Source organism: Cherax quadricarinatus, chromosome 54 (genome assembly GCF_038502225.1).
Source record: "Cherax quadricarinatus isolate ZL_2023a chromosome 54, ASM3850222v1, whole genome shotgun sequence".
NCBI lineage: Eukaryota > Metazoa > Arthropoda > Malacostraca > Decapoda > Parastacidae > Cherax > Cherax quadricarinatus.
The window spans coordinates 18931505-19075683 of NC_091345.1; the positions used below are offsets into that span (position 1 = coordinate 18931505).

A 144179-nucleotide genomic window follows, 5' to 3' on the forward strand; every position below is an offset into this window, starting at 1 on the left:
AGTCCCCAACACCACGTCAAAGTCCCGAACACCACGTCAAAGTCCCCAACACAACGTCAAAGTCCCCAACACCCCGTCAAAGTCTCCAACACCACGTCAAAGTCCCCAACACCACGTCAAAGTCTCCAACACCACGTCAAAGTCCCCAACACCACGTCAAAGTCTCCAACACCACGTCAAAGTCTCCAACACCACGTCAAAGTCTCCAACACCACGTCAAAGTCTCCAACACCACGTCAAAGTCTCCAACACCACGTCAAAGTCTCCAACACAACGTCAAAGTCTCCAACACCACGTCAAAGTCTCCAACACAACGTCAAAGTCTCCAACAGCACGTCAAAGTCTCCAACACAACGTCAAAGTCTCCAACACAACGTCAAAGTATCCAACACCACGTCATAGTCTCCAACACCACGTCAAAGTCTCCAACACAACGTCAAAGTCTCCAACACAACGTCAAAGTCTCCAGCACAACGTCAAAGTCTCCAACACAACGTCAAAGTCTCCAACACAACGTCAAAGTCTCCAACACAACGTCAAAGTCCCCAACACCACGTCAAAGTCTCCAACACAACGTCAAAGTCTCCCACACAACGTCAAAGTCTCCAACACAACGTCAAAGTCTCCAACACCACGTCAAAGTCTCCAACACCACGTCAAAGTCCCCAACACCACGTTAAAGTCTCCAACACAAGGTCAAAGTCTCCAACACCACGTCAAAGTCTCCAACACAACGTCAAAGTCTCCAACACAACGTCAAAGTCTCCAACACAACGTCAAAGTCTCCAACACCACGTTAAAGTCTCCAACACCACGTCAAAGTCTCCAACACCACATCAGTAACCAGTTAGGGAACTCCCACCTTCATTCTCAACCTTCCCATTAAATTTCCATCGTTCCTCCTTGTGAGTGGAATTCCTCTCTTTCCCTCATAAACCAACATTCTTATTTTCGTCAGTTCTTCCCAAATTTCCAAGAAGTATCCGAGAGAAATGTCGGTCTGTCTCTCTCTCTCATTCTTCCATGTCAATAACTCACTGTTATACGACTCCAGGGAGACTTACGATAGCTAGAGCTTCTTTTCTTTGCTATTCTTAGGTTCGTGTGTCAAACCACGACAGCGAGTCGACAGGGATGAAAAATATAGTTTTGTTGGGGTTAATAATTAAGTGTGTCCATGCATGGGAGTAAATGGGTTACATGGGAGTTCGTGGGAATGCGTGAGAGTACTTTGGAAAGTCACCAGATAACTTTGTAGCTCACAATGAGTCTGTCTGAGGACAAATGTGTGCGTATATATATATATATATATATATATATATATATATATATATATATATATATATATATATATATATATATATATATATATATATATATATATATATATATATATATATATATATATATATATATATATAGGGAGGTACCACCTCTAGAACTGTTATGGGGACCCTCATCCTCAGAGAAAAGAATAAACTTGCTTCAGGGAAAACTCAAGATTCTCCCTGAAGCTGTTTGAGAATTTTCTCCTACCACCCCCTATATTATGTGTATATATTTTATTTAAAGACAAAATACATTGACAAAACATTCACAGAAATATGATACAAAGTAAAACAACATAGGTAACTCAGAGCTACATCTCGAATACTTCGTCCAGCTCCCCTGCGGTGGGCCGCGTGCCCAGAATGCTGCAGGCATTTCCTCTCTGGATCACAACGCTGAGTCTCTGAAAGAGGAAGCTGGTCGCCCTGTGGTTCTTGGTTTCTATGATGAGCTTTTCACCCAGCTCTTTGAGGAACTTTAGAGCACACTTGCCCCATGCTCCAAGGGTCTCCGACCCTATTGGAATGAAGTTATAGCAAGGGGGAAGGTCTTCATATTTTCGGATCTTCTGGGTCTCCCTGTGGCTGGCAGCTCCACCCCCTTCCACTACAGAGTATGGCAAGTAGGTGTCTGCCAATGTGGCAGCACAGGTGTAGTCCCAGGCAATCTGCTTTCCATCCTTCCAGGGTAGCATAGTGGCTCCATCAGGACGCTTTTGACTTCCATCAGACCTCTGTACTTGGGGTTCCCGTTGAGCTGGGCAACGGGCTGTGGCGAGGCTTCTCTTTATTATGTCATTGATCTCCTCATGTCTGGCATACTTCCCTTCTGCTGTGTGGCACACGAGACCATGGAGTCCGAATTGATCAGCTGTCGCCCTGCCGCAAATACACCTATGTTCGGTGAGGATGGGGGCGGCTAGGCGAAGAGCAACACCAATCCGAATGGCCTGTGGGTCGAGACGGGTGCCCAGGGAGGAATTGGAAACAGCTAACAGGAAATCTCCTGAGTGTGGTGCCTTCACTGCCAGGAGACGAGCTTTGTTCTTTCCTGAAGCATTGGAGAGCATTGTGTTGGCGATTTTTTCCATGATCGGTTTGTCCCAGTGGGACTGTTTGTGCTGTTTGGGAGGAGCTGGTCTACTGGAGGAGTCTGTAAGGGTGTCCCACCGAATTGCTGCTTCAGTAAACCTGGGGTCTTGAGCTCCTACCAAGTCTCTCAAGCGTTCGGGCACTATCTTTTTGACTAATGAACTGGAAGCCAAACACGAAGACAGAAAAGCAGGTAAAGCAACATGCGTTGCTTTACGCACCCCTATACCTCCCAGTCGCACTGGGAGGGTTGCCTGATCCCATTGCTCATCCTCTAGTGACAGGTTCAGTGCCTTCTTAAAAGTTGATCTCAGGTGTGCGTCGTATTCATCGAGTGTTGGGTTGTCAAAAGAGGGTGCACACCTCAAGAAGTAAGTGAGTCTTGGCATAGTAAGACACCTTGTGAGGAGATACAGAGCATCATGGGCATCAAGATCGCTTATTCTCTCCTCCATTCTCATAAGGTCATTCAATTTGTCCCTGAGGACAGTATCGATGGCCTGGTGACCCAGCGGTGCCCCCAAGAGGGTACTGTTTGACGGAGTTGTAGTTGAGATTTCCGGGAGGATTCTTCGCACAGCATTGATTATTTCCTGGTTCGCTGTGATGATTTCACACTTAGAGGGATTGAGGATGAGTCCCAAGCCTTCTCCCTGTGTTTTCACCAGTTGTAGGTCCCCCACGAGGGACTCTTCAGTACCTGCCAGAGTGCCGTCATCAAGGTACCAGATATTGAGCTCACTGCGTAGGCTGGAAGTTAGTTCTCTTACTGCCAAGCAGAAGAGAAGTGGAGCAAGTGGGTCACCCTGCTGAACACCCTCTGATGAATTTCATGTTCTCCAAACAAAAGAATTGAGGGTTTGCTGTAGCCGGCTGAAATGAAGGGAAAGAGACTGGGGAACCGAACCCGAACAGCTGGCAAAACAGCATCTCTCCTCACCATATTAAAGGCATTTCTAAAATCAAGTTTGACTATGGCCTTGTCTTCTGGTAGGTCCCTGATGTAGGCCCTTGCCGCATGAGCTGCAGCTTCACTGCCTTGAGAGACCCCAAAGCCCAGTTGGTGTGGCTGGAGTAAAGTGGCAGCTTCTAGGCGAATGTTTCTCACTGCTGCTTTGGCAACGAGACGGCGAAGAGTGTTTTCAACTGCAATGGGTCTGATTCCCCCATCCCTCTTCTTCAAAGCACATAGTTAGGCTCCAAAAAAGAAAGGTTTAATTTCTTCTGGGATTCGCCCAGCCAGGCAATTGTTGACGAAAGTTGTTAACTCGGTGAGAAGAATTGATGCAGATTCACCGAGTACTGGATTTACCATCTCTTTGAGGTGCTGAGGTCGAATTCCAGTGTAACCTCCTGCAGATCCTGCTGGAAATGACACGATCGCCTTATAGACTTCCGATTCTGGCAAAATTAATTGTTCAGTGATAGGGTCTTCCTCAGGGTTGTCGTTGATGGCTGTGGTGTCCCTGGTTGAATGCTTGTCTCATAGTGCTTGGGCCGTGGTCTCATCCTTGGGGGCTACAGTGTCGTCACTTGTAATTATTCTTATTGCTCCCACTGTGTTACCTTCCTCAATTTTTTTTGCTAACCTGTGCGCAAATTTTCTCGTTCTCAGTAGGACTTTTCTTGGGTCTGCCTCTTTGATTCCTGCGATGATGGGGCAGAGGGACACAGTTATCCGTTCTTGGGTAGTTGCGCACTGCCTTGATAACTGACGTGGTTAGCAGTTTGCCTCGTCTTTCAGGAACATTGCCGAACAAGAGAAGGTTGCGCCATGCTTGGATGGTGCCTCGGGCTTCTAAGTTGGTGGAACCTCCATTCACCCGCTTAAGAAGGGCTGTGAATTTCCCTGCTGCATATGGGCGAGCTGCTTTAGGGATGTGGGATAGTGTACTGCTAGCAGTGGATTTGAATGCCAACAGAAGGTTATCGCAAGTGACGAGGTTGCCATTGGAATTGTCATCTGCCTGTGGAGGCTGTGGGCTGCTCTCTGCTGGGGGCATATGTGATCCCGCACACCTATTGTGTGCACGAATACGGCCGTCCCTGTTGCGTGCTCGAAACTCTCCACACACCTGACATGTGCCTCTTCTTTCATTGTTGGGTGCATATTGTTTCCCTGGCTTTGTGGCTGGCTGGCTTCATCGTCTGCCATACCTCAAACTGTGTGATAAGCCAAGCTGAAGGGAAAATGGCGCATGGCACATTCCGCATGTGGTTCATGGTGGTGGTGGGGGGGGGGGGGAGGAGAGGGGTGTCCAGTACTTGTGGTGGGCGGTGGAAGATGTGTGCTGAGGCGGAGTAGGGCACTCACTCCCTCCCAGGACAAGTCACTATACACCACTATGCCTGTGCACTGCCCCCACTATCAACGACACACCGCATACACTTCACATGCTATGCGCATACCATGCACATACTATGCACTGTACACTATAGACTATATACACTATACACACGGTGAACAAACACACCATTGTTGTAACACGAGCACACGGTGACTGCGCGACTGTTTGTGGAAGGTGGGGACAGTTATACCCCTCAACCTCCATATATATACATGTATATAATATATATATATATATATATATATATATATATATATATATATATATATATATATATATATATATATATATATATATATATATATATATATATATATATATATATTCTAGAGAGAGAGAATGACAGACAGAGATCTAAATTAATAGATATCTATACACTATGATAAATAATTTATAGTATAGACATTCATCTCTCTCTCTCTCTCTCTCTCTCTCTCTCTCTCTCTCTCTCTCTCCTAGGCAGGGCATTAATAAAGCAGGTTCCACTAGCACGACACCAGCTGACAACTGTTACATCCTGCTTTTATTGACCACAATTTATTGTGATCCACCTTCGTGTTCTGTCCGATTGGTCGAAACCTTTAGTTTGTTAGCCAGATCTTTATGGGCGTTATTGGTGAGCATGGAGGCCTCAGTTAATGGTAAGGCGGCCTCAGTTAAGTTTACAGTGAAGGCTCAGTTAATGTTTGTTGGCGGCCTCAGTTACGTCCTGCTTAGTTATGTGGTAGGCTGCTCAGTTGAGGCTTCTGGTGTTAGGCTGGCTCAGTTAGGCTCTTCTGTTGTAGGTCCTCAGTTAGGCTTCTCTGTGGAGGCTGCAGTTAGTTAGCTTCTTCTGGTGTTAGCTGGCTCAGCTTCTTAGGCTGTTCTGCTTCTGTGGGCTCCTCAGTTAGCTTCTGGTAGGCCTCAGTTAGGCTTCTGTTGGTAGGCTTCTCAGTTAGGCTCTGCTTGGTAGGCCTCAGTTAGCTTCTGTGGTAGCTTCCTGCAGGTTAGCTTCTCCTGTTAGGCTGGCCTCAGTTAGCTTCTGTTGTAGGCTCTCCCAGGTTAGCTCAGTGGTTCTGGGTGGTAGGCTTCCTTCAGGTTAGCTTCTGTGGTAGGCTGGCTCAGGTTAGGCTGCTTCTTGTTGTAGGCTCCTCAGTTAGCTTCTGTGGTAGGCTCCTCAGTTAGCATCTGTGGTAGGCTGCTCAGTTAGGCTTCTTGTGGTAGGCTCCTCAGGTTAGGCTTCTGTGGTAGGCTTCTCAGTTAGCTTCTGTGGTAGGCTCTCAGTTAGCTTCTGTGGTAGGCTCTAGTTAGGCCTCAGTTAGCTTCTGTGGTCTTTAGGCTGGCCTCATTTAGCCCTTCTTCTCTGGTAGGCTAGGCTCAGTTAGGCTTCTGTGGTAGGCGCCTCAGTTAACTTCTGTGGTAGGCTGCTCAGTTAGCTTCTGTGGTAGGCTCCTCAGTTAGCTTCTGTGGTAGGCTCCTCAGTTAGCTTCTGTGGTAGGCTGCTCAGTTAGCTTCTGTGGTAGGCTGCTCAGTTAGCTTCTGTGGTAGGCTCCTCAGTTAGCTTCTGTGGTAGGCTGCTCAGTTAGCTTCTGTGGTAGGCTCCTCAGTTAGCTTCTGTGGTAGGCTGCTCAGTTAGCTTCTGTGGTAGGCTGCTCAGTTAGCTTCTGTGGTAGGCTCCTCAGTTAGCTTCTGTGGTAGGCTCCTCAGTTAGCTTCTGTGGTAGGCTCCTCAGTTAGCTTCTGTGGTAGGCTCCTCAGTTAGCTTCTGTGGTAGGCTCCTCAGTTAGCTTCTGTGGTAGGCTGCTCAGTTAGCTTCTGTGGTAGGCTGCTCAGTTAGCTTCTGTGGTAATCTCCTCAGTTAGCTTCTGTGGTAGGCTGCTCAGTTAGCTTCTGTGGTAGGCTCCTCAGTTAGCTTCTGTGGTAGGCTGCTCAGTTAGCTTCTGTGGTAGGCTCCTCAGTTAGCTTCTGTGGTAGGCTCCTCAGTTAGCTTCTGTGGTAGGCTGCTCAGTTAGCTTCTGTGGTAGGCTGCTCAGCTTCTGTGGTAGGCAGTTAGTTTCTGTGGTAGGCTCCTAGTTAGCTTCTGTGGTCTGCTCAGTTAGCTTCTGTGGTAGGCTCCTCAGTTAGTTTCTGTGGTAGGCTGCTCAGTTAGCTTCTGTGGTAGGCTTCTCAGTTAGCTTCTGTGGTAGGCTCCTCAGTTTGCTTCTGTGGTAGGCTGCTCAGTTAGCTTCTGTGGTAGGCTGCTCAGTTAGCTTCTGTGGTAGGTTCCTCAGTTAGCTTCTATGGTAGGCTGCTCAGTTAGCTTCTGTGGTAGGCTGCTCAGCTTCTGTGGTAGGCTGGTCAGTTAGCTTCTATGGTAGGCTGGTCAGTTAGCTTCTATGGTAGGCTGCTCAGTTAGTTTCTGTGGTAGGCTCCTCAGCTTCTGTGGTAGGCTGGTCAGTTAGCTTCTGTGGTAGGCTCCTCAGTTAGCTTCTGTGGTAGGCTCCTCAGTTAGCTTCTGTGGTAGGCTGCTCAGTTAGCTTCTGTGGTAGGCTGCTCATTTAGCTTCTGTGGTAGGCTCTTCAGTTAGTTTCTGTGGTAGGCTCCTCAGTTAGCTTCTGTGGTAGGCTGCTCAGTTAGCTTCTGTGGTAGGCTCCTCAGTTAGTTTCTGTGGTAGGCTGCTCAGTTAGCTTCTGTGGTAGGCTGCTCAGTTAGCTTCTGTGGTAGGCTGCTCAGTTAGCTTCTATTGGCTGACATTCTTGCCTTTTACTTCTTCAACGTTCTTGCCTTGACTTGTCAGTAAATTATCGTAAATCTCCTCCGTATTACTGTGGCCAGGTAGCAGTATCGTCAGCGCTGATCGTAGCTACAGTTAGGTAAAGTACATCGTGAATGGCCTTGTTCTCTCGTCTGGTTGTTGAGAAATCGTTGAGTCTCCAGCGCTGATGATCCCAACGCAAGTCTTCGTGGAGTGGAGTGGAGGTCGGAGCTTGTCCGAGCAACGAAGAACGGCTTTTATCATTGACAAGTCGATACAAATGCAGTATTCTGCCCACACAGTGGGATTTATCAATCCACAGATTGATCGTAGTCGGTTAAGGATAGTATTCTGCTTCGTGTCTGTCGACTTTTTTCCTTTTGTTTGTCTTGTGTAATTTACCTCCATCCCCTCCATCATGTTCCAGTGGTACTGGTTCACCACGCTCAGGTCTTCTCCACTGCAGCTCTCCTACCTAGGCTAGGAGCGGTAAATCGACCCCTGCAACTACATACAGGCGTGCACAACCACCTACCAGCCACTGTTACCATGGATATATCTGGGTGGAAATACCTGAACCAGGATGTGGAAGCGAACAAGGCTTCTCTCTCCCCACACCCGTCACCTCTCCTCCCCACACCCGTCACCTCTCCTCCCCACACCCGTCACCTCTCCTCCCCACACCCGTCACCTCTCCTCCCCACACCCGTCACCTCTCCTCCCCACACCCGTCACCTCTCCTCCCCACACCCGTCACCTCTCCTCCCCACACCCGTCACCTCTCCTCCCCACACCCGTCACCTCTCCTCCCCACACCCGTCACCTCTCCTCCCCACTTAACCCAATAACTACCCACTGGGTACATAGCCAGTAGCCTCAGCATTGCCCTGACCATCCTGATCAGGCAACCTGGCGAGGGTATCACCTCGTGGCACGGCATACATGGACATCCAACACTCGGGTAATAAATAGCGAGAGTCGTGGTGTGATCCTTCTTGCAGCAGCTGTAGATGAGTGTCATCATTAACAACTACATCATTAACTAAATTAATGCTTTTAAGTAATCATTTTGCTGATAATAAATGAAGTTCATTTGTACTATTCTGGTATCCTCATTCTCCCTCCTTATTCTTCCTCATCATTCTCCCTCCTTATTCTTCCTCATCATTCTCCCTCCTTATTCTTCCTCATCATTCTCCCTCCTTATTCTTCCTCATCATTCTCCCTCCTTATTCTTCCTCATCATTCTCCCTCCTTATTCTTTCTCATCATTCTCCCTCCTTATTCTTCCTCATCATTCTCCCTCCTTATTCTTCCTCATCATTCTCCCTCCTCATTCTTCCTCATCATTCTGTTCATCACCACAGGGAAATGTATTACTAAATATCTGCAAAACATCATTATTATCATCATTATTATTATCATCATTATTATCATTATTATCATTATTATTATTATTATTATTATAGGGACTGACCCCCTCAATACTACCTTCTCAAGACTGAGGGACTGACCCCCTCAGTACTACCTTCTCAAGACTGAGGGACTGACCCCCCTACCTTCTCAAGACTGAGGGACTCACCCCCTCAATACTACCTTCTCAAGACTGAGGGACTCACCCCCTCAATACTACCTTCTCAAGACTGAGGGACTCACCCCCTCAATACTACCTTCTCAAGACTGAGGGACTGACCCCCTCAATACTACCTTCTCAAGACTGAGGGACTGACCACCTCAATACTACCTTCTCAAGACTGAGGGACTGACCACCTCAATACTACCTTCTCAAGACTGAGGGACTGACCACCTCCTTCTCAAGACTAAGGGACTGACCCCCTCAATACTACCTTCTCAAGACTGAGGGACTGACCCCCTCAATACTACCTTCTCAAGACTGAGGGACTGACCACCTCAATACAACTTTCTCAAGACTGAGGGACCACCTCAATACTACCTTCTCAAGACTGAGGGACTGACCACCTCAATACTACCTTCTCAAGACTGAGGGACTGACCACCTCAATACTACCTTCTCAAGACTGAGGGACTGACCCCCTCAATACTACCTTCTCAAGACTGAGGGACTGACCACCTCAATACTACCTTCTCAAGACTGAGGGACTGACCCCCTCAATACTACCTTCTCAAGACTGAGGGACTGACCACCTCAATACTACCTTCTCAAGACTGAGGGACTGACCACCTCAATACTACCTTCTCAAGACTGAGGGGACTGACACCTCAATACTACCTTCTCAAGACTGAGGGACTGACCACCTCAATACTACCTTCTCAAGACTGAGGGACTGACCCCCTCAATACTACCTTCTCAAGACTGAGGGACTGACCCCCTCAATACTACCTTCTCAAGACTGAGGGACTGACCACCTCAATACTACCTTCTCAAGACTGAGGGACTGACCCCCTCAATACTACCTTCTCAAGACTGAGGGACTGACCCCCTCAATACTACCTTCTCAAGACTGAGGGACTGACCCCCTCAATACTACCTTCTCAAGACTGAGGGACTGACCACCTCAATACTACCTTCTCAAGACTGAGGGACTGACCACCTCAATACTACCTTCTCAAGACTGAGGGACTGACCACCTCAATACTACCTTCTCAAGACTGAGGGACTGACCACCTCAATACTACCTTCTCAAGACTGAGGGACTGACCACCTCAATACTTCCTTCTCAAGACTGAGGGGCTGACCCTTTCAATACTACCTTCTCAAGACTGAGGGACTGACCACCTCAATACTACCTTCTCAAGACTGAGGGACTGACCACCTCAATACTACCTTCTCAAGACTGAGGGAGTGACCACCTCAATACTACCTTCTCAAGACTGAGGGGGACCTGACCTACCTCAGAACTACCTTCTCAAGACTGAGGGACTGACCCCCTCAATACTACCTTCTCAAGACTGAGGGACTGACCCCCTCAATACTACCTTCTCAAGACTGAGGGACTGACCACCTCAATACTACCTTCTCAAGACTGAGGGACTGACCCCCTCAATACTACCTTCTCAAGACTGAGGGACTGACCACCTCAATACTACCTTCTCAAGACTGAGGGACTGACCACCTCAATACTACCTTCTCAAGACTGAGGGACTGACCACCTCAATACTACCTTCTCAAGACTGAGGGACTGACCCACCTCAATACTACCTTCTCAAGACTGAGGGACTGACCACCTCAATACTACCTTCTCAAGACTGAGGGACTGACCACCTCAATACTACCTTCTCAAGACTGAGGGACTGACCCCCTCAATACTACCTTCTCAAGACTGAGGGACTGACCCCCTCAATACTACCTTCTCAAGACTGAGGGACTGGACTGACTGACCCCTCAGAACTACCTTCTCAAGACTGAGGGACTCACCCCCTCAATACTACCTTCTCAAGACTGAGGGACTCACCCCCTCAATACTACCTTTTCAAGACTGAGGGACTGACCACCTCAATACTACCTTCTCAAGACTGAGGGACTGACCACCTCAATACTACCTTCTCAAGACTGAGGGACCACCTCAATACTACCTTCTCAAGACTGAGGGACCACCTCAATACTACTGACCACCCCCTCAATACTACCTTCTCAAGACTGAGGGACTGACCCCCTCAATACTACCTTCTCAAGACTGAGGGGACCCCCTCAATACTACCTTCTCAAGACTGACCACCTCAATACTACCTTCTCAAGACTGAGGGACTGACCACCTCAATACTACCTTCTCAAGACTGAGGGACTGACCACCTCAATACTACCTTCTCAAGACTGAGGGACTGACCCCCTCAATACTACCTTCTCAAGACTGAGGGACTGACCCCCTCAATACTACCTTCTCAAGACTGAGGGACTGACCCCCTCAATACTACCTTCTCAAGACTGAGGGGCTGACCCCCTCAATACTACCTTCTCAAGACTGAGGGACTGACCCCCTCAATACTACCTTCTCAAGACTGAGGGATTCACCCTCTCGATACTACTTTCTCAAGACTGAGGGACTGACCCCCCCAATACTACCTTCTCAAGACTGAGGGACTGACCACCTCAATACTACCTTCTCAAGACTGAGGGACTGACCCCCTCAATACTACCTTCTCAAGACTGAGGGACTGACCCCCTCAATACTACCTTCTCAAGACTGAGGGACTGACCCCCTCAATACTACCTTCTCAAGACTGACTGACCTCCTCAATACTACCTTCTCAAGACTGAGGGACTGACCTCCTCAATACTACCTTCTCAAGACTGAGGGACTGACCACCTCAATACTACCTTCTCAAGACTGAGGGACTGACCCCCTCAATACTACCTTCTCAAGACTGAGGGACTGACCACCTCAATACTACCTTCTCAAGACTGAGGGACTGACCACCTCAATACTACCTTCTCAAGACTGAGGGACTGACCCCCTCAATACTACCTTCTCAAGACTGAGGGACTGACCACCTCAATACTACCTTCTCAAGACTGAGGGACTGACCTCCTCAATACTACCTTCTCAAGACTGAGGGACTGACCACCTCAATACTACCTTCTCAAGACTGAGGGACTGACCTCCTCAATACTACCTTCTCAAGACTGAGGGACTGACCACCTCAATACTACCTTCTCAAGACTGAGGGACTGACCACCTCAATACTACCTTCTCAAGACTGACTGACCACCTCAATACTACCTTCTCAAGACTGAGGGACTGACCACCTCAATACTACCTTCTCAAGACTGAGGGACTGACCACCCTCAATACTACCTTCTCAAGACTGAGGGACTGACCCTCCTCAATACTACCTTCTCAAGACTGAGGGACTGACTGACCTCCTCAATACTACCTTCTCAAGACTGACTGACCCCCTCGGACTGACCACCCCCTCAATACTACCTTCTCAAGACTGAGGACCTCCTCAATACTACCTTCTCAAGACTGACTGACCACCTCAATACTACCTTCTCAAGACTGAGGGACTGACCCCCTCAATACTACCTTCTCAAGACTGAGGGACTGACCTCCTCAATACTACCTTCTCAAGACTGAGGGACTGACCCCCTCTGACCCCCTCGATACTACCTTCTCAAGACTGAGGGACTGACCCCCTCAATACTACCTTCTCAAGACTGAGGGACTGACCACCTCAATACTACCTTCTCAAGACTGAGGGACTGACCCCCTCAATACTACCTTCTCAAGACCTCCTCAATACTACCTTCTCAAAACTGAGGGACTGACCCCCTCAATACTACCTTCTCAAGACTGAGGGACTGACCACCTCAATACTACCTTCTCAAGACTGAGGGACTGACCACCTCAATACTACCTTCTCAAGACTGAGGGACTGACCACCTCAATACTACCTTCTCAAGACTGAGGGACTGACCACCTCAATACTACCTTCTCAAGACTGAGGGACTGACCCCCTCAATACTACCTTCTCAAGACTGAGGGACTGACCACCTCAATACTACCTTCTCAAGACTGAGGGACTGACCACCTCAATACTACCTTCTCAAGACTGAGGGACTGACCACCTCAATACTACCTTCTCAAGACTGAGGGACTGACCACCTCAATACTACCTTCTCAAGACTGAGGGACTGACCACCTCAATACTACCTTCTCAAGACTGAGGGACTGACCTCCTCAATACTACCTTCTCAAGACTGAGGGACTGACCCCCTCAATACTACCTTCTCAAGACTGAGGGACTGACCCCCTCAATACTACCTTCTCAAGACTGAGGGACTGACCCCCTCAATACTACCTTCTCAAGACTGAGGGACTGACCACCTCAATACTACCTTCTCAAGACTGAGGGACTGACCCCCTCAATACTACCTTCTCAAGACTGAGGGACTGACCCCCTCAATACTACCTTCTCAAGACTGAGGGACTGACCCCCTCAATACTACCTTCTCAAGACTGAGGGACTGACCACCTTCAAGACACTGAGACTGACCCTGATGACACTTCTCAAGACTGAGACTGACCACTCAATACTAGTTACCTTCTCAAGACTGAGGACTGACCACCTCAATACCTTCCTCAAGACTGAGGACTGACTTCAATGTTACTCTCTCAAGATCAAAGACTGGACTCAAATACTACCTTCTCAAAGAATTGAGGACTGACCACCTCACGACTAATTTTCTCAAGACTGAGGGACTGAATTGCTCCTAATACCAGATACCTTCTGAATAATTGAGTGACTGACCTCCCAATACCTTCTCGCACGGAGGACTGACCACCTCAATACTACCTTTCCTGCACCATGACCAATCTCCTCTATATTTAATTTTCTCAAGACGAGGAACACCCTCTTACTACTTTCAAGACTGAGGACTGACTCTCTCACATTACCTTCAAGACTGAGGGATCACCAATTTACATATTTTCAAGACTGGAGATCTAATTTCTAATACTTTGCTCTTCTGGGATTGAGGGATCAATTCCTCAATACTTCTTTCAAGACTGAGGGACTGACCACCAATACTACTCTTCTCAAGACTTTTGAGGGACGACTTCAATACTACTTTTCAAGACTATAATCTGACCTCAATACTTTCCTAAGACTGAGAATGACCACTCAATACTACCTTTCTCAAGACTGAGGACTGACCCTCAATACTACCTTCCTCAAGACTGAGGACCACCACCTCACTACTTCCTTCTCAAGACTGGGACTGACCACCTCAATACACTTTTCTCAAGACTGAGGACTGACCCTCAATACTTCCTTCTCAGACTATGGACTGACCCCCCCAATATTACCTTTCCCCAAGACTGGAGGGACTGATCCTCAATACTACCTTTCTCAAGACTGGAGGGACTGACCCTCAATACTATTCTTCAGACTGAGGACTGACCCCATATTTTACAACAGATTATTTATAATTCAGTAAATCATAAATATTTTAGTAAATAACTTATTTATATAATTTCCCTGCCAGAAATTATTTAAATCAAATAAGAACTTAATAAAACACTAGAATAAGAAAACAGAAAAATATAACAAAATAATGCTGAATAAGATATAAAACAACAGTTTCAGTAAGAATGGTACTTAGATACCACTGGGGCCTCTTGTAATACATACATTACTACAAGTACATGCCACATACATGTAATAATAGTATGCTATGTGTACAAGGTATACAAGTACATATTACAGTATACAAGGCATATGTACAGGTATACAAGCAAATATGCATATGTGATATGCAGGCATGTGGTTGTATACATATATGATGAAGGTATAAGATGATGTACATGTGTACAAGGTATATAGATATATACATGTACAAGGTATACAAAGTATGCACAGATGTAAGTACATGTGCTGTATACAAGTACATGTACAAGGTGCTACATGTGCCATGTATAAGGTATTAAGGGAGCAAAGCATGTGGCTACAGTATATGCTATATTAGTATATATACACATGTACAAGGTATACATATGCATAGATATAAGTACATGTGCAGCTGTATATGTAAGCACATGGTATGTGTATATAAGTACATGTACAAGGATATGCATGTATTACATAAGGCATGTACAAGGTACATGTTAATATGTCAAGGTATATACATGTACAAGGTATACAAGCATGCAATAAGGTATACAAGGCATGTACATGATAAGTACATGTACATTATATACATATACACATACATACATGCACAAGGTATGTCATGTACAAAGGTATACACATGGACAGGCATATAAGTACATGTACAAGGTATATGGTACACAGAGCATGGGCACATGCAGTGTATGGGTAATACATAGAGCACAAGACATGTACAGGTATACAAGTAATGTGCAGATAAGCATGCACAAGGTATATAAGAGATGTACATACATGCACATGTGCAAGTATATACTACAAATATGTATACACCAACAAAGAGAAATCATAAGTGCACTGTGTTTGTCCAACAGAAAAACAGATGGGACGTGCAACTATGACCACCCTAGAAAATGCCATGCCCATATGACAACAGGAAAATGCAAACTCCCTTCCTGTAAGCTTTTTCATTCTGAACTGTGTACCTCTTCAGTACAGGAAAGACTGTGCTATAACTTAAATTGCCAGGCATACCATCTAAAGGGGACAAAAAGATACAAAACATCCAGGCCATGGGAAAACCTGGGTAGCCACAGCCACTCAAGAGGGAGAGGTTTTTTTAATGCCAGGAAGGAAAAAAACTGGCAGGAAATGGCAGAAATCGTAAACCAAATCCAGTCATTCCTGGAGTGGAACCACAGTCGATGGCCTCCACTCCAAACCAACAGATACAGATACTAATGCCGGAAAAAAAAATCTCCCCCAGTACCAACAATACCACCAGTCCGATAACATTCTTCTTTGCAAATATACAGGGTCTAAAGCCAGCAACAAACAACAAAATACCTTTCATCCGTGGACTGCTTGCAGAGGCAAAGGCAATGTTCGCGGCTTTCACTGAGACCCACATAAAGGATCACTTGGACAACGAAATATGGATCCCAGGTTACAACCTATACAGATGTGACAGAGTGAACAGGCAAAAGGGGGGGGGGGTTGGCCTGTACATTGCAGAGTCACTTGTTTGCGCAGAACTGCTTAATGCCTCAAATGATGTAGTGGAAGTTTTAGCAGTAAAGGTCGAGAACCAAAACCTAGTCATTGTGGTAGTCTACAAGCCTCCGGATGCAACATCCCAGCAATTCCAGGAACAGCTGTTAAAAATTGACCACTGTCTGGAAAATCTTCCAGCTCCTGCACCCAACATCTTGCTCCTTGGGGATTTCAACTTAAGGCACCTAAAATGGAGGAATATAGCAAATAATATTGTTGCAGTAATAACACCAGGAGGCAGCTCTGATGAAAACTCACACTCACACGAGCTTTTAAATCTCTGCACAAAATTCAATTTAAACCAGCAAATAATAGAGCCTACTAGACTGGAGAATACACTAGACCTCATCTTCACTAACAATGATGATCTGATAAGAAATGTCACCATATCAAAAACAATATACTCAGATCACAACATAATTGAGGTTCAGACATGTATGCGTGGAGCCCCAGACCGACATAATGAGACTAGTCACGAGGGAGCATTCACCAAATTCAACTTTAATAACAAAAACATAAAAGTGGGACCAAGTAAACCAAGTCCTAACCGATATAAGCTGGGAAGATATACTAAGCAACACAGACCCCAACTTATGCCTAGAACAGATTAACTTGGTGGCACTCGATTTATGCACAAGGCTTATTCTTCTAAGAAAAAGGAGGAGTAGATGTAAAATAGAAAGAGACAGGTGCTCCCTTTACAGGCGACGGAAAAGAATAACAGAGAGGCTAAAAGAGGTCAATATATCTGAAATGCGTAGGGAGACACTGGTCAGAGAAATAGCAAGCATCGAACTTAAGCTAAAGGAATCTTATAGGAGTCAGGAATCGCGGGAAGAACTAAAAGCCATAAATGAAATCGAAAGAAACCCAAAGTATTTCTTCTCCTATGCCAAATCAAAGTCGAGAACAACGTCCAGTATTGGGCCCCTACTTAAACAAGATGGGTCCTACACAGATGACAGCATGGAAATGAGTGAGCTACTCAAGTCCCAATATGACTCAGTTTTTAGCAAGCCGCTAACCAGAATGAGAGTCGAAGATCAAAATAAATTTTTTATGAGAGAGCCACAAAATTTGATTAACACAAGCCTATCCGATGTTATCCTGACGCCAAATGACTTCGAACAGGTGATAAATGACATGCCCATGCACTCTGCCCCAGGGCCAGACTCATGGAACTCTGTGTTCATCAAGAACTGCAAGAAGCACCTATCACGAGCCTTTTCCATCCTATGGAGAGGGAGCATGGACACGGGGGTCGTCCCACAGTTACAAAAAACAACAGACATAGCCCCACTCCACATAGGGGGCAGTAAAGCAACAGCAAAGAACTACAGACCAATAGCACTAACATCCCATATCATAAAAATCTTTGAAAGGGTCCTAAGAAGCAAGATCACCACCCATCTAGAAACCCATCAGTTACACAACCCAGGGCAACATGGGTTTAGAACAGGTCGCTCCTGTCTGTCTCAACTATTGGATCACTACGACAAGATCCTAAATGCACTAGAAGACAAAAAGAATGCAGATGTAATATATACAGACTTTGCAAAAGCCTTCGACAAGTGTGACCATGGCGTAATAGCGCACAAAATGCGTGCTAAAGGAATAACAGGAAAACTCGGTCGATGGATCTATAATTTCCTCACTAACAGAACACAGAGAGTAGTCGTCAACAGAGTATAGTCCGAGGCAGCTACGGTGAAAAGCTCTGTTCCACAAGGCACAGTACTCGCTCCCATCTTGTTCCTCATCCTCATATCCGACATAGACAAGGATGTCAGCCACAGCACCGTGTCTTCCTTTGCAGATGACACCCGAATCTGCATGACAGTGTCTTCCATTGCAGACACTGCAAGGCTCCAGGCGGACATCAACCAAATCTTTCAGTGGGCTGCAGAAAACAATATGAAGTTCAACGATGAGAAATTTCAATTACTCAGATATGGTAAACATGAGGAAATTAAATCTTCATCAGAGTACAAAACAAATTCTGGCCACAAAATAGAGCGAAACACCAACGTCAAAGACCTGGGAGTGATCATGTCGGAGGATCTCACCTTCAAGGACCATAACATTGTATCAATCGCATCTGCTAGAAAAATGACAGGATGGATAATGAGAACCTTCGAAACTAGGGAGGCCAAGCCCATGATGACACTCTTCAGGTCACTTGTTCTATCTAGGCTGGAATATTGCTGCACACTAACAGCACCTTTCAAGGCAGGTGAAATTGCCGACCTAGAAAATGTACAGAGAACTTTCACGGCGCGCATAACGGAGATAAAACACCTCAATTACTGGGAGCGCTTGAGGTTCCTAAACCTGTATTCCCTGGAACGCAGGAGGGAGAGATACATGATTATATACACCTGGAAAATCCTAGAGGGACTAGTACCGAACTTGCACACGAAAATCACTCACTACGAAAGCAAAAGACTTGGCAGACGATGCACCATCCCCCCAATGAAAAGCAGGGGTGTCACTAGCACGTTAAGAGACCATACAATAAGTGTCAGGGGCCCGAGACTGTTCAACTGCCTCCCAGCACACATAAGGGGGATTACCAACAGACCCCTGGCAGTCTTCAAGCTGGCACTGGACAAGCACCTAAAGTCAGTTCCTGATCAGCCGGGCTGTGGCTCGTACGTTGGTTTGCGTGCAGCCAGCAGCAACAGCCTGGTTGATCAGGCTCTGATCCACCAGGAGGCCTGGTCACAGACCGGGCCGCGGGGGTGTTGACCCCCGGAACTCTCTCCAGGTAAACTCCAGGTAAACATGTACAAGGTATACAAGTACATGTACAAGGTATACAAGTACATGTACAAGGTATATAAGTACATGTACAAGGTATACAAGCACATGTACAAGGTATACAAGTACATGTACAAGGTATACAATACATAAACAAGGTATACAAGTACATGTACAATATATGCAAGTACATGTACAAGGTATATACGTACATGTACAAGGTATACAAGTACATATACAAGGTATACAAGTACTTGTACAAGGTATACAATTACATGTACAATGTATACAAGTGCATGTACAATGTACACGTACATGTACAAGGTATACAAGTACATGTACAAGGTATACACGTACATGTACAAGGTATACAAGTACATGTACAAGGTATACAAGTACATGTACAAGGTATACAAGTACATGTACAATGTATACAAGTACATGTACAAGGTATACACGTACATGTACAAGGCATACAAGTACATATACAAGGTATACAAGTACTTGTACAAGGTATACAATTACATGTACAATGTATACAAGTACATGTACAAGGTATACACGTACATGTACAAGGTATACAAGTACATATACAAGGTATACAAGTACATGTACAAGGTATACACGTACATGTACAAGGTATACAAGTACATGTACAAGGTATACAAGTACATGTACAAGGTATACAATTACATGTACAATGTATACTAGTACATGTACAAGGTATACACGTACATGTACAAGGTATACAAGTACATATACAAGGTATACAAGTACATGTACAAGGTATACACGTACATGTACAAGGTATACAAGTACATGTACAAGGTATACAAGTACATGTACAAGGTATACAAGTACATGCACAAGGTATATAAGTACATGTACAAGGTATACAAGTACATGTACAAGGTATACAAGCACATGTACAAGGTATACAAGCACATGTACAAGGTATACAAGTACATATACAAGGTATACAAGTACATGTACAAGGTATACAAGTACATGTACAAGGTGTACAAGTACATGTACAAGGTATACAAGTACATGTACAAGGTATACAAGTACATGTACAAGGTATACAAGTACATGTACAAGGTATACAAGTACATGTACAAGGTATACAAGTACATGTACAAGGTATACAAGCACATGTACAAGGTATACAAGTACATGTACAAGGTATACAAGTACATGTACAAGGTATACAAGTATATGTACAAGGTATACAAGTGCATGTACAAGGTATACAAGTACATGTACAAGGTATACAAGTACATGTACAAGGTATACAAGCACATGTTCAAGGTATACAAGTACATGTACAAGGTATACAAGTACATGTACAAGGTATACAAGCACATGTACAAGGTACACAAGTACATGTACAAGGTATACAAGCACATGTACAAGGTATACAAGTACATGTACAAGGTATACAAGTACATGTACAAGGTATACAAGTACATGTACAAGGTATACAAGTACATGTACAAGGTATACAAGTACATATACAAGGTATACAAGTACATGTACAAGGTATACAAGCACATGTACAAGGTATACAAGTACATGTGCAAGGTATACAGACCATAGCTGACAACAGTGACATACTACTATATAGAAAGTCACTTGTTATGCTGAGCATTTCCTGCAAATTAGGTCAGTTTTGTCCCAGGATGCGACCCACACCAGTCCACTAACACCCAGGTACCCATTTTATACTAATGGGTGAAGATTGGATAGCAGATTTCTTACGGAAAGACGTTCTAATGTTTTCCAGCCGTACCGGAGGATCGATCCCCGGACCTCTGTGTGTGAGCTGAGTACGCTAGCGATTGAACTATGTCAGTGTATACATGTTCAGAGATTACCTTAAATCCCTAACTAAGGTATTCAAGTATTCTAAACTGGTGGTGAACAGCTGACATACAACCTTAATGACCCTCATGTAGTCGATAGACTTTAAACTCAGGCCCGTGGCCTGGTAGGCAAAGCTCTCGCTTCACACGCTGAGGGTCCGTGTTTCGATCCCCGGCAAGGGTGGAAACACTGGACGTGTTTCCTTACACCTGTTGTCCCTGTTTACCCATGAATAAAATAGGTACCTGGGTGTTAAAGGACTGGTGTGGGTCGCATCCTGGGACTGTATACCTTGTGCATGTACTTGTAGAAATAAAGATATTATTATTATTATTATTATTATTATTATTATTATTATTATTATTATTATTATTATTATTATTATTATTATTATTATCTTTATTATTATTATTATTATTATTATTATTATTATTATTATTATTATTATTATTATTATTATCTTTATTATTATTATTATTATTATTATTATTATTATTATTATTATTATTATTATTGTTATTATTATCTTTATTATTATTATTATTATTATTATTATTATTAATATTGTTATTATTATTATCTTTATTATTATTATTATTATTATTATTATTATTATTATTATTATTATTATTATTATTATTATCTTTATTATTATTATTATTATTATTATTATTATTATTATTATTATTATTATTATTATTATTATTATTATTATTATTATTATTATTATTGTTATTATTATTATCTTTATTATTATTATTATTATTATTATTATTATTATTATTGTTATTATTATCTTTATTATTATTATTATTATTATTATTATTATTATTATAATTATTATTATTATTATTATTATTATCATCATCATTATTAACCATTTTCATTAATCAGAGGAAATTTAACAAATCGTCTCAACCTCACAAAAAAAACTGAAAAGAATCATTGTCAGGTAATTTGTTTGTTGATATAAATGTTTCCTGCCCGAACAATACATAAAATTTACTCTCGGTCTGAATAACAATATTTATTAATTACATTTAATATAGTAAGAATTGCGAGAATGAACCGTAATAGTCGTGGTAATTGTGTGTGTGTGTGTGTGTCCAAGGAGGTGGTGTATACCGCCAGTCTGGCGCTAGGCTGGTGCAAGGCTTGGTCATGGTGAAGCAGCCTGTTAGTGCTCTCTCTCACTATTAAGGATAAGTGAGGGTAGACAACCTTCATGCAGACACACCTTCACAACAACAACAAAGGTGACGACCAACCTCTGACGCTCCAGATTTCTGCCTGGGTATTATATGAGAGTACTTATGTACCAAGAACGTGACCACATACTTAAAAGAGTCATCATTATCATCATAATCTTGCTTTCTCTTCATCCTCCTCATCCTCTTCTTCCTCTTCCTCATCTTGGTCTTCATCTTCTTGGTCTTCCTCTCATACCCAGATGTTGCAGCGGCTGTTCAATACATTTATTTCCTTTGGATTTCCTGAGAGATAACTTGAGAAAGCCTATTCTGTTCACCTTCAAAAAATTTTTAACATTTATGTAGCCGACACAAAGGAAGGTTCAGATGCTTATTGGACTGTGTAGATGGCGATCCGCTAATATCAGTTTAAAATTGAAATTATATTTCTCTGTGAGATCTGACAACGACTTTCTGAACGGTGAACGTTCCTTATTTTGTTGAACAAATTGAGATATTAATTTCTGTGTGATCAAGGTCCATGATGTACTAGTACATCATGGTGATCAAGGTCCATGATGAACTAGTTCATTATGGTGATCAAGGTCCATGATGTACTAGTACATCATGGTGATCAAGGTCCATGATGAACTAGTTCATTATGGTGACCAAGGTCCATGATGTACTAGTATATCATGGTGATCAAGGTCCATGATGTATTAGTTCATTATGGTGATCAAGGTCCATGATGTACTAGTACATCATGGTGATCAAGGTCCAGGATGTACTAGTATATCATGGTGATCAAGGTCCATGATGAACTAGTTCATTATGGTGATCAAGGTCCATGATGTACTAGTTCATTATGGTGATCAAGGTCCATGATGTACTAGTACATCATGGTGATCAAGGTCCATGATGTACTAGTTCATTATGGTGATCAAGGTCCATGATGTACTAGTTCATTATGGTGATCAAGGTCCATGATGTACTAGTACATCATGGTGATCAAGGTCCATGATGTACTAGTTCATTATGGTGATCAAGGTCCATGATGTACTAGTTCATTATGGTGATCAAGGTCCATGATGTACTAGTACATCATGGTGATCAAGGTCCATGATGTACTAGTTCATTATGGTGATCAAGGTCCATGATGTACTAGTTCATTATGGTGACCAAGGTCCATGATGTACTAGTACATCATGGTGATCAAGGTCCATGATGTACTAGTTCATTATGGTGATCAAGGTCCATGATGTACTAGTACATCATGGTGATCAAGGTCCATGATGTACTAGTTCATTATGGTGATCAAGGTCCATGATGTACTAGTTCATTATGGTGACCAAGGTCCATGATGTACTAGTACATCATGGTGATCAAGGTCCATGATGTACTAGTTCATTATGGTGATCAAGGTCCATGATGTACTAGTACATCATGGTGATCAAGGTCCAGGATGTACTAGTATATCATGGTGATCAAGGTCCATGATGTACTAGTACATCATGGTGATCAAGGTCCATGATGTATTAGTTCATTATGGTGATCAAGGTCCATGATGTACTAGTACATCATGGTGATCAAGGTCCATGATGAACTAGTTCATTATGGTGATCAAGGTCCATGATGTACTAGTTCATTATGGTGACCAAGGTCCATGATGTACTAGTACATCATGGTGATCAATGTCCATGATGTACTAGTTCATTATGGTGATCAAGGTCCATGATGTACTAGTACATCATGGTGATCAAGGTCCATGATGTACTAGTTCATTATGGTGATCAAGGTCCATGATGTACTAGTACATCATGGTGATCAAGGTCCAGGATGTACTAGTATATCATGGTGATCAAGGTCCATGATGTACTAGTACATCATGGTGATCAAGGTCCATGATGAACTAGTTCATTATGGTGATCAAGGTCCATGATGTACTAGTTCATTATGGTGATCAAGGTCCATGATGTACTAGTACATCATGGTGATCAAGGTCCATGATGTATTAGTTCATTATGGTGATCAAGGTCCATGATGTACTAGTACATCATGGTGATCAAGGTCCAGGATGTACTAGTATATCATGGTGATCAAGTCCATGATGTACTAGTTCATTATGGTGATCAAGGTCCATGATGTACTAGTACATCATGGTGATCAAGGTCCATGATGTACTAGTTCATTATGGTGATCAAGGTCCATGATGTACTAGTACATCATGGTGATCAAGGTCCATGATCAGTGGTCAGTCGTCACGTGAGGTCACAGACCCTGAGCTGCTTTGGGGATTAGCGTGGACGGTTACAAAGCATGGCTTGCTTCTGCAGTGTTTTAAAAATTGAGGTTGGAGAGTTGAAGGAGGAGGTCTTGCTTCTCCAGGAGGAGATTAGGAGGCTGAAGGTCCACCTCAATGGGTCTGGGAGAGAGTGTGAGGTGGCTGGAGTTGTGGGAAATGAGGCTTCTAGCAGTGAGGTGCAGTCTGTCTCTCGCTGTGAGGAGGCTGTAGTTGGGGAGGTAGCAACGGCTACAAGCAGTGAGGTGCAGCCCAGCACCTGCTACAAGTGGCGAGTGGTTCACAGTAATGGGAGGCGCATCAGAGTAAGGAAAGTTAAGAGTGAAGATCTGAAGGTAGGAAATCACTTCTCTGTTCTTCAGGATGAATGTACTTCAGTGGCCAGTGAAGGTAAGGGTACTACTGCCCCTGCTAATGGAGGTAAGCACATTCTTGTGGTTGGTGACTCTCAGGAAAGATATATTGACCGTGCTTTTTCTAATAGGAATAAGAAGATGAGAGATAGAGTGTGCTTCCCTGGAGCTGGTGTTGGGGACATAGTCAACAGGCTGGATAATATCATGTCAGGTAATTGGAACAAGCCCATTATCTGTCTCAGTGCTGGTGGAAATGATATTGGGAAGGGTAGGAGAGAAGAGCTGCTAGATAAGTACAGGTCAGCTATAGATTTCATTAAGTCTAAGGGAGGGATCCCAATCATATGTAGCATCTTGCCTAGAAGGGGAGTAGGAAATGAATGGTTGTCTAGGGCAATTGGTGTAAATTGCTGGCTAGACACATACTGCAAGGAACTTGCAATCCCATTCATTGACAACTGGAACAACTTTTATGGCAAACATGATATGTATGCAAGGGATGGGGTACATCTCTCTGGGGCTGGGGTGGTAGCACTTGCAGACTCGATTGAGAAGGCCATTGGTGAAATGCCTATGATTTTAAACTGATAGAAGATAGAGGTATGGGTGTGTGTGGGAAACAAGCAGGTTGCAACACTAGGGTTCGAAACAGTAAATGTATAAAAGGCATTCAGCATGAAGTTATAAATAAAAACAATAGATCAGGTCAGCAAACAAAAGGGGACAGCAGAGGGCAGCAAGGGACTAGCTCCCTTAAGGTTTACTATACTAATAGCAGGAGTGTAAGAAATAAGATAGATGAGCTAAGATTAATTGCAAGTGCAGGAAACATGGATATTATTGCTATAACAGAGACCTGGCTCAATCTGAAAGATAGAGAGATGCCCTCTGAATGTCACATACAAGGCTATAAATTATTCCACACTGACAGGGTCAACAGGAAAGGTGGTGGAGTAGCGATGTACGTCAGAGACAATTTAAATTGTTGTGTTAGACAAGATATAAAATTAGAAGCGTCAGCCACTGAATCTGTTTGGTTACAGCTTCTCGAGGGCCGAGAAAAACTAATTTTGGGTGTGATTTACAGGGCCCCAAATCTTGATAGGGAGTGCAGTAAACTTCTATGGGAAGAAATTCGTAAGGCATCTACAAACGAAAATGGTGATCAAGGTCCAGGATGTACTAGTTCATCATGGTGATGAAGGTCCATGATGTACTAGTTCATCATGGTGATCAAGGTCTATGATGTACTAGTTCATTATGGTGATCAAGGTCCATGATGTACTAGTATATCATGGTGATCAAGGTCCATGATGTACTAGTTCATTATTGTGATCAAGGTCCATGATGTACTAGTTCGTCATGGTGATCAAGGTCCATGATGTACTAGTTCATTATGGTGATCAAGGTCCATGGTGTATTAGTACATCATAGTAATCAAGGTCCATGATGTACTAGTACATCATAATAATCAAGGTCCATGATGTACTAGTACATCATGGTGATCAAGGTCCATGATGTGCTAGTATATCATAATAATCAAGGTCCATGATGTACTAGTACATCATAGTAATCAAGGTCCATGATGTACTAGTACATCATAATAATCAAGGTCCGTGATGTACTAGTACATCATAATAATCAAGGTCCATGATGTACTTGTACATCATGGTGATCAAGGTCCATAATGTACTAGTACATCATGGTGATAAAGGTCCATGATGTACTAGTACATCATAATAATCAAGGTCCATGATGTACTAGTACATCATAATAAAGGTCCATGATTTACTATTACATCATAGTAGTCAAGGTCCATGATGTACTAGTACATCATAATAATCAAGGTCTATGATGTACTAGTACATCATAGTAATCAAGGTCCATGATGTATTAGTACATCATAGTAATCAAGATCCATAATGTACTAGTACATCATAGTAATCAAGGTCCATGATGTACTAGTATTGTCATGTAGGGGGGTAATGATTGAATAGGATATAAGTGGGGAATATGGGGGTAATGGTTAGGGGAATATGGGGGTAAGAGGAGGGAGTTAGTAGGCAGGGAACAGGCAGGTGAAGTGGTAGGAGAGATGATTAGCGGAGGTAGGTAGGTAATGACAGGTCAGTGGTGACCACCACGACACTCTCATTAACTCTACACTACTCACTAACATATGCCTCGCCCATTCTTCACTCATATAAACAAAATAAAATATAAGAAAAAAGAATAAATAACGGGGACAGTGAATATTACTATTCTACTCAAACACAGTTTATTATTAAGTCCTTGTACAATAATATATTTGGGAACAGGAGTACATCATTGGGGTTCAGATAAATGGGGTGGTACACATAAGCAGTGAGACAGGGAAATACAATCAATTTGACCAAAATTAATGTAATTTACAATATAGTTCAGAGGACAGTTCACTACAGGAACTAAGCCACAGGTCCCAAGACCTACACAGCACTCTGCCCAATGTCTGCCAGTACTCTGCCCAATGTCTCCAACAGTCTCTCCTCCCAAGACTCTCCAGCTCAGCTCTGCTCACAGGCCAGAGCTCTGCTCGAATCTCTGCTCAGGAGCTCTACACCCCAGCAGCAGCTCCGCTCGAATCTCCTGATCATGCTCTTCCTTGGGCTTTTATGGTGGTCCAAGCACCCTCCACAACCACGTGTACGACCTGACGCCTAGGTCTGACGCCGTCAAGAACAAAAGACCTCAGACGTGGGCGTGGCTACAGACGTTTGCCAAGGCAAGGTGTGACCATATAATTGGTTAAATTAGGTCTCCCCAGAGACCTCACAAGCCCAGCTGGACTGCATCACATCCCCCTTTCTCCCCCAATTTAAAATATCTGAGAACTAGGACAATTTGTCCTAGTTATTAGACTATTTTAATCCTAACCCCTTAATTCTATTACAATACAAAGACAAAATTATACATAATACAAAATTATTCAACTACATATATTTCCCTCAGCCTCCTCAACTCCCACAAGGCAGCGTAATCAGTACACCTGGCAGTTGGCCAGCATAACAGTTGCTCTCTGGTGCAAAGCCTCCTTACCCGTCATTTCTCCTTAAACCTAAATATCGGGCTCCAGTGCCTTCCCTACTTCTACTAGAAATGCACTAGCCAATGTTAGTCACCCTCGCACGTTATCCATTGGGCCAAACCTCTCTAGGCTTCTATGGCGTGGAAAACTGCTCCAACGGGTTGCATTCTTTCAAGTAACTGCAACTGGAACACTTCACGACCACTAAGGTCGCGTTTTCGGCACACTTCACATGCACACTACAAAGGTGTGATGACAAAGTTGATCCCATGTATCAGAAACCTTCCCTATGAGGATAGACTAAGGGCCCTGAATCTGCTCTCTCTAGAAAGACGTAGAATTAGGGGGGATATGATTGAGGTGTATAAATGGAAGACAGGAATAAATAAAGGGGATGTAAATAGTGTGCTGAAAATATCTAGCCTAGATAGGACCCGCAGCAATGGTTTTAAGTTGGAAAAATTCAGATTCAGGAAGGATATAGGAAAGTACTGGTTTGGTAATAGAGTTGTGGATGAGTGGAACAAACTCCCGAGTACAGTTATAGAGGCCAGAACGTTGTGTAGCTTTAAAAATAGGTTGGATAAATACATGAGTGGATGTGGGTGGGTGTGAGTTGGACCTGATAGCTTGTGCTACCAGGTCGGTTGCCGTGTTCCTCCCTTAAGTCAATGTGACCTGACCTAACTAGGTTGGGTGCATTGGCTTAAGCCGGTAGGAGACTTGGACCTGCCTCACATGGGCCAGTAGGCCTTCTGCAGTGTTCCTTCGTTCTTATGTTCTTATAGTAATTGGTGCCATATACAGGACGCCTCACACTAACATCCTAGCGTTTAGTGGCACATTAAAAACACTGATTACAGATACATGAATAAACACCAGCTAGACTTCAACATCAACCTTGGCATAACAGATGACCGACCTGTTGCTGACTTCACTAACAATATGAACAATACACTACTCATAGCAGCAATTACAAGACCAACGAGACGAAGTTGAGTGCGACCATTATTGACCATATATAGACAAACATACTAACCCCTTTAAAGTGGGGATAATCACGAACAACACTACGGACCACTACCCACCTTTTCTCCTAACAGACATTTGTAAGCAACCAATGGAATATAATAAGTTACTTATTGATGGAATATAATTAGTTACTTATTGATAAGTAACTTCACTGCAGAACTAAGCTCAGTTGACTAGCCTACACAATTTTCGAATGTTGTTGGTATCAATGAATGGGTAGAGATATTTCTACTCAAAATATATAGACTATATAACATTGTCCTATAAACAGTAAACAGATCACTAATAAAAGACAAACTTGTTCATGGCTTACTAACACCATCCTAAGAAACATCAATATGAAACATTAACATGATAAACAGTATAGAAGGGGCTTAACTAAAGAATTTATTAAACGCCATACGTCAGTCCTCCCTAAATTAATCATAAAGTCCAAGCAACTACATTATTCTAATAAATTCACTGAAACGAGAGATATAAAATAAAGACTTGGAAGACTATCAAATCCTGGCCACCACAAACTGAACAAAACTCCAGCCGAAACTCCAGCCTAGTGATAGGTATGATAAATGACTTCTCAACCATAGGATCAAATCTCGCCAGTAAAATTCCAAACACCAATGTCCGAGCTAATGAATATCTAGATGTAAACTTCCTATCATCCCTCCATCCTGCACCAACAGAGCTCACTGAAGTAACCATGATTACTAACTCTAAAAAAAACAAATCAGGAAATGTAACCCAAGTACCACCACTACTGTACAAACAAGCGGGTTAGATCCTTCCACCCACTACTGAATTCCTTCATAAAATCACAAAGCATCCTCAGCTCCTGCCAGTTTGGCTTCAGCAGAAACAAAAGCACAAATGATGCAATTATAAAATGCTAGACCTGCTTTATACAGCATTTGAACAAAACGAATACCCGCTTGGACTCTTTATCCACCTTAAAAAAGCTTTTGATACAGTAGACCACAGCATGCTACTCCTCAAGCTTGATCATTACGGTAAATGAGGCCGTGCACTTGCATTTATCAAGTCGTACCTTACTAATAGAAAGCAATACGTCTCTATCAAGGACACAACCTCCTCAACAAGACCCCTGGACACTGGTGTACTAAATGGAAGCGTTCCTTTTATACATCAACGACCTTCCAAGTGTATCACAACAACTTAGACCTATTCTCTTTGCTGACGACACGACTTTTGTCATCTCTCACCCTAATCTAATAGCAACCTGGATGGCTGTCAATAAACCTACACTTAATATAGACAAAACCTTCTAGGTTATATTGAGCAAGTGAGGTCCAACTATGGGTTTTTAATATGTCTACTTTAATTATGAGAACGGTATATACCATGACCAGGGAGTCTTGGGTATGATTTATTGGCCGCAAAACAGAAAAATACGTCGATTTTTTTTGCACAAGTAGCTACCTGGGTGTTAGCTGACTGTTGTGGGTCGCATCCTGAGAACAAGATTAACCCATGCTGCCCGAAATGTTCTGTATAACCAGGAGCTTTCTATACGGTCTGTCATAGAGGTCAGCTATGGTCTGTAGAAGTTGTACCAAGTACTTGTACAAATAAAGATTATTATTATTATTATTATTATTATTTTTTCTGTCAAGATTTTATTGGATATTTCTCTTGTGTTTCCGGGAGTGCAATCTGAGGGACTTTCAGAGGTCGTCAATGAATAAGGTGTTAGACCTCATTCAGTAACGAGGGCATTGTGTAAGGGAATGACAGAGGAGGAGATAGAGATGGTGCAGGAGGTGGAGGGGATGTGAGGAAGGTGAGATGAGGAGGAGGAGGAGGAGGAGGAGGAGGAGGTGGACCCCTGTCCTCGTTATTATCAGTCAGTGGCTGCCCTCACCACAAGTATAGTTGGACCTACTGGACAGTCTCTCAGTGACAACACTACCGCCAGAGTCTCCACCGCTGCCTGCATAGTCTCCTCCACTCCCTTTAAAGTTTTCTCTGCTTTCATAATCTCCACCGCTGCCTTCACCACCTGCACTGCTGCCTTTTTCGTCTCTACCACTACCATCATCACTGTTTACATCGTCACCGCCACTGCCTCGCCGTCTCCACCACTGTCACCACCACTGCCTCGCCGTCTCCACCACTCTCACCACCACCACCACACCACTCTCACAGGCATGTAGTACCTCCCAATATTCCAGTCGTTTCCTTCCTCCATCATCCATTCTTCTTTAAGAATTTATCCTCGAGATGAGTGACGAATGATTGTGTGAGTCTTCGCCAGGCAGGCTAAGACGCACTTCGAGCGGTACTGACTTCGAAGTGCCTCAGCTGGACCGATGGAAGTACATTGCAATGGCGGAAATCAAGCCAAAGGAAGGAATTACTATAAAAAAAACTTGATGCAAATATGAAAAAAAAAAATCCTCAGTGTAAAATTGACGGAGCGGAAATACCAGGAAGACTTCTTACGTTCGTATTCACGTCTTGAATATAGATCTAGCTTGTTTATTCAAAATTCTTCGTAGTATCTGGCGTAAATGTTCTTGCATTTACATTTTATCAATTCTACAGCGATAGTAATTTCTCAAGAGCCACGATCGTCTAGATATAACAAAATTCATGTTACGTTGTGTGGAAAAGCAGAAATGATCGTATTTTGGATTAACTTTTCTATCTCGACTTCATTTTTAGGGGAAAATTGAAGAAAATCATAATCTTGGCCTGTATGTACCCGCGATATATCTCTGAAAATGCCTGTGTTGAGTACGATAGAGAGCACGTGAGGTTGTTTGCTCACTTGAGCAGCAAGGGGTCTCCTGGGGTCACCTTTCTCAAGCGAAGGTGACCCTAGCAGACTCAAGAAGATGACACCAGGAGACTCAAGAAGGCGAGGATGACACAGCATCGTAATGCTGAAGGAATGAGAGACCAGCTGCAAGGAATGACAGAGAACGACTGATCCACTGCAGGAAAGTGGCAGGGAACGACTGATCCATTGTGAGGAATGTTAGGGAACAACTAATCCTCTGCAGAGAGTGACAGGGAACGACTGACCCTCTCAAGGGAATGACAGGGAACGACTGCTCCTTAGCAGGGAATGACAGGGAACGACTGATCCTTTGCAGGAAGTGACAGGGAATGACTGATCCTCTGCAAGGAGTGACAGGGAACGACTGATTGCTCAGGGGATGCCACTCTGACCTTGAAGTTATGACACTACTGATAATATAGAACTTCCGCTAGTGCCACGTGTGGCACTCTCACACACAAGTACACACACACACACACACACACACACACACACACACACACACACACACACACACACACACACACACACACACACACACACATTTTTAAAAAAGGAGACAGAAAAGAGGCACTAAACTATAGACCTGTGTCATTGACGTGTATAGTATGCAAAATTATGGAGAAGATTATCAGGAGGAGAGTGGTGGAGCACCTGGAACGGAACAGGAGTATAAATGCCAACCAGCACGGATTCATGGAAGGCAAATCCTGTGTCACAAACCTTCTGAAGTTTTATGATAAAATAACAGAAGTATGACACGAGAGAGAGGGGTGGGTTGATTGCATCTTCTTGGACTGCAAGAAGGCCTTTGACACAGTTCCTCACAAGAGATTAGTGCAGAAGCTAGAGCATCAGGCGCATATAACAGGAAGGGCACTGCAATGGATCAGAGAATACCTGACAGGAAGACAACAACGAGTCATGGTACGTAATGATGTATCACAGTGAGCACCTGTGACGAGCGGGGTCCCACAGGGGTCGGTCCTAGGACCAGTGCTATTTTTGGTATATGTGAACGACATGATGGAAGGGTTAGACTCAGAAGTGTCCCTGTTTGCAGATGATGTGAAGTTAATGAGGAGAATTAAATCTGATGAGGACCAGGCAGGACTTCAAAGAGACCTGGACAGACTGGACACCTGGTCCAGCAAATGGCTTCTCGAATTTAATCCTGCCAAATGCAAAGTCATGAAGATAGGGGAAGGGCACAGAAGACCACAGACCGAGTATAGGCTAGGTGGCCAAAGACTGCAAACCTCACTCAAGGAGAAAGATCTTGGGGTGAGTATAACACCGAGCATGTCTCCGGAAGCACACATTAACCAGATAACTGCTGCAGCATATGGGCGCCTGGCAAACCTGAGAACAGCATTCCGATACCTTAGTAAGGAATCGTTCAAGACACTGTACACCGTGTATGTCAGGCCCATACTGGAGTATGCAGCACCTGTTTGGAACCCGCACTTGATAAAGCACGTCAAGAAATTAGAGAAAGTACAAAGGTTTGCGACAAGGTTAGTTCCAGAGCTAAGGGGAATGTCCTATGAAGAAAGACTAAGGGAAATCGGCCTGACGACACTGGAGGACAGGAGGGTCAGGGGAGACATGATAACGACATATAAAATACTGCGTGGAATAGACAAGGTGGACAAAGACAGGATGTTCCAGGGAGGGGACACAGAAACAAGAGGCCACAATTGGAAGTTGAAGACACAAATGAGTCAGAGAGATATTAGGAAGTATTTCTTCAGTCATAGAGTTGTAAGGCAGTGGAATAGCCTAGAAAATGACGTAGTGGAGGCAGGAACCATACACAGTTTTAAGACGAGGTTTGATAAAGCTCATGGAGCGGGGAGAGAGAGGGCCTAGTAGCAACCGGTGAAGAGGCGGGGCCAGGAGCTAGGACTCGACCCCTGCAACCACAAATAGGTGAGTACAAACACACACACAAACACACACACACACACACACACACACACACACACACACACACACACATCTATATAAATACACAGGTGAGGAACGAAACAAAAAAGAAAACCTGACATGGATACAACAACCACAAGAAATGTTAGAGCCAGAGAACAGGTGATAACACCAAAGACAGAAGAAATTTAGGAAAGAGAGAGCAGCGTACCTGAGCTCGCATGTGTTTACACGTCAGTAAACCAGTTGAATATATCCAACACTAGAGCGAATAAAGGGGAAGTGAGACATTGCACTTCGCTGTACCACCATGATGACTCATAAACCAATGAACGGGTGAGGTTTGAAACCAAGGCGAGTGAGTCGTGAACCTCCACCCTTATCCTGGTTGATATCTCATCATATTAATACGATTTCATGTGCCATAATGACTTATAAAACACGAAACACTGTGTAAGCCACTTTAAGACAGCCTCTGCAATGCCATTATTTAAAAGAGGAGCCCGACAGGAAGCTGTCACAAGAGACTTGTAAACTCACTAGACAGCAATATAAGATAAATATTCGTATAGGGGGGGGACAACAAACTTTTCTGAGTGTCAGGTGGGAATCAGAACAGGATGGGCGGGATTTACAAACCTCTCAGAGGCATGAGGAACTCAGGTCCAGCAGATCAGAGCGTCATACACACACCGTTGGTTTACAAACTAGAAGAAAGATTTAGATACACTGATACACGCAGAAGATCACCTGAGGGGAAACTTGGGAATCAAACTGGTATGAGGAATTTTCATAGATAAGGGAATACTTAAATAACAGAGAACAGTTACTTTAAAAAAAGATAAAGCTTAAGTTAATTATACTGAAACATCGGAGAAGAGAGACACCTGCAGGAACTTTACTGAGACTGTTTCGTCTGAGGAACTTTACTGAGACTGTTTCGTCTGAGGAACTTTACTGAGACTGTTTCGTCTGAGGAACTTTACTGAGACTGTTTCGCCTGAGGAACTTTACTGAGACTGTTTCGTCTGAGGAACTTTACTGAGACTGTTTCGCCTGAGGAACTTTACTGAGACTGTTTCGTCTGAGGAACTTTACTGAGACTGTTTCGCCTGAGGAACTTTACTGAGACTGTTTCGCCTGAGGAACTTTACTGAGACTGTTTCGCCTGAGGAACTTTACTGAGACTGTTTCGCCTGAGGAACTTTACTGAGACTGTTTCGTCTGAGGAACTTTACTGAGACTGTTTCGCCTGAGGAACTTTACTGAGACTGTTTCGCCTGAGGAACTTTACTGAGACTGTTTCGCCTGAGGAACTTTACTGAGACTGTTTCGTCTGAGGAACTTTACTGAGACTGTTTCGTCTGAGGAACTTTACTGAGACTGTTTCGCCTGAGGAACTTTACTGAGACTATTTCGTCTGAGGAACTTTACTGAGACTGTTTCGTCTGAGGAACTTTACTGAGACTGTTTCGTCTGAGGAACTTTACTGAGACTGTTTCGTCTGAGGAACTTCACTGAGACTGTTTCGTCTGAGGAACTTTACTGAGACTGTTTCGTCTGAGGAACTTTACTGAGACTGTTTCGTCTGAGGAACTTTACTGAGACTGTTTCGTCTGAGGAACTTTACTGAGACTGTTTCGTCTGAGGAACTTTACTGAGACTGTTTCGTCTGAGGAACTTTACTGAGACTGTTTCGTCTGAGGAATTTTACTGAGACTGTTTCGCCTGAGGAACTTTACTGAGACTGTTTCGCCTGAGGAACTTTACTGAGACTGTTTCGCCTGAGGAACTTTACTGAGACTGTTTCGTCTGAGGAACTTTACTGAGACTGTTTCGTCTGAGGAACTTTACTGAGACTGTTTCGCCTGAGGAACTTTACTGAGACTGTTTCGCCTGAGGAACTTTACTGAGACTGTTTCGCCTGAGGAACTTTACTGAGACTGTTTCGCCTGAGGAACTTTACTGAGACTGTTTCGTCTGAGGAACTTTACTGAGACTGTTTCGTCTGAGGAACTTTACTGAGACTGTTTCGTCTGAGGAACTTTACTGAGACTGTTTCGCCTGAGGAACTTTACTGAGACTGTTTCGCCTGAGGAACTTTACTGAGACTGTTTCGCCTGAGGAACTTTACTGAGACTGTTTCGCCTGAGGAACTTTACTGAGACTGTTTCGCCTGAGGAACTTTACTGAGACTGTTTCGTCTGAGGAACTTTACTGAGACTGTTTCGTCTGAGGAACTTTACTGAGACTGTTTCGTCTGAGGAACTTTACTGAGACTGTTTCGTCTGAGGAACTTTACTGAGACTTTCGTCTGAGGAACTTTACTGAGACTGTTTCGTCTGAGGAACTTTACTGAGACTGTTTCGTCTGAGGAACTTTACTGAGACTGTTTCGTCTGAGGAACTTTACTGAGACTGTTTCGCCTGAGGAACTTTACTGAGACTGTTTCGTCTGAGGAACTTTACTGAGACTGTTTCGTCTGAGGAACTTTACTGAGACTGTTTCGTCTGAGGAACTTTACTGAGACTGTTTCGCCTGAGGAACTTTACTGAGACTGTTTCGCCTGAGGAACTTTACTGAGACTGTTTCGCCTGAGGAACTTTACTGAGACTGTTTCGCCTGAGGAACTTTACTGAGACTGTTTCGTCTGAGGAACTTTACTGAGACTGTTTCGCCTGAGGAACTTTACTGAGACTGTTTCGCCTGAGGAACTTTACTGAGACTGTTTCGCCTGAGGAACTTTACTGAGACTGTTTCGTCTGAGGAACTTTACTGAGACTGTTTCGTCTGAGGAACTTTACTGAGACTGTTTCGTCTGAGGAACTTTACTGAGACTGTTTCGCCTGAGGAACTTTACTGAGACTGTTTCGCCTGAGGAACTTTACTGAGACTGTTTCGCCTGAGGAACTTTACTGAGACTGTTTCGCCTGAGGAACTTTACTGAGACTGTTTCGCCTGAGGAACTTTACTGAGACTGTTTCGTCTGAGGAACTTTACTGAGACTGTTTCGTCTGAGGAACTTTACTGAGACTGTTTCGTCTGAGGAACTTTACTGAGACTGTTTCGTCTGAGGAACTTTACTGAGACTGTTTCGCCTGAGGAACTTTACTGAGACTGTTTCGTCTGAGGAACTTTACTGAGACTGTTTCGTCTGAGGAACTTTACTGGGACTGTTTCGTCTGAGGAACTTTACTGAGACTGTTTCGCCTGAGGAACTTTACTGAGACTGTTTCGTCTGAGGAACTTTACTGAGACTGTTTCGCCTGAGGAACTTTACTGAGACTGTTTCGTCTGAGGAACTTTAGTGAGACTGTTTCGCCTGAGGAACTTTACTGAGACTGTTTCGTCTGAGGAACTTTACTGAGACTGTTTCGCCTGAGGAACTTTACTGAGACTGTTTCGTCTGAGGAACTTTACTGAGACTGTTTCGCCTGAGGAACTTTACTGAGACTGTTTCGTCTGAGGAACTTTACTGAGACTGTTTCGCCTGAGGAACTTTACTGAGACTGTTTCGTCTGAGGAACTTTACTGAGACTGTTTCGCCTGAGGAACTTTACTGAGACTGTTTCGTCTGAGGAACTTTACTGAGACTGTTTCGCCTGAGGAACTTTACTGAGACTGTTTCGTCTGAGGAACTTTACTGAGACTGTTTCGCCTGAGGAACTTTACTGAGACTGTTTCGCCTGAGGAACTTTACTGAGACTGTTTCGTCTGAGGAACTTTACTGAGACTGTTTCGCCTGAGGAACTTTACTGAGACTGTTTCGCCTAAGGAACAAGCTTCTTCAGTTAAGAAAATTGTTCCACGGGTGAAACATCTCAATTAAATTTCTCAATGCAGCTGCGTCATGTTTCTTCTCTTATTCACTTTGCGCCATTTATGTCCAAGGAAATAAAACTGCCAGAGCGGTAGAAGAATCATCGCTGGGAGCACAAACAATGGCACACTGGAGGCTCTAAGAAAAGCTCTAAGAAAAGATATGACAGGAATATTTAACGTCAATCATTCCAAAGTTAAGAGGAATAACCAAAAGTAAACATCGATGGCATAAACAGGCGCGTGTGTGTGTGTGTGTGTGTGTGTGTGTGTGTGTGTGTGTGTGTGTGTGTATGTGTGTGAGTGTGTGTGTGTGTGTGTGTGTGTGTGTGTGTGTGTGTGTGTGTGTGTGTGTGTGTGTATGTGTGTGTGTGAGTGTGTGTGTGTGTGTGTGTGTGTGTGTGTGTGTGTGTGTGTGTGTGTGTGTGTGTGTGTGTGTGTGTGTGTGTGTGTGTGTGTGTGTGTGTGTGTGTGTGTGTGTGTGTGTGTGTGTGTGTGTGTGTGTGTGTGTGTGTGTGTGTGTGTGTGTGTGTGTGTGAGTGTGTGTGTGTGTGTGTGTGTGTGTGTGTGTGTGTGTGTGTGTGTGTGTGTGTGTGTGTGTGTGTGTGTGTGTGTGTGTGTGTGTGTGTGTGTGTGTGTGTGTGTGTGTGTGTGTGTGTGTGTGTGTGTGTGTGTGTGTGTGTGTGTGTGTGTGTGTGTGTGTGTGTGTGTGTGTGAGTGTGTGTGTGTGTGTGTGTGTGTGTGAGTGTGTGTGTATGTGTGTTTTCTTTAATAATTTTCGTTTTAATATCTTTAAATTCTTCTAAAACATTGTTTTTCATTCCAGTTCGTGACAGATGACAGAAGAAAGTGTTCTCGTGGTGCATGAAAGCAGAACAAGGTTGTCTATTAAGTCTGACTCCATTCCCAAGTCTAACTACATGACCAAGTCTAACTCCATGACCAAGTCTGACTCCATAACTGACATCAACTCCCCTGGCAAGTCTACCTTCACCAGGATGTTCTCCAAGCCGTTCATGTTCTCTAGGCCCAGTTTTATGATGAGAGATGAAAACAGTGTAAAGCTAACCAAGGAGTCCATCAGACAAACTAGAGCTCTGATACACACTCAGGAGGACGTCAAGGACACTCTGTGTGGCATTGGTCCCTTCAAGCCCAAGTGGCTGCAGGTGAGTACCAACTTCCGCCTTCCAGAGGATGGAAGTTGAAGGAGAGTGGACAACTATTGAGAATTAGGTTCTAGGTCTCCATAAGCAGTTCTGTTGAGAATTAGGTAATGTTCTAGGATCTCTGTGAACCACTCTCTGGTCACGAAATTCTCTAAAGAGCAATGTTAAATTCTAAGTCAGGTGCTTTTTTCGAGCATATACTGGCACTCTGAGTGCCAGGCTGGGCAACTATGAGATAATGCCAGATGGGAAGAAGAACAAAACAATACAGAAGTTCATTGGGCGTGCACTCTATATATGTATATATACAGTAAACTGCACACACATTATTTCTCAATCCACAACAGGATTTGAACCTGCGCACTGCATCAAGGTACACAGTACTTTATTCACATGAGAGACCCCTGAAAAATAACACAAGTAAATGAAAGAAAACAGGAATATATATATATATATATATATATATATATATATATATATATATATATATATATATATATATATATATATATATATATATATATAATCATGTATACCAAGACGGGTAGGCCTATAGTCTAAGATGATAACGAACCCGTAGGCTTATCTGAAAGATTCGCCTATCGAGTGGTCTGGTCCCTGAGATGAACAGACAACATCCTTGAGATTAACTGCTGAAGGGTTCTTAATCCAAGGAACTGGAACTACCTTCCTCTTCATTGGATCAAAAGCTGACTACAGCCGTTGACAGAAAAGACACTGTATTGCCCCTTTGGAGCTAGAGCTTCATTATAGATAATAATAATAATAATAATAATAATAATAATAATAATAATAATAATAATAATAATTATTATTATTATTATTATTATTATTATTATTATTATTATTATTATTATTATTATTATTATTATTATTAATAGTAGTAGTAGTAGTAGTAGTAGTAGTAGTAGTAGTAGAAGGAGTAGTAATAGTAGTAGTAGTAGTAGTAGAAGGAGTAGTAGTAGTAGTAGTAGTAGTAGTAGTAGTAGTAGTAGTAGTAGTAGTAGTAGCAGAAGTAGTAGTAGTAGTAGTAGTAGTAGTAGTAGTAGTAGTAGTAGTAGTAGTAGTAGTAGTTATTGTAAAAGTATTAATATTTGTAGTAGTACAGTAATTTGCATTAATAGCAAACAGCAATAGTAACTATAACAGTATTAATAGCAGTACTAGTAGTACTAGCATTGCCTCCCACCCTTCTTGACCTGCTTACTACAACCAGCAGAGCAGCATGAACCAGAGTCAGGAGGGTGAGGGAGAGAGCCTTCTGCTTTATCACAAGATAACTTACTGGTGCGTCCCTCGTGCAGGTGCTGGCACTGAAGGAGGTGTACGTGTTGTGCTACTGCCTGGTGGGACTGACACAGGGGATGTTCTTCACTTACACTGTCTCTACTCTCTCCACCATAGAGAAGAGGTTTAAGCTGACTAGCAAACAAACAGGTGAGTGCCCTGGACGGTAGTAGACGGTGGATAGACGGTAGAGGAGGCAAATAAGCTGGGATAGACGGCGAGGATGGCTAGCCTAGACGGTGGATAGGCAGTAGAGAAAGATAGAGGGGTTAGTTGAGTGTTAGGTAAGGGGAAAAGGTGGTGAGTGTTAGGTAAGGGGAAAAGGTGGAAGACGTAATGTTTGGTGGACCAGAGATGAACAGTTGATGTTTCTTAGACAAACAGAAGTGGCAACAACAGAGAAACAGAAGTGGCACCAACAGACAAACAGGAGTGGCACCAACAGACAAACAGGAGTGGCATCAACAAATAGGAGTGGCACAGACAAACAGGAATGGCACCAACAGACAAACAGGAGTGGCATCAACAACCAGGAGTGGCACAAACAGACAAACAGGAGTGGCATCAACAAACAGGAGTGGCACCAACAAACAGGAGTGGCACCAACAAACAGGAGTGGCACCAACAAACAGGAGTGGCACCAACAAACAGGAGTGGCACCAACAAACAGAAGTGGCACCAACAAACAGGAGTGGCACCAACAAACAGGAGTGGCACCAACAAACAGGAGTGGCACCAACAAACAGGAGTGGCACCAACAAACAGGAGTGGCATCAACAAACAGGAGTGGCACCAACAAACAGGAGTGGCACCAACAAACAGGAGTGGCACCAACAAACAGGAGTGGCACCATTAAAGAACAATATATGTATCAAGTATGTGACCTACTTCTCACACTTTATATATACTCAACGTGACTATCATGTCAGCCAATTGTAGTGATGCGGGGGAGTCCTGGTGGTGAGTACCGTCATGATGATGATGATGATGATGATGATGATGATGATGATGATGATGATGAGCAGAAGACAATGAAGAATGCAAATGAGGTCATCTCCCTTGAGTCAACTTACTTAGAGTTGATGGAATTACTTTCCAAGAAACTTCTCCAGTGACCTAGAGTGATTAAGCAGGCTGTTGGTGTACTTATAGTACAGAGAGTTAGAGGGAAGCTATTGGTTACTTCCCAAGCGTTTGAGAGGAAAAGGCAGAAAGAATAGGAAACATTTCGCCTCTCTGTTATACCCACGATGTTTCTCTCTCTCGTAAGAGAGAGAGAAACATTATTACGAACACAAGTAAAAATTGGCCTGTGAGACCTGGTCGTAATGGGAATGTTTAGCAAACAAAACTCAATATTTGTCTTCACCAGGTGATATATACAGGTATGTACACTATGTACATACCTGTACAGATAGAATAGTAAGTGTACACCACGGTGAAAGATGGCAAAGCAGAAGCCAGAGAGTGTGTACCGTGCTCAACCAGCAGCTAGGCAAGTCTGCCAATGCTTACCACAAGTGAACCACTTTGCTGCAGCTTTGGCAGGCTTGCCTGTGATTGGCCAGTGAGCCAAGGTACTGATTTAACGACGGGTACCCTATTGATCATTAAACCCTTAGCACCCGGTTTGCAGGTTGAGAGGCAGCCTATATGGGAGTGTGACTTATGCCAAATAAATTGTAACATACTCTTTGTATGTCACAACTTCCTACACTAATAATAACATTTGTGACTTCTGAGGAATGTAAGACCATAAGAAAGAAGGAGCACTGCAGCAGGCCTACTGACAGATGCAGATCCAAGTTACTCCAGTACCGTCACACAGTGCTGTCAAGGGACACACTTGTCATATCTACAATGATACTGTCAGGGAGACACACTCATCACATCAATAGTCACACTGGGAGACACTCATCACATCAACAGTCACACTGTCTGGGAGACACTCATCACATCAACAGTCACACTGTCTGGGAGACACTCATCACATCAACAGTCACACTGTCAGGGAGACACACTCATCACATCCACAGTCACACTGTCAGGGAGACACACTCATCACATCCACAGTCACACTGTCTGGGAGACACTCATCACATCAACAGTCACACTGTCAGGGAGACACACTCATCACATCCACAGTCACACTGTCAGGGAGACACACTCATCACATCCACAGTCACACTGTCTGGGAGACACTCATCACATCAACAGTCACACTATCAGGGAGACACTCATCACATCTCCCGTATTTACTTCATCTCCAGGGACATTACATCCAACTAACTCCCTCCACTTCCCCCTCCTCTCATTTCCACAGGAACCATCCTCTCTGGTAATGACATCTCCCAGGTGATTCTGGCGATGATCCTGGGATACTACGGTAACTACGGTCACCGTCCTCGCTGGCTTGGCTTCGGAGTGCTGTGCGCAGCTGTCTCCTGCTTCGTAGCAGCCCTGCCTCACTTCATCTACGGACCTGGCCAGGATGCTGTCGACATTGTCGACGCCACGTACACCGGTCTGGGGAATCTTGTGGACAACGTGACCGGAGTCGCTAGGAAAGCTAGTAAGTTTCGGAAGGTACAGAGTGCGTGTACCTTACTGTGTGTGTGACACTTTAACGGTGAGAACACACTCAGTGTACTACTATCCTTCTCTGTATGTGATAGTCACATAGTGGAAACACCTTTAGCATACTGCTACACGACTATATGTGATAGTTACACAGTGGGAAAACTCTCAGTATGCTGCTGTCTCACTAAATGTGATATTTACATGGTGGGAACACACGCAGTGTGTTGTCACCCTTCTCTTTATGCCAGTTACACACTGGGAACACAGTCTACCTAATCTATGTTTGCCCTGTCATATTTCACCACACAGACCGCGTCTCTTACGTGAGGTAATGCAACGAGTCAGACCGAGGTGCGAGACTTTGCTAAGATCATGATGACATCTTCAAACATTTCACACTAAGCAGAAAGATCTAGTCATCCTAACTTAACCATATGTGTGGTTAAGTTAGGGTTAACTTTGGTTAAACGAACTTTAATAATAATAATAATAATGTTTCAGAGCGGACGGAGGTGTGTTTCTCAGGAGGGTCCCAGGATGCGGCTTGTCAGGACTCTGGTCTTGCAGGGGAGTCCTTCCTAGGACCTGTCATCCTGCTCTTCCTCTCACAGTTCTTTGTGGGTATCGCTATCAGTATTTTCTTCACTGTGGGAGTCACCTATCTGGATGATAACATTAACAAGAAAGATTACCCCATATATTACTGTAAGTAAGAGACAGACAGAGAGACAGAGAGACAGAAAGACAGAGAGACAGAGAGACAGAGACACAGAGACACAGAGACAGAGAGACACAGAGACACAGAGACAGAGAGACAGAGAGACAGAGACACAGAGACACAGAGACACAGAGACACAGAGACAGAGAGACAGAGAGACACAGAGACACAGAGACACAGAGACAGAGAGACAGAGAGACACAGAGACACAGAGACAGAGAGACAGAGAGACACAGAGACACAGAGACAGAGAGACAGAGAGACACAGAGACACAGAGACACAGAGACAGAGAGACAGAGAGACAGAGAGACAGGTAAAGAGTACAGTGGGGTGAATAAATCAGACACAAGACACAACAGTCGGGTATCTTGATGGACTCAAGGCTGTGGGACTGATTATGTCAATCTTCTTCTGATCTCCACTATTCTTCTTTGTATTAGACCGAAGAAGCAACTGGTTGATATAACGTCTCCACAGTAAAGTTACCCAAGTGTTGTATATGTGTCTAATTTGTGAACTTGTTGGTTCTGAAGTATTTATCTCAAGTACACGGGAGTACAAGAACACAGGAGTACAAGTACCCGGGAGTACAAGAACACAGGAGTGCAAATACCCGGGAGTACAAGAACACAGGAGTACAAGTACACGGGAGTACAAGAACACAGGAGTACAAGTACCCGGGAGTACAAGAACACAGGAGTACAAGTACCCGGGAGTACAAGAACACAGGAGTACAAGTACCCGGGAGTACAAGAACACAGAAGTACAAGTACCCGGGAGTACAAGAACACAGGAGTACAAGTACCCGGGAGTACAAGAACACAGGAGTACAAGTACCCGGGAGTACAAGAACACAGGAGTGCAAGTACCCGGGAGTACAAGAACACAGGAGTACAAGTACCCGGGAGTACAAGAACACAGAAGTACAAGTACCCGGGAGTACAAGAACACAGGAGTACAAGTACCCGGGAGTACAAGAACACAGGAGTACAAGTAAACGGGAGTACAAGAACACAGGAGTACAAGTACTCGGGAGTACAAGAACACAGGAGTACAAGTACCCGGGAGTACAAGAACACAGGAATACAAGTACCCGGGAGTACAAGAACACAGGAGTACAAGTACCCGGGAGTACAAGAACACAGGAGTACAAGTACCCGGGAGTACAAGAACACAGGAGTACAAGTACCCGGGAGTACAAGAACACAGGAGTACAAGTACCCGGGAGTACAAGAACACAGGAGTACAAGTACCCGGGAGTACAAGAACACAGGAGTACAAGTACCCGGGAGTACAAGAACACAGGAGTACAAGTACCCGGGAGTACAAGAACACGGGAGTACAAGTACCCGGGAGTACAAGAACACAGGAGTACAAGTACCCGGAAGTACAAGAACACAGGAGTACAAGTACACGGGAGTACAAGAACACAGGAGTACAAGTACCCGGGAGTACAAGAACACAAAAGTACAAGTACACGGGAGTACAAGAACACAGGAGTACAAGTACCCGGGAGTACAAGAACACAGGAGTACAAGTACCCGGGAGTACAAGAACACAGGAGTACAAGAACCCGGGAGTACAAGAACACAGGAGTACAAGTACCCGGGAGTACAAGAACACAGGAGTACAAGTACCCGGGAGTACAAGAACACAGGAGTGCAAGTACCCGGGAGTACAAGAACACAGGAGTACAAGTACACGGGAGTACAAGAACACAGGAGTACAAGTACCCGGGAGTACAAGAACACAGGAGTACAAGTACCCGGGAGTACAAGAACACAGGAGTACAAGTATCCGGGAGTACAAGAACACAGGAGTACAAGTACCCGGGAGTACAAGAACACAGGAGTACAAGTACACGGGAGTACAAGAACACAGGAGTACAAGTACACGGGAGTACAAGAACACAGGAGTACAAGTACACGGGAGTACAAGAACACAGGAGTATAAGTACCAGGGAGTACAAGAACACAGGAGTACAAGTACCCGGGAGTACAAGAACTCAGGAGTACAAGTACACGGGAGTACAAGAACACAGGAGTACAAGTACCCGGGAGTACAAGAACACAGGAGTACAAGTACACGGGAGTACAAGAACACAGGAGTACAAGTACCCGGGAGTACAAGAACACAGGAGTACAAGTACACGGGAGTACAAGAACACAGGAGTACAAGTACACGGGAGTACAAGAACACAAGTACCCGGGAGTACAAGAACACAGGAGTACAAGTACCCGGGAGTACAAGAACACAGGAGTACAAGTACACGGGAGTACAAGAACACAGGAGTACAAGTACCCGGGAGTACAAGAACACAGGAGTACAAGTACCAGGGAGTACAAGAACACAGGAGTACAAGTACACGGGAGTACAAGAACACAGGAGTACAAGTACACGGGAGTACAAGAACACAGGAGTACAAGTACCCGGGAGTACAAGAACACAGGAGTACAAGTACCCGGGAGTACAAGAACACAGGAGTACAAGTACCCGGGAGTACAAGAACACAGGAGTACAAGTACCCGGGAGTACAAGAACACAGGAGTACAAGTACACGGGAGTACAAGAACACAGGAGTACAAGTACACGGGAGTACAAGAACACAGGAGTACAAGTACCCGGGAGTACAAGAACACAGGAGTACAAGTACCCGGGAGTACAAGAACACAGGAGTACAAGTACCCGGGAGTACAAGAACACAGGAGTACAAGTACCCGGGAGTACAAGAACACAGGAGTACAAGTACCCGGGAGTACAAGAACACAGGAGTACAAGTACACGGGAGTACAAGAACACAGGAGTACAAGTACACGGGAGTACAAGAACACAGGAGTACAAGTACCCGGGAGTACAAGAACACAGGAGTACAAGTACCCGGGAGTACAAGAACACAGGAGTACAAGTACCCGGGAGTACAAGAACACAGGAGTACAAGTACCCGGGAGTACAAGAACACAGGAGTACAAGTACCCGGGAGTACAAGAACACAGGAGTACAAGTACCCGGGAGTACAAGAACACAGGAGTACAAGTACACGGGAGTACAAGAACACAGGAGTACAAGTACACGGGAGTACAAGAACACAGGAGTACAAGTACCCGGGAGTACAAGAACACAGGAGTACAAGTACCCGGGAGTACAAGAACACAGGAGTACAAGTACCCGGGAGTACAAGAACACAGGAGTACAAGTACACGGGAGTACAAGAACACAGGAGTACAAGTACCCGGGAGTACAAGAACACAGGAGTACAAGTACACACGGGAGTACAAGAACACAGGAGTACAAGTACCCGGGAGTACAAGAACACAGGAGTACAAGTACCCGGGAGTACAAGAACACAGGAGTACAAGTACACGGGAGTACAAGAACACAGGAGTACAAGTACACGGGAGTACAAGAACACAGGAGTACAAGTACACGGGAGTACAAGAACACAGGAGTACAAGTACCCGGGAGTACAAGAACACAGGAGTACAAGTACCCGGGAGTACAAGAACACAGGAGTACAAGTACCCGGGAGTACAAGAACACAGGAGTACAAGTACCCGGGAGTACAAGAACACAGGAGTACAAGTACCCGGGAGTACAAGAACACAGGAGTACAAGTACCCGGGAGTACAAGAACACAAGTACACGGGAGTACAAGAACACAGGAGTACAAGTACCGGGAGTACAAGAACACAGGAGTACAAGTACCCGGGAGTACAAGAACACAGGAGTACAAGTACACGGGAGTACAAGAACACAGGAGTACAAGTACCCGGGAGTACAAGAACACAGGAGTACAAGTACCCGGGAGTACAAGAACACAGGAGTACAAGTACCCGGGAGTACAAGAACAAGAACACGGGAGTACAAGTACACGGGAGTACAAGAACACAGGAGTACAAGTACCCGGGAGTACAAGAACACAGGAGTACAAGTACACGGGAGTACAAGAACACAGGAGTACAAGTACCCGGGAGTACAAGAACACAGGAGTACAAGTACCGGGAGTACAAGAACACAGGAGTACAAGTACACGGGAGTACAAGAACACAGGAGTACAAGTACACGGGAGTACAAGAACACAGGAGTACAAGTACACGGGAGTACAAGAACACAGGAGTACAAGTACACGGGAGTACAAGTACACGGGAGTACAAGTACACGGGAGTACAAGTACACGGGAGTACAAGAACACAGGAGTACAAGTACACGGGAGTACAAGTACACGGGAGTACAAGTACACGGGAGTACAAGTACACGGGAGTACAAGTACACGGGAGTACAAGAACACAGGAGTACAAGTACCCGGGAGTACAAGAACACAGGAGTACAAGTACACGGGAGTACAAGAACACAGGAGTACACCCGGGAGTACAAGAACACAGAAGTACAAGTACACGGGAGTACAAGAACACATGAGTACAAGTACACGGGAGTACAAGAACACAGGAGTACAAGTACCCGGGAGTACAAGAACACAGGAGTACAAGTACACGGGAGTACAAGAACACAGGAGTACAAGTACCCGGGAGTACAAGAACACAGGAGTACAAGTACCCGGGAGTACAAGAACACAGGAGTACAAGTACCCGGGAGTACAAGAACACAGGAGTACAAGTACACGGGAGTACAAGAACACAGGAGTACAAGTACCCGGGAGTACAAGAACACAGGAGTACAAGTACACGGGAGTACAAGAACACAGGAGTACAAGTACACGGGAGTACAAGAACACAGGAGTACAAGTACACGGGAGTACAAGAACACAGGAGTACAAGTACACGGGAGTACAAGAACACAGGAGTACAAGTACCCGGGAGTACAAGAACACAGGAGTACAAGTACCCGGGAGTACAAGAACACAGGAGTACACCCGGGAGTACAGGAGTACAAGTACCCTGGAGTACAAGTACACGGGAGTACAAGAACACAGGAGTACAAGTACACGGGAGTACAAGAACACAGGAGTACAAGTACACGGGAGTACAAGAACACAGGAGTACAAGTACCCGGGAGTACAAGAACACAGGAGTACAAGTACACGGGAGTACAAGAACACAGGAGTACAAGTACCCGGGAGTACAAGAACACAGGAGTACAAGTACCCGGGAGTACAAGAACACAGGAGTACAAGTACACGGGAGTACAAGAACACAGGAGTACAAGTACACGGGAGTACAAGAACACAGGAGTACAAGTACCCGGGAGTACAAGAACACAGGAGTACAAGTACCCGGGAGTACAAGAACACAGGAGTACAAGTACACGGGAGTACAAGAACACAGGAGTACAAGTACCCGGGAGTACAAGAACACAGGAGTACAAGTACAAGTACGGGAGTACAAGAACACAGGAGTACAAGTACACGGGAGTACAAGAACACAGGAGTACAAGTACCCGGGAGTACAAGAACACAGGAGTACAAGTACCCGGGAGTACAAGAACACAGGAGTACAAGTACACGGGAGTACAAGAACAAGAACACAGGAAGTTACAAAGTACACGGGAGTACAAGAACACAGGAGTACAAGTACACGGGAGTACAAGAACACAGGAGTACAAGTACACGGGAGTACAAGAATACAGGAGTACAAGTACACGGGAGTACAAGAACACAGGAGTACAAGTACACGGGAGTACAAGAACACAGGAGTACAAGTACCCGGGAGTACAAGAACACGGGAGTACAAGTACCCGGGAGTACAAGAACACAGGAGTACAAGTACACGGGAGTACAAGAACACAGGTGTACAAGTACACGGGAGTACAAGTACACGGGAGTACAAGTACCCGGGAGTACAAGAACACAGGAGTACAAGTACCCGGGAGTACAAGTACCCGGGAGTACAAGAACACAGGAGTACAAGTACACGGGAGTTCAAGTACACGGGAGTACAAGAACACAGGAGTACAAGAACACAGGAGTACAAGTACACGGGAGTACAAGAACACGGGAGTACAAGAACACAGGAGTACAAGAACACAGGAGTACAAGTACACGGGAGTACAAGAACACAGGAGTACAAGTACCCGGGAGTACAAGAACACAGGAGTACAAGTACACGGGAGTACAAGTACCCGGGAGTACAAGAGTACAGGAGTACAGAAGTACAGGAGTACAGAAGTACAGGAGTACAGGAGTACAGGAGTACAGGAGTACAGAAGTACAGGAGTACAAGAGTACAGGAGTACAAGAACACTGGAGTACAAGAACACGGGAGTACAAGAACACTGGAGTACAAGAACACAGGAGTACAAGTACACGGGAGTACAAGAACACGGGAGTACAAGAACACGGGAGTACAAGAACACGGGAGTACAAGAACACTGGAGTACAAGAACACGGGAGTACAAGAACACTGGAGTACAAGTACACTGGAGTACAAGAACACGGGAGTACAAGTACCCGGGAGTACAAGAACACAGGAGTACAAGTACCCGGGAATTGCAAGAACAACAGGAGTGCATGCCGGGAGTGCAAGAACACAGGAAGTAAGCACCGGAGGGATTGCAAAATTACAAGGATTAACTGCATTGCAGGAGTGCAAGAACACAGGAAGTACCCAAGGGTACCAGGAAGTAACACACGGAAGTTACAAGTACCCGGGAGTACAAGGGAACACAGGAATTCACAAGTGCACCAGGGTGCAAGGAACACAGGGTGCATTGCCGGGATTGCAACAACACGGAATTACAAGTACCCGGGAGTACAAGAACACGGGAGTACAAGTACCCGGGAGTACAAGAACACAGGAGTACAATACCCGGGAGTACAAGAACACAGGAGTACAAGTACACGGGAGTACAAGAACACAGGAGTACAAGTACACGGGAGTACAAGAACACAGGAGTACAAGTACACGGGAGTACAAGAATACAGGAGTACAAGTACACGGGAGTACAAGAACACAGGAATTACAATTACAACGGGGGTGCAAGGAACACAGGGTACAAGTGCCGGGGTGGCAAGAACCTGGGAGTGCAAATTGCCCGGGATTGCAGAACACGGGGTACATGTGCGGGAAGTAAAGAACACAGGAGTACAAGTACACGGGAAGTACAAGAACACAGGAGTACAAGTACACGGGAGTACACACGGGAGTACAAGTACCCGGGAGTACAAGAACACAGGAGTACAAGTACACGGGAGTACAAGAACACAGGAGTACAAGTACACGGGAGTACAAGTACACGGGAGTACAAGTACCCGGGAGTACAAGAACACAGGAGTACAAGTAAGTACAAGAACACAGGAGTACAAGTACAAGAACTGCAGGGCAAATTGGGCACGGGTACAGAACACAAGGAATTACATTGCCCGGGAGTACAAGGAACACAGGGAGTACAAGTACAACAGGTGCAAGGAACACAGGGTACAAATGGAAGATTGCAAGACACGGAATTGCATTGGGGGTACAAGAACACAGGAATTCTAAGTACACAGGGTCTAACACAGGTGTACAAGTACACGGGAGTACAAGTACACGGGAGTACAAGTACCCGGGAGTACAAGAACACAGGAGTACAAGTACCCGGGAGTACAAGTACCCGGGAGTACAAGAACACAGGAGTACAAGTACACGGGAGTTCAAGTACACGGGAGTACAAGGGAGTACAAGAACACAGGAGTACAAGTGCCGGAATTACAAGAACACAGGGTACAAATTACCACAGTCTAAATGCAGGAGTACAAGTACACAGGGAGTACATTGCAACGGATACAGAACACATGAGTACAAAGTACAGAGGAATTACAAGAACACAGGAATTACAAGTGCCGGAATTACAAGAACACAGGAGTAAGTACACGGAATTACAAATTGCACGAGATTACAATGCAGAATTACCAAAGTTACACGAGGAATTACTACAAGTACTGCAGGGAGTACAAAGAACACCAGGAAGTTACAAATTTTTAGAAATTGCACAAGAACACAAGAATTAAGTACACGGGAAGTACAAATTACAGGAAGTTACAAATTACACAGGGAGTACAAGTAACACAGAATTACAAGTACACGGAATAAGAACACAGGAGTAAAGTTGCAGGAGGTACAAGTTACAGGGTCCTGATCTTGCAGGGAGTTGCACAAGAACACAGAGTTACAAGTGCAGGAATTACAAGACACCCGGAATTACAAAGCACTTGCAGAATTACAAGTTACAACGGGTGCATTGGCACGGGGTGCAAGGACAACCGGGAATTGCAAGGAGACACGGGAAGTTACAAGTGCACTTGGAGGGTACAGGAGTACAAGTACACGGGAGTACAAGAACACAGGAGTACAAGTACCCGGGAGTACAAGAACACAGGAGTACAAGTACACGGGAGTACAAGTACCCGGGAGTACAAGAACACAGGAGTACAAGTACACGGGAGTTCAAGTACACGGGAGTACAAGAACACAGGAGTACAAGAACACAGGAGTACAAGTACACGGGAGTACAAGAACACGGGAGTACAAGAACACTGGAGTACAAGAACACGGGAGTACAAGAACACTGGAGTACAAGAACACAGGAGTACAAGTACACGGGAGTACAAGAACACGGGAGTACAAGAACACGGGAGTACAAGAACACGGGAGTACAAGAACACTGGAGTACAAGAACACGGGAGTACAAGAACACTGGAGTACAAGTACACTGGAGTACAAGAACACGGGAGTACAAGTACCCGGGAGTACAAGAACACAGGAGTACAAGTACCCGGGAGTACAAGAACACGGGAGTACAAGTACCCGGGAGTACAAGAACACAGGAGTACAAGTACCCGGGAGTACAAGAACACAGGAGTACAAGTACCCGGGAGTACAAGAACACGGGAGTACAAGTACCCGGGAGTACAAGAACACAGGAGTACAAGTACCCGGGAGTACAAGAACACGGGAGTACAAGTACACGGGAGTACAAGAACACAGGAGTACAAGTACCCGGGAGTACAAGAACACGGGAGTACAAGTACCCGGGAGTACAAGAACACAGGAGTACAAGTACCCGGGAGTACAAGAACACTGGAGTACAAGAACACGGGAGTACAAGAACACGGGAGTACAAGAACACTGGAGTACAAGAACACGGGAGTACAAGAACACTGGAGTACAAGAACACGGGAGTACAAGAACACTGGAGTACAAGAACACGGGAGTACAAGAACACTGGAGTACAAGAACACGGGAGTACAAGAACACTGGAGTACAAGAACACGGGAGTACAAGAACACGGTAGCGAAGGCAGGTTGATCAAGAGTGCCTCAACAGTCTCTCAGAAAGAGACACTTTTTTTTTTGTTTTTTTTTCGCCGGTATTCTTCCGGCCCGGGTCTTTTCCAAGTAGTGGTGACCCGGCCTTGGCTCCCTATCTGGGGAGTGTCTCGAGACTTACGTCTCCCATGGGAGGAGGTAAAAGTACCCCCTCATCTTTGGGACCAAGTGTCCCCAGGCCTAGCCACATTCCCCGCCCTCACGGGGCTCGTAGGGAGAAGCTAGGCCTCTGGTCTGCCATCTACCCCGCCTCAAAGAGGCTCGTGGGGATGGCAGTCTTAAAAGAGACACTTCTCACAGACACTATTCGATGTATAGCCCTTGTGGTTTAGCGCTTCTTTTTGATTATAATAATAATCACAGACGCTATACTTACAGTGATCAGCCACAATCAGGTAAAAAAATAAAGTCAGTGTGTGCGTTTCTTCTATCATCCCTGATAAAGTCACCTGAGCGGCCGGAGCTGGTAATCTGATTGCCCTGCCGACCACATCATTAGATAACACACCCACATGGCTCTTCCACACGTGTTGCGGTCCCCCACATGCTCTGATTGACAGAATAATCACCTCAACTATAACAGTTGAAGTCAGCAGTGTGGGACTGATTGCTAGGGACTACGTCAAACATTCCATTCTTCTAAGAACAGTCCAGGAACTTGATAAAGTTCCTGGAGAGCGAAACGTTGCCAAAATTAAATGTCACATTAGTTGCACTTGTGTCCTTTTACTTAACATATTTTGGTGTCCTTCCAAGGTCAGGAAGGTTCAATGAGTGCCCTTCCAAGGTCAGGAAGGTTCAATGAGTGCCCTTCCAAGGTCAGGAAGGTTCACTGAGTGCCCTTCCAAGGTCAGGAAGGTTCACTGAGTGCCCTTCCAAGGTCAGGAAGGTTCACTGAGAGTCCTTCCAAGGTCAGGAAGGTTCACTGAGTGACCTTCCAAGGTCAGGAAGGTTCACTGAGAGTCCTTCCAAGGTCAGGAAGGTTCTCTGAGTGCCCTTCGAAACATACAGGATACATTAGTGTCCTACTATGGGTTGACAGGACAACCTCCTGATCTACCATGGGTTGACAGGACAACCTCCTGATCTACCATGGGTTGACAGGACAACCTCCTGATCTACCATGGGTTGACAGGACAACCTCCTGATCTACCATGGGTTGACAGGACAACCTCCTGATCTACCATGGGTTGACAGGATAACCTCCTGATCTACCATGGGTTGACAGGATAACCTCCTGATCTACCATGGGTTGACAGGATAACCTCCTGATCTACCATGGGTTGACAGGACAACCTCCTGCTCTACCATGGGTTGACAGGACAACCTCCTGATCCACCATGGGTTGACAGGACAACCTCCTGATCTACCATGGGTTCACAGGACAACCTCCTGATCTACCATGAGTTGACGAAAGAACCTCCTGTCCTACCATGGGTTGACAAGAGGAACCTAACATTAACTCTTCTCCCGCAGCTTTCACTCTGCTCTTGAGGATCTTGGGACCTGTCTTGGGTTACCTGGTGGGTGGTAAGTGCCTCTCCTTGTGGATAGACCCCAGCCAGAGTCCCAACCTCACCAGGAAGGACCCTCGTTGGCTAGGTGCCTGGTGGCTAGGTAAGGATAGTACTTCCTAGTAGAGAGTTACTAGGTAATTATTCATCCTGCTAGGATGCTGGTCCTGCTAGCATCCTGTGAGCGGCTTTCATGTATATAAATTACCCGAGGTTTTAATATAAATGATATAAAATAAGTTATAAAAACTATATACAACGACCATTTATATTAATTTGTATTTTGTAGATAATATGAAATTAAACTCTCTCTCTCTCTCTCTCTCTCTCTCTCTCCCCCCCCCTCTCTCTCTCTCTAAAGATTTCCACCCCAGTAGTTTGTCTTTCATATATATATATATATATATATATATATATATATATATATATATATATATATATATATATATATATATATATATATATATATATATATAAACACTGATCTCTGGCTGAAGGAGACTCGAACCTACGAACCTTGGGACAAGGTACGCAGTGCTTTACCAATCTACCCACACTGGACAATACCTTGGCGTGTAGCTTGCGCTACACGTTTGATCCAAGGCAGCCAGCTTTCAGGGAGAAGGCTTACAGCTTTTCATCTCATCCCCTGCATGCATCAGACTTACTAGAGATTTTAACAATGCAAGGAATTCGCGAGAGCAGGCGAAATATACACAGAGATCAGTGTTTGTGTATATTTCGCCTGCTCTTGCGAATTCCTTGCATTGTTAATATCTCTAGGATGGCTGATGCATGCAGGGGATGAGATGAAAAGCTGTAAGCCTTCTCCCTGAAAGCTGGCTGCCTTGGATCAAACGTGTAGTGCTAGCTACACGCCAAGGTATTGTCCAGTGTGGGTAGATTGGTAAAGCACTGCGTACCTTGTCCCAAGGTTCGTAGGTTCGAGTCTCCTTCAGCCAGAGATCAGTGTTTGTGTATATTTCGCCTGCTCTTGCGAATTCCTTGCGAATTCCTCTCTCTCTCTCTCTCTCTCTCTCTCTCTCTCTCTATATATATATATATATATATATATATATATATATATATATATATATATATATATATATATATATATATATATATATATATATATAGAGAGAGAGAGAGAGAGAGAGAGAGAGAGAGAGAGAGAGAGAGAAGTTGCAGAGATTGGTAGATGAATTTGGTAGGGTGTGCAAAAGAAGAAAATTGAAAGTGAATACAGGAAAGAGTAAGGTTATGAGGATAACAAAAAGATTAGGTGATGAAAGATTGGATATCAGATTGGAGGGAGAGAGTATGGAGGAGGTGAATGTATTCAGATATTTGGGAGTGGACGTGTCAGCGGATGGGTCTATGAAAGATGAGGTGAATCATAGAATTGATGAGGGGAAAAGGAGTCTGTGGAGACAAAGAACTTTGTCCTTGGAGGCAAAGAGGGGAATGTATGAGAGTATAGTTTTACCAACACTCTTATATGGGTGTGAAGCATGGGTGATGAATGTTGCAGCGAGGAGAAGGCTGGAGGCAGTGGAGATGTCATGTCTGAGGGCAATGTGTGGTGTGAATATAATGCAGAGAATTCGTAGTTTGGAAGTTAGGAGGAGGTGCGGGATTACCAAAACTGTTGTCCAGAGGGCTGAGGAAGGGTTGTTGAGGTGGTTCGGACATGTAGAGAGAATGGAGCGAAACAGAGTGACTTCAAGAGTGTATCAGTCTGTAGTGGAAGGAAGGCGGGGTAGGGGTTGGCCTAGGAAAGGTTGGAGGGAGGGGGTAAAGGAGGTTTTGTGTGCGAGGGGCTTGGACTTCCAGCAGGCATGCGTGAGCGTGTTTGATAGGAGTGAATGGAGACAAATGGTTTTTAATACTTGACGTGCTGTTGGAGTGTGAGCAAAGTAACATTTATGAAGGGGTTCAGGGAAACCGGCAGGCCGGACTTGAGTCCTGGAGATGGGAAGTACAGTGCCTGCACTCTGAAGGAGGGGTGTTAATGTTGCAGTTTAAAAACTGTAGTGTAAAGCACCCTTCTGGCAAGACAGTGATGGAGTGAATGATGGTGAAAGTTTTTCTTTTTCGGGTCACCCTGCCTTGGTGGGAATCGGCCAGTGTGATAATATAATATACGTATATATATATTGTTTACATTACCACTCTCATAGATTCCACTCTTAATATTACCACAACAACTACTACTACCACCACTACTAACGACTACCACCTGCAGGCTACCTGTTCATCGGGTGTGGACTGCTGTTCTTGGGTTCCCTCTTGTTCTTCTTCCCACGTAAGCTGCCGTCAACACTGAACAGAGAGGCTAAGAAAGCTCTCAGACAGGCTGACAAGGATAACAACAAGCGAGGTGTTCAGTACTTCGCTACTCTCGCGAAGTCCAAGAAACTAGAGTCCAAACCAACCCTAGCCAGTGAGTATACCCTGAGAGTCATCACTAGTCCGTGAGTACATTGTAAGAGTCATCACTAGTCCGTGAGTACATTGTGAGAGTCATCACTAGTCCGTGAGTACATTGTGAGAGTCATCACTAGTCCGTGAGTACATTGTAAGAGTCATCATTAGTCAGTGAGTACATTGTGAGAGTCATCACTAGTCAGTGAGTACATTGTAAGAGTCATCATTAGTCAGTGAGTACATTGTGAGAGTCATCACTAGTCAGTGAGTACATTGTAAGAGTCATCATTAGTCAGTGAGTACATTGTGAGAGTCATCACTAGTCAGTGAGTACATTGTGAGAGTCATCATTAGTCAGTGAGTACATTGTGAGAGTCATCATTAGTCAGTGAGTACATTGTGAGAGTCATCACTAGTCCGTGAGTACATTGTGAGTCATCATTAGTCAGTGAGTACATTGTGAGAGTCATCGCTAGTCAGTGAGTACATTGTGAGTCATCATTAGTCAGTGAGTAAATTGTAAGAGTCATCACTAGTCAGTGAGTACATTGTGAGAGTCATCGCTAGTCAGTGAGTACATTGTGAGAGTCATCATTAGTCAGTGAGTGCATTGTGAGTCATCATTAGTCAGTGAGTACATTGTGAGAGTCATCATTAGTCAGTGAGTACATTGTGAGTCATCATTAGTCAGTGAGTACATTGTGAGAGTCATCATTAGTCAGTGAGTACATTGTGAGTCATCACTAGTCAGTGAGTACATTGTGAGAGTCATCGCTAGTCAGTGAGTACATTGTGAGAGTCATCGCTAGTCAGTGAGTACATTGTGAGTCATCGCTAGTCAGTGAGTACATTGTGAATCATCGCTAGTCAGTGAGTACATTGTGAGTCATCGCTAGTCAGTGAGTACATTGTGAGTCATCGCTAGTCAGTGAGTACATTGTGAGAGTCATCGATAGTCAGTGAGTACATTGTGAGTCATCGCTAGTCAGTGAGTACATTGTGAGAGTCATCGCTAGTCAGTGAGTACATTGTGAGTCATCGCTAGTCAGTGAGTACATTGTGAGAGTCATCGCTAGTCAGTGAGTACATTGTGAGAGTCATCGCTAGTCAGTGAGTACATTGTGAGTCATCGCTAGTCAGTGAGTACATTGTGAGAATCATCGCTAGTCAGTGAGTACATTGTGAGAGTCATCGCTAGTCAGTGAGTACATTGTGAAAGTCATCGCTAGTCAGTGAGTACATTGTGAGAGTCATCGCTAGTCAGTGAGTACATTGTGAGAGTCATCGCTAGTCAGTGAGTAAATTGTGAGAGTCATCGCTAGTCAGTGAGTACATTGTGAGTCATCGCTAGTCAGTGAGTAAATTGTGAGAGTCATCGCTAGTCAGTGAGTAAATTGTGAGAGTCATCGCTAGTCAGTGAGTACATTGTGAGAGTCATCGCTAGTCAGTGAGTACATTGTGAGAGTCATCACTAGTCAGTGAGTACACTGTGAGAGTCATCGCTAGTCAATGAGTACATTGTGAGAGTCATCACTAGTCAGTGAGTACATTGTGAGTCATCACTAGTCAGTGAGTACATTGTGAGTCATCACTAGTCAGTGAGTACATTGTGAGTCATCACTAGTCAGTGAGTACATTGTGAGTCATCACTAGTCAGTGAGTACATTGTGAGTCATCACTAGTCAGTGAGTACATTGTGAGTCATCACTAGTCAGCGAGTACATTGTGAGTCATCACTTGTCAGTGAGTACATTGTGAGTCATCACTAGTCAGTGAGTACATTGTGAGTCATCACTAGTCAGTGAGTACATTGTGAGAGTCATCACTAGTCAGTGAGTACATTATGAGTCATCACTAGTCAGTGAGTACATTGTGAGTCATCACTAGTCAGTGAGTACATTGTGAGTCATCACTAGTCAGTGAGTACATTGTGAGTCATCACTAGTCAGTGAGTACATTGTGAGTCATCACTAGTCAGTGAGTACATTGTGAGTCATCACTAGTCAGTGAGTACATTGTGAGTCATCACTAGTCAGTGAGTACATTGTGAGTCATCACTAGTCAGTGAGTACATTGTGAGAGTCATCACTAGTCAGTGAGTACATTGTGAGTCATCACTAGTCAGTGAGTACATTGAGAGTCATCACTAGTCAGTGAGTACATTGTGAGTCATCACTAGTCAGTGAGTACATTGTGAGTCATCACTAGTCAGTGAGTACATTGTGAGTCATCACTAGTCAGTGAGTACATTGTGAGTCATCACTAGTCAGTGAGTACATTGTGAGTCATCACTAGTCAGTGAGTACATTGTGAGTCATCACTAGTCAGTGAGTACATTGTGAGTCATCACTAGTCAGTGAGTACATTGTGAGTCATCACTAGTCAGTGAGTACATTGTGAGAGTCATCACTAGTCAGTGAGTACATTGTGAGTCATCACTAGTCAGTGAGTACATTGTGAGTCATCACTAGTCAGTGAGTACATTGTGAGTCATCACTAGTCAGTGAGTACATTGTGAGTCATCACTAGTCAGTGAGTACATTGTGAGTCATCACTAGTCAGTGAGTACATTGTGAGTCATCAACTAGTCAGTGAGTACATTGTGAGTCATCACTAGTCAGTGAGTACAATGTGAGTCATCACTAGTCAGTGAGTACATTGTGAGAGTCATCACTAGTCAGTGAGTACATTGTGAGTCATCACTAGTCAGTGAGTACATTGTGAGTCATCACTAGTCAGTGAGTACATTGTGAGTCATCACTAGTCAGTGAGTACAATGAGAGTCATCACTAGTCAGTGAGTGCATTGTGAGTCATTACTAGTCAGTGAGTACATTGTGAGTCATCACTAGTCAATGAGTACAATGAGAGTCATCACTAGTCAGTGAGTACATTGTGAGTCATCACTAGTCAGTGAGTACATTGTGAGTCATCACTAGTCAGTGAGTACATTGTGAGTCATCACTAGTCAGTGAGTACATTGTGAGTCATCACTAGTCAGTGAGTACATTGTGAGTCATCACTAGTCAGTGAGTACATTGTGAGTCATCACTAGTCAGTGAGTACATTGTGAGTTATCACTAGTCAGTGAGTACATTGTGTGTCATCACTTGTCAGTGAGTACATTGTGAGTCATCACTAGTCAGTGAGTTCATTGTGAGTCATCACTAGTCAGTGAGTACATTGTGAGTCATCACTAGTCAGTGAGTACATTGTGAGTCATCACTAGTCAGTGAGTACATTGTGAGTCATCACTAGTCAGTGAGTACATTGTGAGTCATCACTAGACAGTGAGTACATTGTGAGTCATCACTAGTCAGTGAGTACATTGTGAGTCATCACTAGTCAGTGAGTACATTGTGAGTCATCACTTGTCAGTGAGTACATTGTGAGTCATCACTAGTCAGTGAGTACATTGTGAGTCATCACTAGTCAGTGAGTACATTGTGAGTCATCACTAGTCAGTGAGTACATTGTGAGTCATCACTAGTCAGTGAGTACATTGTGAGTCATCACTAGTCAGTGAGTACATTGTGAGTCATCACTAGTCAGTGAGTACAATGTGAGTCATCACTAGTCAGTGAGTACATTGTGAGAGTCATCACTAGTCAGTGAGTACATTGTGAGTCATCACTAGTCAGTGAGTACATTGTGAGTCATCACTAGTCAGTGAGTACATTGTGAGTCATCACTAGTCAGTGAGTACAATGAGAGTCATCACTAGTCAGTGAGTGCATTGTGAGTCATTACTAGTCAGTGAGTACATTGTGAGTCATCACTAGTCAATGAGTACAATGAGTCATCACTAGTCAGTGAGTACATTGTGAGTCATCACTAGTCAGTGAGTACATTGTGAGTCATCACTAGTCAGTGAGTACATTGTGAGTCATCACTAGTCAGTGAGTACATTGTGAGTCATCACTAGTCAGTGAGTACATTGTGAGTCATCACTAGTCAGTGAGTACATTGTGAGTCATCCCTAGTCAGTGAGTACATTGTGAGTTATCACTAGTCAGTGAGTACATTGTGTGTCATCACTAGTCAGTGAGTACATTGTGAGTCATCACTAGTCAGTGAGTTAATTGTGAGTCATCACTAGTCAGTGAGTACATTGTGAGTCATCACTAGTCAGTGAGTACATTGTGAGTCATCACTAGTCAGTGAGTACATTGTGAGAGTCATCACTAGTCAGTGAGTACATTGTGAGAGTCATCACTAGTCAGTGAGTACATTGTGAGAGTCATCATTAGTCAGTGAGTACATTGTGAGTCATCATTAGTCAGTGAGTACATTGTGAGTCATCACTAGTCAGTGAGTACATTGTGAGAGTCATCGCTAGTCAGTGAGTACATTGTGAGAGTCATCGCTAGTCAGCGAGTACATTGTGAGTCATCGCTAGTCAGTGAGTGCATTGTGAATCATCGCTAGTCAGTGAGTACATTGTGAGTCATCGCTAGTCAGTGAGTACATTGTGAGTCATCGCTAGTCAGTGAGTACATTGTGAGAGTCATCGATAGTCAGTGAGTACATTGTGAGTCATCGCTAGTCAGTGAGTACATTGTGAGAGTCATCGCTAATCAGTGAGTACATTGTGAGAGTCATCGCTAGTCAGTGAGTACATTGTGAGAGTCATCGCTAGTCAGTGAGTACATTGTGAGTCATCGCTAGTCAGTGAGTACATTGTGAGAATCATCGCTAGTCAGTGAGTACATTGTGAGAGTCATCGCTAGTCAGTGAGTACATTGTGAAAGTCATCGCTAGTCAGTGAGTACATTGTGAGAGTCATCGATAGTCAGTGAGTACATTGTGAGTCATCGCTAGTCAGTGAGTACATTGTGAGTCATCGCTAATCAGTGAGTACATTGTGAGAGTCATCGCTAGTCAGTGAGTACATTGTGAGAGTCATCGCTAGTCAGTGAGTACATTGTGAGTCATCGCTAGTCAGTGAGTACATTGTGAGAATCATCGCTAGTCAGTGAGTACATTGTGAGAGTCATCGCTAGTCAGTGAGTACATTGTGAAAGTCATCGCTAGTCAGTGAGTACATTGTGAGAGTCATCGCTAGTCAGTGAGTACATTGTGAGAGTCATCGCTAGTTAGTGAGTAAATTGTGAGAGTCATCGCTAGTCAGTGAGTACATTGTGAGTCATCGCTAGTCAGTGAGTAAATTGTGAGAGTCATCGCTAGTCAGTGAGTAAATTGTGAGAGTCATCGCTAGTCAGTGAGTACATTGTGAGAGTCATCGCTAGTCAGTGAGTACATTGTGAGAGTCATCACTAGTCAGTGAGTACACTGTGAGAGTCATCGCTAGTCAGTGAGTAGATTGTGAGAGTCATCACTAGTCAGTGAGTACATTGTGAGTCATCACTAGTCAGTGAGTACATTGTGAGTCATCACTAGTCAGTGAGTACATTGTGAGTCATCACTAGTCAGTGAGTACATTGTGAGTCATCACTAGTCAGTGAGTACATTGTGAGTCATCACTAGTCAGTGAGTACATTGTGAGTCATCACTAGTCAGTGAGTACATTGTGAGTCATCACTAGTCAATGAGTACATTGTGAGTCATCACTAGTCAGTGAGTACATTGTGAGAGTCATCACTAGTCAGTGAGTACATTGTGAGTCATCACTAGTCAGTGAGTACATTGTGAGCCATCACTAGTCAGTGAGTACATTGTGAGTCATCACTAGTCAGTGAGTACATTGTGAGTCATCACTAGTCAGTGAGTACATTGTGAGTCATCACTAGTCAGTGAGTACATTGTGAGTCATCAACTAGTCAGTGAGTACATTGTGAGTCATCACTAGTCAGTGAGTACAATGTGAGTCATCACTAGTCAGTGAGTACATTGTGAGAGTCATCACTAGTCAGTGAGTACATTGTGAGTCATCACTAGTCAGTGAGTACATTGTGAGTCATCACTAGTCAGTGAGTACATTGTGAGTCATCACTAGTCAGTGAGTACAATGAGAGTCATCACTAGTCAGTGAGTGCATTGTGAGTCATTACTAGTCAGTGAGTACATTGTGAGTCATCACTAGTCAATGAGTACAATGAGAGTCATCACTAGTCAGTGAGTACATTGTGAGTCATCACTAGTCAGTGAGAACATTGTGAGTTATCACTAGTCAGTGAGTACATTGTGAGTCATCACTAGTCAGTGAGTACATTGTGAGTCATCACTAGTCAGTGAGTACATTGTGAGTCATCACTAGTCAGTGAGTACATTGTGAGTCATCACTAGTCAGTGAGTACATTGTGAGTTATCACTAGTCAGTGAGTACATTGTGTGTCATCACTAGTCAGTGAGTACATTGTGAGTCATCACTAGTCAGTGAGTTCATTGTGAGTCATCACTAGTCAGTGAGTACATTGTGAGTCATCACTAGTCAGTGAGTACATTGTGAGTCATCACTAGTCAGTGAGTACATTGTGAGTCATCACTAGTCAGTGAGTACATTGTGAGTCATCACTAGACAGTGAGTACATTGTGAGTCATCACTAGTCAGTGAGTACATTGTGAGCCATCACTAGTCAGTGAGTACATTGTGAGTCATCACTTGTCAGTGAGTACATTGTGAGTCATCACTAGTCAGTGAGTACATTGTGAGTCATCACTAGTCAGTGAGTACATTGTGAGTCATCACTAGTCAGTGAGTACATTGTGAGTCATCACTAGTCAGTGAGTACATTGTGAGTCATCACTAGTCAGTGAGTACATTGTGAGTCATCACTAGTCAGTGAGTACATTGTGAGTCATCACTAGTCAGTGAGTACAATGTGAGTCATCACTAGTCAGTGAGTACATTGTGAGAGTCATCACTAGTCAGTGAGTACATTGTGAGTCATCACTAGTCAGTTAGTACATTGTGAGTCATCACTAGTCAGTGAGTACATTGTGAGTCATCACTAGTCAGTGAGTACAATGAGAGTCATCACTAGTCAGTGAGTGCATTGTGAGTCATTGCTAGTCAGTGAGTACATTGTGAGTCATCACTAGTCAATGAGTACAGTGAGAGTCATCACTAGTCAGTGAGTACATTGTGAGTCATCACTAGTCAGTGAGTACATTGTGAGTCATCACTAGTCAGTGAGTACATTGTGAGTCATCACTAGTCAGTGAGTACATTGTGAGTCATCACTAGTCAGTGAGTACATTGTGAGTCATCACTAGTCAGTGAGTACATTGTGAGTCATCACTAGTCAGTGAGTACATTGTGAGTTATCACTAGTCAGTGAGTACATTGTGTGTCATCACTAGTCAGTGAGTACATTGTGAGTCATCACTAGTCAGTGAGTTCATTGTGAGTCATCACTAGTCAGTGAGTACATTGTGAGTCATCACTAGTCAGTGAGTACATTGTGAGTCATCACTAGTCAGTGAGTACATTGTGAGTCATCACTAGTCAGTGAGTACATTGTGAGTCATCACTAGACAGTGAGTACATTGTGAGTCATCACTAGTCAGTGAGTACATTGTGAGCCATCACTAGTCAGTGAGTACATTGTGAGTCATCACTTGTCAGTGAGTACATTGTGAGTCATCACTAGTCAGTGAGTACATTGTGAGTCATCACTAGTCAGTGAGTACATTGTGAGTCATCACTAGTCAGTGAGTACATTGTGAGTCATCACTAGTCAGTGAGTACATTGTGAGTCATCACTAGTCAGTGAGTACATTGTGAGTCATCACTAGTCAGTGAGTACATTGTGAGTCATCGCTAGTCAGTGAGTACATTGTGAGTCATCACTAGTCAGTGAGTACATTGTGAGTCATCGCTAGTCAGTGAGTACATTGTGAGTCATCGCTAGTCATTGAGTACATTGTGGGGTCATCACTAGTCAGTGAGTACATTGTGAGTCATCGCTAGTCAGTGAGTACATTGTGGGTCATCACTAGTCAGTGAGTACATTGTGAGTCATCACTAGTCAGTGAGTACATTGTGAGAGTCATCACTAGTCAGTGAGTACATTGTGAGTCATCACTAGTCAGTGAGTACATTGTGAGTCATCGCTAGTCAGTGAGTACATTGTGAGTCATCGCTAGTCAGTGAGTACATTGTGGGTCATCACTAGTCAGTGAGTAAATTGTGAGTCATCGCTAGTCAATGAGTACATTGTGGGTCATCACTAGTCAGTGAGTACATTGTGAGTCATCGCTAGTCAGTGAGTACATTGTGAGTCATCGCTAGTCAGTGAGTACATTGTGGGTCATCACTAGTCAGTGAGTACATTGTGAGTCATCGCTAGTCAGTGAGTACATTGTGGGTCATCACTAGTCAGTGAGTACGTTGTGAGTCATCACTAGTCAGTGAGTACATTGTGAGAGTCATCACTAGTCAGTGAGTACATTGTGAGTCATCGCTAGTCAGTGAGTACATTGTGAGTCATCGCTAGTCAGTGAGTACATTGTGGGTCATCACTAGTCAGTGAGTACATTGTGAGTCATCGCTAGTCAGTGAGTACATTGTGGGTCATCACTAGTCAGTGAGTACATTGTGGGTCATCGCTAGTCAGTGAGTACATTGTGAGTCATCACTAGTCAGTGAGTACATTGTGGGTCATCGCTAGTCAGTGAGTACATTGTGGGTCATCACTAGTCAGTGAGTACATTGTGAGTCATCACTAGTCAGTGAGTACATTGTGTCTTGCACTGCTCCTTCTATTACGTTAATTACTGGGACTTGCTTTTTCTGGTTATCTATCCATGATTACCTATTTTCATTAGAATAATAATAATAATAATAATAATAATAATAATAATAATAATAATAATAATAATAATAATAATAATAATAATAATAATAATAATAATAATAATTATTATTATTATTATTATTATTATTATTATTATTATTATTATTATTATTATTATTACTATTATTATTATCCATCTCTTTCTTCCGCTCACCTTCATTTTATTGTACATAATGCTAATATCAAGAGCAAGTGATGGGATCCAGGACTCACTTCCTGCTCTTCCCTCACAGACCTGAAGAAAGCGCTGAAGCGACTCTTCACTAACAAGTTGTGGGTTGGGAACCTCTTCAACACGGTTGTCATCATCCTGGCACTCTCTGGTTACTGGAACTTCAAACCCAAGTACCTGGAAAACCAGTTCCGTAAAAGTGCCACTGAAGCCAATTATTACACAGGTAAGGCACAGGTGAAGTTAGCTTGAAGTACGAAGCGAGAAAATATTATATTTTGGATATAAAAATCTGAAATATAAGTTTATTGGTTGATATATATTGGTTGGTCTTAGAGTCTGAAATTTCGAGAAGGTAATTCCAGAAGCAAACTGTGGATTTTAATGTATTTATTAGACACAGACACACACAAAGCACTAACAAAAGCCTGTGTGTGTGGCAGGAATGGCCAGTTTCGCCTCAGTGGTGCTGGGAACTGGTATAGGTGGAGCCATCCTCAGATGGGTGAGACCACGACCACAGTTCGTGGCAGGTTACAATATTTTCGTCACCCTCTTCCTCACCGCTGGTTTCATCGTCCTCATGTTTATTGGCTGCCCGAAACTCACTATGGTTGGACCAGTTGATGGGTAAGTAACGTTCTTAGACCTGTGGATGGGTGAGAAAGTAACGTATATTAGACCAGTGGATGGGTGAGGAAGTAACGTATCTTAGACCAGTGGATGGGTGAGGAAGTAACGTATCTTAGACCTGTGGATGGGTGAGGAAGTAACGTATCTTAGACCTGTGGATGGGTGAGGAAGTCATTTATTTGCACCACCATAATTCTTTTAGAGAGTCTTATAACTATGACTGTCCATTATTACTGTTCATGAAGACTTCCTGCGTTTTACGTGTCTTTATAAAAGCTTTTCCAGTTGTAAACCAAAAACGCATAATTTACAGCTTTTATGCCTTTATTATTGTTCGTGCAGTTCGTGAGTGTTGAATACGGAGACACACGAAATCGTAATGACACGATTGCAAACAAACCATAGGATGGAGACGCAGCCAAGTACAGTATTTTCTTCACACGGATTTTTGAGGTATGGTTCAGAAATGGCCGGCACCTGAGTGTACCTCTCAGTGCTCTGAGTGGCTCTGACCTCTGTGTTCACTTACAGGTGGTCGGCGCCTGAGTGTTCTTCTGAGTGCGGGTGCTCTGAGAGGTTCTCACCCGTGTGCTCACAGGATCTGAGCACCGTGTTCTACTCTCCCTGCTACGCTGGCTGCCTCACTGCCAACACCTCCGTCAGCCCCATGGTAAATCCTCATTTTCTCTCTCTCTCTCTCTCTCTCTCTCTCTCTATATATATATATATATATATATATATATATATATATATATATATATATATATATATATATATATATATATATATATATATATATATATATATATATATATATATATATATATATATATATATATATATATATATATATATATATATATATATATATATATATGCAAGGAATTCGCAAGAGCAGGCGAAATATACACAAACACTGATCTCTGTGTATATTTCGCCTGCTCTCGCGAATTCCTTGCATTGTTAAAATCTCTAGTAAGTCTGATGCATGCAGGGGATGAGATGAAAAGCTGTAAGCCTTCTCCCTGAAAGCTGGCTGCCTTGGATCAAACGTGTAACGCAAGCTACACGCCAAGGTATTGTCCAGTGTGGGTAGATTGGTAAAGCACTGCGTACCTTGTCCCAAGGTTCGTAGGTTCGAGTCTCCTTCAGCCAGAGATCAATGTTTGTGTGTACACAGGGTTTGACTAGGTTAAGGATCCCAAGCTTTATTGACATCTATTTACAGGTTAAGGATTCCTAACTTTATTGGCAAGCTAAGAGCTGTTACCTACATCAGCTCATTTGAAAGCATTTTTATTGTTATGAGACATACAAGTAGGAAACAGGATGAAGTTGGAGCCATCTGTGGGCCAGCATTTTCATTTTATCAACTGACTTTATCTCGTTGACATCATTATGCTGTACGAATGTGTTCCATACTCTAGTCATCCTGGGTATGTATGATCTCAGATGGAGTGATGTTCTGGAGAAGGGTACAGCCAGAGAGAAGTTGCTGCTTTCTGCCCGTCTTGTGGCATAAAAGCTTGTTTCACGCTGTCCTCGAAGTGGATCCAAGTGTGGTATTTTGACAATATTGGCCTTGTACATAACAGTAAGGCCACCCACATCCCTCCTATGTTGAAGGCTCTGCTGAAATGACAGATCTATCCAGGATGGGTCCAGGCGAGAGATGAGACGTCTTGCTCTGTTCTCTACTCTGTCAAGCAGTCGCAGATGAGAGGGGGGGGCAGGCAAACCAAGAAAGTGGAGCATACTCAAGGTGTGAGCGTACTTGTGCCTCGTACAGGATCTTGCAACCCCTACTGTCAAGCAGATGCGAGATACGGCGAAGTGCTGTAAGCTTCCTGGCTGCCTTGTTTGCAAGATTTACAACATGGTTCTTCATGGTTAGCTTGGAGTCAAATTTCACCCCAAGGATATCAACTTCTTCTCCAGGTGTCAACATCCTCCCATTCATCCTTACTACTGCACCAGCATTACCATCATGGTGCCTAGAGACGATCATCATTTGCGTTTTCTCAGGTGCAAATGTTACTTGCCATCTATTTCCCCAAGCTGATATAGCTCTTAGCTGGTGATTGATGTAGCTTAGAGCAGCTGGCATTTCTTCTCTTGGATAAGTGAATGTCAGTGTACAGTCGTCTGCATATGCATGTGATTCTGGGATGAGATGAAGAAGGTCGTTGAAGTAGACATTCCATAACAATGGACCCAGCACGCTTCCTTGTGGAACACTTGCCCCAATAGGATGTCTTGCTGATTCCGTTCCATTGAGAACTACACTTAGAGATCTACCATGAAGGTAGTCACTGAGGAGACATAGCGTAGAGCCTGCAATTCCCAGTGCTTGAAGATTTGCTAAGAGGCCCTGGTGCCACACCCGGTCGAAAGCACCAGCAATGTCCAGTGCTACCACACAGCTGACTTTGGATTCATCCAGTGACTGGTGCCACTTAGTGGAGAGGTTTAACAACAGATCAGCAGCAGAGTAACCTTTCCTGAAGCCATATTGACGATCACAAAGTAGTGAGTGGTAGTCAAAAAACTCTGTCATTTGTCTTGAGATTATTGTCTCAAGGATCTTACCAGTGATTGACAGGAGTGACACTGGTCTGTAGTTGCTGATTTCTGCTCTGCTCTTCTTTTTGTGAACAGGGACTACATTCGCCTCTTTCCATAGAGAGGGCCATTTACACTGTACTAGGCAGTGCTGAAAGATGCGAGTTAGAGGTGCTACTAGCTGATCTGCACATCTTCTCAACAATCTTGGGCTCAACTTGTCTGGGCCCACAGCCTTTTCTTGGTCAAGCGATTTAAGTAGGAAATGCACCTCCTCCTGCCTTATTGTCACCATTGACAGTTTTGACACCGTTCTTGCAGCTAGCCAAGGAGGGTCCCTTGCTGGATCAGGAACTTGCATTTTGGTAGCAAAGTGTTCAGCAAAGAGGTCCGCCTTCTCTTGACTACTAGTAGAGGTGGTCCCATCCTGTCGATTTAGAGGTGGAATAAGTTCATCAGGCAGATAACCTTGTCTGTCCTTGACCAGGGACCACCAGGTTTTGGAGCCTACCCTACCTGATGCTAACTTTCTTTTAGTGTCCACCTCCCATTTAGCAATGGCCCACTTTTGAACATCACCCATATGCCTACAGGCTTGCATGTGGAAGTTCCTGTTATAGGTGGTAGGATGTCTCTTATACCTTCGCCATGCTTTGTACTTAGCAGTAGCAGCCTCTCTACAACGAAAGCCAAACCAAGGCTGATCTGTAGGCTTCGTCACATATTGCCGGTGAGGAATGTGTTCTTGTAGATTAAGGATGTGTCCAGTGAAGGCTTTCACTTGGTTGTCAACATCCCCTTGGAGAAGAGCATTCCAGTCGGTGGTGGCGAGCTCAGAGCAAAGGGCTGGCCAATTACCTCTTTACCATAGCCAGGTTGTGCGTGTGGACTCCTCACCTCGTTCTGTTGGGATCTTAAGTGTCGTAAAAACAGCCTTGTGGTCAGACGATCCAACATAGCCGAGGGGTTGACAAGTGACTATGCCTTCTGCCAGATCACTCACTACTGGGTCAAGGGAGGAGCCAGAGATATGAGTAGGGAAATCAACAAAGTTTCTCATGTCAAACACTGCAAGAAGGTCATCAAAGTCCCTCTGTATAAGGTGCTGGTTGAGGTCACCAACAATTATAATATGTTGACAGTTGTGTTGTAGCAGAAGGGAGTCAATATTTTCCATTAGGAAGTTGATAGGGTCTGCATGTTGCCACTGAGGTCTGTACATTGCACATGCTAGTACAGAGGTACTAGTGTTTATACAGAGCTTGAAGAACATCATTTCAAGATGTGTAGGGGTGACAGCATCAATGTGCTGGGCATGAACACTTTTAGAGAAGCACACAGCAACACCTCCTCCTTGCCCTTTCCTGTCTCTTTTCATCCATGAGGTGTAGCCAGCAATTCTTGCAAAATTTTCTGGAGTCCTGTCATCCAAAAATGTTTTAACAACAGCTATCATGTCGGGACGTCTAGTGTTCACAAAACTATGTGTGAGCTCTCCAACATTAGTAATGAAACCTCTAATGTTGGCCGACAGGATGCTGATAGACTGGCTCCTCATGATGAAGTGGTCAGCTTGAGGTGGTGGGTGTGTAGGGAATGTAAGGTGCCTGCCCTTGAGAGAAGTAGGGTACTGAGGCAGCTGCAGGGATGTAGGTCTGTGGTCTTGTATAAGGCACAATCCCACCGGCTGGGCTGGGATAGGAGTAGCTAAGTGGGTGACGTGTGAGAGTGTTCACCAATTCAGAGATCCTGCTGGTTTGTTCTGAGAACAGGCCTCTAAACAGGTGGCCCTGTCTGTCAAGTTCCTTTTTCTTCCGACACTGGTCCTCCTTATGTCCTTTCTTGTAGCAGTAATTACACCTGGTATCTCGCAGGCAGTTGTTGGCAGTGTGCCCCTTCCGGTGACAGCGAGAGCACAGCCTAGGTGCCTGGGAGGGTGGACTAGGATTTGTTGCACCTCCTGAGTTTTGCAGATTTGTCCTCAGATTCTGCCGCTGGAACTGTGTTAGTGGAGGGTGAGACGGCTGTAGATGTCTTCCTCCTCCACGTCCTCCTCCACGTCCTCTGCCCCGTCCTCTACCAGTTCTGACAGATGTGTCCCTGCTGTTCGTACTTCGGCGCAGTAGGTGATCAGGTGCAGTGATAGTTCCCTGATCATTAACTGCACCATTCTCTGGTGGAGAAACTCCTGGCTCAGAACTTGCTGACGAAGCACTGCTACCAGATTCTAGAATAGTATCGGCAGGTGTGCTGACAGGTGTAGGATCAGAGATGGTATGTGCACTGTCAAGTAGACTGGCAGTGGCTGAAGCAGAGATGTCAGGTGTAGGAGAATTAACAGATCCAAGGCTTCCCTCGTTACTGGGAAGGGGATTTGTTCCCTCTGTGGTGGTCAGAGGAATTGTGTTAGGATTCCCAAAGGTAGTGTTTTGAAATCTGTCAGTCTGTGGGACCTTAGCGATGACAGAATTCCACCAGTTGTTTACCCCTGAGTTAAGCTCAGTGTGGGACTTCCAGTCTTTGTCAATAGTGTCACCATCAGCTGAGCAGCTTATGTCACTTGATGCAGGCTTGCACTGGCCTTCTACAATAGCTTGTAGGTTATCTAATGATTTGAGGAGCTCATGAAGTGCTTCCCTGTGACGGATTATCTTAGCTGCAACTTTACAACACAGCCCAAGAGGGCAGTCTTGATCTTTGGACAGGAGTCCCTGAGGTAGGACTTCTGAACCTTCCTCCTGTAGCTCCAGGCTTGTATCCACATATACCACAGGACTATGGATATCCTTAAATTTTCTGAAATTTTCAACCTGGCTGCAACAAAATTCTTTTCTGGAATGCAATCTGTGTGGCAGTAGTTGGAACAAGTAGGCTCCTTACATCTAAGAAGAATTTTGTCCCTTGTGGTATACCCACAAACACTGCAGTATCTACTGGGACAATAGCCAGATAGCGTAGATATTCTTGCTATTTTGCTGTGTGAAGTCATCCCAGAGGAGGCTTGTAGGTTTGAAGTTCACAGGAGAGAGAGAGGGTGGGTGGTGATGTCGTGGGTGGGGTGGAGTGTTGTGGGTGGGGGTGTTTGTAGCTCTCTCTCTCTCTCTCTCTCTCTCTCTCTCTCTCTCTCTCTCTCTCTCTCTCTCTCTCTCTCTCTCTCTCTCTCTCTCTCTCTCTCTCTCTCTCTCTCTCTCTCTGCTGCTGCTGCTCGGGGCTCGCAACAGCTGTCTGTTCCAGCAGTTGATGCGGGTCCTTAACGTAACAAGTGGTGTGAAGAATGAATGCTTTTGATCCACTCAGTAGTAGGGGGCCATAGTGGCCCTGGCCCCTTCGGACCACTAAGCTGGGGGCCATTAAGCCACGGGATGCTTCCATTTAACAACAAGCATTTATTTGAGGGCAACGTCTCGCTTTGTTTAGACCTTTCTAAAGACATGACTTGATGAAGCTCTTCACAGAGCGAGACATGACTTGATAAAGCACTTCACAGAGCGAGACATGACTTGATAAAGCACTTCACAGAGCGAGACATGACTTGATGAAGCTCTTCACAGAGCGAGACATGACTTGATAAAGCACTTCACAGAGCGAGACATGACTTGATGAAGCTCTTCACAGAGCGAGACATGACTTGATAAAGCACTTCACAGAGCAAAACGTGGGTTAAATGAAGCTCTGAACAGAGTAAGACTTGTTCCAGGAAAAGTTTGAGATCCTGGTTCTCAGTAATTTCACTGAACAAATGCTACATTAACAGGTGTCTGTTGCAGGTGTTCAATGAGTGTTTGTGCATCTCAAACTCCTCAGCACTCTCAGCATCCTACGATAATTCCTCAGCGCTTCTCTGGGAGTCCTTCAACATCAGCCATTCCTCTCCTCAGCCTCAGGTACGTGTAGTGTGAAATATGTACGTCAAGGACGTTTCGATTCTTACTGGACCATTATGAGGTTTCGGTCCTGGACCGTTCGAAACACGGTAGTGGCCCAAACTACTGGATCCGGAAATTCTTCACTTTCACTGCCATTGTCACCACCACTACCACCATCCCCACCACCACTAGTACCACCACCACTACCACCACCACTACTACCACCAACTACCACCACCACTATTACCACCAAATACCACCACCACCACTACTACTACTACTACTACTACTAATACTACTACTACTACTACTACCACTATTCCTCAGGCTGGTGAGGAGCTTGGGTACTGCACCAGTGGATACTGCCCGGAGCCCTGTGACACTTTCTTCTACTATCTCATCATCCAGATCATCATCAAGACAGTGTCATCCACTGGAAGAGTCGGCTCAAGTGTTCTTCATATAAGGTAAACACACACACACACACACACACACATTTATGTAAAGAAATTATCATATAATTTCAACAATAATTTCCCTACGGTCTTCGAGACCTCCCTGTAATATTCTTCCCACGTACATCCATGTTCTCCCACGTACTCCCATGTACTCCCACGTTCTCCCACGTACTGAGTCTCTCTCCCACCGACAGATCAGTGGCAGATGAGGACAAGGGTCTGGCACTTGGCACCCTCACAGTTTTCATCAGTTTGCTGGGATTTATTCCAGCTCCCATAATCATGGGAGCCATCATAGGTAAGTGCAGAGGTAACCTGAGGTGGTATGAACCTTGGTAATAGGTATCCACAAGGTAGTTTAGAAAGACAGGTAAGCAAACACTAGGACATACTTAGTAGAAAGCGTTACGGTCCTCAAGACCTTCATCTCTTCGAGCATACAGAGGTTAAAATGGCAGTGTTTATAGGCGAAGAATGAGGTGTGACGCACTGCATTCTTCAGGTCACTATGTGTCACATAGTGACCTGGAATAATTACTGAGGCAGGTGTAGTTGGGTGTGGATATAATCACGTATAATTGAAGGCTGTTAGTGGGTTATAAGGCAGCTTCTTAGATTATAGGCTTATCTGAAGCACAGACAAGAAAGGACAGCTCCAGTTCATTGGATCAAGAGCCCTTTACCACATCCTGTCGTCTTAGTTTAAGTAACGAGTGACTTGACTAAGAGACTTCGGCTCATATCTGACAGACCTGGGTTCAACTCCCGGACGAGTGGAAACATTCCTTACACCTACTGTTCTTGTTCACCTAACAGTAAGTAGGTACCTGGATGTTAGTCACTTTACACTTGCTGTTCTTGTTAACCTAGCAGTAAGTAGGTACCTGGATGTTAGTCACTTTACACTTGCTGTTCTTGTTCACCTAACAGTAAGTAGGTACCTGGCTGTTAGTCACTTTACACTTGCTGTTCTTGTTCACCTAGCAGTAAGTAGGTACCTGGATGTTAGTCACTTTACACTTGCTGTTCTTGTTCACCTAGCAGTAAGTAGGTACCTGGATGTTAGTCACTTTACACTTGCTGTTCTTGTTCACCTAACAGTAAGTAGGTACCTGGATGTTAGTCACTTTACACTTGCTGTTCTTGTTCACCTAGCAGTAAGTAGGTACCTGGATGTTGATCTCCTTACACCTGCTGTCACTGTTCACCTAACAGTGAACAGGGGCCTCATACATAGCGTTTCTCATTATTATTATTATTATTATTATTATTATTATTATTATTATTATTATTATTATTATTATTATTATTATTATTATTATTATCAATATGTTGCTACACGTGTCATTCCCAGACTCGTCGTGTCAGGTGTGGGATCAGTCGTGTGGAGTGTCGGGCAACTGTTGGCTCTATGATTCTGACAAGTTTAGAACTATCATACACCTGGTGCCTGCAGGTATGTTCTGTCACACACACCCGTTATAGTCCCATTACACACCTGTCGGGCTAATTAGGTTCAAAACCTTTCGACTGCAGGAAGGCCATTAAGCGTACAGTAGTACCTTAGATTGAAAGTAAACTACCTGTGTATATACACCTCAATATATATACAGTGAGAGACATATACCTCTCAGTGTATCTACAATGAGAGGTGTATGTGTACATAGTGTATATACACTGTACCCCAGCACACACAGTAAATATTCACAAAGAGACATACACCTCTGTGTTTATGCCCTGTTAAGAGGCACGTAAGTTCTCTCGTCTTGTAATTAATATGCTCATTTTTCCAAATGCGATAGTAATTATGGACAAGATAAATTATAGTGTACAAATGTACATGTTATAAGAAGACGGGGGGAATTACGTGCCTTTCAAGGCTGCCATCTTCTCATCTGCCGTTACTGTTGCAGCTTTACCGTTTCTGTTGCAGCTTTACCGTTTCTGTTGCAGCTTTACCGTTTCTGTTGCAGTGTTTACCTTCATCTCAGTGTTCGGGGATCTGGTAGTGTACTATTATAGCCACGAGCTGGACCTCTACGGTGACAGAGACGATGATGTAGAGCTGGAGAAGCCAGCAGCCAACACCAAAGAGGAGAACCATGAGGAGTCGAGGCTTCTAGACGCCCACCAGGATCATTCACACCCACACCAAGACCCTGAGACGCCCACACCTACACCTGTACCCACACCGAGGCTCCTTCACGCCCGCACTGAAGAAGAACTCAACCTTCCAGCGTAGCACTGTCTTCTCTCTTCTCGATACGTGTACTTTGCTTACATTACGTTTCTCCTTCCGATGACTGTCGTAATTTTAGCGTTGTTATTCTTGTTGTGTCGGTTCACTGATGACTTTTCTCCCTTGTCGCGTTGATTCACTGCAGGAAGTTATAATCAAGTTGATTTTTTGCTTCAGTAGTCGTCATCACGAGGCCTTATAAATCAACAAAGACAAAGTAATCAGGGAGTAGAGGGGGCGGCGCTCCCTCCTGCTCAAGGAAGCCTTTAATTCACAACTTTCAGGGGGTCGAATCTCACCTCTTAACTCCTCCAGTAACTTCTAATAACTGTGGACTCCAGGCGTCCTGACCCCTGTCATACCTATTCTTGAAACTGCAGATGAGGTTCGACACACCAGTTCCTCACGTAATTCATACTCTTCTGCCTTAGAGACATGAGGCTGAAGAAGTATTTCCCTTATCAATGTGTGTGTGTGTGTCTGTGTGTCTGTGTGTGTAATCACCTAATTGTGATTGCAGGGGTTGATTCATAGCTCCTGGCCCCGCTCTTCACTGGTCGCCACTAGGTCCACTCTCTCCATGCTCCATGAGCCTTATCATACCTCTTCTTAAAGCTATGTATGGATCCTGCCTCCACTGCATCACTCTCAGGACTATCCCACTTCCTGACAAACTCTATGACTGAAGAAATACTTTCTAACATCCCTATGATTCATCTGTCTTCAGCTTCTAATTGTGATCCTTTGTTGCTGTGCCACATCTCTGGAACATCCTATCTCTGTCCACCTTGTCAGTTCCTCTCAGGAACCCACACGTTACTGAATTCACAAACACAATGAGTAACTGCATGTTGCTACCAACAGTAACAAAACCTACAAGAGTTACGGAGACTAGTGTTTCCCTACTTGACCACATCTGGACCAACACCATATCCCCTTTAAAATCAGGCATAATTACAGATAATACCACAGACCACTACCCTACTTTCATCATAACAACTCTTGGTAAAATACCCCAAGACACTACTAAAGTCACCTTCAGACTTCACAATGAGGCAGCCATTAATAACTTCACAACAGCAGTAGCAAACATTGACTGGCACACTGAGCTAGAAATCTATACAGATATTGACGAATGTTTTAATAATTTTCTAAAAAAGACCCAATACCTCTATAACAAGCACTGCCCTAAAAAAACTAAACATAACAACTAAGAGACTGAACAGTCCCTGGCTAACACCCATCATTCTCAAATCCATAAATACAAAACACCGATATGAAAAACAGTACAGAATGGGTCACATAACCAGAGACTAAACAAAACGTTACTCGTCAATCCTAACCAGCCTGATAAGAAGGGCAAAAAAACTGTATTATGAGAACAGATTATCCAACTTACGAGGTGATATAAAAAAGACCTGGAAGACCCTATCAGAAATTCTGGGAACAAAAAAGATATCAAGAAATAGCGAAATAAAATTAGCAAAATCAGATGAACCCCAACTCCCACCAACAGAAACAGCAAACAGACTCAATGATTTCTTCTCCACTATAGGACAAAACCTTACCAATAAAATCCCAAGCTCAGATACCCCACCAAATGACTACCTCACTGGCAACTACCCGAACACACTGTTCCTAGCTCCGACTAACCCATACGAAGTCTCCCTTATTATCAACACACTAAAAAACAAGGCAGGAGATTTAAATACCTTACCACCCTTTATATACAAAAAAGCGTCACACGTACTATCACCAATCATTGCAACACTCTTTAACAAATCCATTGAATCCTCCACCTTCCCTACAGTTCTCAAAATAGCAAGGGTCACCCCGATCCATAAAGGAGGAGACCAAACAGAGTTGAATAACTATAGGCCAATATCCAATTTACACCCTCTCTCAAAAATCTTCGAAAAATTAATTCATAAGCGAATCTACTCCTACCTCATCTCCCAAAACATTCTCAACCCCTGCCAATTTGGATTCAGGCCTAATAAAAATACTAATGATGCTATTATACATATGCTAGAACATATATACACTGCAATAGAGAAAAAAGAAGTCCCTCTGGGGATCTTCATTGACTTACGTAAAGCTTTTGATACAGTTAACCATGACTTGCTCCACGTAAAATTGTCACACTATGGTATTAGAGGGCACTCCCTCAACTACCTCAAGTCTTACCTCAGCAACAGAAGCCAATATGTGTATGCAAATGGGGCAAGCTCTTCCGCACAACCAATTACAGTTGGTGTCCCACAGGGAAGTGTCCTTGGCCCTCTTCTCTTTCTCCTATACATAAATGACCTACCAAATGCTTCGCAATTACTCAAACCCACACTTTTTGCAGATGACACTACATACGTCTTCTCTTACCCGAGCCCAGTCACGCTAGCCAATACTGTAAACACCGAATTACAGAAAATATCTACCTGGATGAGGACTAACAAACTTACACTAAACATTGACAAAACCTACTTCATTCAGTTTGGTAACAGAGCTACAGATGTACCTCTTAACATAACGATAAACGGATCACCTATCACAAAGCTAACAGAGGGAAAATTCTTAGGAATCCACCTTGATAATAGACTCAAATTTCATACACATATACAACAAATTTCTAAGAAAATTTCCAAGACTGTAGGCATACTATCGAAGATACGGTACTATGTTCCACAGTCAGCCCTCCTGGCCCTTTATCACTCCCTTATTTACCCCTATCTCACCTATGGAATTTGTGCATGGGGCTCAACAACAATTAACCATCTCAGACCACTAATTACCCAACAAAAGGCTGCAGTTAGAATGATAACAAATTCTCACTACAGGCAACACACTCCACCAATATTCAAAACACTCAACCTACTCACCATACAAAACATCCATACTTATTATTGCACCTATTACATACATAGAACACTTAACTCTGATATTAACCCTCCCCTCAAACATCTCCTTGCCAACCTCAACAGAACACATGACCATAACACAAGGCACAGATCACTCTTTGATGTTCCTCGTGTCCATCTCACACTATGCAAAAACTCAATGCACATAAAAGGCCCTAAAATCTGGAATTCATTACCTGTAAATATAAAAGAAACACTACCTGTTTATAAATTCAAGTCTCTTCTCAAAGATCACTTACTCACTCAAAACCAAATAAATACTGAATAACTGAACCTTATAAATTGTATATCCTATATGTTACTCACAATTATATCACACAAATGTTAAACCTAGGACCCAATCTAACTTTGTTATTTTTTTAAATACACTACCTAACAGAATACTCCATTCTACTGAATGTACAGCAATGCATGCAACCATATGACCTGTCTTTGTAATATTCATTTGTGCTTTATAGTTATCTGTTTACAATAATGTTTTATCACTGATTTCATCATTGCTTAGTTAATCTTAAGTTAATTTTAAGCCAGCCCGTAATGCTATGCATATAAGTGGCTTTGGCATGCTGCTCTTACCTGTATTTTTTGTACCTCTGTATGTATGCTTAAATTACTAAATAAATAAATAAATAAATAAATCATGTCCCCCGTCCCTCTCTCTCTTGCACTCCAGTGTCGTCAGGTTGATTTCCCTTAACCTCGCCACTTAAGAAATGTCCTTTAACTCTGGGACTAGTCTCGTTGCAAACCTTTGCACTTTTTTCTAATTTTTTGACGTGCTTATCCAGGTGTGGGTCCCAATCTGATGCTGCATACTCCAGAATGGGCCTGACGTAAACTGTGTACAGAATCGTGAACGATTCCTTACTATGATGTCGGAATGCTGTTCTTAGGTTTGCTAGTCGCCCATTTGCTGCAGCAGTTATTTGGTTGATGTGCGTCTCAGGAGATGTACTCGGTATTATACTTACCTCATGATCCTTTTCCTTAAGCGAGGCTTGCAGTCTTTGGTCTCCTAGACTGTACTCTGTCTACGGTCTTCTTTGACCTTCTCCAATCTTCATGACTTTGCACTTGGTGATGTTAAACTCTAGGAGCCAGTTGCTGGACCAGGCTTGCAGCTTGTCTAGGTCCCTTTGTAATCCTGCCTGATCCTCATTCGATTGAATTCTCTTCATTAGCTTCACATCATCTGCAATACCACAAAAATCACCGGCCCTAAGACTGACCCCTGTGGAACCCCGCTCGTCACAGGCGCCCACTTTGACACCTCGCCACGTACCATGACTCGCTGTTGTCTTCCTGACAGGTATTCTCTGATCCATTGCAGTGCCTTCCCTGTTATACCTGCCTGGTCCTCCAGCTTTTGCACTAATCTCTTGAGTGGAACTGTGTCAAAAACCTTCTTACAGTCCAAGCAAATGCAATCTACCCACCCCTCTTTCTCTTTCTCTCTTTTACCTTACCACCGTCACCTTCACATAGAACTCCAGTAGGTTTGTGACACAGAATTTTCCCTCCCTGAAACCGTGCTGGTTGTCGTGAATAAGCTCGTTCCTTTCTAGGTGCTCCACCACTCTTCCCCTGATAATGTCCATGACTTTGCAAACGATACATGCCAGTGGCACTGGTCTGTAGTTTAATGCTGTGTGTCTGTCTCCTTTCTTAAAAAACTGGAACTGCATTTGCTTCTCTTCCGTACCTCAGGTAGTCGACCAATTTCGATAGATGTATTGAAGATTGTTGTAAATGGTATGCAGAGCACCTCTGCTCCCTCTCTCTGGACCCAGGGAGAGATGTTGTCCGGTCCCATCGCTTTTGAGGTATCTAGTTCACTTAGCAGCCTCTTCACCTCCTCCTCTGCTGTATGTCTTGTGTCCAGCACTTGATGGTGTACCCAACCACTTTGGGTTTCCAGAGTCCTTTCTGTCTCCACTGTAAATACTTTTTTATATCTCATGTTGAGCTCTTCACATACTTTTCGGTCGTCTTTTGTGATCTCCCTCCTTCCCTTCTCAGCATGATTGTTTGGTCCTTGACAGTTGTTTTCCTCCTGATGTGACTATTCAACAGCTTTGGGTCAGACTTGGGTTTCGCTGTTATGTCATTTTCGTATTGTCGCTGGGCCTCCCTCCTTATCTGTGCATATTCATATCTGACTCTTCGACTAATCTTTTGGTTTTGGCCTCTCTACACTTCTGGGTGAACCAAGGGATCGTGCTGGCCTTCTCGTTGTTTCCGTTGCCCTTGCGTACGAACCTCTCCTCAGCATGTATATTGTTGTCACATATTCCAACATATCATTTACTGAGTTTCCTGCCAAATCTCTTTCCCACTGAACTTCGTGCAGAAAGTTCCTCATGCCTGTGTAGAGAACTCTTTTGTAGTTTGGCTTCATTCGTCCTACTCTTCCTGTTTCTCTCTCCCTTTGTAACTCTACTATGTATTCAGAGCTCAGGACCACGTCATCACTAGCTCCGATGGGTTTTTCATATGTGATATCCTCAATATCTTAACTACTCAAGGTGAATGCAAGGTCCAGTCTTGCTGGATCGCCCTCTTCTCTCTCTCTGATAGTGTTCCAAACCGTGTTGGTGCATGATCTTTTCCAGTACCACCTCCATCATCTTAGCTCTCCACGTTTCTGGGCCCCCATGTGGCTCCAGGTTTTCCCAGTCAATTTCCTTGTGATTGAAGTCACCCACAACCAGTAGCTGTGCCCTGCCCCACATGGGCCCTTCTGGCCACCTCTGCCAGTGTGTCCACCATGTCTCTGTTACTCTCATCATATTCTTGAATTGGCCTCCTCCTGTGTATGTGTTTAATTGTGAGTACGTGTTGATGTGTAGGTGTTCTGGTCTATATCTGGTTGCAGGGGGTCGAGTCCCCGCACCCACCATGATGGTTGCAGGGGGTCGAGTCCCCGCACCCACCATGATGGTTGCAGGGGGTCGAGTCCCCTCACCCACCATGATGGTTCCAGTGGGTCGAGTCCCCGCACCCACCATGATGGTTGCAGGGGGTCGACTCCCTGCACCCACCATGATGGTTGCAGGGGGTCGAGTCCCCGCACCCACCATGATGGTTGCAGGGGGTCGGGTCCCCGCACCCACCATGATGGTTGCAGGGGGTCGAGTCCCCGCACCAACCATGATGGTTGCAGGGGGTCGAGTCCCCTCACCCACCATGATGGTTGCAGGGGGTCGAGTCCCCGCACCCACCATGATGGTTGCAGGGGGTCGAGTCCCCGCACCCACCATGATGGTTGCAGGGGGTCGAGTCCCAGCACCCACCATGATGGTTGCAGGGGGTCGAGTCCCCGCACCCACCATGATGGTTGCAGGGGGTCGAGTCCCCGCACCCACCATGATGGTTGCAGGGGGTCGAGTCCCCGCACCCACCATGATGGTTGCAGAAGGTCGAGTCCCCGCACCCACCATGATGGTTGCAGGGGGTCGGGTCCCCGCTCCCACCATGATGGTTGCAGGGGATCGAGTCCCCGCACCCACCATGATGGTTGCAGGGGGGTCGAGTCCCCACACCCACCATGATGGTTGCAGGGGATCGAGTCCCCGCACCCACCATGATGGTTGCAGGGGGTCGAGTCCCCACACCCACCATGATGGTTGCAGGGGGTCGAGCCCCCGCACCCACCATGATGGTTGCAGGGGGTCGAGTCCCCACACCCACCATGATGGTTGCAGGGGGTCGAGTCCCCGCACCCACCATGATGGTTGCAGGGGGTCGAGTCCCCGCACCCACCATGATGGTTGCAGGGGGTCGAGTCCCCGCACCCACCATGATGGTTGCAGGGGGTCGAGTCCCCTCACCCACCATCATGGTTGCAGGGGGTCGAGTCCCCGCGCCCACCATGATGGTTGCAGGGGGTCGAGTCCCCTCACCCACCATGATGGTTCCAGTGGGTCGAGTCCCCGCACCCACCATGATGGTTGCAGGGGGTCGAGTCCCCTCACCCACCATGATGGTTGCAGGGGGTCGAGTCCCCGCACCCACCATGATGGTTGCAGGGGGTCGAGTCCCCGCACCCACCATGATGGTTGCAGGGGGTCGAGTCCCCGCACCCACCATGATGGTTGCAGGGGGTCGAGTCCCCGCACCCACCATGATGGTTGCAGGGGGTCGAGTCCCCTCACCCACCATGATGGTTGCAGGGGGTCGAGTCCCCGCACCCACCATGATGGTTGCAGGGTGGTCGAGTCCCCGCACCCACCATGATGGTTGCAGGGGGTCGAGTCCCCGCACCCACCATGATGGTTGCAGGGGGTCGAGTCCCCGCACCCACCATGATGGTTGCAGGGGGTCGAGTCCCCGCACCCACCATGATGGTTGCAGGGGGTCGAGTCCCCGCACCCACCATGATGGTTGCAGGGGGTCGAGTCCCCGCACCCACCATGATGGTTGCAGGGGGTCGAGTCCCCGCACCCACCATGATGGTTGCAGGGGGTCGAGTCCCCACACCCACCATGATGGTTGCAGGGGGTCGAGTCCCCGCACCCACCATGATGGTTGCAGGGGGTCGAGTCGCCGCACCCAACATGATGGTTGCAGGGGGTCGAGTCCCCGCACCCACCAAGATGGTTGCAGGGGGGTCGAGTCCCCGCACCCACCATGATGGTTGCAGGGGGGTCGAGTCACCGCACCCACCATGATGGTTGCAGGGGGGTCGAGTCACCGCACCCACCATGATGGTTGCGGGGGGTCGAGTCACCGCACCCACCATGATGGTTGCAGGGGGGTCGAGTCACCGCACCCACCATGATGGTTGCAGGGGGGTCGAGTCACCGCACCCACCATGATGGTTGCGGGGGGTCGAGTCACCGCACCCACCATGATGGTTGCAGGGGGGTCGAGTCACCGCACCCACCATGATGGTTGCAGGGGGGTCGAGTCCCCGCACCCACCATGATGGTTGCAGGGGGGTCGAGTCACCGCACCCACCATGATGGTTGCAGGGGGTCGAGTCCCCGCACCCACCATGATGGTTGCAGGGGGGTCGAGTCACCGCACCCACCATGATGGTTGCAGGGGGGTCGAGTCACCGCACCCACCATGATGGTTGCAGGGGGGTCGAGTCACCGCACCCACCATGATGGTTGCAGGGGGGTCGAGTCACCGCACCCACCATGATGGTTGCAGGGGGGTCGAGTCACCGCACCCACCATGATGGTTGCAGGGGGGGGGGGTCGAGTCCACCGCACCCACCATGATGGTTGCAGGGGGGTCGAGTCACCGCACCCACCATGATGGTTGCAGGGGGGTCGAGTCACCGCACCCACCATGATGGTTGCAGGGGGGTCGAGTCACCGCACCCACCATGATGGTTGCAGGGGGGTCGAGTCACCGCACCCACCATGATGGTTGCAGGGGGGTCGAGTCACCGCACCCACCATGATGGTTGCAGGGGGGTCGAGTCACCGCACCCACCATGATGGTTGCAGGGGGGGTCGAGTCACCGCACCCACCATGATGGTTGCAGGGGGTCGAGTCACCGCACCCACCATGATGGTTGCAGGGGGGTCGAGTCACCGCACCCACCATGATGGTTGCAGGGGGGTCGAGTCACCGCACCCACCATGATGGTTGCAGGGGGGTCGAGTCACCGCACCCACCATGATGGTTGCAGGGGGGTCGAGTCACCGCACCCACCATGATGGTTGCAGGGGGGTCGAGTCACCGCACCCACCATGATGGTTGCAGGGGGGTCGAGTCACCGCACCCACCATGATGGTTGCAGGGGGGTCGAGTCACCGCACCCACCATGATGGTTGCAGGGGGGTCGAGTGCACCCACCATGATGGTTGGGGGGTCGAGTCACCGCACCCACCATGATGGTTGCAGGGGGGTCGAGTCACCGCACCCACCATGATGGTTGCAGGGGGGTCGAGTCACCGCACCCACCATGATGGTTGCAGGGGGGTCGAGTCACCGCACCCACCATGATGGTTGCAGTCGACCGCACCCACCATGATGGTTGCAGGGGGGTCGAGTCACCGCACCCACCATGATGGTTGCAGGGGGGTCGAGTCACCGCACCCACCATGATGGTTGCAGGGGGGTCGAGTCACCGCACCCACCATGATGGTTGCAGGGGGGTCGAGTCACCGCACCCACCATGATGGTTGCAGGGGGGTCGAGTCACCGCACCCACCATGATGGTTGCAGGGGGGTCGAGTCACCGCACCCACCATGATGGTTGCAGGGGGGTCGAGTCACCGCACCCACCATGATGGTTGCAGGGGGGTCGAGTCACCGCACCCACCATGATGGTTGCAGGGGGGTCGAGTCACCGCACCCACCATGATGGTTTCAGGGGGGTCGAGTCACCGCACCCACCATGATGGTTGCAGGGGGGTCGAGTCACCGCACCCACCATGATGGTTGCATGAGGGGGGTCGAGTCACCGCACCCACCATGATGGTTGCAGGGGGGTCGAGTCACCGCACCCACCATGATGGTTGCAGGGGGGTCGAGTCACCGCACCCACCATGATGGTTTCAGGGGGGTCGAGTCACCGCACCCACCATGATGGTTGCAGGGGGGTCGAGTCACCGCACCCACCATGATGGTTGCAGGGGGGTCGAGTCACCGCACCCACCATGATGGTTGCAGGGGGGTCGAGTCACCGCACCCACCATGATGGTTGCAGTGGGGTCGAGTCACCGCACCCACCATGATGGTTGCAGGGGGGTCGAGTCACCACACCCACCATGATGGTTGCAGGGGGGTCGAGTCACCGCACCCACCATGATGGTTGCAGGGGGGTCGAGTCACCGCACCCACCATGATGGTTGCAGGGGGGTCGAGTCACCGCACCCACCATGATGGTTGCATGGTTGGGGGGTCGAGTCACCGCACCCACCATGATGGTTGCAGGGGGGTCGAGTCACCGCACCCACCATGATGGTTGCAGGGGGGTCGAGTCACCGCACCCACCATGATGGTTGCAGGGGGGTCGAGTCACCGCACCCACCATGATGGTTGCAGGGGGGTCGAGTCACCGCACCCACCATGATGGTTGCAGGGGGGTCGAGTCACCGCACCCACCATGATGGTTGCAGGGGGGTCGAGTCACCGCACCCACCATGATGGTTGCAGGGGGGTCGAGTCACCGCACCCACCATGATGGTTGCAGGGGGGTCGAGTCACCGCACCCACCATGATGGTTGCATGGTTGGGGGGTCGAGTCACCGCACCCACCATGATGGTTGCAGGGGGGTCGAGTCACCGCACCCACCATGATGGTTGCAGGGGGGTCGAGTCACCGCACCCACCATGATGGTTGCAGGGGGGTCGAGTCACCGCACCCACCATGATGGTTGCAGGGGGGTCGAGTCACCGCACCCACCATGATGGTTGCAGGGGGGTCGAGTCACCGCACCATGATGGTTGCAGGGGGGTCGAGTCACCGCACCCACCATGATGGTTGCAGGGGGGTCGAGTCACCGCACCCACCATGATGGTTGCATGGTTGGGGGGTCGAGTCACCGCACCCACCATGATGGTTGCAGGGGGTCGAGTCACCGCACCCACCATGATGGTTGCAGGGGGGTCGAGTCACCGCACCCACCATGATGGTTGCAGGGGGGTCGAGTCACCGCACCCACCATGATGGTTGCAGGGGGGTCGAGTCACCGCACCCACCATGATGGTTGCAGGGGGTCGAGTCACCGCACCCACCATGATGGTTGCAGGGGGGTCGAGTCACCGCACCCACCATGATGGTTGCAGGGGGGTCGAGTCACCGCACCCACCATGATGGTTGCAGGGGGGTCGAGTCACCGCACCCACCATGATGGTTGCAGGGGGGTCGAGTCACCGCACCCACCATGATGGTTGCAGGGGGGTCGAGTCACCGCACCCACCATGATGGTTGCAGGGGGGTCGAGTCACCGCACCCACCATGATGGTTGCAGGGGGGTCGAGTCACCGCACCCACCATGATGGTTGCAGGGGGGTCGAGTCACCGCACCCACCATGATGGTTGCAGGGGGGTCGAGTCACCGCACCCACCATGATGGTTGCAGGGGGGTCGAGTCACCGCACCCACCATGATGGTTGCAGGGGGGTCGAGTCACCGCACCCACTATGATGGTTGCAGGGGGGTCGAGTCACCGCACCCACCATGATGGTTGCAGGGGGGTCGAGTCACCGCACCCACCATGATGGTTGCAGGGGGGTCGAGTCACCGCACCCACCATGATGGTTGCAGGGGGGTCGAGTCACCGCACCCACCATGATGGTTGCAGGGGGGTCGAGTCACCGCACCCACCATGATGGTTGCAGGGGGGTCGAGTCACCGCACCCACCATGATGGTTGCAGGGGGTCGAGTCACCGCACCCACCATTTAGGTTGGAGGGGGGTCGAGTCACCGCACCCACCATGATGGTTGCAGGGGGGTCGAGTCACCGCACCCACCATGATGGTTGCAGGGGGGTCGAGTCACCGCACCCACCATGATGGTTGCAGGGGGGTCGAGTCACCGCACCCACCATGATGGTTGCAGGGGGGTCGAGTCACCGCACCCACCATGATGGTTGCAGGGGGGTCGAGTCACCGCACCCACCATGATGGTTGCAGGGGGGTCGAGTCACCGCACCCACCATGATGGTTGCAGGGGGGTCGAGTCACCGCACCCACCATGATGGTTGCAGGGGGGTCGAGTCACCGCACCCACCATGATGGTTGCAGGGGGGTCGAGTCACCGCACCCACCATGATGGTTGCAGGGGGGTCGAGTCACCGCACCCACCATGATGGTTGCAGGGGGGTCGAGTCACCGCACCCACCATGATGGTTGCAGGGGGGTCGAGTCACCGCACCCACCATGATGGTTGCAGGGGGGTCGAGTCACCGCACCCACCATGATGGTTGCAGGGGGGTCGAGTCACCGCACCCACCATGATGGTTGCAGGGGGGTCGAGTCACCGCACCCACCATGATGGTTGGGGGGTCGAGTCACCGCACCCACCATGATGGTTGCATGGGGGTCGACTCACCGCACCCACCATTATGGTTTCAGGGTGGTCGAGTCACCGCACCCACTATGATGGTTGCAGGGGGGTCGAGTCACCGCACCCACCATGATGGTTGCAGGGGGGTCGAGTCACCGCACCCACCATGATGGTTGCAGGGGGGTCGAGTCACCGCACCCACCATGATGGTTGCAGGGGGGTCGAGTCACCGCACCCACCATGATGGGTGCAGGGGGGTCGAGTCACCGCACCCACCATGATGGTTGCAGGGGGGTCGAGTCACCGCACCCACCATGATGGTTGCAGGGGGGTCGAGTCACCGCACCCACCATGATGGTTGCAGGGGGGTCGAGTCACCGCACCCACCATGATGGTTGCAGGGGGGTCGAGTCACCGCACCCACCATGATGGTTGCAGGGGGGTCGAGTCACCGCACCCACCATGATGGTTGCAGGGGGGTCGAGTCACCGCACCCACCATGATGGTTGCAGGGGGGTCGAGTCACCGCACCCCTTGATGGTTGCAGGGGGTCGAGTCACCGCACCCACCATGATGGTTGCAGGGGGGTCGAGTCACCGCACCCACCATGATGGTTGCAGGGGGTCGAGTCACCGCACCCACCATGATGGTTGCAGGGGGTCGAGTGCATGATGGTTGGGGGGTCGAGTCACCGCACCCACCATGATGGTTGCAGGGGGGTCGAGTCACCGCACCCACCATGATGGTTGCAGGGGGGTCGAGTCACCGCACCCACCATGATGGTTGCATGGGGGTCGAGTCACCGCACCCACCATGATGGTTGCAGGGGGGTCGAGTCACCGCACCCACCATGATGGTTGCAGGGGGGTCGAGTCACCGCACCCACCATGATGGTTGCAGGGGGGTCGAGTCACCGCACCCACCATGATGGTTGCAGGGGGGTCGAGTCACCGCACCCACCATGATGGTTGCAGGGGGGTCGAGTCACCGCACCCACCATGATGGTTGCAGGGGGGTCGAGTCACCGCACCCACCATGATGGTTGCAGGGGGGTCGAGTCACCGCACCCACCATGATGGTTGCAGGGGGGTCGAGTCACCGCACCCACCATGATGGTTGCAGGGGGGTCGAGTCACCGCACCCACCATGATGGTTGCAGGGGGGTCGAGTCACCGCACCCACCATGATGGTTGCAGGGGGGTCGAGTCACCGCACCCACCATGATGGTTGCAGGGGGGTCGAGTCACCGCACCCACCATGATGGTTGCAGGGGGGTCGAGTCACCGCACCCACCATGATGGTTGCAGGGGGGTCGAGTCACCGCACCCACCATGATGGTTGCAGGGGGGTCGAGTCACCGCACCCACCATGATGGTTGCAGGGGGGTCGAGTCACCGCACCCACCATGATGGTTGCAGGGGGGTCGAGTCACCGCACCCACCATGATGGTTGCAGGGGGGTCGAGTCACCGCACCCACCATGATGGTTGCAGGGGGGTCGAGTCACCGCACCCACCATGATGGTTGCAGGGGGGTCGAGTCACCGCACCCACCATGATGGTTGCAGGGGGGCGAGTCCCCGCACCCACCATGATGGTCGAGTGCATGATGGTTGCAGGGGGTCGAGTCACCGCACCCACCATGATGGTTGCAGGGGGGTCGAGTCACCGCACCCACCATGATGATTGCAGGGGGGTCGAGTCACCGCACCCACCATGATGGTTGCAGGGGGTCGAGTCACCGCACCCACCATGCTGGTTGCATGGAGTCACCGCACCCACCATGATGCAGGGGGGTCGAGTCACCGCACCCACTATGATGGTTGCAGGGGGGTCGAGTCACCGCACCCACCATGATGGTTGCAGGGGGGTCGAGTCACCGCACCCACCATGATGGTTGCAGGGGGTCGAGTCACCGCACCCACCATGATGGTTGCAGGGGGTCGAGTCACCGCACCCACCATGATGGTTGCAGGGGGTCGAGTCACCGCACCCACCATGATGGTTGCAGGGGGGTCGAGTCCCCGCACCCACCATGATGGTTGCAGGGGGTCGAGTCACCGCACCCACCATGATGGTTGCAGGGGGGTCGAGTCACCGCACCCACCATGATGGTTGCAGGGGGGTCGAGTCACCTCACCCACCATGATGGTTGCAGGGGGGTCGAGTCACCGCACCCACCATGATGGTTGCAGGGGGGTCGAGTCACCGCACCCACCATGATGGTTGCAGGGGGGTCGAGTCACCGCACCCACCATGATGGTTGCAAGGGGGTCGAGTCACCGCACCCACCATGATGGTTGCAGGGGGTTCGTGTCACCGCACCCACCATGATGGTTGCAAGGGGGTCGAGTCACCGCACCCACCATGATGGTTGCAAGGGGGTCGAGTCACCGCACCCACCATGATGGTTGCAGGGGGGTCGAGTCACCGCACCCACCATGATGGTTGCAGGGGGGTCGAGTCACCGCACCCACCATGATGGTTGCAGGGGGTCGAGTCACCGCACCCACCATGATGGTTGCAGGGGGGTCGAGTCCCCGCACCCACCATGATGGTTGCAGGGGGGTCGAGTCACCGCACCCACCATGATGGTTGCAGGGGGGTCGAGTCACCGCACCCACCATGATGGTTGCAGGGGGTCGAGTCACCGCACCCACCATGATGGTTGCAGGGGGGTCGAGTCACCGCACCCACCATGATGGTTGCAGGGGGGTCGAGTCACCGCACCCACCATGATGGTTGCAGGGGGTCGAGTCACCGCACCCACCATGATGGTTGCAGGGGGGTCGAGTCACCGCACCCACCATGATGTTGTCTTAGCTCATTAAGATCACAAAATATTAATATAATTATTATTCAATAAAAATAAAGTTAACATTAACCAACGTGGTTTTACTTCCTCCGGTGACGACCTCTGACGACCTCTGACGACCTCTGACGACCTCTGACGACCTTTGACGACCTCTGACGACCTCTGACGACCTCTGACGACCTCTGACGACCTCTGACGACCTCTGACGACCTCTGACGACCTCTGATGACCTCTGACGACCTCTGACGACCTCTGACGACCTCTGACGACCTCTGACGACCTCTGATGACCTCTGACGACCTCTGACGACCTCCGGTGACCTCTGACGACCTCTGACGACCTCTGATGACTTCTGACGACCTCTGACGACCTCTGACGACCTCTGACGACCTCTGACGACCTCTGACGACCTCTGACGACCTCTGACGACCTCTGATGACCTCTGACGACCTCTGACGACCTCTGATGACCTCTGACGACCTCTGAGGACCTCTGACGACCTCTGACGACCTCTGACGACCTCTGACGACCTCTGACGACCTCCGGTGACCTCTGACGACCTCTGACGACCTCTGATGACCTCTGACGACCTCTGACGACCTCTGACGACCTCTGACGACCTCTGACGACCTCTGACGACCTCTGACGACCTCTGACGACCTCTGACGACCTCTGACGACCTCTGACGACCTCTGATGACCTCTGACGACCTCTGATGACCTCTGACGACCTCTGACGACCTCTGACGACCTCTGATGACCTCTGACGACCTCTGACGACCTCTGACGACCTCTGATGACCTCTGACGACCTCTGACGACCTCTGATGACCTCTGACGACCTCTGACGACCTCTGACGACCTCTGACGACCTCGGATGACCTCTGACGACCTCTGACGACCTCTGACGACCTCTGATGACCTCTGACGACCTCTGACGACCTCTGACGACCTCTGACGACCTCTGATGACCTCTGACGACCACTGACGACCTCTGATGACCTCTGACGACCTCTGACGACCTCTGACGACCTCTGACGACCTCTGATGACCTCTGACGACCTCTGACGACCTCTGACGACCTCTGATGACCTCTGACGACCTCTGACGACCTCTGATGACCTCTGATGACCTCTGACGATCTCTGACGACCTCTGACGACCTCTGACGACCTCTGATGACCTCTGACGACCTCTGACGACCTCTGACGACCTCTGACGACCTCTGACGACCTCTGACGACCTCTGACGACCTCTGACGACCTCTGACGACCTCTGACGACCTCTGATGACCTCTGACGACCTCTGACGACCTCTGACGACCTCTGACGACCTCTGACGACCTCTGACGACCTCTGATGACTTCTGACGACCTCTGACGACCTCTGACGACCTCTGACGACCTCTGACGACCTCTGGTGACCTCTGACGACCTCTGACGACCTCTGATGACCTCTGACGACCTCTGATGACCTCTGACGACCTCTGACGACCTCTGACGACCTCTGATGACCTCTGACGACCTCTGATGACCTCTGACGACCTCTGACGACCTCTGACGACCTCTGACGACCTCTGACGACCTCTGACGACCTCTGACGACCTCTGACGACCTCTGATGACCTCTGACGACCTCTGACGACCTCTGACGACCTCTGACGACCTCTGACGACCTCTGACAGCCTTTGCTGACGTCTGCCGACCTCTGTTGACCTCTGTCGACCTTTGCCGACCTCTGGTGACTTCTACCGACTTCTGTGGACCTCTGGCGACCTCTAACAACTTCTACTGACCTCTGCCGACTTGTGCTGACTTCTGCTGACCTCTGCCGATTTCTGCCGACCTCTAGTGACCTCTGCCGCCCTCTGGCCAGCTCTGCCGATTTCTGGTGACCTCTAGCGACCCCCGGTGATCTCCGGTGGCCTAAGCCGACCTCTGCCGACCTCTGGCAACATCTGCTGATCTATGCCGACCTTTGCCGACCTACGCTCACCTATGCCGACCTCTGTCGACCTCTGGCGACCTCTGGTGACCTCTTGCTAACTCTGGCAACATCTGCTGACCTATGCCGACCTACGCCGACCTCTGGCGACCTCTGGTGATCTAAGGTGACCTATGCCGACCTATGCCGACCTCTGCCGACCTCTGACGACCTCTGATGACTTCTGACGACCTCTGCCGACCTCCCCACAGTAACATGAAAATTTCCTGGTCACGTCCATAATTACTGAACTGAAAAAGTCAACGATATAACTATTTCCATCACGTGTAACCCTTCAAGGGCACTTGATCCAAGGAGTTAGAGCTACCCTTCCCCCCCCCCTTCCTTACACCTGAATGACCTCCATGGGTTGGGTGACCCCTTAGGGGCTATCATCTCTCCACCATCAGAATACTGGTAATATTTCCATTATTAGTTCTTCGTTATTTTCAAAGTTCTGCGTTGTTATCCATTGGTATGACCCACGAAAAATAAAATTTACCTTTGTCTCTGGTTAATTTTGAGAGTCATTAAGATGGCTTGTCACCTGTACTCCACCAGTGTATATATACTCTCTCTCTCTCTCTCTCTCTCTCTCTATATATATATATATATATATATATATATATATATATATATATATATATATATATATATATATATATATATATATATATATATATATATATATATATATATCCTATCCATTATGCACCTCTGTAATCTCTTGCCTACCGCACACAGGATGAGTATGGAGTACATAATGATGTTAAACTATAAGCAGCGTCTGTGTTACCAGCAGGTCCCTGTCTGACTGACTACCAGGCTACGACTGTGACCTGGAAAATACTGGGGCGACCACCAGTGTTTCTCAGTCACTCTGTGTCATGGCTTGGTAATGAGAAGCTCTGTGTGTCTGTTTCTTTGTTTTTCTTGTACATGATGCCTAATACACAGGCACACACATACATACACACACACACACACACACACACACACACATACACACACACACACACACACACACACACACACACACACACACACACACACACACAGATTTCTTAACTATAGAAGATTCAAGATTACTAGGACTGTAATCGTGAACATTAAAAATAATTTCTTTGGATTGTATTTTGTAATTTGAAAAAGATTCTAAGCATAATTTGGAGATAAAATACCGAAAATAATTCAGAAAGTCTACGACAACTTATATGATTTATTACCCCAGTAAACAATGGGAAAATAAATTATTTTCTCCGGTAGACCAACAACTAAAGTTCTACCAATATATATGTGTTAATAATCCTCAAAGGAAAACCTTTACTAGACAAAATAAATCTAAGAGGCTTCCGGTTCTGAATATAATCTGAAGTGACTGGAACAAATTTGATAATCGAAGACAATATGTGCAGAAACCAAATTACATTTGTATCTATTCCCTGTCGCATATTTCGTTTGTAAATGAGAGATTCTGAAGATGTAACGAGTGTACTGAGAAACATCAGACACGATAGATAATGTTTTAACGGTGGTAATGATCTTCATGCCATGTCGAATTTTTCTCCAAGTTTCTATCATGCAGACGAAGCAACAGTTCTACGACACATTGAATAATAAACTGAGTAGACTTGTGGGTGTGAGCAGCGCCACAGGTCAACTATTGTCACCCATTGTGTCATTATCTGGACAAATGTACTAAAACTAATAAACTCAGAGACAACTCACTCTTTAACTTTCAAGAAACATATAAGTGTTATATCCACAGTAATACATTACCTGCCATTCTGGAAAAAATATTCTGATTTGGCCCTCTGTAGCGATTCATAAACACATATAACGAACTACATTGTAATGTTCTGTGACTGAATTCATAACTGTAAACTTATTAATGTTTTGTATTTAATAAATAGTTCATTACCACTTTAACTAGCTTATTAAACACAGATGTTAGTGTCCAGTCCCTCGACCAATTGTGTGCCTCTGTAATCCTTTGACTACCACACATAAGATCGATATGGGGTGACTATCGTTGTGTGTGTGTGACAGGGCTCGATTCTTACTCCTGGCCCTGCCTGTCAACTTGCCTCTTGCCAGATTTACGAACAAAGAGAGAGAGAAAAAAAAAGCATTGTGAGAAGATACACTGAATGTGAGAGAGGCCTCGGCCTCCGTGTCCTTACATAAGCAGGAGAAGTGCATCAACAGGCGCAGTCATGACACTGCCTTAAAGCACCGCTGATTTGTTTGTGTGAGACGTATTATTACCAGCTGATAGTCTGTTGACGTCTCGATAATAACACTAATGGTTAGTTAGTGTTTTTTACTCTTCAGGAAAGCTTCAGTGTATATACACTGCCAGATATGCACCTCTGGGTTTAAATAATCCTCTTGGTTTGTTCGTCTGCTGTGGTCTGACCACCCCGAGGCTCATCACCCAAGCTCGATCACATGTCTGCTGTGTTGATCTGAACACCCTGAGCCCACACATGGTCGACCAGAACAACGTGGTTGAACAAAGAACTGTTGCCTCTGTGGGCTTATGAGAGTGTTAAGTAAACATAGTTAATGTTCTAACTTGTAAATGTTACTTAGACATCAAGGATGCCACACAATGTTACTTAGACATCAAGGATGCCACACAATGTTACTTAGACATCAAGGATGCCACACAATGTTACTTAGACATCAAGGATGCCACACAATGTTACTTAGACATCAAGGATGCCACACAATGTTACTTAGACATCAAGGATGCCACACAATGTTACTTAGACATCAAGGATGCCACACAATGTTACTTAGACATCAAGGATGCCACACAATGTTACTTAGACATCAAGGATGCCACACAATGTTACTTAGACATCAAGGATGCCACACAATGTTACTTAGACATCAAGGATGCCACACAGTGTTACTTAGACATCAAGGATGCCACACAATGTTACTTAGACATCAAGGATGCCACACAATGTTACTTAGACATCAAGGATGCCACACAATGTTACTTAGACATCAAGGATGCCACACAATGTTACTTAGACATCAAGGATGCCACACAATGTTACTTAGACATCAAGGATGCCACACAATGTTACTTAGACATCAAGGATGCCACACAATGTTACTTAGACATCAAGGATGCCACACAATGTTACTTAGACATCAAGGATGCCACACAGTGTTACTTAGACATCAAGGATGCCACACAGTGTTACTTAGACATCAAGGATGCCACACAATGTTACTTAGACATCAAGGATGCCACACAATGTTACTTAGACATCAAGGATGCCACACAATGTTACTTAGACATCAAGGATGCCACACAATGTTACTTAGACATCAAGGATGCCACACAATGTTACTTAGACATCAAGGATGCCACACAATGTTACTTAGACATCAAGGATGCCACACAATGGGGTGCAATTAATTTTAAAAATCAAATACAGATGTTCGCCAAACTATGTTACAGAGGATGTATAATACAATGTGGTGCTTATTGTACTAATAGCTTCCTTTAAAATCCCTCACAAACTCTCATCGCGAGTCTTGGTAAACGTTAGGTATCTTTCTCGACACCTGCTGCCCCTAGCAGTGAGCAGGTGTAGATGACATCCTGGGAAAGGGGCTTCAAAGACCCCCATGGGAAATAAGCCAGTCTGATAGCCTGACTTTAGTAGGTTATTCGGTGCTGCTAACGCCCCAGGTTAATAATACGAATATCATCATCATCATCATCATCATCATCATCATTCGACGCATTTCCATACCCCCGGCCGGGATTGAACCCGCGGTCATAGAGTCTCAAAACTCCAGCCCGTCGCGTTAGCCACTAGACCAGCTAGCCACAATAAGATTCATCCAACTAGGTATATTTCTACACCATAGGAAGGTTAGCACAGGCACCACTGTGACCACAAATGCAAGTTTTTACAGACGAATCTCCAGCTAGCGTGGCCGTGACGAACTCTAGCTCAAGTCCCTTCACTGCCGTCAACATGACTCAAGAAATCGTAATGACACGATTGCAAACAAACCATACCCCCGGCCGGGATTGAACCCGCGGTCATAGAGTCTATGACCGCGGGTTCAATCCCGGCCGGGGGTATGGTTTGTTTGCAATAGTGTCATTACGATTTCTTGAGTCATTCGACGCATTTCCTTACACCTTTTCTTCTGTTCACCTAGCAAGCAAGTAGGTACCTGGGTGTTAGTCGACAGGTGTGGGTCGCATCCTGGGGGACAAGATTAAGTAAGTAAGTAAGTAAGTAAGTTTATTCAGGTATACACAAATACAGTTACATAGAATTATCATACATAGCAGCATATGTGTAGAGAACCTAGGATAACCCAAAAAAGTCAGACAGTGACTTATTTCCATTGGGGTCCTTTTACCTTATTATTATAATATAAAGGTTATAATATTTTCTTATTATTCTATAATGAAGATAACATCTTATTATCATACTAAAAAGACTATCTACTACACGAGGGTCATTAAGACTATCTACAATACGAGGGTCATTACTAGGAATAAGGTAAAATTTACACGTATGTTAGATAAAAAATAGAAAATCATTCCCCTCCCTTTCTGTAGCTACATTCATCAGACACCTTTTGGCACTCTTCTTGAACTGGTTCATGCTATGACTGGCTTTGACATGTGCGGGCAGTCTGTTCCATTCCTTTATTGCTGTACAATAAAATGTGTTTGACGCCTGGCCAATGACTGTGGGTACTACAAAGTTGTGCTCTCTCCCCCTAGTACTATGATTGCTTTGGTTCCCAACCTTGACAAAATTGACAGCAAGATATTCTGGACACTGTTTGTGAGCAATTTTATAAACATGATTTAGCTTCAGTTGTTTTACTCTGTCTTCAACATTCAGCATATTCAACTGCTGTAATTCATCCTGCCCTACATGTTCTCTTGGTCCCAGCCCCAGGATGAATCTTACGATTTTGTTCTGGGTGATTTGCAGTCTATCTTTCAGTTTTTTTGTCAAGGCAGAGTACCAAGAAGAGCAAGCGTAATCCATATGCCATTGTATAAGGGCTAGACATAGGGTCCTGCGAGCCTCAGTAGGTAGACACTGTGCTTGTCTATACAGGAACTTCAGTCTGGCATTCGCTTTCTTTACTACACTGTTTCCTATCAATTCTCCTGACATGCATGGGTCAAAGGGGATTCCCAAATATTTTACTGATGAAACCAAAGTGATGGGCTCCCCATTACATTGAACATTAAAGTTATTTACCCTTCTCAGTTTATGTTTCGTGCCAAAGAGAATGGCTTCAGTTTTCCCTAGGTGTAATGATAGTTTGTTGTCTACTAACCATTTGCTGCAGGACTCCAGTTCCAGTGTTAAAACATTAGCAATATCTTGTGGGTCTTTACCTGACACTAACAGAGCACTGTCATCTGCATACAGTAGGAGTTTGCACTTGACACTGATAGGCATATCATTGACATAACATAAGAATAATAAGGGACCCAGAATACTACCTTGGGGAACTCCACATGCTATCGGCAGGGGTTCTGATTCTGTTTTGTTGATTTTGACTATTTGTCTCCTGTTGCTAAGGTAGGACTTAAACCAGTCTACAGAACCCACACCGATAGCTTGAAGTTTATTACATAATATATTGTGGTTGACAGTATCGAAGGCCTTTTGCAGGTCTAAGGTTACCATACCTATGAGGTTCCCCTTTGACATTTCAGTTCTCAGGTAATCCATTTAATAAGGGAGGTGTCAGTTGAGTAGGATCTTCTAAAGCCCGATTGATAGCTATGGAGAATGTTGTTGTCATTAAGGTACTTAACTACTTGAGAATACACCGCCCTCTCTAGAATTTTAGATATTATACTGAGTATACTAACAGGCCTATAGTTGCTTACACCAGACCTACTATTTTTCTTGAAGATAGGAGTAACTCTGGCCTCCTTGAACCCCTCCGGTACGGTATTAGTGGTGATTGATAGATTTATTATGTGAGCAATAGGGATTGACAGTTCAGAAGCACCATCTTTTAGGAACTTAGACGGGATGTTATCAGGGCCTGTGCTCTTAGTTGGGTTTAACCTGCTTAGTTCTTTTTGAATAAAGTCATGAGATACACTTACTAGTTGTCAACTGTTTGGGGTTACCCCTTTATTGGTATAGTATGTTTGAAACTTATCAGAGTCTGTGTTAAAGGTATTTGATGCAGCTGGTAGTTTACTTACTAGTGTTGATGCAACAGATGTGTAGTAGGAATTAAAGCAATTTTGCCACCTTAGATGTTTCGTGGCATACCTCATTATCGATAGTGAGTACTATGTTAGACCTATCTACTGGCTTATGGCTATACCCCAACTGTTTTAGTTGTTGCCACAGCTTTCTGGGGTTATGCTTATACTCTTCAATTTTTGAGCAATAGTGCTTTGCCTTTGCTCCTTTTATAAGTCTCTGTACTCTGTTCCTCACCCTTTGGAATTCATTTAGTGCTGCAATATCCTGTCTGTTTGCTTTAAATCTTTTTAGCAGCTGGTCTCTGAATTTCATATTATCTAATATCTCAGTAGTCATCCAGGGTTCAGTTCTTCGTTTAATCCTAACCTCTTTAACTGGTGCAATATTATCAAGGATGGTAGCGAACATTGTTTTGAATTTTTCCCAGGCATCGTTTACGTCCGTGCAACTTGTTATCTCTGTCCAGTCACAATTGTGTAGCCTATTTACCAGTGCTTCTTTACTGTAGTTTCTAGTTGACCTCATTTTTATTGTCCTGTGTAGGCCTATCCTATCCCTAGTATGTGGTCAATTAGGGTGGCTGAGAACTGTGTGATCCGGGTTGGAGTATTAATTAGTTGAGTGTAACTATTTAATCCTAGAATTTGCTTATACCTTTTGCATAGCCCGTTATTTTGCTGCTGAAAACAGATATTGAAGTCGCCCAGTATTATTGTCTCGCAATTGTTTTCAAGTCCGGACAATACTCTGGAAAAGTCTTCTAAGAACTGGTCCTGGGTAGGAGGGCGGTAACTAGTTCCTACTAAGATGGGTTTGGTCTTAGGAAGCAGCACTTCAAACCATAGAATCTCCAGTTTATTGTTATTTAAATCAGGTCTTGGGTTGTAAGCTAAGTCATTTCTAATGTAGGCACATACTCCACCCTTTCTGTTCCTATCTAAGCGTTTTATATTGTAACCATCTATTTTGACCTCGTCGTCAGTCACCGTATCATCCAACCAAGATTCAGAGATGGTTATAACTGTCGCCCTAATTTTGTTAGCTAGAATCCTAATCTCTGCCAATTTAGGAAGAAGTGATCTTGCATTGACATGAATAAAGTGAAGGCCTGTTTTCATAAAACAATCATAATCATCAATATATGGCAATGGGTCATTTGTATTAAATTTAGGTAAATCAATGTCATCACTGCTAAAGGGTAACTGTGCCAAAGTGCATTTGTTACACACAAAATGAATTCTGAAATCCCAATGAAAATAAGAGAGACAGTCCTCGATGACACACTGACTTTAATGGGTAATACTGGGTGGCTAACCCTTCAGGGTTAAAAATCGGAACAAAATCTTATCTTACCTTATCTTATCTTATCAATCTTCCAAGTTACTAATATAGGAAAGTCTCCCGTAACTTCGCATTCTATGATAATTTTATAAAAAAAACGTATTTCTATGGGAAACCATTATATTATTGAAATGCAAAATAACTTTATATTTGAATAAGTTTTTCTTTATGTCTCGTGGGTAATTTAAAACTTTTCCAGTGGTTTTACATAGTGAATTATGTAGCGCTTAACCTAAGGTGACTCAGTAATATCAAACAATCAAGAATAGTTTAAGAATACAACTATTATTATTATTAAAGATTCGCCGGTATTCTCCCGGCCCGGGCCTTTTCCAAATGGTGGCCCGGCCTTGACTCCCTCTTTAGGGAGTGTCTGAGACCTAAGTCTCCCATGGGAGGAGGCACAAGTACCTCCTCATCTTTGGGACCAACTGTCCCCAGGCCTAGCCACAAGCTAGGCCTCTCTGGTCCGCCATCCCCGCCCCAAGGGGGCAAATGGGAATGACAGTCTTATGAGCTAAAGGCTCGGGCTCAGGCACCTACCCTACCCTAGAAGGGTTAGGCATGGTGTCGATCCAAAAATACAAGAATACACTTCACTACCTTACTGCAGCTTCATTCATTTCTTCAATATTCCTTTGTTTTATGCATAAATTGACTTACGATTATACAAAGACACAGGATATATACACCGAGAGGTGTATATTTCTCAGCGTATATATGCTCAAAATTTTACTTTAATCCTTTTCTCAGGTATAAGAATATTCTTATCTGGTGGTGAGTGTCCGTTGTTGGACTCCCAGCAATGGTGGAAATATTGGGCGTTTCCATACATCTGTTGTCCCGTTCACCTAGCAAGCAAGATATCTTTTTATTATACTATAAAGGAGATATACTAGGAATAAGATAAACTGAGTTATTTATATTTACATGACTCACGATATTGTAATGACACGATTGCAAACAAACCATACCAAGTGTAAAGTAAGAAAAGTAGTTGAACATGGTATACAATGATTATGTAAACAGAGATCAATGTCGTGTAGTGTGGAGATGATACGGGGAATCAAAGCTGACTGCCTACCATTTCCCCAGGTGCTGTATAAGCCCTATGGGTTTATCCCTTCCACATCAATATAATAATAATAATAATAATAATAATAATAATAATAATAATAATAATAATAATAATAATAATAATAATAATAATAATAATAATAATAATAATAATAATAATAATAATAATAATAATAATAATAATAATAAATCTCTTACAAAACTCAGAGTATTTAATGACAAAGTTATCACCAATACATAAAGGTGGTGACCCTACAGACTTAAACAACTATAGGCCAATATCAAACTTACCATTGCTATCCAAAATCTTTGAGAAACTCGTGCACAGGAGACTATATTCATTTATAACGGCTCAAAACATACTCAACCCCTGCCAATTTGGATTCAGGAAAAATAAAAGCACTAATGATGCAATCATAAAAATGCTAGATCTGCTTTACACAGCATTGGAAAATAAGGAATATCCACTAGGAATTTTTATTGACCTAAGAAAAGCTTTTGACACAGTAGACCACGACATCCTACTCCACAAACTTGACCATTACGGTATAAGAGGCCATGCGCTTGCTTATTTCAAATCTTACCTTACTAATAGGTATCAGTATGTCACCATTAAAGACACAGCATCAACAACACGGCCACTTGATACTGGAGTTCCGCAGGGAAGTGTCCTTGGTCCCCTGCTCTTCCTCATATACATCAATGATCTTCCAAACATATCCCAACACCTGAAACCCATTCTCTTTGCTGACGACACGACTTATGTCATCTCTCACCCTAATCTTGCCACCCTCAACACCATTGTTAACGAGGAGCTGCTCAAAATATCAACTTGGATGACAGTCAATAAACTTACGCTTAACACTGACAAAACCTACTATATTATGTTTGATAGCAGATCAGGAGATGCACAAATTAACATTAAGATCGACAACACTCTAATTACCAGATATAATGAGGGCAAATTCCTAGGCCTATACCTTGACAACAACCTGAATTTCAGCACCCATATCCAACACATAACCAAAAAAGTATCCAAAAAGGTTGGGATCCTCTCCAAGATACGATACTACGTGCCGCAAAATGCCCTTCTCATACTATACCACTCACTTATTTATCCATACTTCACCTATGTTATTTGTGCTTGGGGATCAACTGCAGCAACACACCTAAAGCCAATAATAAACCAACAAAAAGCTGCAGTAAGAATAATCACTAAATCCCATCCCTGGCAACACCCCCTCCCCCCCCACTCTTCATAGATCTAAACTTACTCCCTGTTCAGTACATCCACATTTAGTACTGTGCAATCTACATCTACAAGACCTTAAACTCCAATATCAACCTTGACCTAAAATGCTTTCTTGATACTTGTGACAGAACCCACAGGCATAACACCAGACACAAACATCTCTACGACATTCCCCGTGTCCGACTAAACCTTTATAAAAATTCAATGTATGTCAAAGGCCCTAAAATCTGGAACACCCTACCTGAGAACTCTAGAACTGCAGACACATTCATCACCTTCAAAACTACCATTAGAAAACATCTTATCTCCCTGATACACCCTGTCAACTAACTACACGAATACCACCTGGTGGTTCACACTTACACTCACTCACCCATTTGACCATAAACAGAAATTTTAATCTCAATCTTAAAATAATGAATCCTGTGATACTCCAATACTAAAACTATGTACTGTGCCAAAACAGAAATTTTAATCTCAATCTTAAAATAATGAATCCTGTGATACTCCAATACTAAAACTATGTACTGTGCCAAAACAAAAGCATTCACATTGCTAAACTTACAAACTAGTATTTAGTCACTTAGCCATAATACCAACTTACCTCATAATTTGTAATATTTTAAAATTAAGAATTAAATTAAGTCTGCCCGAAATGCCTAGCCATGCTAGGTGTTCTAGTGGTACACTCCGTAATCATTATTTTACTACATGTAAACCACACAATAACCAAATTCTGTAAACTCAGCATTGTAATCCTTATAGAGAATAAACTTTGAATTTGAATCAAAGAACCAGAACTAAACAAAAGAAAGTGTCTGGAAGCAGCTGTCCCAAAAGTTATAGGTATAATCACCTGGAGCAACGTCTACTTCAGTTTCTCAGAGAATTTACAAGAATCATCGTCAGACTACACTAATGCTAGCATTAAATTTATGCAATAATTTTATTCTTTGTTAACCTAAGCTTTTTACCTTAAGCACAGTGATATCACCTTTTATCACTGTTGCTTCACCTCACCAGTGGTACCACTGTTACCTAGTACCAGTACACCAGCGGTTCCTTAATCAACGAGTGGGACATCATCTGACAAAGACTCAAGTCAGGATAATCTTTCCTGTTTCCTTACGAACAAAACACCACCACACTTTCCCACAAACACTCCTGCAGCTGTTAATGTTTCCATTAGTTTTAGCCATCAAGTGAAATACTTCAGAATTGCTAGAAAAACGTATACGTAAGATGGTAATGGTCTGAGTGAGCTGTCAAAAGTATATCAAGTTCGTAAGGATACGTATATTGTCAGGTGATGGGGATAATAAGGAGAGAAGAGAAAGGCAGCATAATACAAGAAGACTTGAACAAGATACAGGATGGTCCAATAAGTGACTAGGGGAGTTCAGTCCCAGTAAATGTAAGATCTGGAGGAACAGTACCACTGTGAGAGACCAGAGGAACAGTACCACTGTGAGAGACCAGGGGAACAGTACAACTGTGAGAGTGACCAGAAGAACAGTAAAACTGTGAGAGACCAGAGGAACAGTACCACTGTGAGAGTGACCAGAGGAACAGTAAAACTGTGAGAGACAAGTGGAACAGTACCACTGTGAGAGTAACCAGAGGAACAGTACCACTGTGAGAGTGACCAGAGGAATAGTACCACTGTGAGAGTGACCAGAGGAACAGTACCACTGTGAGAGTGACCAGAGGAATAGTACCACTGTGAGAGTGACCAGAGGAGCAGTACCACTGTGAGAGTGACCAGAGGAACAGTACCATTGCGAGTGAGACCAGAGAAACAGTACCACTGAGAGAGACCAGAGGAACAGTACCATTGCGAGCGAGACCAGAGAAACAGTACCACTGAGAGAGACCAGAGGAACAGTACCATTGCGAGCGAGACCAGAGAAACAGTACCACTGAGAGAGACCAGAGGAACAGTACCGTTGAGAGAGACCAGAGGAACAGTACAACTGAGAGAGACCAGTGGAACAGTACCACTGAGAGAGACCAGAGGAACAGAACCACTGTGAGAGACCAGTGGAACAGTACCACTGAGAGAGACCAGAGGAACAGTACCACTGAGAGAGACCAGAGGAACAGTACCACTGTGAGAGACCAGAGGAACAGTACCACTGAGAGAGACCAGAGGAACAGTACCACTGAGAGAGACCAGAGGAACAGTACCACTGAGAGAGACCAGAGGAACAGTACCACTGAGAGAGACCAGAGGAACAGTACCACTGAGAGAGACCAGAGGAACAGTACCACTGAGAGAGACCAGAGGAACAGTACCACTGAGAGAGACCAGAGGAACAGTACCACTCAGGGAGACCAGAGGAACAGTACCACTGAGAGAGACCAGAGGAACAGTACCACTGAGAGAGACCAGAGGAACAGTACTACTGAGAGAGACCAGAGGAACAATACCACTGAGAGAGACCAGAGAAACAGTACCACTGAGAGAGACCAGAGGAACAGTACCACTGAGAGAGACCAGAGGAACAGTACTACTGAGAGAGACCAGAGGAACAGTACCACTGAGAGAGACCAGAGGAACAGTACTACTGAGAGAGACAAGAGGAACAGTACCACTGAGAGAGACCAGAGGAACAGTACCACTGAGAGAGACCAGAGAAACAGTACCACTGAGAGAGACCAGAGGAACAGTACCACTGAGAGAGACCAGAGGAACAGTACCACTGAGAGAGACCAGAGGAACAGTACCACTGAGAGAGACCAGAGGAACAGTACTACTGAGAGAGACCAGAGGAACAGTACTACTGAGAGAGACCAGAGGAACAATACCACTGAGAGAGACCAGAGGAACAGTACCACTGAGAGAGACCAGAGGAACAGTACCACTGAGAGAGACCAGAGGAACAGTACCACTGAGAGAGACCAGAGGAACAGCACCACTGAGAGAGACCAGAGGAACAGTACCACTGAGAGAGACCAGAGGAACAGTACCACTGAGAGAGACCAGAGGAACAGTACCACTGAGAGAGACCAGAGGAACAGTACTACTGAGAGACCAGAGGAACAGTACCATTGAGAGAGACCAGAGGAACAGTACCACTGAGAGAGACCAGAGGAACAGTACCACTGAGAGAGACCAGAGGAACAGTACCACTGAGAGAGACCAGAGGAACAGTACCACTGAGAGAGACCACAGGAACAGTACCACTGAGAGAGACCAGAAGAACAGTACCACTGAGAGAGACCAGAGGAACAGTACCACTGAGAGAGACCAGAGAAACAGTACCACTGAGAGAGACCAGAGGAACAGTTCCACTGAGAGAGACCAGAGGAACAGTACCACTGAGAGAGACTAGAGGAACAGTACCACTGAGAGAGACCAGAGGAACAGTACCACTGAGAGAGACCAGAGAAACAGTACTACTGAGAGAGACCAGAGGAACAGTACTACTGAGAGAGACCAGAGGAACAGTACCACTGAGAGAGACCAGAGGAACAGTACCACTGAGAGAGACCAGAGGAACAGTACTACTGAGAGAGACCAGAGGAACAGTACCACTGAGAGAGACCAGAGGAACAGTACCACTGAGAGAGACCAGAGGAACAGTACCACTGAGAGAGACCACAAGAACAGTACCACTGAGAGAGACCAGAGGAACAGTACCACTGAGAGAGACCAGAGGAACAGTACCACTGAGAGAGACCAGAGGAACAGTACCACTGAGAGAGACCAGAGGAACAGTACCACTGAGAGAGAACAGAGGAAAAGTACCACTGAGAGAGACCAGAGGAACAGTACCACTGAGAGAGACCAGAGGAAAAGTACCACTGAGAGAGACCAGAGGAACAATACCACTGAGAGAGACCAGAGGAACAGTACTACTGAGAGAGACCAGAGGAACAGTACTACTGAGAGAGACCAGAGGAACAGTACCACTGAGAGAGACCAGAGGAACAGTACCACTGAGAGAGACCAGAGGAACAGTACTACTGAGAGAGACAAGAGGAACAATACCACTGAGAGAGACCAGAGGAACAGTACCACTGAGAGAGACCAGAGGAACAGTACCACTGAGAGAGACCAGAGGAACAGTACCACTGAGAGAGACCAGAGGAACAGCACCACTGAGAGAGACCAGAGGAACATTACCACTGAGAGAGACCAGAGGAACAGTACCACTGAGAGAGACCAGAGGAACAGTACCACTGAGAGAGACCAGAGAAACAGTACCACTGAGAGAGACCAAAGGAACAGTACCACTGAGAGAGACCAGAGGAACAGTACCACTGAGAGAGACCAGAGGAACAGTACTACTGAGAGACCAGAGGAACAGTACCACTGAGAGAGACCAGAGGAACAGTACCACTGAGAGAGACCAGAGGAACAGTACTACTGAGAGAGACCAGAGGAACAGTACTACTGAGTGAGACCAGAGGAACAGTACCACTGAGAGAGACCAGAGGAACAGTACTACTGAGAGAGACCAGAGGAACAGTACTACTGAGAGAGACCAGAGGAACAGTACCACTGAGAGAGACCAGAGGAACAGTACCACTGAGAGAGACCAGAGGAACAGTACCACTGAGAGAGACCAGAGGAACAGTACCACTGAGAGAGACCAGAGGAACAGTACCACTGAGAGAGACCAGAGGAACAGTACCACTGAGAGAGACCAGAGGAACAGTACCACTGAGAGAGACCAGAGGAACAGTACCACTGAGAGAGACCAGAGGAACAGTATCACTGAGAGAGACCAGAGGAACAGTACTACTGAGAGAGACCAGAAGAACAGTACCACTGAGAGAGACCAGAGGAACAGTACCACTGAGAGAGACCAGAGGAACAGTACCACTGAGAGAGACCAGAGGAACAGTACCACTGAGAGAGACCAGAAGAACAGTACCACTGAGAGAGACCAGAGGAACAGTACCACTGAGAGAGACCAGAGGAACAGTACCACTGAGAGAGACCAGAGGAACAGTACCACTGAGAGAGACCAGAGGAACAGTACCACTGAGAGAGACCAGAGGAACAGTACCACTGAGAGAGACCAGAGGAACAGTACCACTGAGAGAGACCAGAGGAACAGTACCACTGAGAGAGACCAGAGGAACAGTACCACTGAGAGAGACCAGAGGAACAGTACCACTGAGAGAGACCAGAGGAACAGTACCACTGAGAGAGACCAGAGGAACAGTACCACTGAGAGAGACCAGAGGAACAGTACCACTGAGAGAGACCAGAGGAACAGTACCACTGAGAGAGACCAGAGGAACAGTACCACTGAGAGAGACCAGAGGAACAGTACCACTGAGAGAGACCAGAGGAACAGTACCACTGAGAGAGACCAGAGGAACAGTACCACTGAGAGACCAGAGGAACAGTACCACTGAGAGAGACCAGAGGAACAGTACCACTGAGAGAGACCAGAGGAACAGTACCACTGAGAGAGACCAGAGGAACAGTACCACTGAGAGAGACCAGAGGAACAGTACCACTGAGAGAGACCAGAGGAACAGTACCACTGAGAGAGACCAGAGGAACAGTACCACTGAGAGGGACCAGAGGAACAGTACCACTGAGAGAGACCAGAGGAACAGTACCACTGAGAGAGACCAGAGGAACAGTACCACTGAGAGAGACCAGAGGAACAGTACCACTGAGAGAGACCAGAGGAACAGTACCACTGAGAGAGACCAGAGGAACAGAGAGAGACCAGAGGAACAGTACCACTGAGAGAGACCAGAGGAACAGTACCACTGAGAGAGACCAGAGGAACAGTACCACTGAGAGAGACCAGAGGAACAGTACCACTGAGAGAGACCAGAGGAACAGTACCACTGAGAGAGACCAGAGGAACAGTACCACTGAGAGAGACCAGAGGAACAGTACCACTGAGAGAGACCAGAGGAACAGTACCACTGAGAGAGACCAGAGGAACAGTACCACTGAGAGAGACCAGAGGAACAGTACCACTGAGAGAGACCAGAGGAACAGTACCACTGAGAGAGACCAGAGGAACAGTACCACTGAGAGAGACCAGAGGAACAGTACCACTGAGAGAGACCAGAGGAACAGTACCACTGAGAGAGACCAGAGGAACAGTACCACTGAGAGAGACCAGAGGAACAGTACCACTGAGAGAGACCAGAGGAACAGTACCACTGAGAGAGACCAGAGGAACAGTACCACTGAGAGAGACCAGAGGAACAGTACCACTGAGAGAGACCAGAGGAACAGTACCACTGAGAGAGACCAGAGGAACAGTACCACTGAGAGAGACCAGAGGAACAGTACCACTGAGAGAGACCAGAGGAACAGTACCACTGAGAGAGACCAGAGGAACAGTACCACTGAGAGAGACCAGAGGAACAGTACCACTGAGAGAGACCAGAGGAACAGTAGTACCACTGAGAGAGACCAGAGGAACCACTGAGAGAGACCAGAGGAACAGTACCACTGAGAGAGACCAGAGGAACAGTACCACTGAGAGAGACCAGAGGAACAGTACCACTGAGAGAGACCAGAGGAACAGTACCACTGAGAGAGACCAGAGGAACAGTACCACTGAGAGAGACCAGAGGAACAGTACCACTGAGAGAGACCAGAGGAACAGTACCACTGAGAGAGACCAGAGGAACAGTACCACTGAGAGAGACCAGAGGAACAGTACCACTGAGAGAGACCAGAGGAACAGTACCACTGAGAGAGACCAGAGGAACAGTACCACTGAGAGAGACCAGAGGAACAGTACTACTGAGAGAGACCAGAAGAACAGTACCACTGAGAGAGACCAGAGGAACAGTACCACTGAGAGAGACCAGAGGAACAGTACCACTGAGAGAGACCAGAGGAACAGTACCACTGAGAGAGACCAGAGGAACAGTACCACTGAGAGAGACCAGAGGAACAGTACCACTGAGAGAGACCAGAGGAACAGTACTACTGAGAGAGACCAGAGGAACAGTACTACTGAGAGAGACCAGAGGAACAGTACCACTGAGAGAGACCAGAGGAACAGTACCACTGAGAGGGACCAGAGGAACAGTACCACTGAGAGAGACAAGAGGAACAGTACCACTGAGAGAGACCAGAGGAACAGTACCACTGAGAGAGACCAGAGGAACAGTACCACTGAGAGAGACCAGAGGAACAGTACCACTGAGAGAGACCAGAGGAACAGTACCACTGAGAGAGACCAGAGGAACAGTACCACTGAGAGGGACCAGAGGAACAGTACCACTGAGAGAGACCAGAGGAACAGTACCACTGAGAGGGACCAGAGGAACAGTACCACTGAGAGAGACCAGAGGAACAGTACCACTGAGAGAGACCAGAGGAACAGTACTACTGAGAGGGACCAGAGGAACAGTACCACTGAGAGAGACCAGAGGAACAGTACCACTGAGAGAGACCAGAGGAACAGTACCACTGAGAGAGACCAGAGGAACAGTACCACTGAGAGAGACCAGAGGAACAGTACCACTGAGAGAGACCAGAGGAACAGTACCACTGAGAGAGACCAGAGGAACAGTACCACTGAGAGAGACCAGAGGAACAGTACCAGAGAGACCAGTACCCCAGAGAGAGACCAGAGGAACAGTACCACTGAGAGAGACCAGAGGAACAGTACCACTGAGAGAGACCAGAGGAACAGTACCACTGAGAGAGACCAGAGGAACAGTACCACTGAGAGAGACCAGAGGAACAGTACCACTGAGAGAGACCAGAGGAACAGTACCACTGAGAGAGACCAGAGGAACAGTACCACTGAGAGAGACCAGAGGAACAGTACCACTGAGAGAGACCAGAGGAACAGTACCACTGAGAGAGACCAGAGGAACAGTACCACTGAGAGAGACCAGAGGAACAGTACCACTGAGAGAGACCAGAGGAACAGTACCACTGAGAGAGACCAGAGGAACAGTACCACTGAGAGAGACCAGAGGAACAGTACCACTGAGAGAGACCAGAGGAACAGTACCACTGAGAGAGACCAGAGGAACAGTACCACTGAGAGAGACCAGAGGAACAGTACCACTGAGAGAGACCAGAGGAACAGTACCACTGAGAGAGACCAGAGGAACAGTACCACTGAGAGAGACCAGAGGAACAGTACCACTGAGAGAGACCAGAGGAACAGTACCACTGAGAGAGACCAGAGGAACAGTACCACTGAGAGAGACCAGAGGAACAGTACCACTGAGAGAGACCAGAGGAACAGTACCACTGAGAGAGACCAGAGGAACAGTACCACTGAGAGAGACCAGAGGAACAGTACCACTGAGAGAGACCAGAGGAACAGTACCACTGAGAGAGACCAGAGGAACAGTACCACTGAGAGAGACCAGAGGAACAGTACCACTGAGAGAGACCAGAGGAACAGTACCACTGAGAGAGACCAGAGGAACAGTACCACTGAGAGAGACCAGAGGAACAGTACCACTGAGAGAGACCAGAGGAACAGTACCACTGAGAGAGACCAGAGGAACAGTACCACTGAGAGGAGACCAGAGGAACAGTACCACTGAGAGAGACCAGAGGAACAGTACCACTGAGAGAGACCAGAGGAACAGTACCACTGAGAGAGACCAGAGGAACAGTACCACTGTGAGAGACCAGAGGAACAGTACCAGTGAGAGAGAGACCAGAGGAACAGTACCACTGAGAGAGACCAGAGGAACAGTACCACTGAGAGAGACCAGAGGAACAGTACCACTGAGAGAGACCAGAGGAACAGTACCACTGAGAGAGACCAGAGGAACAGTACCACTGAGAGAGACCAGAGGAACAGTACCACTGAGAGAGACCAGAGGAACAGTACCACTGAGAGAGACCAGAGGAACAGTACCACTGAGAGAGACCAGAGGAACAGTACCACTGAGAGAGACCAGAGGAACAGTACCACTGAGAGAGACCAGAGGAACAGTACCACTGAGAGAGACCAGAGGAACAGTACCACTGAGAGAGACCAGAGGAACAGTACCACTGAGAGAGACCAGAGGAACAGTACCACTGAGAGAGACCAGAGGAACAGTACCACTGAGAGAGACCAGAGGAACAGTACCACTGAGAGAGACCAGAGGAACAGTACCACTGAGAGAGACCAGAGGAACAGTACCACTGAGAGAGACCAGAGGAACAGTACCACTGAGAGAGACCAGAGGAACAGTACCACTGAGAGAGACCAGAGGAACAGTACCACTGAGAGAGACCAGAGGAACAGTACCACTGAGAGGAGACCAGAGGAACAGTACCACTGAGAGAGACCAGAGGAACAGTACCACTGAGAGAGACCAGAGGAACAGTACCACTGAGAGAGACCAGAGGAACAGTACCACTGAGAGAGACCAGAGGAACAGTACCACTGAGAGAGAGACCAGAGGAACAGTACCACTGAGAGAGACCAGAGGAACAGTACCACTGAGAGAGACCAGAGGAACAGTACCACTGAGAGAGACCAGAGGAACAGTACCACTGAGAGAGACCAGAGGAACAGTACCACTGAGAGAGACCAGAGGAACAGTACCACTGAGAGAGACCAGAGGAACAGTACCACTGAGAGAGACCAGAGGAACAGTACCACTGAGAGAGACCAGAGGAACAGTACCACTGAGAGAGACCAGAGGAACAGTACCACTGAGAGAGACCAGAGGAACAGTACCACTGAGAGAGACCAGAGGAACAGTACCACTGAGAGAGACCAGAGGAACAGTACCACTGAGAGAGACCAGAGGAACAGTACCACTGAGAGAGACCAGAGGAACAGTACCACTGAGAGAGACCAGAGGAACAGTACCACTGAGAGAGACCAGAGGAACAGTACCACTGAGAGACCAGAGGAACAGTACCACTGAGAGAGACCAGAGGAACAGTACCACTGAGAGGGACCAGAGGAACAGTACCACTGAGAGAGACCAGAGGAACAGTACCACTGAGAGAGACCAGAGGAACAGTACCACTGAGAGAGACCAGAGGAACAGTACCACTGAGAGAGACCAGAGGAACAGTACCACTGAGAGAGACCAGAGGAACAGTACCACTGAGAGAGACCAGAGGAACAGTACCACTGAGAGAGACCAGAGGAACAGTACCACTGAGAGAGACCAGAGGAACAGTACCACTGAGAGGGACCAGAGGAACAGTACCACTGAGAGAGACCAGAGGAACAGTACCACTGAGAGAGACCAGAGGAACAGTACCACTGAGAGAGACCAGAGGAACAGTACCACTGAGAGAGACCAGAGGAACAGTACCACTGAGAGAGACCAGAGGAACAGTACCACTGAGAGAGACCAGAGGAACAGTACCACTGAGAGAGACCAGAGGAACAGTACCACTGAGAGAGACCAGAGGAACAGTACCACTGAGAGAGACCAGAGGAACAGTACCACTGAGAGAGACCAGAGGAACAGTACCACTGAGAGAGACCAGAGGAACAGTACCACTGAGAGAGACCAGAGGAACAGTACCACTGAGAGAGACCAGAGGAACAGTACCACTGAGAGAGGACCAGAGGAACAGTACCACTGAGAGAGACCAGAGGAACAGTACCACTGAGAGGGACCAGAGGAACAGTACCACTGAGAGAGACCAGAGGAACAGTACCACTGAGAGAGACCAGAGGAACAGTACCACTGAGAGAGACCAGAGGAACAGTACCACTGAGAGAGACCAGAGGAACAGTACCACTGAGAGAGACCAGAGGAACAGTACCACTGAGAGAGACCAGAGGAACAGTACCACTGAGAGAGACCAGAGGAACAGTACCACTGAGAGAGACCAGAGGAACAGTACCACTGAGAGAGACCAGAGGAACAGTACCACTGAGAGAGACCAGAGGAACAGTACCACTGAGAGAGACCAGAGGAACAGTACCACTGAGAGAGACCAGAGGAACAGTACCACTGAGAGAGACCAGAGGAACAGTACCACTGAGAGAGACCAGAGGAACAGTACCACTGAGAGAGACCAGAGGAACAGTACCACTGAGAGAGACCAGAGGAACAGTACCACTGAGAGAGACCAGAGGAACAGTACCACTGAGAGAGACCAGAGGAACAGTACCACTGAGAGAGACCAGAGGAACAGTACCACTGAGAGAGACCAGAGGAACAGTACCACTGAGAGAGACCAGAGGAACAGTACCACTGAGAGAGACCAGAGGAACAGTACCACTGAGAGAGACCAGAGGAACAGTACCACTGAGAGAGACCAGAGGAACAGTACCACTGAGAGAGACCAGAGGAACAGTACCACTGAGAGAGACCAGAGGAACAGTACCACTGAGAGAGACCAGAGGAACAGTACCACTGAGAGAGACCAGAGGAACAGTACCACTGAGAGAGACCAGAGGAACAGTACCACTGAGAGAGACCAGAGGAACAGTACCACTGAGAGAGACCAGAGGAACAGTACCACTGAGAGAGACCAGAGGAACAGTACCACTGAGAGAGACCAGAGGAACAGTACCACTGAGAGAGACCAGAGGAACAGACTGAGAGAGACCAGAGGAACAGTACCACTGAGAGAGACCAGAGGAACAGTACCACTACAGTACCACTGAGAGAGACCAGAGGAACAGTACCACTGAGAGAGACCAGAGGAACAGTACCACTGAGAGAGGAACAGTACCACTGAGAGAGACCAGAGGAACAGTACCACTGAGAGAGACCAGAGGAACAGTACCACTGAGAGAGACCAGAGGAACAGTACCACTGAGAGAGACCACAGGAACAGTACAGTACACTGAGAGAGACCAGAGGAACAGTACCACTGAGAGACCAGAGGAACAGTACCACTGAGAGCGACCAGAGGAACAGTACCACTGAGAGAGACCAGAGGAACAGTACCACTGAGAGAGACCAGAGGAACAGTACCACTGAGAGAGACCAGAGGAACAGTACCACTGAGAGAGACCAGAGGAACAGTACCACTGAGAGAGACCAGAGGAACAGTACCACTGACCAGAGGAACAGTACCACTGAGAGGGACTAGAGGAACAGTACCACTGAGAGAGACCAGAGGAACAGTACCACTGAGAGAGACCAGAGGAACAGTACTACTGAGAGAGACCAGAGGAACAGTACCACTGAGAGGGACCAGAGGAACAGTACTACTGAGAGAGACCAGAGGAACAGTACCACTGAGAGGGACCAGAGGAACAGTACTACTGAGAGAGACCAGAGGAACAGTACCACTGAGAGGGACCAGAGGAACAGTACCACTGAGATAGACCAGAGGAACAGTACCACTGAGAGAGACCAGAGGAACAGTACCACTGAGAGGAACAGTACCACTGAGAGGGACTAGAGGAACAGTACCACTGAGAGAGACCAGAGGAACAGTACCACTGAGAGAGACCAGAGAGTACTACTGAGAGAGACCAGAGGAACAGTACCACTGAGAGGGACCAGAGGAACAGTACCACTGAGAGAGACCAGAGGAACAGTACCACTGAGAGGGACCAGAGGAACAGTACTACTGAGAGGGACCAGAGGAACAGTACTACTGAGAGAGACCAGAGGAACAGTACCACTGAGAGGGACCAGAGGAACAGTACTACTGAGAGGGACCAGAGGAACAGTACTACTGAGAGAGACCAGAGGAGCAGTACCACTGAGAGAGACCAGAGGAACAGTACTACTGAGAGAGACCAGAGGAACAGTACCACTGAGAGAGACCAGAGGAACAGTACTACTGAGAGAGACCAGAGGAACAGTACCACTGAGAGGGACCAGAGGAACAGTACTACTGAGAGGGACCAGAGGAACAGTACCACTGAGAGAGACCAGAGGAACAGTACCACTGAGAGAGACCAGAGGAACAGTACCACTGAGAGAGACCAGAGGAACAGTACCACTGAGAGAGACCAGAGGAACAGTACCACTGAGAGAGACCAGAGGAACAGTACCACTGAGAGAGACCAGAGGAACAGTACCACTGAGAGAGACCAGAGGAACAGTACCACTGAGAGAGACCAGAGGAACAGAGAGAGACCAGAGGAACAGTACCACTGAGAGAGACCAGAGGAACAGTACCACTGAGAGAGACCAGAGGAACAGTACAGTACTACTGAGAGAGACCAGAGGAACAGTACCACTGAGAGAGACCAGAGGAACAGTACCACTGAGAGAGACCAGAGGAACAGTACCACTGAGAGAGAGAGAGACCAGAGGAACAGTACCACTGAGAGAGACCAGAGGAACAGTACCACTGAGAGAGACCAGAGGAACAGTACCACTGAGAGAGACCAGAGGAACAGTACCACTGAGAGAGACCAGAGGAACAGTACCACTGAGAGAGACCAGAGGAACAGTACCACTGAGAGAGACCAGAGGAACAGTACCACTGAGAGAGACCAGAGAAACAGTACCACTGAGAGAGACCAGAGGAACAGTACCACTGAGAGAGACCAGAGGAACAGTACCACTGAGAGAGACCAGAGGAACAGTACCACTGAGAGAGACCAGAGGAACAGTACCACTGAGAGGGACCAGAGGAACAGTACCACTGAGAGAGACCAGAGGAACAGTACCACTGAGAGAGACCAGAGGAACAGTACTACTGAGAGAGACCAGAGGAACAGTACCACTGAGAGAGACCAGAGGAACAGTACCACTGAGAGAGACCAGAGGAACAGTACCACTGAGAGAGACCAGAGGAACAGTACCACTGAGAGGGACTAGAGGAACAGTACCACTGAGAGAGACCAGAGGAACAGTACCACTGAGAGAGACCAGAGGACTGAGAGAGACAGTACTACTGAGAGAGACCAGAGGAACAGTACCACTGAGAGGGACCAGAGGAACAGTACTACTGAGAGAGACCAGAGGAACAGTACCACTGAGAGGGACCAGAGGAACAGTACTACTGAGAGAGACCAGAGGAACAGTACCACTGAGAGGGACCAGAGGAACAGTACCACTGAGATAGACCAGAGGAACAGTACCACTGAGAGAGACCAGAGGAACAGTACCACTGAGAGAGACCAGAGGAACAGTACCACTGAGAGGGACTAGAGGAACAGTACCACTGAGAGAGACCAGAGGAACAGTACCACTGAGAGAGACCAGAGGAACAGTACTACTGAGAGAGACCAGAGGAACAGTACCACTGAGAGGGACCAGAGGAACAGTACTACTGAGAGAGACCAGAGGAACAGTACCACTGAGAGGGACCAGAGGAACAGTACTACTGAGAGGGACCAGAGGAACAGTACTACTGAGAGAGACCAGAGGAACAGTACCACTGAGAGGGACCAGAGGAACAGTACTACTGAGAGGGACCAGAGGAACAGTACTACTGAGAGAGACCAGAGGAGCAGTACCACTGAGAGAGACCAGAGGAACAGTACTACTGAGAGAGACCAGAGGAACAGTACCACTGAGAGAGACCAGAGGAACAGTACTACTGAGAGAGACCAGAGGAACAGTACCACTGAGAGGGACCAGAGGAACAGTACTACTGAGAGGGACCAGAGGAACAGTACCACTGAGAGAGACCAGAGGAACAGTACCACTGAGAGAGACCAGAGGAACAGTACCACTGAGAGAGACCAGAGGAACAGTACCACTGAGAGAGACCAGAGGAACAGTACCACTGAGAGAGACCAGAGGAACAGTACCACTTAGAGAGACCAGAGGAACAGTACCACTGAGAGAGACCAGAGGAACAGTACCACTGAGAGAGACCAGAGGAACAGTACCACTGAGAGAGACCAGAGGAACAGTACCACTGAGAGACACCAGAGGAACAGTACCACTGAGAGAGACCAGAGGAACAGTACTACTGAGAGAGACCAGAGGAACAGTACCACTGAGAGAGACCAGAGGAACAGTACTACTGAGAGAGACCAGAGGAACAGTACCACTGAGAGGGACCAGAGGAACAGTACCACTGAGAGAGACCAGAGGAACAGTACTACTGAGAGAGACCAGAGGAACAGTACCACTGAGAGAGACCAGAGGAACAGTACTACTGAGAGAGACCACAGGAACAGTACTACTGAGAGGGACCAGAGGAACAGTACTACTGAGAGGGACCAGAGGAACAGTACCACTGAGAGAGACCAGAGAAACAGTACCACTGAGAGAGACCAGAGGAACAGTACCACTGAGAGGGACCAGAGAAACAGTACCACTGAGAGAGACCAGAGGAACAGTACCACTGAGAGGGACCAGAGGAACAGTACCACTGAGAGAGACCAGAGGAACAGTACCACTGAGAGAGACCAGAGGAACAGTACTACTGAGAGAGACCAGAGGAACAGTACCACTGAGGGGGACCAGAGGAACAGTACCACTGAGAGAGACCAGAGGAACAGTACTACTGAGAGGGACCAGAGGAACAGTACCACTGAGAGAGACCAGAGGAACAGTACCACTGAGAGAGACCAGAGAAACAGTACCACTGAGAGAGACCAGAGGAACAGTACCACTGAGAGGGACCAGAGGAACAGTACCACTGAGAGAGACCAGAGGAACAGTACCACTGAGAGAGACCAGAGAAACAGTACCACTGAGAGGGACCAGAGGAACAGTACCACTGAGAGAGACCAGAGGAACAGTACTACTGAGAGGGACCAGAGGAACAGTACCACTGAGAGAGACCAGAGGAACAGTACCACTGAGAGAGACCAGAGAAACAGTACAGTACCACTGAGAGAGACCAGAGTAACAGTACCACTGAGAGAGACCAGAGGAACAGTACCACTGAGAGAGACCAGAGGAACAGTACCACTGAGAGAGACCAGAGGAACAGTACCACTGAGAGAGACCAGAGGAACAGTACCACTGAGAGGGACCAGAGGAACAGTACTACTGAGAGAGACCAGAGGAACAGTAACACTGAGAGAGACCAGAGGAACAGTACCACTGAGAGAGACCAGAGGAACAGTACCACTGAGAGAGACCAGAGGAACAGTACCACTGACCAGAGGAACAGTACTACTGAGAGAGACCAGAGGAACAGTACCACTGAGAGGGACCAGAGGAACAGTACTACTGAGAGAGACCAGAGGAACAGTACAACTGAGAGCGACCAGAGGAACAGTACCACTACCAGAGGAACAGTACCACTGAGAGAGACCAGAGGAACAGTAGGAACAGTACCACTGAGAGAGAGACCAGAGGAACAGTACTACTGAGAGAGACCAGAGGAACAGTACCACTGAGAGGGACCAGAGGAACAGTACTACTGAGAGAGGGACCAGAGGAACAGTACAGTACTACTGAGAGAGACCAGAGGAACAGTACCACTGAGAGGGACCAGAGGAACAGTACTACTGAGAGGGACCAGAGGAACAGTACTACTGAGAGAGACCAGAGGAGCAGTACCACTGAGAGAGACCAGAGGAACAGTACTACTGAGAGAGACCAGAGGAACAGTACCACTGAGAGAGACCAGAGGAACAGTACTACTGAGAGAGACCAGAGGAACAGTACCACTGAAAGGGACCAGAGGAACAGTACTACTGAGAGGGACCAGAGGAACAGTACCACTGAGAGAGACCAGAGGAACAGTACCACTGAGAGAGACCAGAGGAACAGTACCACTGAGAGAGACCAGAGGAACAGTACCACTGAGAGAGACCAGAGGAACAGTACCACTGAGAGAGACCAGAGGAACAGTACAGTACTACTGAGAGAGACCAGAGGAACAGTACCACTGAGAGAGACCAGAGGAACAGTACCACTGAGAGAGACCAGAGGAACAGTACCACAGAGAGACACCAGAGGAACAGTACCACTGAGAGAGACCAGAGGAACAGTACCACTGAGAGAGACCAGAGGAACAGTACTACTGAGAGAGACCAGAGGAACAGTACTACTGAGAGAGACCAGAGGAACAGTACCACTGAGAGAGACCAGAGGAACAGTACCACTGAGAGGGACCAGAGGAACAGTACCACTGAGAGAGACCAGAGGAACAGTACCACTGAGAGAGACCAGAGGAACAGTACCACTGAGAGAGACCAGAGGAACAGTACTACTGAGAGGGACCAGAGGAACAGTACTACTGAGAGGGACCAGAGGAACAGTACCACTGAGAGAGACCAGAGAAACAGTACCACTGAGAGAGACCAGAGGAACAGTACCACTGAGAGAGACCAGAGAAACAGTACCACTGAGAGAGACCAGAGGAACAGTACCACTGAGAGGGACCAGAGAACAGTACCACTGAGAGAGACCAGAGGAACAGTACCACTGAGAGAGACCAGAGGAACAGTACCACTGAGAGAGACCAGAGGAACAGTACCACTGAGAGAGACCAGAGGAACAGTACCACTGAGAGAGACCAGAGGAACAGTACCACTGAGAGGGACCAGAGGAACAGTACCACTGAGAGAGACCAGAGGAACAGTACTACTGAGAGAGACCAGAGGAACAGTACCACTGAGAGAGACCAGAGGAACAGTACCACTGAGAGAGACCAGAGGAACAGTACCACTGAGAGAGACCAGAGGAACAGTACCACTGAGAGAGACCAGAGGAACAGTACCACAGACCAGAGGAACAGTACCACTGAGAGGGACCAGAGGAACAGTACCACTGAGAGAGACCAGAGGAACAGTACTACTGAGAGGGACCAGAGGAACAGTACCACTGAGAGAGACCAGAGGAACAGTACCACTGAGAGAGACCAGAGGAACAGTACCACTGAGAGAGACCAGAGGAACAGTACCACTGAGAGAGACCAGAGGAACAGTACCACTGAGAGAGACCAGAGGAACAGTACCACTGAGAGGGACCAGAGGAACAGTACCACTGAGAGAGACCAGAGGAACAGTACCACTGAGAGGGACCAGAGGAACAGTACCACTGAGAGAGACCAGAGGAACAGTACCACTGAGAGAGACCAGAGGAACAGTACCACTGAGAGGGACCAGAGGAACAGTACCACTGAGAGAGACCAGAGGAACAGTACCACTGAGAGGGACCAGAGGAACAGTACCACTGAGAGGGACCAGAGGAACAGTACCACTGAGAGAGACCAGAGGAACAGTACCACTGAGAGAGACCAGAGGAACAGTACCACTGAGAGACCAGAGGAACAGACTGAGAGACCAGAGGAACAGTACCACTGAGAGAGACCAGAGGAACAGTACCACTGAGAGGGACCAGAGGAACAGTACCACTGAGAGAGACCAGAGGAACAGTACCACTGAGAGAGACCAGAGGAACAGTACCACTGAGAGAGACCAGAGGAACAGTACCACTGAGAGAGACCAGAGGAACAGTACCACTGAGAGAGACCAGAGGAACAGTACCACTGAGAGAGACCAGAGGAACAGTACCACTGAACAGTACCAGAGACCAGAGGAACAGTACCACTGAGAGAGACCAGAGGAACAGTACCACTGAGAGGGACCAGAGGAACAGTACCACTGAGAGAGACCAGAGGAACAGTACCACTGAGAGAGACCAGAGGAACAGTACCACTGAGAGAGACCAGAGGAACAGTACCACTGAGAGGGACCAGAGGAACAGTACCACTGAGAGAGACCAGAGGACCAGTACCTGAGAGACCAGGAACAGTACCACTGAGAGAGACCAGAGGAACAGTACCACTGAGAGACCAGAGGAACAGTACCACTGAGAGAGACCAGAGGAACAGTACCACTGAGAGGGACCAGAGGAACAGTACCACTGAGAGGGACCAGAGGAACAGTACCACTGAGAGAGACCAGAGGAACAGTACTACTGAGAGGGACCAGAGGAACAGTACCACTGAGAGGGACCAGAGGAACAGTACCACTGAGAGAGACCAGAGGAACAGTACCACTGAGAGAGACCAGAGGAACAGTACCACTGAGAGAGACCAGAGGAACAGTACCACTGAGAGGGACCAGAGGAACAGTACCACTGAGAGGAGACCAGAGGAACAGTACCACTGAGAGTGACCAGAGGAACAGTACCACTGAGAGAGACCAGAGGAACAGTACCACTGAGAGGGACCAGAGGAACAGTACCACTGAGAGGGACCAGAGGAACAGTACCACTGAGAGAGACCAGAGGAACAGTACCACTGAGAGGGACCAGAGGAACAGTACCACTGAGAGAGACCAGAGGAACAGTACCACTGAGAGGGACCAGAGGAACAGTACCACTGAGAGAGACCAGAGGAACAGTACCACTGAGAGAGACCAGAGGAACAGTACCACTGAGAGGGACCAGAGGAACAGTACCACTGAGAGGGACCAGAGGAACAGTACCACTGAGAGAGACCAGAGGAACAGTACCACTGAGAGACCAGAGGACTGAGAGGGGACCCTGAGTACCACTGAGAGACCAGAGGAACAGTACCACTACTGAGACCAGAGGAACAGTACCACTGAGAGGGACCAGAGAACAGTACCACTGAGAGAGACCAGAGGAACAGTACCACTGAGAGGGAGACTGAGAGAGACCAGAGGAACAGTACCACTACCAGTACCACTGAGAGGGACCAGAGGAACAGTACCACTGAGAGAGACCAGAGGAACAGTACCACTGAGAGGGACCAGAGGAACAGTACCACTGAGAGGGACCAGAGGAACAGTACCACTGAGAGGGACCAGAGGAACAGTACCACTGAGAGAGACCAGAGGAACACTGAGAGAGACCAGAGGAACAGTACTGAGAGGGACCAGAGGAACAGTACTGAGAGGGACCAGAGGAACAGTACCACTGAGAGAGACCAGAGGAACAGTACCACTGAGAGAGACCAGAGGAACAGTACTACTGAGAGGGACCAGAGGAACAGTAGAGAGGGACCAGAGGAACAGTACCACTGAGAGGGACCAGAGGAACAGTACCACTGAGAGAGACCAGAGGAACAGTACCACTGAGAGAGACCAGAGGAACAGTACTACTGAGAGGGACCAGAGGAACAGTACCACTGAGAGAGACCAGAGGAACAGTACTACTGAGAGGGACCAGAGGAACAGTACCACTGAGAGGGACCAGAGGAACAGTACCACTGAGAGAGACCAGAGGAACAGTACCACTGAGAGAGACCAGAGGAACAGTACTACTGAGAGGGACCAGAGGAACAGTACCACTGAGAGGGACCAGAGGAACAGTACCACTGAGAGGGACCAGAGGAACAGTACCACTGAGAGAGACCAGAGGAACAGTACTACTGAGAGGGACCAGAGGAACAGTACCACTGAGAGGGACCAGAGGAACAGTACCACTGAGAGAGACCAGAGGAACAGTACTACTGAGAGGGACCAGAGGAACAGTACCACTGAGAGAGACCAGAGGAACAGTACCACTGAGAGAGACCAGAGGAACAGTACTACTGAGAGGGACCAGAGGAACAGTACCACTGAGAGGGAAGCAAGTCATAGAATCTCAATGAAAACAACCTCGGGGATGTACAGCTGTACATCACTCAAACCTGGCAACTAACAATAGCCTTCATCACCACGCTGCTGCTGCTGCTGCTGCTGCTGCTGCTGCTGCTGCTGCTGCTGCTGCTGCTGCTGCTGCTGCTGCTGCTGCTGCTGCTGCTGCTGCTGCTAAATATGAAAGAACATTGAAGAATAAAAGTCGCATTGCTGTTGATGGAACAGTTCTCCCACAACCCAGATATTACGAATATAAACCAGTTAAAGTTACGGTTTATCATGAACCAATTATCAGTGTTTGTTAAATAATGACCCAGGCCTTACTGAACCAGTCTAAATTTATTTCTAATCTGTCTGTTGTGAATAAAAACTGCTGAATATAGAGGCATTCATATATATATATATATATATATATATATATATATATATATATATATATATATATATATATAGAGAGAGAGAGAGAGAGAGAGAGAGAGAGAGAGAGAGAGAGAGAGAGAGAGAGAGAGAGAGAGAGAGAGAGAGAGAGAGAGAGAGAGAGAGAGAGAGAGAGAGAGAGAGAGAGAGAGAGAGAGAGAGAGAGAGAGTGCATGGGGTCCACCTCTAGTGCAAATTGTGGGCTCTTAGCCTCGGAGAAGAGGATAAAAAGGCTTCGAGGGAGAATATTTGGATTTCTTCCTGAAGCCATTTCAATATTCCGCTTCCCCTACCACCCCATTTTGTCATTCTTTTTATACCAATAGGTATATTTTATTACGTAATATGGTACAAAAGATTTAAAAGATACACTGCATGCTCCGTCGTCGTGCTCCGTCGTGTTCTGTCGCGCTCCGTCGTGCTCCGTCGTGTTCCGTGTGCTCCGTCGTTTTCATGGATTACCGTATTTTCTGAAGGTTTGAAGTGTATAAGTGAACTTACAAAGTACTTCCCTCCAGCGCTGGGAAAGGTATCCAATAACACAGAGAGCAGCAGTACTTCCGAAGGGGAACTAAAGGCCTGAAGTGCCGTTTACCTTGAGTTTACCTGGAGAGGATTTCGGGGGTCAGCACCCCCTGGGGCCCGGTCTGAGACCAGGTCTCGTGAAAATAACAAATTTTGAGAGGAAAGAAAGTCCTTGATAATGGAGTGTAATACATAGTGGTATATGTATATCACAGAGGTACCGTAGTGTATAGATAAGATACCATAAATGTTGTGATAATTAAGAGGGAAGTAATGGGCCCTATAGATTGATAACTGGTGTTGTAAACAGTTGCCAACAGTTGCCAGGATCCTACCACACAGGTCAGCTCGTGTTAATAATCTTCCAAAATCTGCTAATGTACCATTGAATGAAAAATTGATGGAAATACGGAAAGGTGCACAATCTTGAAATACGAGAAGTGTACAGTTTTGAAGAAATACGATAAACACTGTAGAGTTATCAGTGAACACGGCAACACAACAGTGTAAGACCATTTATCATCCAAAAATTATTTCACCAGTCGTTGCTATAGTTAATAACAGTTGTCAAAATGGTACTTAGTGTGGTGGAGTGTCGAAAAATCACAAAATTCTTCCTTTTATGAAAATACGAGAAATACGTGGAACCTGTGGTTGGCAGCGTAGCAATATACACAACGGAAAGCAAATATTTTTCCAGTAATCTTCACCATTCGACCTACCATAGCCAACAATAGTTAGAAAATAGCATTTGATGTGGCGGAAGTGAAAACATCTATAAGTGCCGTAAACGTCCGGGTACAACAAGGGTGCTGGAGGTCACCAGTTTCCTTCAAGATGCTGTCACCACTTCACCAAATACGCAAGTCAAGTAACAATAATAATAATACTTTTATTATTTATGAAAGTATATATATCAAACTACAGTATATATATATAGACACATAAAACAAAATACTCTATAGTAAACTCTTATCCTAGCCAGCTTACCAGGAGAATTGTTCAGGTATACCAGGAGAACTGTTCAGGTATACCAGGAGAACTATTCAGGTATACCAGAAGAACTGTTCAGGTATACCAGGAGAACAGTTCTCATATACCAGAACTGTTCAGGTATACCAGGAGAACTGCTCAGGTATACCAGGAGAGCTGTTTAGGTATAGCAGGAGAGCTGTTCAGGTATACCAGGAGAACTGTTCAGCTTTACCAGGATGAAAGTTTATTGTATGGGATACTGAAACTATAAACGATCTATAAAAATTATATATATATCAAACTACAGTATATATACCAGCATATAAAACAAATTATTTTCTTTATAGTAAGCTCATCCTAGCCAGCCTACCCAGAGGAACTGTTCAAAAACTGAGAACTAAATACTTTTAGTGGTCCTTTACACTAGCTAGCTAGGAGAGTTGTCAAGTGTAACAGGAGTCGTAAATGACCATCATGAAAATCTGTGTTCTGCAGAACGAGTAACAGACGAAGTCACGCTTGGGTTGCATGCCACCTCTGTGCTAAATGGTCCCATGGGTCAAGCAGGAACTTTAAACTAGCATCCACTATTGATATGAAATTAGGAAAATGTCTGGATCTGCCCAAGTGAGATACACATGTTAGAGAAAATTGCATCTGTATTAAAAGACAAGAACACCAACAAAATATACTTCTTAGAAAACATGACAGCCTTATATAACAGCTGGGAAAATAAAATGGGTTGGTCGTATGGGGCTGTCTTGGAGGACAGTGCACCAGAGGGTGTTGGTGTTGTCCAGGAGGACAATGCACCAGATGGGGCTGGTTTTGTCCTGGAGGACAGTACACCAGATGGGGCTGGTTTTGTCCTGGAGGACAGTACACCAGATGGGGCTGGTTTTGTCCTGGAGGACAGTGCACCAGATGGGGCTGGTTTTGTCCTGGAGGACAGTGCACCAGATGGGGCTGGTTTTGTCCTGGAGGACAGTGCACCGAATGGAGATCGTGGGTCTGGTGTGGAGAAAGGTAAAGACAACATTATACAGTTTCCAGAGGTACAAAGTAGCAATACTGCTGGAGATAGATAAAAAGGAGATGATGCCAGTAAAAACTGGTAGAAGCATTGATGTCTATACAGGGGCTGTAGGCAGTGAGGAAACAGAAAAAATGCACCAGTAGGAAACAGCCTCAAAAAATCCTGGCAAACAAAAATCCAGTCTATGCAAATTTTATGCCTTGGGTATCTGCAGGCATGGTATATCTAGAAAAACAGGTGGGTCATGTACCTTTGACCATCCCAAAAAATGATGCACCCACGTGAAAACAGGAGGGTACAACTCTTCTTCTTGTAATTTATGTCACCCTGAAATGTGTCACTCGTCAGTCCATAAAAGACGATGCTACAACGTATACGCCATCATTTGCGGATAACACCCGAATTGCCACGACAGTGACCTCCACCGAAGACACCGCGAGACTCCAAGCGGACATCAACCAAATCTTCAAATGAGCCACAGGAAATAATATGAAGTTCATTGAAGAAAAATTTCATCTACTCTGATATGGAAAACTTGAAGAAATTGAAACTTTATTAGAGTATAAAAAAAATCTAACCACACAATAGAGCGAAAAAGTAATGTGAAGGACCTGGGAGTGATAATGTCAGAGAATCTCACTTTCAAAGACCACAACAATGTATCCACCGCATCTGCTCGGAAAATGATAGGATGAATAATGATAACCTTCAGAACTAGGGACGCCAAGCCCATGATGATTCTCTTCAAATCCCTTGTTCTCTAGGCTGGAATACTGGTGTACACTGACTACTCCCTTCAAGGCAGGCGAAATTGCTGACCTGGAGAGTGTACAGAAAAAATTTACGGCACATATAAGTACGATTAGGCACCTAAATTACTGAGAACGATTGAAGTCCCTTGATTTGTATTCCCTGGAAGGCATGCGAGAAAGATACATTATAATATACACATGGAAAAATCTTAGAGAGATTAGTACCAAACTTGCACACGAAAATCACTCCTTGCAAAAGCAAAAGACTCGGCAGGAGATGCAAAATTTTCCCAATGGATAGCAGGGGCGCCACGAGTACATTGAGAGACAACACAGCACGTGTCAGGGGCCCAAGACTGTTCAACTGTCTCCCAGCATACATAGGATGGATTACCAACAAACTCCTGTCTGTCTTCAAGAAGGTGCAGGATAGGCACCTAAAGTGAATGCCTGATCAGTCGGGCTATGGTTCATACGTTGGTTTACTTACGGCCAGCAGTAACAGCCTGGTTGATCAGACCCTGATCCACCACGAGGCCTGGTCTCAGACCGGGCAGCAGGGGCGTTGACCCCCAAAACCCTCTCCAGGTATACTCCAGGTATAAACATTCCATTTACAGCACATGAGGCTTGAGGGATACATTCCTAGTACATATTGCTATGTGTTTATCACAGATTATAATGTAAAAATCTCATCCAGCTCCTCAGAGCTGGGGTGCGTGCCCGAGATACAGCAGGCATTACCCCTCTGAACAGCAGTGCTGAGTCGCTGGAACAGAAAACAAGCTGCCCTGGGATCCCTAGTTACCCTGATGAGTCTTTTGCCTAGCTCCTTAAGGAACTTAGATGCACTCTTTCCCCATGAGCCAAGGGTCTCTGAGCCTATTGGACCAAACATATAATGATGGGCAAGTTCTCCATATTTTCTAGACTTTTGGGACTCCCTGAAGCTGGCGGCTGCCCCTCCTTCCTCCCTGGTGTATTGGAGATAGGTATCAGTTAAGGTAGATGCACATGTGTAGTCCCACACCACCTGCTTCCCGTCTGTCCAGGCTTGAAGGGTGATGCCATCTGGATACTTCTGGCTACCATCAGATCTGCATAGTTGGGGTGGCTCCCTTACTGCTGGGCATCCGGCTGTTTTGAGGCTCCTCTTGATAATGTTAACCTCCTCATGTTTTGCAGTTTTTCCCTCGGATTTACGGCACACAAGACCATGGTACCCGAATCGGTCTGCTGCTTCACTGCCACAAATACACCTGTGTTCGGCGAAAATAAGGGCGGCAAGTCGAAGGGCAACACCAATGCGGATGGTCTGTGGGTCGAGGCGTGTGCTAAGGCTGTAGTTGGGAGCAGCCAACAGAAAGTCCCCTGCATGAGGAGCTCTCACTACTAGGAGGCGGGCTCTATCCTTCTCCAACACACTCTGAAGCATTTCTGAGGCTATATTCTCCACTATTGGGCCATCCCAGTGCGACTGTTTCTAGTTGTTGAGGGGAGCAGGTCTGGTTTCAGAGCCCGTTAGATTATCCTAGATCATGGCTCCGTCAATGAACTTCTGGTCCTGGGCTCCAATCTTGTCCCTAAGATGTTCTGGGAGAATCGCTGCTACAAGCCCTCTGGATGCAAAGCATGAGGACAGAAAAATAGGTAGTGCAATCTGTGATGACTTGCGGACACCAATGCCTCCTAGTCTGACTGGAAGTGTAGCTTGGTTCCACTGCCCGTCTTCTAGAGTAAGGTTAAGTACTTTCATAAAAATCTGCCTCAGGATACTGTCATATTCGTGCAGTATAGGGTTATCATATGAAGGTGCACATCTTAGGAAATATGTCAACCTGGGCAGACTCAAGCACTTTGTAAGAAGGTACCAATCATCGTGGGTTTCAAGACTGCCTATTCGTTGTTCCATTCTCCTCAACTCTTCCAGTTTCTTCCTGAGAATTGTGTCAATGGCATCTCTTCCCAGAGGTGCTCCAAGCAAGACGCTCTTTGTGGCGGCGATGACTGATGCGCCTGGTAGTTTGGATCTCACTGCATTTATCACTTGTTGACTGAGATGATTTCACATTTGGATGGAGTCAGGATGAGACCTATCACCTGTGTAAGATCAGCTAGAAGAGACTCCTTTGTACATGCTAGTGTGACCCTTGTGTCTGTGTCCCATCTCTGGAGCATCCTGTCTTTCTCCACCTTGTCAATTCCTCGCAGTATTTTATATGTCGTCATCATGTCTCCTCTGACCCTCTTGTCCTCCAGCGTCGTCAGGCCGATTTCCCTTAACCTTTCTTCGTAGGACAATCCCCATTGCTCTGGAAGTAGTCTTGTTGCAAACCTTTGCACTTTCTCTAATTTTTTGACGTGCTTGACCAGGTATGGATTCCAAGCTGGTGCTGCATGTTCCAATATGGGCCTGACGTATATGGTGTACAGAGTCTTGGACGATTCCTTACTGAGGTATCGGATCGCTATTCTTAGGTTTGCCAGACTCCCGTATGCGGCAGCAGTTATCTGATTGATGTGAGCCACAGATGTGCTCGGTATTATACTCAGCCCAAGATCGTTTTCCTTGAATGAGGTTTGCAGTCTTCGGCCACAAGTCTTGCTGGGTCATTCTCACATGTCTCACTAGTAGTGTCTCTAACATGTTGATGCATGAGGTTTTCCAGTACCACATACCTTCATCTTGGCTTTCCATGTTTCAGGATCCCCATGGGGCTACAGGTTTTCACAGTCAATCTCCATGTGATTGAAATCATCCATAATTAGTACCTTTGCTCTCCCCATGTGAGCTCTTCTGGCCACCTCTGTTGCTGTCGTCGTATCCTTCTCTTGGCCTCCTGCAGTTCTGAGGTGGGTTGTACATTACTGCAATTACCACCATATGGCCCTCAGACTGTAGTGTTCCTACTATGTAGTCCCTTTCGCCCATTCCATCCATTCCTTCCATTTACTCAAATCTCCACTAGTTTTTAATGAGCAGTGCAACTTCTCCTCCCTCTCTGCTCCCTCTATCTTTCCTCGGGATTTGATCACCGGGTGGAAAGATTGCATCTGTTATCATTCTGGTGAGTTTCGTTTCTTTGAGAGCTATTATGTCTGGGTATTTCTCCTTTATTCTTTCATGCCATTTCATATGTGTATGCAACAAGATCCCAGTCAACAAGTGACATCACAATATGCAAAATAACCACTGAAAACTAATGAATTTCCAGGGTGAGGAAAGGAATATAAGGTTGTACATGAGGTGAAGGATAGATTATGATGGACAAGTATGGGGGTGAAGGGGAAGGTTTGTGTGTTATACAAGTGTTAGGCTTTGTCATGATGCGTGTGGAAGCAAGCAATAAACAAGCATCACAAAGACTGATATCTCCCAAACTGTCTCAGTGCCTCTCCTGCCCTCAGCCTCACCAGGACTAGTCTCTCTCACAAACTACCTAAGTGCCTCCATCACCACCACCTGGGCTGCTCTCTTCCAAACACTCTCAGTGCCACAAGTATATACTTAACAGTTCTGTTTACCGTTGAATCTGATGCTGCTACTGTTAGAAACATAAACGTAGCTATCCCTTTCCAGTTGGTTTTGCTAAGGTAGGTAAATGATGTTAGAAAGTATCCCCGTAGTGGCCCTGTAAGGTATCCCCGTAGTGGCCCTGTAAGGTATCCCCGTAGTGGCCCTGTAAGGTATCCGCCGCACGATCTTATCTCGGATCGTGAGGGGACCAAAACCAAAGTCGGATTAAGATTTTGTAGGCCCCTGGGCTACAGGTACTGTGAGTCGCGAGTTGATGATTGATAAGTCACTTGAATCTCTTTTGCATCTCAGCTGACCGAGAAAGAAAATTGATGGGTTGATGTATGTGGAGAATATATGTAGGATGGTGGTTCGTAGAGAAAGATTTTCGTAGAGTAAATGTAGATGATATTTTTGTCCCATTACAACCTGGGGAAGAATCCTGTATGCCTACTGTCTGGCTGCGTCTGGATGACAGTTGTCAGGAAAGGTGGGAGAGACAGGCATGATTAAGGAACGTGGGAGAGACAGGTATGATTAAGGAAGGTGGGAGAGACAGGTATGATTAAGGAAGGTGGAAGAGACAGGTATGATTAAGGAAGGTGGAAGAGACAGGTATGATTGAGGAAGGTGGAAGAGACAGGTATGATTAAGGAAGGTGGAAGAGACAGGTATGATTAAGGAAGGTGGAAGAGACAGGTATGATTAAGGAAGGTGGAAGAGACAGGTATGATTAAGGAAGGTGGAAGAGACAGGTATGATTAAGGAAGGTGGAAGAGACAGGTATGATTGAGGAAGGTGGGAGAGACAGGCATGATTAAGGAAGGTGGAAGAGACAGGTATGATTAAGGAAGGTGGAAGAGACAGGTATGATTGAGGAAGGTGGGAGAGACAGGCATGATTAAGGAAGGTGGAAGAGACAGGTATGATTAAGGAAGGTGGAAGAGACAGGTATGATTAAGGAAGGTGGGAGAGACAGGTATGATTAAGGAAGGTGGAAGAGACAGGTATGATTAAGGAAGGTGGAAGAGACAGGTATGATTAAGGAAGGTGGAAGAGACAGGTATGATTAAGGAAGGTGGAAGAGACAGGTATGATTGAGGAAGGTGGGAGAGACAGGTATGATTAAGGAAGGTGGAAGAGACAGGTATGATTAAGGAAGGTGGAAGAGACAGGTATGATTGAGGAAGGTGGAAGAGACAGGTATGATTAAGGAAGGTGGAAGAGAGAGGCATGATTGAGGAAGGTGGAAGAGACAGGTATGATTAAGGAAGGTGGAAGAGACAGGTATGATTAAGGAAGGTGGAAGAGACAGGTATGATTAAGGAAGGTGGAAGAGAGAGGCATGATTAAGGAAGGTGGAAGAGAGAGGCATGATTAAGGAAGATGGGATGGGAATATATGAGTGTTTGATCATCATTTCATCCTATCAAGATCTTTCTATTCCTTGTCATCATTCTCTTCCGCTGGAAGAAGACACAGAAGAAAAAGTAGTTTATCCGTTCTCGTTATCTGCAGTGACCTACGATGACTGTAAATATTACAATAATTATGTGTATATTGATAAGTTCTTGCGGCAGCACACACCCTCACGTTATTACTACTACACCACACATGATCAGCTATGTTTCTCACATGATCAGCTATGTTTCTCACATGATCAGCTATGTGTCTCACATGATCAGCTATGTTTCTCACATGATCAGTTATGTTTCTCACAGGATCAGCTATGTTTCTCACATGATCAGTTATGTTTCTCACAGGATCAGCTATGTGTCTCACATGATCAACTACGTTTTTCACATGATCAACTACGTTCCTCACGAGGATGGATGAAAGTCTTGAGAGCGTTGGCTCGTAACTTTCGGTTGTGACCAGCTCTCTCGGTGCTTCATGACCTTCCTTGTTGCGGCTTCCTGACCTTCCTTGTTGCGGCTTCCTGACCTTCCTTGTCGTGGCTTCATGACCTTCCTTGTCGTGGCTTCATGACCTTCCTTGTCGTGGCTTCATGACCTCCCTTGTCGTGGCTTCATGACCTTCCTTGTTGTGGCTTCATGACCTTCCTTGTTGCGGCTTCCTGACCTTCCTTGTCGTGGCTTCATGACCTTCCTTGTCGTGGCTTCATGACCTTCTTTACTGTGTTGATGTTCTACAGTGTGTGTTGGTCTGCCTTTGTGTCTCTGTTTCCAGGTAACTTTCCTGCCTTTGTGTCTCTGTTTCCAGGTAACTTTCCTGCCTTTGTGTCTCTGCTTCCAGGTAACTTTCCTGCCTTTGTGTCTCTGTTTCCAGGCAACTTTCCTGCCCTTGTGTCTCTGCTTCCAGGTAACTTTCCTGCCTTTGTGTCTCTGCTTTCAGGTAACTTTCCTGCCTTTGTGTCTCTGCTTCCAGGCAACTTTCCTGCCTTTGTGTCTCTGCTTCCAGGTAACTTTCTGCCTTTGTGTTTCTGCTTCCAGGCAACTTTCATGCCCTTGTGTCTCAGCTTCCAGGCAACTTTCCTGCCTTTGTGTCTCAGCTTCCAGGCAACTTTCATGCCCTTGTGTCTCAGCTTCCAGGCAACTTTCCTGCCTTTGTGTCTCAGCTTCCAGGCAACTTTCCTGCCTTTGTGTCTCAGCTTCCAGGCAACTTTCATGCCCTTGTGTCTCAGCTTCCAGGCAACTTTCATGCCTTTGTGTCTCAGCTTCCAGGCAACTTTCCTGCCTTTGTGTCTCAGCTTCCAGGCAACTTTCATGCCCTTGTGTCTCAGCTTCCAGGCAACTTTCATGCCCTTGTGTCTCAGCTTCCACGCAACTTTCATGCCCTTGTGTCTCAGCTTCCAGGCAACTTTCCTGCCTTTGTGTCTCAGCTTCCAGGCAACTTTCATGCCCTTGTGTCTCAGCTTCCAGGCAACTTTCCTGCCTTTGTGTCTCAGCTTCCAGGCAACTTTCATGCCCTTGTGTCTCAGCTTCCAGGCAACTTTCCTGCCTTTGTGTCTCAGCTTCCAGGCAACTTTCCTGCCTTTGTGTCTCTGCTTCCAGGTAACTTTCCTGCCTTTGTGTTTCTGCTTCCAGGCAACTTTCATGCCCTTGTGTCTCAGCTTCCAGGCAACTTTCCTGCCTTTGTGTCTCTGCTTCCAGGCAACTTTCCTGCCTTTGTGTCTCAGCTTCCAGGCAACTTTCATGCCCTTGTGTCTCAGCTTCCAGGCAACTTTCATGCCCTTGTGTCTCAGCTTCCAGACAACTTTCATGCCCTTGTGTCTCAGCTTCCAGGCAACTTTCATGCCCTTGTGTCTCAGCTTCCAGGCAACTTTCCTGCCTTTGTGTCTCAGCTTCCAGGCAACTTTCCTGCCCTTGTGTCTCAGCTTCCGGGCAACTTTCCTGCCTTTGTGTCTCAGCTTCCAGGCAACTTTCATTCCCTTGTGTCTCATCTTCCAGGCAACTTTCCTGCCTTTGTGCCTCAGCTTCCAGGCAACTTTCATGCACTTGTGTCTCGGCTTCCAGGCAACTTTCATTCCCTTGTGTCTCAGCTTCCAGGCAACTTTCATTCCCTTGTGTCTCATCTTCCAGGCAATTTTCCTGAATTTGTATCTCAGCTTCCAGGCAATTTTCATGCCCTTGTGTCTCGGCTTCCAGGCAACTTTCATTCCCTTGTGTCTCAGCTTCCAGGCAACTTTCATTCCCTTGTGTCTCATCTTCCAGGCAATTTTCCTGAATTTGTGTCTCAGCTTCCAGGCAACTTTCATGCCCTTGTGTCTCGGCTTCCAGGCAACTTTCATTCCCTTGTGTCTCAGCTTCCAGGCAACTTTCATGCCCTTGTGTCTCAGATTCCAGGCAACTTTCCTTCCTTTGTGCCTCAGCTTCCAGGCAACTTTCCTGCCTTTGTGTCTCATCTTCCAGGCAACTTTCATGCCCTTGTGTCTCATCTTCCAGGCAATTTTCCTGCCTTTGTGTCTCAGCTTCCAGGCAACTTTCATGCCCTTGTGTCTCAGCTTCCAGACAACTTTCATGCCCTTGTGTCTCAGCTTCCAGGCAACTTTCATGCCCTTGTGTCTCAGCTTCCAGGCAACTTTCATGCCCTTGTGTCTCAGCTTCCAGGCAACTTTCCTGCCTTTGTGTCTCAGCTTCCAGGCAACTTTCATGCCCTTGTGTCTCAGCTTCCAGGCAACTTTCCTGCCTTTGTGTCTCAGCTTCCAGGCAACTTTCCTGCCTTTGTGTCTCAGCTTCCAGGCAACTTTCATGCCCTTGTGTCTCAGCTTCCAGGCAACTTTCATGCCATTGTGTCTCAGCTTCCAGGCAACTTTCATGCCCTTGTGTCTCAGCTTCCAGGCAACTTTCATGCCCTTGTATCTCAGCTTCCAGGCAACTTTCCTGCCTTTGTGTCTCAGCTTCCAGGCAACTTTCATGCCCTTGTGTCTCAGCTTCCAGGCAACTTTCATGCCCTTGTGTCTCAGCTTCCAGGCAACTTTCCTGCCTTTGTGTCTTAGTTTCCAGGCAACTTTCATGCCCTTTAGTCTCAGCTTCCAGGCAACTTTCATGCCCTTTAGTCTCAGCTTCCAGGTAACTTTCATGCCCTTGTGCCTCAGCTTCAAGGCAACTTTCATGCCCTTTAGTCTCAGCTTCCAGGCAACTTTCATGCCCTTTAGTCTCAGCTTCCAGGCAACTTTCATGCCCTTGTGTCTCAGCTTCCAGGCAACTTTCATGCCCTTGTGTCTCAGGTTCCAGGCAACTTTCATGCCCTTGTGTCTCAGCTTCCAGGCAACTTTCATGCCCTTGTGTCTCAGCTTCCAGACAACTTTCATGCCCTTGTGTCTCAGCTTCCAGGCAACTTTCATGCCCTTGTGTCTCATCTTCCAGGCAACTTTCATGCCCTTGTGTCTCAGCTTCCAGGCAACTTTCATGCCCTTGTGTCTCATCTTCCAGGCAACTTTCATGCCCTTGTGTCTCAGCTTCCAGGCAACTTTCATGCCCTTGTGTCTCAGCTTCCAGGCAACTTTCATGCCCTTGTGTCTCAGCTTCCAGGCAACTTTCATGCCCTTGTGTCTCAGCTTCCAGGCAACTTTCATGCCCTTGTGTCTCAGCTTCCAGGCAATTTTCATGCCCTTGTGTCTCAGCTTCCAGGCAACTTTCATGCCCTTGTGTCTCATCTTCCAGGCAACTTTCCTGCCCTTGTGTCTCAGCTTCCAGGCAACTTTCATGCCCTTGTGTCTCAGCTTCCAGGCAACTTTCCTGCCCTTGTGTCTCAGCTTCCAGGCAACTTTCCTGCCCTTGTGTCTCAGCTTCCAGGCAACTTTCCTGCCCTTGTGTCTCAGCTTCCAGGCAACTTTCCTGCCCTTGTGTCTCAGCTTCCAGGCAACTTTCCTGCCTTTGTGTCTCAGCTTCCAGGCAACTTTCCTGCCCTTGTGTCTCAGCTTCCAGGCAACTTTCCTGCCCTTGTGTCTCAGCTTCCAGGCAACTTTCCTGCCCTTGTGTCTCAGCTTCCAGGCAACTTTCCTGCCCTTGTGTCTCAGCTTCCAGGCAACTTTCCTGCCCTTGTGTCTCAGCTTCCAGGCAACTTTCCTGCCCTTGTGTCTCAGCTTCCAGGCAACTTTCCTGCCCTTGTGTCTCAGCTTCCAGGCAACTTTCCTGCCCTTGTGTCTCAGCTTCCAGGCAACTTTCCTGCCCTTGTGTCCCAGCTTCCAGGCAACTTTCCTGCCCTTGTGTCTCAGCTTCCAGGCAACTTTCCTGCCCTTGTGTCTCAGCTTCCAGGCAACTTTCCTGCCTTTGTGTCTCAGCTTCCAGGCAACTTTCCTGCCCTTGTGTCTCAGCTTCCAGGCAACTTTCCTGCCTTTGTGTCTCAGCTTCCAGGCAACTTTCCTGCCCTTGTGTCTCAGCTTCCAGGCAACTTTCCTGCCCTTGTGTCTCAGCTTCCAGGCAACTTTCCTGCCCTTGTGTCTCAGCTTCCAGGCAACTTTCCTGCCCTTGTGTCTCAGCTTCCAGGCAACTTTCCTGCCCTTGTGTCTCAGCTTCCAGGCAACTTTCCTGCCCTTGTGTCTCAGCTTCCAGGCAACTTTCCTGCCCTTGTGTCTCAGCTTCCAGGCAACTTTCATGCCCTTGTGTCTCAGCTTCCAGGCAACTTTCATGCCCTTGTGTCTCAGCTTCCAGGCAACTTTCATGCCCTTGTGTCTCAGCTTCCAGGCAACTTTCATGCCCTTGTGTCTCAGCTTCCAGGCAACTTTCATGCCCTTGTGTCTCAGCTTCCAGGCAACTTTCCTGCCCTTGTGTCTCAGCTTCCAGGCAACTTTCATGCCCTTGTGTCTCAGCTTCCAGGCAACTTTCATGCCCTTGTGTCTCAGCTTCCAGGCAACTTTCATGCCCTTGTGTCTCAGCTTCCAGGCAACTTTCCTACCCTTGTGTCTCAGCTTCAAGGCAACTTTCCTGCCCTTGTGTCTCAGCTTCCAGGCAACTTTCCTGCCCTTGTGTCTCAGCTTCCAGGCAACTTTCATGCCCTTGTGTCTCAGCTTCCAGGCAACTTTCATGCCCTTGTGTCTCAGCTTCCAGGCAACTTTCATGCCCTTGTGTCTCAGCTTCCAGGCAACTTTCCTGCCCTTGTGTCTCAGCTTCCAGGCAACTTTCCTGCCCTTGTGTCTCAGCTTCCAGGCAACTTTCATGCCCTTGTGTCTCAGCTTCCAGGCAACTTTCATGCCCTTGTGTCTCAGCTTCCAGGCAACTTTCATGCCCTTGTGTCTCAGCTTCCAGGTAACTTTCCTGCCTTTGTGTCTCTGCTTTCAGGTAACTTTCCTGCCTTTGTGTCTCTGCTTCCAGGCAACTTTCCTGCCTTTGTGTCTCTGCTTCCAGGTAACTTTCCTGCCTTTGTGTTTCTGCTTCCAGGCAACTTTCATGCCCTTGTGTCTCAGCTTCCAGGCAACTTTCCTGCCTTTGTGTCTCAGCTTCCAGGCAACTTTCATGCCCTTGTGTCTCAGCTTCCAGGCAACTTTCCTGCCTTTGTGTCTCAGCTTCCAGGCAACTTTCCTGCCTTTGTGTCTCAGCTTCCAGGCAACTTTCAGGCCTTGTGTCTCAGCTTCCAGGCAACTTTCATGCCTTTGTGTCTCAGCTTCCAGGCAACTTTCCTGCCTTTGTGTCTCAGCTTCCAGGCAACTTTCATGCCCTTGTGTCTCAGCTTCCAGGCAACTTTCATGCCCTTGTGTCTCAGCTTCCACGCAACTTTCATGCCCTTGTGTCTCAGCTTCCAGGCAACTTTCCTGCCTTTGTGTCTCAGCTTCCAGGCAACTTTCATGCCCTTGTGTCTCAGCTTCCAGGCAACTTTCCTGCCTTTGTGTCTCAGCTTCCAGGCAACTTTCATGCCCTTGTGTCTCAGCTTCCAGGCAACTTTCCTGCCTTTGTGTCTCAGCTTCCAGGCAACTTTCCTGCCTTTGTGTCTCTGCTTCCAGGTAACTTTCCTGCCTTTGTGTTTCTGCTTCCAGGCAACTTTCATGCCCTTGTGTCTCAGCTTCCAGGCAACTTTCCTGCCTTTGTGTCTCTGCTTCCAGGCAACTTTCCTGCCTTTGTGTCTCAGCTTCCAGGCAACTTTCATGCCCTTGTGTCTCAGCTTCCAGGCAACTTTCATGCCCTTGTGTCTCAGCTTCCAGACAACTTTCATGCCCTTGTGTCTCAGCTTCCAGGCAACTTTCATGCCCTTGTGTCTCAGCTTCCAGGCAACTTTCCTGCCTTTGTGTCTCAGATTCCAGGCAACTTTCCTGCCCTTGTGTCTCAGCTTCCGGGCAACTTTCCTGCCTTTGTGTCTCAGCTTCCAGGCAACTTTCATTCCCTTGTGTCTCATCTTCCAGGCAACTTTCCTGCCTTTGTGCCTCAGCTTCCAGGCAACTTTCATGCACTTGTGTCTCGGCTTCCAGGCAACTTTCATTCCCTTGTGTCTCAGCTTCCAGGCAACTTTCATTCCCTTGTGTCTCATCTTCCAGGCAATTTTCCTGAATTTGTATCTCAGCTTCCAGGCAACTTTCATGCCCTTGTGTCTCGGCTTCCAGGCAACTTTCATTCCCTTGTGTCTCAGCTTCCAGGCAACTTTCATTCCCTTGTGTCTCATCTTCCAGGCAATTTTCCTGAATTTGTGTCTCAGCTTCCAGGCAACTTTCATGCCCTTGTGTCTCGGCTTCCAGGCAACTTTCATTCCCTTGTGTCTCAGCTTCCAGGCAACTTTCATGCCCTTGTGTCTCAGATTCCAGGCAACTTTCCTTCCTTTGTGCCTCAGCTTCCAGGCAACTTTCCTGCCTTTGTGTCTCATCTTCCAGGCAACTTTCATGCCCTTGTGTCTCATCTTCCAGGCAATTTTCCTGCCTTTGTGTCTCAGCTTCCAGGCAACTTTCATGCCCTTGTGTCTCAGCTTCCAGACAACTTTCATGCCCTTGTGTCTCAGCTTCCAGGCAACTTTCATGCCCTTGTGTCTCAGCTTCCAGGCAACTTTCATGCCCTTGTGTCTCAGCTTCCAGGCAACTTTCCTGCCTTTGTGTCTCAGCTTCCAGGCAACTTTCATGCCCTTGTGTCTCAGCTTCCAGGCAACTTTCCTGCCTTTGTGTCTCAGCTTCCAGGCAACTTTCCTGCCTTTGTGTCTCAGCTTCCAGGCAACTTTCATGCCCTTGTGTCTCAGCTTCCAGGCAACTTTCATGCCATTGTGTCTCAGCTTCCAGGCAACTTTCATGCCCTTGTGTCTCAGCTTCCAGGCAACTTTCATGCCCTTGTATCTCAGCTTCCAGGCAACTTTCCTGCCTTTGTGTCTCAGCTTCCAGGCAACTTTCATGCCCTTGTGTCTCAGCTTCCACGCAACTTTCATGCCCTTGTGTCTCAGCTTCCAGGCAACTTTCCTGCCTTTGTGTCTTAGTTTCCAGGCAACTTTCATGCCCTTTAGTCTCAGCTTCCAGGCAACTTTCATGCCCTTTAGTCTCAGCTTCCAGGTAACTTTCATGCCCTTGTGCCTCAGCTTCCAGGCAACTTTCATGCCCTTTAGTCTCAGCTTCCAGGCAACTTTCATGCCCTTTAGTCTCAGCTTCCAGGCAACTTTCATGCCCTTGTGTCTCAGCTTCCAGGCAACTTTCATGCCCTTGTGTCTCAGCTTCCAGGCAACTTTCATGCCCTTGTGTCTCAGCTTCCAGGCAACTTTCATGCCCTTGTGTCTCAGCTTCCAGACAACTTTCATGCCCTTGTGTCTCAGCTTCCAGGCAACTTTCATGCCCTTGTGTCTCATCTTCCAGGCAACTTTCATGCCCTTGTGTCTCAGCTTCCAGGCAACTTTCATGCCCTTGTGTCTCATCTTCCAGGCAACTTTCATGCCCTTGTGTCTCAGCTTCCAGGCAACTTTCATGCCCTTGTGTCTCAGCTTCCAGGCAACTTTCATGCCCTTGTGTCTCAGCTTCCAGGCAACTTTCATGCCCTTGTGTCTCAGCTTCCAGGCAACTTTCATGCCCTTGTGTCTCAGCTTCCAGGCAACTTTCATGCCCTTGTGTCTCAGCTTCCAGGCAACTTTCATGCCCTTGTGTCTCATCTTCCAGGCAACTTTCCTGCCCTTGTGTCTCAGCTTCCACTCAACTTTCATGCCCTTGTGTCTCAGCTTCCAGGCAACTTTCCTGCCCTTGTGTCTCAGCTTCCAGGCAACTTTCCTGCCCTTTTGTCTCAGCTTCCAGGCAACTTTCCTGCCCTTGTGTCTCAGCTTCCAGGCAACTTTCCTGCCCTTGTGTCTCAGCTTCCAGGCAACTTTCCTGCCTTTGTGTCTCAGCTTCCAGGCAACTTTCCTGCCCTTGTGTCTCAGCTTCCAGGCAACTTTCATGCCCTTTAGTCTCAGCTTCCAGGCAACTTTCATGCCCTTGTGTCTCAGCTTCCAGGCAACTTTCATGCCCTTGTGTCTCAGCTTCCAGGCAACTTTCATGCCCTTGTGTCTCAGCTTCCAGGCAACTTTCATGCCCTTGTGTCTCAGCTTCCAGACAACTTTCATGCCCTTGTGTCTCAGCTTCCAGGCAACTTTCATGCCCTTGTGTCTCATTTTCCAGGCAACTTTCATGCCCTTGTGTCTCAGCTTCCAGGCAACTTTCATGCCCTTGTGTCTCATCTTCCAGGCAACTTTCATGCCCTTGTGTCTCAGCTTCCAGGCAACTTTCATGCCCTTGTGTCTCAGCTTCCAGGCAACTTTCATGCCCTTGTGTCTCAGCTTCCAGGCAACTTTCATGCCCTTGTGTCTCAGCTTCCAGGCAACTTTCATGCCCTTGGGTCTCAGCTTCCAGGCAACTTTCATGCCCTTGTGTCTCAGCTTCCAGGCAACTTTCATGCCCTTGTGTCTCATCTTCCAGGCAACTTTCCTGCCCTTGTGTCTCAGCTTCCAGGCAACTTTCATGCCCTTGTGTCTCAGCTTCCAGGCAACTTTCCTGCCCTTGTGTCTCAGCTTCCAGGCAACTTTCCTGCCCTTGTGTCTCAGCTTCCAGGCAACTTTCCTGCCCTTGTGTCTCAGCTTCCAGGCAACTTTCCTGCCCTTGTGTCTCAGCTTCCAGGCAACTTTCCTGCCTTTGTGTCTCAGCTTCCAGGCAACTTTCCTGCCCTTGTGTCTCAGCTTCCAGGCAACTTTCCTGCCCTTGTGTCTCAGCTTCCAGGCAACTTTCCTGCCCTTGTGTCTCAGCTTCCAGGCAACTTTCCTGCCCTTGTGTCTCAGCTTCCAGGCAACTTTCCTGCCCTTGTGTCTCAGCTTCCAGGCAACTTTCCTGCCCTTGTGTCTCAGCTTCCAGGCAACTTTCCTGCCCTTGTGTCTCAGCTTCCAGGCAACTTTCCTGCCCTTGTGTCTCAGCTTCCAGGCAACTTTCCTGCCCTTGTGTCTCAGCTTCCAGGCAACTTTCCTGCCCTTGTGTCTCAGCTTCCAGGCAACTTTCCTGCCCTTGTGTCTCAGCTTCCAGGCAACTTTCCTGCCTTTGTGTCTCAGCTTCCAGGCAACTTTTCTGCCCTTGTGTCTCAGCTTCCAGGCAACTTTCCTGCCTTTGTGTCTCAGCTTCCAGGAAACTTTCCTGCCCTTGTGTCTCAGCTTCCAGGCAACTTTCCTGCCCTTGTGTCTCAGCTTCCAGGCAACTTTCCTGCCCTTGTGTCTCAGCTTCCAGGCAACTTTCCTGCCCTTGTGTCTCAGCTTCCAGGCAACTTTCCTGCCCTTGTGTCTCAGCTTCCAGGCAACTTTCCTGCCCTTGTGTCTCAGCTTCCAGGCAACTTTCCTGCCCTTGTGTCTCAGCTTCCAGGCAACTTTCATGCCCTTGTGTCTCAGCTTCCAGGCAACTTTCATGCCCTTGTGTCTCAGCTTCCAGGCAACTTTCATGCCCTTGTGTCTCAGCTTCCAGGCAACTTTCATGCCCTTGTGTCTCAGCTTCCAGGCAACTTTCATGCCCTTGTGTCTCAGCTTCCAGGGAACTTTCCTGCCCTTGTGTCTCAGCTTCCAGGCAACTTTCATGCCCTTGTGTCTCAGCTTCCAGGCAACTTTCATGCCCTTGTGTCTCAGCTTCCAGGCAACTTTCATGCCCTTGTGTCTCAGCTTCCAGGCAACTTTCCTGCCCTTGTGTCTCAGCTTCAAGGCAACTTTCCTGCCCTTGTGTCTCAGCTTCCAGGCAACTTTCCTGCCCTTGTGTCTCAGCTTCCAGGCAACTTTCATGCCCTTGTGTCTCAGCTTCCAGGCAACTTTCATGCCCTTGTGTCTCAGCTTCCAGGCAACTTTCATGCCCTTGTGTCTCAGCTTCCAGGCAACTTTCCTGCCCTTGTGTCTCAGCTTCCAGGCAACTTTCCTGCCCTTGTGTCTCAGCTTCCAGGCAACTTTCATGCCCTTGTGTCTCAGCTTCCAGGCAACTTTCATGCCCTTGTGTCTCAGCTTCCAGGCAACTTTCATGCCCTTGTGTCTCAGCTTCCAGGTAACTTTCCTGCCTTTGTGTCTCTGCTTTCAGGTAACTTTCCTGCCTTTGTGTCTCTGCTTCCAGGCAACTTTCCTGCCTTTGTGTCTCTGCTTCCAGGTAACTTTCCTGCCTTTGTGTTTCTGCTTCCAGGCAACTTTCATGCCCTTGTGTCTCAGCTTCCAGGCAACTTTCCTGCCTTTGTGTCTCAGCTTCCAGGCAACTTTCATGCCCTTGTGTCTCAGCTTCCAGGCAACTTTCCTGCCTTTGTGTCTCAGCTTCCAGGCAACTTTCCTGCCTTTGTGTCTCAGCTTCCAGGCAACTTTCAGGCCTTGTGTCTCAGCTTCCAGGCAACTTTCATGCCTTTGTGTCTCAGCTTCCAGGCAACTTTCCTGCCTTTGTGTCTCAGCTTCCAGGCAACTTTCATGCCCTTGTGTCTCAGCTTCCAGGCAACTTTCATGCCCTTGTGTCTCAGCTTCCACGCAACTTTCATGCCCTTGTGTCTCAGCTTCCAGGCAACTTTCCTGCCTTTGTGTCTCAGCTTCCAGGCAACTTTCATGCCCTTGTGTCTCAGCTTCCAGGCAACTTTCCTGCCTTTGTGTCTCAGCTTCCAGGCAACTTTCATGCCCTTGTGTCTCAGCTTCCAGGCAACTTTCCTGCCTTTGTGTCTCAGCTTCCAGGCAACTTTCCTGCCTTTGTGTCTCTGCTTCCAGGTAACTTCCCTGCCTTTGTGTTTCTGCTTCCAGGCAACTTTCATGCCCTTGTGTCTCAGCTTCCAGGCAACTTTCCTGCCTTTGTGTCTCTGCTTCCAGGCAACTTTCCTGCCTTTGTGTCTCAGCTTCCAGGCAACTTTCATGCCCTTGTGTCTCAGCTTCCAGGCAACTTTCATGCCCTTGTGTCTCAGCTTCCAGACAACTTTCATGCCCTTGTGTCTCAGCTTCCAGGCAACTTTCATGCCCTTGTGTCTCAGCTTCCAGGCAACTTTCCTGCCTTTGTGTCTCAGCTTCCAGGCAACTTTCCTGCCCTTGTGTCTCAGCTTCCGGGCAACTTTCCTGCCTTTGTGTCTCAGCTTCCAGGCAACTTTCATTCCCTTGTGTCTCATCTTCCAGGCAACTTTCCTGCCTTTGTGCCTCAGCTTCCAGGCAACTTTCATGCACTTGTGTCTCGGCTTCCAGGCAACTTTCATTCCCTTGTGTCTCAGCTTCCAGGCAACTTTCATTCCCTTGTGTCTCATCTTCCAGGCAATTTTCCTGAATTTGTATCTCAGCTTCCAGGCAACTTTCATGCCCTTGTGTCTCGGCTTCCAGGCAACTTTCATTCCCTTGTGTCTCATCTTCCAGGCAATTTTCCTGAATTTGTGTCTCAGCTTCCAGGCAACTTTCATGCCCTTGTGTCTCGGCTTCCAGGCAACTTTCATTCCCTTGTGTCTCAGCTTCCAGGCAACTTTCATGCCCTTGTGTCTCAGATTCCAGGCAACTTTCCTTCCTTTGTGCCTCAGCTTCCAGGCAACTTTCCTGCCTTTGTGTCTCATCTTCCAGGCAACTTTCATGCCCTTGTGTCTCATCTTCCAGGCAATTTTCCTGCCTTTGTGTCTCAGCTTCCAGGCAACTTTCATGCCCTTGTGTCTCAGCTTCCAGACAACTTTCATGCCCTTGTGTCTCAGCTTCAAGGCAACTTTCATGCCCTTGTGTCTCAGCTTCCAGGCAACTTTCATGCCCTTGTGTCTCAGCTTCCAGGCAACTTTCCTGCCTTTGTGTCTCAGCTTCCAGGCAACTTTCATGCCCTTGTGTCTCAGCTTCCAGGCAACTTTCCTGCCTTTGTGTCTCAGCTTCCAGGCAACTTTCCTGCCTTTGTGTCTCAGCTTCCAGGCAACTTTCATGCCCTTGTGTCTCAGCTTCCAGGCAACTTTCATGCCATTGTGTCTCAGCTTCCAGGCAACTTTCATGCCCTTGTGTCTCAGCTTCCAGGCAACTTTCATGCCCTTGTATCTCAGCTTCCAGGCAACTTTCCTGCCTTTGTGTCTCAGCTTCCAGGCAACTTTCATGCCCTTGTGTCTCAGCTTCCAGGCAACTTTCATGCCCTTGTGTCTCAGCTTCCAGGCAACTTTCCTGCCTTTGTGTCTTAGTTTCCAGGCAACTTTCATGCCCTTTAGTCTCAGCTTCCAGGCAACTTTCATGCCCTTTAGTCTCAGCTTCCAGGTAACTTTCATGACCTTGTGCCTCAGCTTCCAGGCAACTTTCATGCCCTTTAGTCTCAGCTTCCAGGCAACTTTCATGCCCTTTAGTCTCAGCTTCCAGGCAACTTTCATGCCCTTGTGTCTCAGCTTCCAGGCAACTTTCATGCCCTTGTGTCTCAGCTTCCAGGCAACTTTCATGCCCTTGTGTCTCAGCTTCCAGGCAACTTTCATGCCCTTGTGTCTCAGCTTCCAGACAACTTTCATGCCCTTGTGTCTCAGCTTCCAGGCAACTTTCATGCCCTTGTGTCTCATCTTCCAGGCAACTTTCATGCCCTTGTGTCTCAGCTTCCATTCAACTTTCATGCCCTTGTGTCTCATCTTCCAGGCAACTTTCATGCCCTTGTGTCTCAGCTTCCAGGCAACTTTCATGCCCTTGTGTCTCAGCTTCCAGGCAACTTTCATGCCCTTGTGTCTCAGCTTCCAGGCAACTTTCATGCCCTTGTGTCTCAGCTTCCAGGCAACTTTCACGCCCTTGTGTCTCAGCTTCCAGGCAACTTTCATGCCCTTGTGTCTCAGCTTCCAGGCAACTTTCATGCCCTTGTGTCTCATCTTCCAGGCAACTTTCCTGCCCTTGTGTCTCAGCTTCCAGGCAACTTTCATGCCCTTGTGTCTCAGCTTCCAGGCAACTTTCCTGCCCTTGTGTCTCAGCTTCCAGGCAACTTTCCTGCCCTTGTGTCTCAGCTTCCAGGCAACTTTCCTGCCCTTGTGTCTCAGCTTCCAGGCAACTTTCCTGCCCTTGTGTCTCAGCTTCCAGGCAACTTTCCTGCCTTTGTGTCTCAGCTTCCAGGCAACTTTCCTGCCCTTGTGTCTCAGCTTCCAGGCAACTTTCCTGCCCTTGTGTCTCAGCTTCCAGGCAACTTTCCTGCCCTTGTGTCTCAGCTTCCAGGCAACTTTCCTGCCCTTGTGTCTCAGCTTCCAGGCAACTTTCCTGCCCTTGTGTCTCAGCTTCCAGGCAACTTTCCTGCCCTTGTGTCTCAGCTTCCAGGCAACTTTCCTGCCCTTGTGTCTCAGCTTCCAGGCAACTTTCCTGCCCTTGTGTCTCAGCTTCCAGG

General features: G+C 46.7%; 2 protein-coding genes and 1 long non-coding RNA gene across 3 annotated transcripts in view; 2 read left to right on the plus strand and 1 right to left on the minus strand.

Moving 5' to 3' along the window:
• The first annotated feature begins 30555 nt into the window (after positions 1 to 30555).
• On the plus strand, positions 30556 to 78453 carry LOC128706043 (solute carrier organic anion transporter family member 74D). The gene is made up of 15 exons (XM_070096676.1): positions 30556 to 30849; positions 38061 to 38403; positions 39729 to 39861; positions 42035 to 42283; positions 42793 to 42996; positions 53743 to 53883; positions 56026 to 56223; positions 65199 to 65363; positions 65581 to 65767; positions 66302 to 66440; positions 72100 to 72216; positions 72526 to 72665; positions 72851 to 72954; positions 74011 to 74112; positions 74630 to 78453. Exons 2-15 carry the CDS (start codon positions 38071 to 38073, stop codon positions 74896 to 74898), a joined length of 2481 nt encoding a protein of 826 aa, XP_069952777.1. The 5' UTR covers positions 30556 to 30849; positions 38061 to 38070; the 3' UTR covers positions 74899 to 78453.
• Positions 65513 to 93655, minus strand: LOC138854308 (uncharacterized). The gene is made up of 2 exons (XR_011393509.1): positions 93353 to 93655; positions 65513 to 65786 (listed from the first exon to the last, which is right to left on the minus strand). It is a non-coding gene; the product is annotated as an uncharacterized lncRNA (long non-coding RNA).
• Positions 93656 to 128877: 35222 nt separating this feature from the next.
• Positions 128878 to 144179, plus strand: part of LOC128699210 (solute carrier organic anion transporter family member 74D) — a 39540-nt gene continuing 24238 nt past the window's right edge. The window contains exon 1 of the mRNA XM_053791824.2: positions 128878 to 129005. The gene's annotated coding sequence lies outside the window, so the exon portion shown is untranslated. The remainder of the gene's footprint in view (positions 129006 to 144179) is intronic.

Bases quoted from the DNA above. Each gene is read 5' to 3' on its own strand.
- LOC128706043 (XM_070096676.1), top strand. From the start codon at position 38,071: ATGACAGAAGAAAGTGTTCTCGTGGTGCATGAAAGCAGAACAAGGTTG. The intron at 38,404-39,728 runs GTGAGTACCAAC...TCCCTCGTGCAG, and splicing joins TCAAGCCCAAGTGGCTGCAG to GTGCTGGCACTGAAGGAGGT. The intron at 42,284-42,792 runs GTAAGTTTCGGA...ATAATGTTTCAG, and splicing joins CGGAGTCGCTAGGAAAGCTA to AGCGGACGGAGGTGTGTTTC.